This window comes from Salmo trutta, chromosome 17 (genome assembly GCF_901001165.1).
Source record: "Salmo trutta chromosome 17, fSalTru1.1, whole genome shotgun sequence".
NCBI lineage: Eukaryota > Metazoa > Chordata > Actinopteri > Salmoniformes > Salmonidae > Salmo > Salmo trutta.
In genome coordinates, this window is record NC_042973.1 from 45,394,573 (window position 1) to 45,516,468 (window position 121,896).

A 121,896-nucleotide genomic window follows, 5' to 3' on the forward strand; every position below is an offset into this window, starting at 1 on the left:
GCACAGCCAGAAGAGGACTGGCCACCCCTCATAGCCTGGTTCCTCTCTAGGTTTCTTCCTAGGTTTTTGGCCTTTCTCAGGAGTTTTTCCTAGGGAGTTTTTCCCAGCCACAGTGCTTCTTTCACATGCATTGCTTGCTGTTTGGGGTTTTAGGCTGGGTTTCTGTACAGCACTTTGAGATTTCAGCTGATGTACGAAGGGCTATATAAATAAATTTGATTTGATTTGATTTGATACTCAAGGACATTCAGAGAACCGAAGTCCCGAAGCCACTCCTACGTTGTCTTGGCTGTGTGCTTTGGGTCGTTGTCCTGTTGGAAGGTAAACCTTCGCCCCAGTCTGAGGTCCTGAGTGCTTTGGTGTCATGGTTCCACCTGTCACATCCTGACCATAGAAAGCTGTTATTTTCTATGGTAGAGTAGGTCAGGGCGTGACAGGTGGGTTTTCTAGTTTAGTTTTTCTATGTTGTTATGTTCTAGTTTTGTATTTCTATGTTGGGTTTTGTTTGGGATGATCTCCAATTAGAGGCAGCTGGTCATCGTCTCTAATTGGAGATCATAATTAAGTAGGTGTTTTTCCCACCTGGGTTTGTGGGAGATTGTTTTTGAGTTAGTGTATGTTTCACCTCTGCGTCACGGTTTGTTGTTTTTTGTTCTTTAGTTTATGTGTATGTATTGCATAGTTTCACAGTGAAAATAAAATGTGGAACGACACACACGCTGCACTTTGGTCCGCTCCTTCCTACGACAACCGTGACACCACCTGTCACTAGAGGGCAGCAGAGACCGTCCTAGAGACATGAATGACACTCAGGTGTGTCCTCATTATGAATTCCCTGTTAAAATAGGTGTGTTTTCTGGTTTCCTTTGCAGAAGCTTGAATTTACACTGTGCGTTTGTTTCTTGAGTGAGTTTTCGAGACTTGGTGTTTGTTGTTTTTTCCAGTGTACTGTGATCCTGCGGCTACTGTTTATCAGTGAAGTATTTATGTTTATCCTTAACCACTGATTCCTCATCTGGTCTCTTCTCTGCACCTGGGTCCAACCTCACCACGTCACATTTGGAGCAGGTTTTCATCAAGGATCTCTCTGTACTTTGCTCCATTCATCTTTCCCTCGATCCTGACTAGTCTCCCAGTCCCTGCTGCTGAAAAACATCCCCACAGCATAATGCTGCCACTACCATGGTTCACCATAGGGATGGTGCCAGGTTTCCTCCAGACGTGACGCTTGGCATTCAGGCCAAAAAGTTCATTCTTGGTTTCATCAGACCAGTGAATCTTTTGGCAAACTCCAAGTGGGCTGTCATGTGCCTTTTACTGAAGAGTGGCTTCCATCTGGCCACTCCACATAAAGGCCTGATTGGTGAAGTGCTGCAGAGATGGTTGTCCTTTTGGAAGGGTCTCCCATCTCCACAGAGGAACTCTGTGGAGATATTAGTGCTGCTTTTGATCTTAGTGCTGCTTTTGATCTTAGTGCTGTTTTTGATACCATCGATCACCACATTCTTTTGGAGATATTGGAAACCCAAATTGGTCTACATGGACAAGTTCTGGCCTGGTTTAGATCTTATCTGTCGGAAAGATATCAGTTTGTCTCTGTGAATGGTTTGTCCTCTGACAAATCAATTGTACATTTCGGTGTTCCTCAAGGTTCCGTTTTAGGACCACTATTGTTTTCACTATATATTTTACCTCTTGGGGATGTCATTCGAAAACATAATGTTAAATTTCACTGCTATGCGGACGACACACAGCTGTACATTTCAATGAAACATGGTGAAGCCCCAAAATTGCCCTCGCTGGAAGCCTGTGTTTCAGACATAAAGAAGTGGATGGCTGCAAACTTTCTACTTTTAAACTCGGACAAAACAGAAATGCTTGTTCTAGGTCCCAAGAAACAAAGAGATCTTCTGTTGAATCTGACAATTAATCTGGATGGTTGTATAGTCGTCTCAAATAAAACTGTGAAGGACCTCGGCGTTACTCTGGACCCTGATCTCTCTTTTGAAGAACATATCAAGACTGTTTCAAGGACAGCTTTTTTCCATCTACGTAACATTGCAAAAATCAGAAACTTTCTGTCCAAAAATGACGCAGAAAAATGTATCCATGCTTTTGTTACTTCTAGGCTGGACTACTGCAATGCTCTACTTTCCGGCTACCCGGATAAAGCACTAAACAAACTTCAGTTAGTGCTAAATACGGCTGCTAGAATCCTGACTAGAACCAAAAGATTTGATCATATTACTCCAGTGCTAGCCTCCCTAAACTGGCTTCCTGTTAAGGCAAGGGCTGATTTCAAGGTTTTACTGCTAACCTACAAAGCATTACATGGGCTTGCTCCTACCTATCTTTCCGATTTGGTCCTGCCGTACATACCTACTCGTACGCTACGGTCACAAGACGCAGGCCTCCTAATTGTCCCTAGAATTTCTAAGCAACCGGCTGGAGGTAGGGCTTTCTCCTATAGAGCTCCATTTTTATGGAATGGTCTGCCTACCCATGTGAGAGACGCAGACTCAGTCTCAACCTTTAAGTCTTTACTGAAGACTTATCTCTTCAGTAGGTCCTATGATTAAGTATAGTCTGGCCCAGGAGTGTGAAGGTGAATGGAAAGGCTGGAGCAACGAACCGCCCTTGCTGTCTCTGCCTTGCCGGTTCCCCTCTCTCCACTGGGATTCTCTGCCTCTAACCCTAGAGGTTAGAGGCAGAAGGGTGCGTCCTTAGAGGGAGGGGTGCGTCACTTGAGTGGGTTGAGTCACTGACGTGGTCTTCCTGTCTGGGTTGGCGCCCCCCCCCCCCCCCCCCCCTTGGGTTGTGCCGTGGCGGAGATCTTTGTGGGCTATACTCGGCCTTGTCTTAGGACGGTAAGTTGGTGGTTGGAGACATCCCTCTAGTGGTGTGGGGGCTGTGTTTTGGCAAAGTGGGTTGGGTTATATCCTGCCTGTTTGGCCCTGTCCGGGGGTATCATCGGATGGGGCCACAGTGTCTTCTGATCCCTCCTGTCTCAGCCTCCAGTATTTATGCTGCAGTAGTTTATGTGTCGGGGGGCTAGGGTCAGTCTGTTACATCTGGAGTATTTCTCTTGTCTTATCCGGTGTCCTGTGTGAATTTATATATGCTCTCTCTAATTCTCTCTTTCTCTCTTTCTTTCTTTCTCTCGGAGGACCTGAGCCCTAGGACCATGCCTCAGGACTACCTGGCATGATGACTCCTTGCTGTCCCCAGTCCACCTGGCCGTGCTGCTGCTCCAGTTTCAACTGTTCTGCCTGCGGCTATGGAACCCTGACCTGTTCACCGGACGTGCTTGTTGCACCCTCAACAACTACTATGATTATTATTATTTGACCATGCTGGTCATTTATGAACATTTTAACATCTTGATCATGTTCTGTTATAATATCCACCCGGCACAGCCAGAAGAGGACTGGCCACCCCTCATAGCCTAGTTCCTCTAGGTTTCTTCCTAGGTTTTTGGCCTTTCTAGGGAGTTTTTCCTAGGGAGTTTTTCCTAGCCACCGTGCTTCTTTCACATGCATTGCTTGCTGTTTGGGGTTTTAGGCTGGGTTTCTGTACAGCACTTTGAGATATCAGCTGGTGTACGAAGGGCTATATAAATACATTTGATTTGATTTGATTTGTCAGAGTGACCATTGGGTTCTTTGTCACCTCCCTGACCAAGGCCCTTCCCCCCCAATTACTCCATTTGGCCAGGTAGCCAGCTCTTGGAAGAGTCTTGGTGGTTCCAATCTTCTTCTATTTAACAATGATAAAGGCCACTGTGTTCTTGGGGACCTTCAGTGCAGCAGACATTTTTTGGTACGCTTCCCCAGATCTGTGCCCCGACATAATCCTGTCTCGGAGTTCTGCGGACAATTGCTTCGACCTCATGGCTTGGTTTTTGCTCTGATATCTACTATCAACTGTGGGACCTTACATAGACAGGTGTGTGCCTTTCCAAATTATGTCCAATCAATTGAATTTATCACAGGTGGACTCCAATGAAGTTGTAGAAACCTCTCAAGGATGATCCATGGAAACAGGATGCACCTGAACTCAATTTCGAGTCTCATAGCAAAGGGTCTGAATAATTATGTAAATAAGGTATTTCTGTTTCTAAAAACCTGTTTTCACTTTGTCATTATGGGGTATTGTGTGTCGATTGATGAGGAACATTTGTAATTTAATACGTTTTAGAATAAGGCTGTAACGTAACAAATGGTGGAAAAAGTCAAGGGGTCTGAATACTTTCCAAATGCACTGTATATATCAAATGTATTTTTTCTCAGAAAACTTGGGGGACCAAATAAAATTGCCTGTAGGCTGCTAGTTGGGGAACCCTGCTGTACAGTAATACAATAGCACACACACAGAACCAGTTTTTGCACTCAGTCAGAGTTGGGCATTGATTCTCCTCTCCTCTTCTTCTCTGCTTGCTCTGAAATTGGAATGTTATGCATCAGTGCCCACCACACTAGTCTCCCACTGCTCTTTGGTGTTTTATGGAGTCATAGGGACAAGTGTGTAACCTGTTAAACAGAGGGTGTGACTTCACTGTTTGAGTGAGAAGTTAAGGCTAAGAGATTGTGGAGTGCCTCTCGCTGCCATAAGAGAGCTTTGTTTTGCCTGAAAGAACAAAGAGATAGCTGACTGCATCTACTGTGGTTTCTTCTCATTGTGCTGTGGGTGAGATGGTGACCTACGAGCAGCCGCTTTACCTTTCAAGAACAAGATTTACTTACAGTACAGTGCAATAGTTTTCAAACTACTAGCATACAGAGCACATTGAGTCATTTGTTATACTATAGTGCTTCAGGGAGTGGGAAAAAGTTCTGCAATTTCACTCTCTCGCCTCTCTCTCTCTTTTGCGCTCTCCCTCTGTTAGAGTGGGGATTGTGTAAGCGGGTCTGTCTTGTCCTCTGAATACTGTGTGTCGGTCTGAGGGCAGCCTTTCACTGAGCATTCTCTGATTCTTACCTCCCACAACAATGGGCCTGCAATGAGTTATTGACTTGTGTGTGTATCACCCTCTTCATGAAACAACACAACGCCGACTGTCTCCAACTTCAATAGCTGGATGAATAATTGATTTCACTGCGATGACCGAGATGAGAGAAGTAGCAAATAGAGGAGTGCCAGAGAGAACAACAGAGGAAGAGAAAGGGCCCTTGTGAACGTGACAAACCTCAGTCACTTCTTCTTTCTGTCCATGGGTTTAAGGGTTGTTTTACTACTGAATTGCTGTTGTTATTAAATGTAATTACTACGGTATTGTGGCAGTTTAGTTATATCTTCATCCTTCTCTTCTTGGTTTTCTTTACATTACAGCTGAACTGGGCTCTGACACAGCACAAGGAGAAAGTTACCAAGAAGGAGATTCTCAGTCTTACGGTGAAACAGCTGCACGGTACCCCAAAAAAAGGTGGGTTTAGCAAACACCACACCGAGTTTTGTTGACTCATCTACCCCCATTGTGTGAGAGCATTAGGTCCTGAAATATTCTGTTTTGTCTGTGTTCTGTTGTGTTGTGGGTGAAGTGAAGCAGGGGATGGGCCATTGAGAGGAGAGGCCCTGTTGGTCCTAGACGGCCTGGGACCTCAAAGCAGCCCTGGTCATTAGCAGTGGACTTCTATATGCCTCACTGACTCCATACACACAGTAATAACAACACTCCACCACAGCCCTGCGGAAGGGGATGGGCAGACCTGTAGCTTCTCATTACATAATAAAGCCACATCAAGGATAGTTCACCCACATTACAAATGTATTGAATGTACTGTATCATTGTTTGGATACCTAGGGATTGGACACAGAGTTCAATATAAACTAAAATATACAAATTAAATTAAATGTTGTCACATGCGCCGAATACAACAGGTATAGACGTTACCGGGAAATGCTTACTTATTAGCCCTTTCCCTACAATGCGGAGTTAAAAAGTTAGCAACATTTGCTAAAAAAATAAAAAAGGAAATAGTAACACAATAAAATGACATTTACAAGACTATATACAAGGAGTACCAGTACAGAGTCAATGTGCAGGGGTACAAGGTACTTGAGGTAATTGAGGTAATATATACATGTATGTTGTGGTAAAAGTAACAAGGCTCAGGTACATAATAAACAGAGTAGCAGCAACATATCTGAAGAGTGTGGAAGTATGTCTACGTATGAGTAGGTGTGCCGTCAATATGCGTGTGTGTGTTTTGCATGTGTGAGCAAATGTTGTGTGTGGGCCATACCAAGAGGTGATGCAGCCAGTCAAGGTACAGCTGTAGAACGTTTATTCAATACAGAAATATGTATATGAATGGAATAACTGACCAGGAAAAAACATTATTTCAATACAACATGATTGAAATGTTAAAGTATAGCTACTTGGCTGGAATCATTCATATGAGAGTAGAATGTGTTAGTGCTCAACCCTGCTACAGCAGCTCCTGCTCCTTGTGGGAATTTATGTGACCCTGTCACCAAATTTGAAGGTCTGCTGAGCGCAAACTTGAACTTGGTGAAAACTTCCAGCACGCTTTTACTCTGAACACTGAGGCTGTACCTGCTTTAAGTTAGTTTTAATAGTGGCCAAGTAGGCTACCAGAGTGGCCTACCATTTAAAAAAAATATATAGAAAATGCATCCCATAACATTTTAACATGGAAATAGCTGTTCTATCATTCAGCCTACAGTAGCAGCCAATGTGTGGTGTTCAATGTAGTGTAGGCCTACATTCCATGAGACTTTTGAAAAAAAACATGCAGGGCTTGACATTAACCTGTTTATCCACTTGTCCTTCAGACAAGGAGGTGACTGAAAATGTTGTGGTGTTTGATGTAAGAAACCACTTTACAAAATAAAATGCATTATTATTCCCATACCATTATTAATCAGACAAATTTTGCTACCCTCTGCCTATTGGCTACTTAGCTTAGTCAAGCGTGTCTCAAAATACAACACCGTCCCTTTAAGACAAAAAAAGCTCTTTACCTGACTTGCTTTTCAAAGACGTCTACATTTACATTTAGCAGACACTCTTATCCAGAGAGACTTACAGTGGTGAATGCATACATTTCATAAATTTCATACATTATTTTCTCCGTACTGGTCCCCCGTGGGAATCGAACCCACAACCCTAGCGTTGCAAACACCATGCCCTACCAACTGAGCCACACGCTTTGCTACATGCAGCTCCTGCTTTGATCTCAAAACAAGCGCATCTACTCATGACCACAGCTGTAAACACAGTCTAGTTCAAAGTAAATGGCACAGATCTATATATGGCAATGGTTTATTTGCATATAGGCCTACTGCAGCGCTGATTGGTTTTGTAGGCCTACTGCAGCTCTAATTTGTTATGCCACACCGGTCTCTGTAGAGTACGGGCTGAGTCATGCACAATATAATCCTATGTTGCATTGAAAGTTCTAATATTGTGTTGATTCGATCACAATTGCCACAGTAAAGGGAAACGTTGATAGTGTTAACTAACAGGGAAAACTCTAGAAAGCAGTGGTGGAAAGAGTACACAATTTTCATACAAGTTCCATTAATAGAAAATGACTCAAGTAAAATTGAAAGTTACCCAGTAAAATACTACTTGAGTAAAAGTCAAAAGTATTTGGTTTTAAATATACTTAAGTATAAAAAGTAAATTAAATTGCTAAAATATACTTAAGTATAAATTATCTAAAATTCCAAATATTAAGAAAACCAGATAGCCAGGGGCACACAACACAAATTTACAAATGAAGCATATGTATTTAGTGAGTCCGCCAGATCAGATGCAGTAGAGATGACCAGGAATTTTCTCTCGAGTGTGTGAATTGGACCAGTTTCCTGTCCTGCTAAGCATTCAAAACATTACGAGTAATTTTGGGTGGAAAATGTATGGAGTAAAAAGTACATTATTTTCTTTAGGAATGTAGTGGAGTAAAAGTAAAAGTTGCCCAAAATCAATATCAATAGCAAGTAAAGTAAAGATACCCCAAAACCATTATTTCTCCTCCACCAAACTTTACAGTTGGCATTATGCATTCTGGGACGGTAGCGTTCTCCTGGCATACGCCAAACCCAGATTTGTCCGTTGGACTGCCAGATGGTGAAGCGGGATTCATTACTTCAGACAACGCATTTCCACTGCTCCAGATTCTAATGGCGGCGAGCTTTACACCACCCCAGCCAAAGCTTGGCATTGCGCATGGTGATCTTAGGCTTGTGTGCGTCTGCTTGGCCATGGAAACCCATTTCATGAAGCTCTTGACGAGCAGTTCTTGTGTTGACATTGCTTCCAGAGGCACCTTGGAACTCGGTAGTGTGTTGCAACTGAGGCGATTTTTAAGCACAATGCACTTCAGCACATGGCGGTTCCGTTCTGTGAGCTTGTGTGCCTAGTACTTTGCGGCTGAGCCGTTGTTGCTCCTAGACTTTTCCACTTCACAATATCAGCATTTACAGTTGACCAGGGCAGCTCTAGCAGGGCCGAAATTTGACTAACTGACTTGTTGGAAAGGTGGCATCCTATGACGGTGCCACGTTGAAAGTCACTGAGCTCTTCAGTAAGGCCATTCTACTGCCAATGTTTGTCTATGGAGATTGCATGGCGGTGTGCTCGATTTTATGCACCTGCCAGCAACGGGTGTGGCTGAAATAGCCAAATCCACTCTTTTGAAGGGGTGTCCACATACTTTTGTATACATATAGTGTATGATGCTTATGTGAATACATTACAGTCTGCGTTTCACATCGCTGTATGGATTTTGACTGACAGCTGTTCTGAACTTGAGCACCCCTGAACAGAATGAGCCTATGTTTGTCTATTGTGAAGAAAACTTTTCCAAGGCACACGCACCTGAATGCCCTCAGGAGTCATGACTCCTTTCTATGCGCACCAAAATTATGATCTGTTTCCCCAAATTGCATTGTGAAAGCCTAACACTGTAATGTCGTGTTTTATAACTTAGCTAGTCATGTTAGCAATAGAACAGGCTTTCAATCGATGCCCACCTGAACCAGATTGAGATTTATAATGGACTGTGTTTGGATTACGTGAACAACAGTAATTGTATGATGGCGGGGATGCAGGGTTGTGTTCAAAACAACTACAAGTGTGCTTGCTTTAGTTCCTCAACGGCACAGCTAGAAGAGCTAAATAAAATTACCTTATAGTTGAAGACTTCTCTGAGTCATAAAAGTGCATTCGGTTACTTAGGAACTGTGCACACATTGGAGAGGTGTGTGGCCACTTGTAAGTCCTCTTACTCTAACCCTTGTAGCGTTGCACCTACCCCACATTTCCCAGGAATATTATTCGAATGTTACTGAATGTATCCAGAGTGTTTTCAGATTTTGTTATCAATAAATGCGGTGAAAAGTACAGTAGATTTCAAATGCACATACAATCAACAGTGTAGTGTTTGGAGTTAGTCTCAAATCAAATGTTGTCACATACACGTGTTTAGCAGATGTTATTGCGGGTGTAGCGAAATATTTGTGTTTCCAGCTCCGACAGTGCAGTGATAGTACTCACTCCCACAGTCGGACACAATCGGTCTCTTCCCTTAGGGACCTCCAAAGGGACTGTCCAGGTATCTGGATCTTAGGGAGGAGATAGAGAAGTATCTGTCTGGGTGGGTCTGGTCCGTCTACATATTACTTTTTCTATGCATAATGTATTTTCCTCCATAGAGTTGTGCTATTATCTGTCTGCTTTGTATCTGTGTCTGGATCTGTGTAAAGCGGGGATAGGAGTGTAGGGTTGTGAGTCAGAGAGTTGCCAGTTGGCTTCAAAGAGGCATTGTTGGTTATCAATGATTACCATCTTTGAGCCTTTGTCTGCTGGTTTTATGGTTATGTATTTGTGTTTGTGGAATTTGGCTATGGCTTGTCTTCTTGTGTGATGTTCTGTGGTGAGGTTATGGTAGAGGTATGAAAGTCTAATCATTTGTGTGTTGGTCTTCCAATGGGTGCTGATATAGTCTACAGTTTTGGTTCCCATCTAGATGGGACAATGAATGGTGGGGTCAGGTAGTCAGATGTATAGTCAAAAGAGTCTAGCAGTTTGAGAGTTCTATGGTATCTGTGGATGTTTCTTCGGCGGTCCCCATAGTGCAGCAGCGTGGGGATGAAAGTGAGCCCACTTTCCAGCAGCTCAGTCTTAGGGTGTGATAGGTGAAAAGTGGATGAGAGACTCAGGATGTTTGTGTCTTGGTGGAGAGGCTATGGTGTAATCATACCCTCCCCCACTAGTTTAACTGTTCTACCCAATGTTTCAGGTTCTTTGCAGCCGTGGGCTGGTGTCCAGTGTATGTTGTCTTTTTCTGTGTGGAATTCTGAGCGATGGATTTGTAGTAGGGGGTTGTGGTGTGTGGCGATGTGTGAATGAATGTGTTTGAGCATGGCTTGTTGTTTCTCTGACAGGTAGGGTGAGTAGTTAATGATGGGGAAGTAGATGGTTGCATCGGGGTACATGGCTGTAGCTTTACTGTGGAGTGATTGCAGTTGTCCTATGGTTGTTTGTCTCTGTGTTTGGTCTTTGTTGTTGAGACCCAGAGACAGCACCATAACCCTGAGGCGGGTTCAACAAGGCTTCTGTTTGCGGCGAACATGTTGCCAGAGTAACAATTTTCAGTTGAAAGATTTGAATGAACATCAAATAGCTCCTTTTTGTAAGGATTACGGTGGTTTTTTAGCGGCAATATTCAAACTGAAAATGACTTAGCTATTTCTACTAAATATAGTAGAAATTCTACATGGCCACTTGATTATTTTTAATTGCAGTTTAGAACCGAAACAGACACTTACGTTCACTGCACACTACCTTCTCAGACTGTTTTCTAACGCTAAAGAATAGTCGCGGCTAATACAAAACAAATGGAATATGTTAGCCAACGTTAGCCGACGTTCGCAAACTATCTCCCTTGTTAAATTCACCTCTGGTGTTGTGGTTTGGGGTAGATTTGGCCAAGACCCCAGTATGTAGTGGAACTGTGCTCTAGGATAACTGTCAATTTGGATGTGTTTGTATGGGTGGGGAGGTATTCGGCTCAAGTTTGAGGCACCAAATGATGGCAATTGGTTTGTGAGACCTTATTTGCCAATCATTACTTTTTTATGTGTCATGTCGTGTCTGATGGGCCGGTACAAGACTAGAGGGAAGACTGGGGATGTTGTGGTGGAGTGTCTGGGTGAAGGTAAGGGGTAGAGCCTCACAGTGGGCTCTGGGAGAACCCTGTTTTTTGGTGTGTGTAGAGGTTAGTATTGGAGAGGGTTCAGAAAGGAAACTGTCGGGATTGGTTTTCACTTTGTTTTGTCACATCGTCACAACTTTCTTCACCTTAACCCCTTTATCCATAGTCACCACCTCAAAGTGGTATTGGGGTGTATTGGGTTGGATCTCTGTGTTGGTAGTGGTGTAAAGTACTTAAGTAAAAATACTTTAAAGTACTACTTAAGTCGTTTTTGGGGGTATCTGTACTTTATTGTATTATTTATATTTTTGACTACTTTTATTTTACTACATTCCTAAAGAAAATTATGTACTTTTTACTCCATACATTCTCCCTGACACCAAAAATTTGATTTTTGAAAATGGTCCAATTCACACACTTATCAAGAGAACATCCTTGGACATCCCTGCTGCCTCTGATCTGGCAGACTCACTAAACACACATGCTTGTTTGTAAATTATCTGGAAAAGAGGAATACCTATTGTTAGGTTCTTATTTTTCAGAGTAAATAAGGTAGGAGATTTAATTCTTAGTTTAATTCTTCCCAAAGGTGCTGTACAGCTGTAATTCAGACGGCAAATAATTTCTCACCATCACAGTTATATACATCCCACTTAAGACACTCCTCCTTCTCTCCAATCCTTACATTTTATGGTTCAACAGGAAAAGGGTAACAGGATACCAAACCTTTATTATTCCCTTAAGGGAATCTGTTCTCACCTCCTGACCTCAACCCCTCCTTCACCTAATCCACAGGTGTCCATCTGTCTTCCCTATATCAACACGTTGCTCTCCTCTCGTCCACCCAACACATTCCAAAGCTTTCTGTCTTTCTTCAGAGAACCCTTAACTTCTGACATAAAACCCTGTCTCTTTTACTCGTTTGATTCTATGCTTCTTTCCTATCAATTATTTAATATCTCAATGTTCAAAGTTTAGCCGATTCCAACACTATGTAAGAATGCTGTTCATTGATTACAGCTCAACATTTAACACCATAGTACCCTCCAAACTCGTCATTAAGCTCGAGACCCTGAGTCTCTACCCTGCCCTCTGCAACTGGGTCCTGGACTTTCTGACGGGCCGCCCCCAGGTGGTGAGTGTAGGAAACAACATTCCCCCCCCACTGATCCTCAACACTGGGGCCCCACAAGGGTGTGTTCTCAGCCCTCTCCTATACTCCCTGTTCACCCATGACTGCGTGGCCATGCACGCCTCCAACTCAATCATCAAGTTTGCAGACGACACTACAGTGGTAGGCTTGAATACCAACAACTACGAGACCGCCTACAAGGAGGAGGTGAGGGCCCTCGGAGTGTGGTGTCAGGAAATAACCTCACACTCAACATCAACAAAACAAAGGAGATGATCGTGGACTTCAGGAAACAGCAGAGGGAGCACCCCCCTATCCACATCGACGGGACAGTAGTGGAGAAGGTGGAACGTTTTAAGTTCCTCGGCGTACACATCACGGACAAACTGAAATGGTCCACCCACACAGACTGTGGTGAAGAAGGCGCAACAGCGCCTCTTCAACCTCAGGAGGCTGAAGAAATTTGGCTTGTCACCAAAAACACTCACAAACTTTTACAGATGCACAATTGAGAGCATCCTGTCGGGCTGTATCACCGCCTGGTAAGGCAACTGCTCCGCCCACAACCGTAAGGCTCTCCAGAGGGTAGTGAGATCTGCTCAATGCATCACCGGGGGTAAACTACCTACCCTCCAGGACACCTAAACCACCCGATGTCACAGGAAGGCCAAAAAGATAATCAAGGACAACAACCACCCGAGCCACTGCCTGTTCAAACCGCTATCATCCAGAAGGCGAGGTCAGTATAGGTGCATCAAAGCTGGGACCGAGAGACTGAAAAACAACTTCTATCTCATGGCCATCAGACTGTAAAACAGCCATCACTAACATTGAGTGGCTGCTGCCAACATACTGACTAAAATCTCTAGCCACTTTAATAATAAACAATTGGATGTAATAAATGTATCACTAGTCACTTTAAACAATGCCACTTTATATAATGTTTACATACCCTACATTACTCATCTCATATTTATATACTGTACTCTATACCATCTACTGCATCTTGTCTATGCCGTTCAGCCATCGCTCATCCGACTAAAACATGGCTTAAGCCTGATGAATTTACTGTGTTAAATGAGTCCTCACCTCCTGGTTACACTAGTGACCATATCCCCCGCGCATCCCGCAAAGGCTGAGGTGTTGCTAACATTTACGATAGCAAATTTCAATTTACAAAAAAAAACGATGTTTTTGTCTTTTGAGCTTCTAGTCATGAAATCTATGCAGCCTACTCAATCACTTTTTATAGCTACTGTTTACAGGCCTCCTGGGCCATATACAGCATTCCTCACTGAGTTCCCTGAATTCCTATCGGACCTTGAAGTCATAGCAGATAATATTCACATTTTTGGTGACTTTAATATTCACATGGAAAAGTCCACAGACCCACTCCAAAAGGCTTTCGGAGCCATCATCGACTCAATGGGTTTTGTCCAACCTGTCTCCGGACCTACTCACTGCCACAGTCATACTCTGGACCTAGTTTTTTCCCATGGAATAAATGTTGTGGATCTTAATGTTTTTCCTCATAATCCTGGACTATCGGACCACCATTTTATTAAGTTTGCAATCGCAACAAATAATCTGCTCAGACCCCAACCAAGGATCATCAAAAGTTGTGCTATAAATTCTCAGACAACCCAAAGATTCCTTGATGCCCTTCCAGACTCCCTCTGCCTACCCAAGGACGTCAGAGGACAAAAATCAGTTAACCACCTAACTGAGGAACTCAATTTAACCTTGCGCAATACCCTAGATGCAGTCGCACCCCAAAAAACTAAAAACATTTGTCATAAGAAACTAGCTCCCTGGTATACAGAAAATACCCGAGCTCTGAAGCAAGCTTCCAGAAAATTGGAACGGAAATGGTGCCACACCAAACTGGAAGTCTTCCGATTAGCTTGGAAAGACAGTACTGTGCAGTAATCGAAGAGCCCTCACTGCTGCTCGATCATCCTATTTTTCCAACTTAATTGAGGAAAAAAAGAACAATCCCAAATTTATTTTTGATACTGTCGCAAAGCTAACTAAAAAGCAGCATTCCCCAAGAGAGGATGGCTTTCACTTCAGCAGTAATACATTCATGAACTTCTTTGAGGAAAAGTTCATGATCATTAGAAAGCAAATTACGGACTCCTCTTTAAATCTGAGTATTCCTCCAAAGCTCAGTTGTCCTGAGTCTGTACAACTCTGCCAGGACCTAGGATCAAGGGAGACACTCAAGTGTTTTAGTACTATATCTCTTGACACAATGATGAAAATAGTAATGGCCTCTAAACCTTCAAGCTGCATACTGGACCCTATTCCAACTAAACTACTGTAAGAGCTCCTTCCTGTGCTTGGCCCTCCTATGTTGAACATAATAAACGGCTTTCTATCCACTGGATGTGTACCAAACTCACTAAAAGTGGCAGTAATAAAGCCTCTCTTGAAAAAACCAAACCTTGACCCAGAAAATATAAAAAACTATCGGCCTATATCGAATCTCCCATTCCTCTCAAACATTTTAGAAAAAGCTGTTGCGCAGCAACTCACTGTCTTCCTGAAGACAAACAATGTATACGAAATGCTTCAGTCTGGTTTTAGACCCCATCATAGCACTGAGACTGCACTTGTGAAGGTTTTAAATGACCTTTTAATGGCGTCAGACCGAGGCTCTGCATCTGTCCTCGTGCTCCTAGACCTTAGTGCTGCTTTTGACACCATCGATCACCACATTCTTTTGGAGAGATTGGAAACCCAAATTGGTCTACACGGACAAGTTCTGGCCTGGTTTAGATCTTATCTGTCAGAAAGATATCAGTTTGTCTCTGTGGATGGTTTGTCCTCTGATAAATCAACTGTAAATTTCGGTGTTCCTCAAGGTCCGGTTTTAGGACCACTATTGTTTTCACTATATATTTTACCTCTTGGGGATGTCGTTCGGAAACATAATGTTAACTTTCACTGCTATGCGGATGACACACAGCTGTACATTTTGATTAAACATGGTGAAGACCCAAAATTGCCCTCACTGGAAGCCTGTGTTTCAGACATAAGGAAGTGGATGGCTGCAAACGTTCTACTTTTGAACTCAGACAAAACAGAGATGCTTGTTCTAGGTCCCAATAAACAAAGAGATCTTCTGTTGAATCTGACAATTAATCATATCAAGACTGTTTCAAGGACAGCTTTTTTCCATCTACGTAACATAGCATATATCTGACATTTTCTGTCCAAAAATGATGCAGAAAAATGTATGCTTTTGTCGCTTCTAGGTTAGACTACTGCAATGCTCTACTTTCCGGCTACCCGGATAAAGCACTAAATAAACTTCAGTTAGTGCTAAATACAGCTGCTAGAATCCTGACTAGAACCCCCCAAAAATATCATATTACTCCAGTGCTAGCCTCCCTAAACTGGCTTCCTGTTAAGGCAAGGGCTGATTTCAAGGTTTTACTGCTAACCTACAAAGCATTACATGGGCTTGCTCCTACCTATCTGTCTGATTTGGTCCTGCCGTACATACCTACACGTACGCTACGGTCACAAGACAGAGGCCTCCTTAGTGTCCCTAGAATTTCTAAGCAAACAGCTGGAGGCAGGGCTTTCTCCTATAGAGCTCAATTTTTATGGAATGGTCTGCCTACCCATGTGAGAGACGCAGACTCGGTCTCAACCTTTAACTCTTTATTGAAGACTCATCTCTTCAGTAGGTCCTATGATTGAGTGTAGTCTGGCCCAGGAGTGTGAAGGTGAACAGAAAGGCACTGGAGCAACGAACCACCCTTGCTGTCTCTGCCTGGCTGGTTCCCCTCTCTCCACTGGGATTCTCTGCCTCTAACCCTATTACAGGGGCTGAGTCAATGGCCTACTGGTGCTCTTCCATGCCGTCCCTAGGAGGGGTGCGTCACTTGAGTGGGTTGAGTCACTGACGTGGTCCTCCTGTCTGGGTTGGCGCCCCCCCCTTGGGTTGTGCCGTGGCGGAGATCTTTGTGGGCTATACTCGGTCTTGTCTCAGGATGGTAAGTTGGTGGTTGAAGATATCCCTCTAGTGGTGTGGGGGCTGTGCTTTGGCAAAGTGGGTGGGGTTATATCCTGTCTGTTTGGCCCTGTCCGGGGGTATCATCGGATGGGGCCACAGTGTCTCCTGACCCCTCCTGTCTCAGCCTCCAGTATTTATGCTGCAGTAGTTTGTGTCGGGGGGCTAGGGTCAGTCTGTTATATCTGGAGTATTTCTCCTTTCTTATCCGGTGTCCTGTGTGAAGTAAGTATGCTCTCTCTAATTCTCTCTTTCTTTCTTTCTTTCTCTCTTTCTTTCTTTCTCTCTCTCGGTGGACCTGAGCCCTAGGACCATGCCTCAGGACTACCTGGCATGATGACTCCTTGCTGTCCCCAGTCCACCTGGCCGTGCTGACCTGTTGCACCCTCGACAACCACTGTGATAACTATTATTTGACCATGCTGGTCATTTATGAACATTTGAACATCTTGGCCATGTTCTGTTATAATCTCCACCCGGGACAGCCAGAAGAGGACTGGCCACCCCTCATAGCCTGGTTCCTCTCTAGGTTTCTTCCTAGGTTTTGGCCTTTCTAGGGAGTTTTTCCTAGCCACCGTGCTTCGACACCTGCATTGCTTGCTGTTTGGGGTTTTAGGCTGGGTTTCTGTACAGCACTTTGAGATATCAGCTGATGTAAGAAGGGCTACTTAAATACATTTGATATGATTTGATGAGCATTTTCCTTTTTGCTTATGGCGGTATACAGCTCATTGAGTGCGGTTTTAGTGCCAGCATCGGTCTGTGGTGGTATGTACGGAAAATACAGATGAAAACGCTCTAGGTAGATAGTGTGGTCTACAGCTTGTCATGAGATACTCTACCAGAGGCTGCTGTTCTATCTGACCCTGCTGTTCTATAGAGTGTATAACTCGCCAGCTGTATGTTCTTAATGTTGTCGTTCAGCCACGACTCTGTGAAACATAAGATTTTACAGTTTTTAATGTCCCGTTGGTAGAATAAACTTGCTTTCAGTTCGTCCCATTTCTTTTCCAGCGATTGAACATTAGCTAGCAGGACGGAAGGTAAAGGCAAATTAGCCACTTGTCGCCTGATCCTCACAAGGCACCATAATCTTTTTCTGCGAAATCTCAGTTTCCTTCTCCAGCGAATGCAGGGGATCTGGGCCTGGTCGGCTGTCTGTTGGAGTCCCTCCCGTCTGACTCATTGAAGATAAACTCTTTGTCTAATCTGAGGTGAGTAATCACAGTTCTGATGTCCAGAAGCTCTTTTCGGTCATAAGAGACGGTAGCAGCAACAGTATGTACAAAACAAGTTACGAACAACACTAAAAAACAAACAAAATAGCATGGTTGGTTAAGAGCTGATAAGACAGCAGCCATCCTCTCCGGTGCCATCTTCATCCCAGCTCAACCCTAGGTTTAGGGTTGAGCTGGGATGTGGACATTAAGCTGGGTTAGGGTTAAAATTGAGCTGTGTGTGGATATGAAAGTAGGGTTAGGGTTAAGGTTGAGCCAGGAGTGGATATGAACCTAGGGTTAGAGTTCGGGCCTCAACCCTACAAAAAAAACTAACCTTAATCCAATTAACAATTAATGAATGTGCCCCTCCTCCCCACTACATGGCAGGAAGGTATTGTAGTCCTTAATTGAAGCCTGACCTGGAGTTAATGTGCTTTTGAGTGACATCGGCAGAACGGTTGAGACTACAAACAAAATTCACATATGAGATTGTTCAAAAGACGCTCCTGATGAACGCAAGCCTACACCTGAGCATGTGAAATTAACGCTTCACAGTGAAAACTTGGTCCCACAGAGAACAAGGCCTTTCTTCCATATAAAATCATTACCTACAGGCCTCACATAACCATGGACTGCAACTGAGCTAGCTAACCGTCCTTCCACACAACCCATTGTAACCTTATAGGGATGCTCTCCTGTGTTGAGGTTCAGCTTACTGTGGCAACAGGAAATGGCTTAATTCATCCTCAACATGGTGCTTCATTCTCTATTCCACATCCTGTCTGTGGAGGAGGGAGAGAGAGAGAGATGACAAGAGGGGAAGGGAGAGATAATGGAGGGGGAGGAGGGAGGGAGAGAGGGGATAGTGAGGGAGGGGAGAGGGTGAAGGAGAGAGGAGGGAGCGGTAGAGAGAGAGGAGCAAGAGGGTGGGAGAGAGCAAAGGAGGGAGAGAGAGGGGGAGGGGGCGAAAGAAGGGGGATGGCTAAGAGAAGAGGGGGATAAAGAGGAGGAAGAGAGAGATAGGAAGGCAAAGGGAGGGAGAGAGAGAGGGAGAGGAGGGATTAGAGAATAGAGAGAGAGAGAGAGAGAGAGACATGTCTGTCTATCTGTCAGTCTAAGTCCTTCACCAGAATACCCGTTGCAGCTTTATCATCAACCCTTCCCATTGACTGCAATGTATTTCACATAAGCATCAAACGCATACACCTACACACACACCACACACACATGCAAGCTCATTCGCATGAACACACACACATACACTACCTTTGTAACTATGAAAGCCTCTCACAGTCTGTTGTGTGCTGTGGGACGACTAATAGGTATGAGAGGTGTGCTTCTCCTCATCCTCTGTATCCTCTGGTAGGTGCTGAGCCAGGCTAAGGAGCTGAGAGTCACGATGAAGAAGTACCAGGCCCAGCTCTCCCTGCCTGCTTTCTGGCCTCACACAAAGGACACCCGGCCAGCCCTATATGGCCACTGTCCCATGGCCCTCCTCTACCCCAGGGCCTGCAACTAAAGGTGAGAGGACCCCCCACCAACACACATTCACACAATTACCACCATGCCTTTACCTCGTCGATAGCTGAAAACAGATCCGTCACCACCTTTGTGTTTCTATCAATAGTTATCAAAGAACACCTCTCCATTTTTCTCTGGTTTACAAAGGAAGACCAATCTCGAACCTTTTACTTTTTAATCAAACACTCACGTTGCCTACTACACTGCACCAGCAGTGACTCAAAGTGAAGTAGTATTTCACTGTTGTGTTGTGAGATGAAGCTGGACTATAAATCAAGGGGAACATATTGGACAACAGCACTGCACTCACGCTGCGCACTGCCATTTTCCTGGGGCCGCGTTCTCCCACTGCTCCCCCCACACTGTCTTCAAACACTTTGCTGTGTCAGCCCCTGTGGGTAGGGCATGGGGGCCTGTGTCGACTCGGCAGTGGTGCCCACCTCAAAGCCGGGCTCAGCTGCACCGGGGAGCATCATGGGACGTAATACTACCGCTGGCAGCAACCAGTAGCCCAGCAGAGAGAGACACACTCCAACAGCGTCAATGGCCTCAGAGGAAGAACAGTATTGGGGTTCACAGTTTTTATTTAGGTATCAGCCCTGCAATGAATGTAGTTCTCTTGTTGATGTTGCTGTTGTTTACTATTGAGGATGTCTGTTTTGTCAATGGGAAAGTGGCTTCAAGCACAGTGCTAGTGAATCTGACTCATGCATTATCACTGACAATATGACTGGGTGAAAATAGCCCCGGCCACTTCACTGCCAACTGTGTTGTGTATCATTGTGTCACCTCCCAGCTCCCGGGGGCCTCTCAAACACCCATAATCCTCCCCGACTCCTCAGAGAACCAAGGTCACGTCTAGTCAGTTACATTGTGAGCCCGGGTGACAAAGAAATAGTAGTGTTAATCTGGGGGATGGATTTACCCAGTGTCTCCTACCATCCATGCACCTTAGCCTTGCCACCCTGGCCCTGACAGGGAGCCCCTCCCCAGTCCTCTCTCACCCCACCGGGCTACTCTGGGCCCTCAGAGCAGCCAGCTGGGTCGGCAGTGGGGAGCACATAAAAGCAAGGATCATCAACTAGATTCAGCCGCAGGCCAATTTGTTTCTGGAGCGGATGGTCACTGGACCGGAACATAATTCCAAATCATTTGTAGACTGCAAATTGACCGCAAGAAGCCCCAACAGATATAATTTTTTACTAAAACACAATAATGTAAAACCTTGCTTACATTCGTATACGATCACATATATCTCTTTATTATGCGTGGGAAGATTTCCTAAATGAAAATCACTTGGAGCTCATTTGCTTGTGTTTTAACAGTGTTTTATGTCCAAAAACAAAAATAATTCAGCTGCCATTTGGGGAAACCTGACATATAGCTTAGTCCATGCCAAGCGCCTCTCTCTGTCACTGGACACGGGAAGATGCAAAACGTGGGCGGTGAACCCTGCCTCTGGCTCCCTAGGGAAACTGTCCCTCCGTGTACAGCTTCATTTGGTTCCAACCTTGCAATTAGTGGCACTTTGAGGGAGAACTCACTGTCTTGATGTGTCTAACTTAGCCCTGTCGCATCTGCCACCAGGCCTAATGTGTGACACTCTCTCTCCCTCAGACCTAATGGACAGGTGCTTGGGCAATTATTGTAGTTGAGCAAGGCTGAATCGATTAGCAGAGATGTAGTGGAGTGTTTGTGGGTGTCTGCGTGTGTGCATGTGTGTGTGTGTGTGCGTGTGTACAGTACGTGTGTATGTGCGTACCGGGTGAATAAGATCCCCGTCACCTAAGATCTGTTTTTTTAATTTGCTGTAATGGCTGTCTTTAGCAGGTGGGCAGGATTTGAGGTTATGGTAATGCAAATGAATTGTTTATGAATTTACTTTTTTATTTGTTGTTTGCTGAGAATGGGAAGGACACGGACGGCCCACTGGTGCTCATCAACAGAACCGAGCTGGAGAAAGGCTGTGAAGACGACGACACAGTCATGATGGACTGGGTGAGTACCTCCCTGCTACATCCACTAAACAGATAGGAAAGGTTCCATGCACGTTTCCCTTTCTCACCTATTTTATATGTCAAATATTTCATCTAGACATAGATACTTTACATTCTGTCAAAAGATGGGTTGTTACTCAAAAATGCGTATGAAGTTGGGTGATAGAGCTTTGATTGAGTGATTGTGTTGAGTGAGAGATCAGTTTGACAGTGTAGTAGTTAGTATTCAGTATAGAAACAGGTCAGAGCCCTAATGTCAATCCTCTGTCGCCCCCTACTGGTGTAAAACCTACACTCTCATCTGCCCTCTAAAGCACAACACACCTCCTTGTCATTTCGCACTGCCGCGACACTCACTGTTTCGTTTCTCTATTCCAAGTGTCACCATCCTCACAGCTCTAAACAGCTACAGGTTTGAGACAGGTTATTTCTGAAAGTATTACTCTTTGTAATAAATCATGTGGTCTTCCCAGCTTCTGCAGATAATCCATCAAAGGCTGGGGTCTGGGGTGGGCTACCGCCCCTCTGGTCCCTGCCTCGTCCCCACCGGCTTGTTTGATGAGCAGGGTGGGGTGGTAGCCAGCCTCCGTCACCTCCACACTGACCAGAGGGTTTGGCCTGTCGTATGGCGAACGCTACCGGTAAGCCCTGGTTCAGGTTCTGTTCCCAGCGTGAATCTCCTCTATCGTTCCCCTTTCCCCACTCCCAGCCTCTTAGTCGGGGCTCTTTGCTTCTGAATCATCATATGGACCAGTGACAGTCGTCTCCCCATCACACCTGCTGCACTAAGAGCACAGACACTGTTTCTATCTGATAACAACCCTGATTGCGTAGTATGTCTTATGAGGAGGAGTGTTGTGGTGGGCACTCTGGTTGAGTGGGACATGACATCTTTCGGTCTTCTTTTCTCTCCCGCTAACGTGCGGCGTGAGTGTGCGTGGTGCCTGATGGGCACATGTCAGCGTGGTGCGCGGCGGGAGCGCGGGGCTTTTCATGTCTCAGTAGTCACTGTAATGATTGCAGATGGGAGCGCTGTGGGGGGGCCTGGAGCCCAGAGCTCTGTCATTGTTGCAGGCTGGCAGGGCTGCCCTGACCCGTTACACTGGCTCTATCCTCAGCCTCATCTCATCTGCCTCCCTCCCTCCCTCCCACATGGGAGAGTAATTGAAAAGTGTATTTGGCAAATTACACATGTCTGGGTCTGGGAAAAAACTCTTTCAGTATGCAGCTATAGTCTACCTTCTTGTGCAGAGAAATTGACATTTCAAAAACACTTTAGGAAAAGTTGCGTCGCTGTTTCAGTGTGGTGGATCAGATTTATGTATGTATGCGCCTGCACGGGTTTGATTGCGTCTAATTTGGTAGCGAGGGGAAATCATTTATCCGTGGTGATAGCCCTCCCTGGGGAAGACTCCAATTGGACAGGGATTAATGATGACATGGCCACTGACTGGAAGTAATACCTCTCGGAGATTTACAACATGGAGTTTTGATAAACAGTAGACGGTTGCAGGTCCGTATCGCATCAAACTGCATTCACGATAACATGGAGATTAGAAATAGGATTAACTTCTAACAGCTATAATAGCATTATCAACTGTCACTCCTTTTGAAATGAAAGGATTCGTCTAGAATGGGAGAGAAGCCAGATCAAAACAAATAATATTATAATAAAATAAAGAATACCACATCATAAAATGTTACGTTGACGTTCGTTCAAGAAAATGTAGTCGATACCCCCTTGAAATATTTTAACCATCTATAATATATTTAGAATATCTATTGAAGTACTGGTCAGTGCTATGGCCGGTTGGTGTGTATCTGCCTCGTTCTCCGGTTGTCATTTGAGATATCTCTCTGAGACTGTCACAGACTGAAAACAGGCCATCATATCAAGTAGAATCCTGCGCTGGACTTGATAAATATCAGCTGTGCTAAGGTGCTGAGTGCAACAGAGCTGTTAGGTACTCCAGCTAGTCTATGAAACATTGTTTCAGCAGGGTATTTCACTGGAAATGAACGATGATAGTAGATCTATGATATTAGCCATGCCCTGAGTCACCTATTCCTGTATAGTGACAACAAAATAAGATTCATTTGTGTCATCATCATTGAGTGTCATAACACTACAAAAAAGCTATAAAACCAAGTGTAAGTAAACATTCATTATATTGCATATTTTCTATGTTATTGTGGAAGCGCTTTGACTTACTCATTTGAGCTGAGTAGTGTAGAGAGGGTGTCTGCTGCCGGTCCCCTGTCTGCAGGACGTGCCCCCTGTCCCTGAAGGGTTGCTCCTAACCCCTGGGGCTCCTGCATGCGAGGAGGCCTTATTAGCCCCAGGTAAGCAGCTGCAAGGAGGCCTCCCCCAGCCTCAGCCTCTCTTAGCCCTAGCCTATAACCCCCAGTGGGGCTGACCAGCCATCCAGAAAGCATTAGATTAGCAAGTGTTTGTCCCGACATGCTACTTACCACATGGGCTTTGTATGCCTCTTTGACAGTCTCTTCTCACGAGGAACACTACAATAGGTAGACGTATGTTTCCTGGTTGTCAACAGTGTGGCACATAATATATCTGACATGTGTCTGTTTACAGAATTCTGAATCTGTAACTAATGGAGTAAAATGTGGGGTTTTGTTTCCTCGTTAGTCCTCATTTTCTAAGCCTGTAGTAGAGTAAGATGAGTAGGGGGAGGTTGGGACTGCTGTCCCCTGTCCCGTCATTGGTCTGAGCCGGAGGCCCGGCGCATTCCGTCACCCAATGACCTGTGATCTATGAGGTGTGTTCCCCTGACCTTTGGTAGATAGCCGTGGCTTACTGTCACCCAGCAGTCAGGCTGGATCAGTCTAACAGGCTGGAGCTGGTGCAGAGCAGAGCCGGGTCTGTGCTACTAGAACCCGCTCCTAATCTCTCTAAGCGTCATTGTGCCGCCAGCGGCTTTGCTAGTCCTCCGACCGCAACAGGTTCACAAGGTTCAACTCATTTCTTGAGTTGAACGATGATCCGAATCTGGAAAACACAACGGAGCCCATGGCCCCGCTTTCACGGTGAAAATAAAGTCATATACTGTATGTGTAAGGATCTGGGGCCTAGGTTTCTGGGGTTAAACCACGCTCTTGTACACTCACTGTAGCCTGGGTGCCCTGTCCACCCCTTGCCCCCAAAATAAGACATCTCACATCTCAGCCAGTGATACCCTTCAACAACTTTGTCAAGTACGATATTGTGTTGTGGAGTAAATCTTACAAATGAGGATGTAAGAAATTAGGAAAACTTGACACGACTGGTCAGTGTCATAATTCCCAGCCACGCGAAACCCTCAAAGGGATGGCAACAGCCAAACTTGTTAATAGTCTTAATGTGTAAATCTAATGCAATTACACCCACGACTTGGTGAGAATCCTGTCACCAGGGTAAAGGAGTTGTCTTGACGTGTGCTCAAGTACTGCAGCTGAGGAACTTGTCATTAGAGGCTCTGAAATTTTGTAGTGACAGTGAACAGTGTCAGGAAGGAGGAGATTGTTAGCGCTGCTAATCTACTCCAATCTGATATTATCCTGCCAAGCTCCTCTGATAGGCTTTGAGAGTTTACGTGGCAAGAAGTTCAAGCTTGAGAGCACTGGGAGCACTGCTAACTGCTAATCTAGGACAGAGTTTCCACGTCTCTCCATCCAATTCATTTCATCCAATACGGTGTCCGGTTTTGAGAAGAGAAAGGCGTGTTTATTTTTTTTTTTTTTTGGTGTTTAGTTCATGTCTAAGCGTTTGACTAATTAGTCTCCTACACTAAGAAATAGTGTTTTAACTGAGTTCATGACAGTTTCATTGGACCTTTTGGTAAATGTGATAAACACGGGGACAGACGAGCCGTATGCAAAGAGAACAGTCACGAGTGGTTCTGTGTTGCTTCAGGACATTTTCGGTTTAGACCTATTTTTTTTGCTTTTCTTTTGAATCGGATTTGAATCTCTACGATATAAGATTGACAAATTAGACTCAATAAATTTCGCAACCTGTTTAGAAAACATCCCCTGCACCAGTGTTACAGTATTGTAAATGTCATGTGAGTGACTACCATGTTGATGTTGAAGCCTGATCCTGTCTATTCTCCAGCAGTGTGCCTCCTACAACTGCCCCTGTGTCAGTCAGTCCCTCTTGTCTAATGCAGTGTGTTTGTGTCCTGTATCCTGCAGGGCTCTTCACGGTGCTGCACTGTCCCTGGGTGGTGGAGAAGGCTCTGGTGGCAGCGGCAGGGGATAGGGGTTACCACCATGCTGTGTACAGAGCGCCGCTGGATCCAGACACAGCACTACCTACAGGCTTCAAAAAGTAACGGACACACCCCTCCAACTACATGATGTCAGCCCTCTCTCACTGACTGTTTCCACAGGCCTTATGTTTAAGGGTTAGTTCAGGATGTTGGTGTCCCTTCAATCAACTTCCCCGGAGTCAGATGAACTCGTGGATACCTTTTTATATGTCTCTGCGTCCAGTATGAAGGACGTTAGAGGTCGTTTCGTGAGCCAATGCTAACTAGCTTAGCACAAAGACTGGGGAGTCTTCGGTTACAGCTAGCATTCTCTGGGGAAGTAGATAAAGGGCCTCATTGCCAAAATCCCGAAGGATTAGTGATAACAAGAGGTGCTACTGGTAGAGATGTGGAGCTGCTAGCAACAGTATGTAACCCAGCTATGAACCATCCTGGCGTGTGTAGGTTTGAGGCAGGCAGTAAGACACCGTAAGGGAAAGAGCAATTATTAGCAGACAGTCAGGGTGTGAACTGTGAAATAATGGGCTCATAGACATGACTGACTGACTAGAGACCCTAATACGTGTCTGAATGAGAGACTAGACTACTATACAATATGTTAACTCCTGTTTGTACACAGCACACACACACACACACACACACACACACACACACACACACACACACACACACACACACACACACACGCTCTCTCTCAAAGTCTGAGCTATCGCAGTGCCTTGTCCTCCACACAGAGGAAATCCATAACACCATGCTGTGATAGTGAAGGGGTAGCTCCTCAGTCATCAGATACTGTACTGTCTGTACTGCTGAAGAACATAGACTTGTTACAATGTAGACAGTGGTAAAATAGTGTTGATGAAACTGCTTGAATTGAACCAGTCATTGTATTCCTTTCTATGGGGGTTGTGTTCTTGTGTAGACGGGAGGCTGTGGAAGGATTCCCGTTTGACAGAAGCCCATCAACTGAGACCACACGGGCCTTAAAGCCACGGTGGACTCTGACGCCCACTTCACACAGCTCAAGGTAAACAGATCGCTCTTCCTTATGAGATGAGGATTCAGAGAGATAAAACTGTGATGATCAAGACAAGTTATCGGGGAAAGTTCATCAAAAGTGCTCAACTTGTACGTCTCTCTACAATCTGTAAAGGGTTGTAAAGCTTGTAGGTCTCTCTACAATCTGTAAAGGGTTGTAAAGCTTGTAGGTCTCTCTACAATCTGTAAAGGGTTGTAAAGCTTGTACGTCTCTCTACAATCTGTAAAGAGTTGTAAAGCTTGTAGGTCTCTCTACAATCTGTAAAGGGTTGTAAAGCTTGTACGTCTCTCTACAATCTGTAAAGGGTTGTAAAGCTTGTAGGTCTCTCTACAATCTGTAAAGGGTTGTAAAGCTTGTAGGTCTCTCTACAATCTGTAAAGGGTTGTGAAGCTTGTAGGTCTCTCTACAATCTGTAAAGGGTTGTGAAGCTTGTAGGTCTCTCTACAATCTGTAAAGGGTTGTGAAAGCTTGTAGGAGAAGACGGGTGCTTGAACTGTCTCCCCCGTTGGAACTCCTCAGGAAAGAGAGAGATCCCAATAGAAACAGGTCTAGCTTTCATCACCTTCTTTTGACGAGCCATTTGTAAATTACAGTTCATGTAGACAGGATGCGTGCATAAACCCACCACCCCCGCCCTCGTTGCGCTTAAACTTTCCTAAGGTGACGCCTCATAGCAAGGATTGAACGTATATCATTCATGTAAAACGTGTACGGTTAAAGGGGATGTGGCCGTTTTTATCTTTAGACTACGCTGTAATTATTATCAGAACTAAAATGTTCTTTGCGAATGATGCTGTATACCGTAGGCTTTCATGTGCTCTCTTACTGTAAGCTGTGTTTTCTAAGTAATTCGGGAGAGACCAGAAGTGGTGCTGCTTCCTTCTGCTACGGTTGTGAAGCGGACCAAGTCAGCATCAGTACAGGATCAGCAGCACATATATGGATCATAACCAAGGTACAGTATCTTAACTTAGGGGTTTGTTCAACTGAGCCACTTATAACCCCCTCAATAACCTGCAGAAAGTTGCACAATACACATTTCTACAGAAAATCAACAGATTTTAACCAACAGAATTGGCCCAGCTGCATTATCTCTCGGCTCTAGTGACTTATGGCAACAGCTAAGTTTGGTGGTTGTAGGAGTTAGGGAAAGGTTGACCGGGGTTCGCTAACCCTCCGCTCCGTGTGGAACCCAGTGGAGATCATCTGGTGAGGATGCCTCGGCTGTTCGCTGTTGATGTCGTCGGGGTTGTTGTTATTGTCTACTGGACGGTCCAGGTGAGTTCCAGTTCACCAGGCCTGGATCCACTCAGTGGGCCGGATGCAGTGCTTATTGTCCTGCACACCAGGCCGTGCTCTTATCCATGCGTAACACACGCAGAGGCGCAGGCAGGCAGCAGCATTCTCATCTGGGTTTTCACACTTTCCCACCCTAATTTATCTACATTTCACTGTTCAGTGAGCCCCCAAATGAACGCTTCCTCCCCTCCTGCATGGGAGGTGAAATTGTATTAGGTTAGAGGAACCCTAATTGGTTGATACTATACGGTATGTATTGACTTGGTCACAGCAAAGGCAAAACAGAAAATACCGTATCAGTCACATCAGTATCACTCTGACTGCACCTGTCAGTTTTTCCATTAACCTCCTTTCTCTTTATGAGGCCATTTGACTGTAGCATGCTAATCATGCATGTTACATATCACAGAGCGCTACTCTGCCATGCTTTACAGCGGGTTGTCCCGAAGAACCGTCGTATCTTAATAGAAGCCGAACGGCAAAACAAGGGCCATCTATGGTGAGAGGAGCAGTTTGCGCGCGAAGTGGAACAGACACCACAGACAGGATATCCCTCAGTTCACTGATTAGCCTTGTCTTGTTCCTGCGTGCAGAAGACTGCATGAAAACGTCCCTAATCCTTCCCTCTCACTGCCTTGCCTGGAGGGCTTGAGAAGAGATCTGTCCGTGTGATCCACTGCTGTGTCTTCTTTATCGGCGTGGGCGACGCCATTCTACATAACGTGATGCAAGTTGAGTCCCTTAATATGTTCAAATTAGCCGTGATGTCGTGGACTTGACACACTGTAGACGGGAGGGATGGTAGAGTGGGAGGGATTCAGATGTAGCACTTAATAGCAGGCCTATTCCTTCTGGTAGGATATCCACACCCTAGGCCATGCTAAGCTAATACATATGCACTGTTCTAATGCAGTCGGGCAAAGTAATGGTAGACTTCACAGAGCCGTCGTGTAAAACGTGGCTATTGGTTCATTACACAATGCCCTTTAATGGCGTTCTCCTCTTGCCTCCGACTGAAACGAGACCCTTTTGGGGGGGTATGAGGTGTTTCTCAGTGGTCGTGAGGTTACGGTCGCACCGCTGTAAACGTAAAAGGGAATAATAATAAGTCCAAATGGAACTTATCGGTGAACTGTGAAATCCCATTCTCCCTGGCTCAGGAGCTCAGTGACTCGGACAGCCTCCTGACGTGAGTGATCCATGGAGGGGAAGTGTCCCATTTGTGACATCTTGTTTCATCTTCTGCCTCTTTTAACTCGCGTACCGAGGTCTTTCTCTCTCTCTCTCTCTCTCTCTCTCTCTCCCTCCCTCCCCCTCTAGCCCTCTCTACCCCCTCCCATCCTCTTGCTGTGCTGTGCTAGACAGGGGAGATCCTGAGTAAAGCCCTGCCCCAGCTCTGCTTGGGTGTATCCTCCATGACAGTCTCTCCGGAGGACCAGGACTGCTCCTCATACACGGAGGCCCACATGCTCAACATACGGAGAAGGTGCCCACTATACTTTCATCTGGTACATTTCATCTACATAAACATAGACCTAAATTAATACAAATAATAGACTTACTAATCACTCTGTCTGCCTTCATACTCTGCAAATGCACAGGATCAAAAGGCGGTCCATTTCAACGGTGCAGCTTTGGAAAAGATGGCAGAATTTCTCCAAAGGTTTGTTTTTTATAACCCAAGTGCAAATACAAAGGAGGAAAGGATTCTAAGGATACCAAGCAGAAATTCCTGTACTCCACATTCTCTCATTCTTGCAGAATTTATTTTGAAAACAGATCCTGGTATTTTGTAATGTATTATGTGGTGGGGTCACTACCATGTCTCTCTGTCTGGCCATGTCATTGTTGTGGTTGCGTGGACATGTCCTGATGACACTACGTTGCCCTGTGACCTTTGTGGGGGGGTGGGGGTGGCCGGATAGGGGGAAGCAGGCAGACACCAGTGGAATGCCAGAGGTGGACCACAGACAGACAGACAGACAGACAGACAGACAGACAGACAGACAGACAGACAGACAGACAGACAGACAGACAGACAGACAGACAGACAGACAGACAGACAGACAGACAGACAGACAGACAGACAGACAGACAGACAGACAGACAGACAGACAGACAGGACCATGGGCAGGTCACAGTACTGAGTATCAGTAAAGCACATTCAAAATGGGGTTGTGACCAAGTTATTGCATTCACGTGTCCGTGTTCTAGTGCTGCTTATGGGTTTGTAACTATATGTATGTTTTCTTAAGCTCTATGAAGCTGTTATTTTGTTTCATGAGGTCAACGTTCTCCTGTGAGAAATAGGAGAATTTGTTTTTGCAGAGAGACAGGTTATGAGAGAAAACCAGCTGCATTTTTTTAGGTAGTCTGATTTGACAAGATCACAGCACAACAGGAGCAATTTGATATTGTTTTGCAACATTTTTATTTTCTAGTCATCATGTAGAGAAGACATGTATAAGTACAGAATGAGAGAATATTCCCACAATGAAAGCTGCAATATGTAACTTTTTTGGGGCGACCTGACAAAATCCACAAAGAAATGTGAGTTATAGATCTGTTATTCTCATCGAAACCAAGTCTAAGAAGCGATAGATATGTTCTGTGTGCTCTATTTCTATGCTTCCCGTTTTCAAGTTTTGTTTTTGCATCTTGTACTTTCGGTTTTGTACACCAGCTTCAAACATTTGAAAATACGATATTCTTTATTAAGGAAAGTATATTTCACAGCGGTTTACATGGTACAATGATTCTATGCACTATACTTGCTTATTTTGTCACATAAACTGAAATTAGGCAAACTATTAGAATTTTAGCAATCAGGAAATGGCAGAGCGATTTCTGCATAGTGCATCTTTAGTTTTATATGAAGAGAAATACCTCCTATGACTCTGAGTTATTCAGAGATTCCTTGTGGACATGCAGTATATCCCCAGCGAGCTCTCACTGAATGAAGTGTTTGTCTCTCTCCAGGTCTGTGGATGTGATGTCAGTGACACCAATCAGGAAGCAGTCACAGCAGAACCCCCAGCCTCCCTTCAGGACAAGGGCCAGGCAGGCGCCAAGCAGACAGGGTCCTCCAAGGCAGGGGCCAAGCAGGCAGGAGCCTACCAGGCAGGGGCCTGGGCCAGCAGGGAGAGAGCCCAGCTGGCAGTGGCCCTGCTGAGGAAACACAAAGACAAAACACCCTCAGACTATGTCTCAAAGGTAGGCCACTGCCCGGGTGCCTGCTGCTGACATGGCTCACTGTTATTGTTCAATGACATTCAATGTTTTCCATCAGTTTTGTGTAAGATAGATTCCTCAGATATTTTTTGAAATATCTAAAAAAAGGCCTAGAGCTTGTTGACTGGCACGAATTTATAGACACAGGGCAAAGAAAGAGTAGATATCAGGGGAACTGGAATTGAATTTTATTTTGCCGCAAACAACTAAGACCTGATGAAATGTTTAACGCCCTTGTATTGTAATATGATATACTGTTGCTGTCAGGGTCAGTCAACTAATGTTAATCCCCAATAAGGTGAATCAAAATAATAATGTATTGAAAGAGAAAACTTAATGCTTTCTACTCTTTCTACTTCGTGAGGCTTGATTGAGACTTTTCGATAATATAGAGGCGTTGGCTGAGATAGTTCCTATCCCTATCAAGATACGGTACATTATATTATGAATTCACCCAACCACAGCCTTATCTGTGTGCGCTGTGTGAGCATTAGCATCACAGAGCTCTAACATCCAAAGTATGGTTAGGCTAAATGATCATAATCAGAGAGAACTCTGTCTCTGTCTGAGTGGAGAGAGAGACACCGTGGTCCGTAGTGCATAAAGAGGCCTCACCGACACACGCGCTCTAACACACACACACACACACAACGCCTTGCTCAGTTTCAACACTGTGCTTCCCCCACACATCCCAGCCTCTTTAATGCAATTGAACAATATCCGATTAGTCGCTTCACGATTCATTTACGAGCCCGTGTTAAATCGTCGTCGCTCAGACGCTCAACAAGTAACGCAGCGCCAGCACTGCTGTGCCACTAGATTACCTCACACGGCCCCCAGATGTGGCCCCCAGATGTGGCCCCCAGATGAAGACGGATGTTTTTATCGTGTTAAATGGGTGTGTACCTGTATACCTCAGCCCACTGCTCACTGAGCGCGGAGTAGGGGGTTGGAGCAGGCTAGACGATGTCTCGTTTGCAACTGAAGCCAATTGCATTGTGTTTGATCCGCTCACCCAGGTCCCTCCATGTCCTCATGCTCCATTTGTCATTGTTGTCATTGTTGTGTGAAGGGAAACATCTCCGTTATAAAACACACCACACAACAGCTTTAATTGAGCCTCTCCTGAGAGGAATAATTAGATTCTTCTGATAAAGAAAAATCAATAAATATGATCAATCCCAATCCATTTTTAGATAAAAGACCAGGAAAATACAGTTATGCTATCTGCTCTAATTGACCTCATTAATATATGCAAAAATCATTATTCTCATAGTGGATATTAAATGTAACATGAAATATCTAATGTTTATCAAACAAACAATTTCAGCGACATTTCTATGAATGCAATTTGCTATCCGAATGACCCTGTATGATTTTATTTAAACAATTACTGTAAATTCATTCTGCCAGGTTTATTTAAAAATCCATAACATGAGCAGCTGCCTTTTTAATTGATGGTGTCGATATATTGTGAGAAGCACATTTTTAAGAAGCAGTTATTTTTTGTAAAATTGGCAACTTGTATTTAATTCGATTGAAACTTTATTTAACGAGGCAAGTCAGTTAAGAACAAAAAACTTTTTACAATGACGGCCTACCCCGGCCAAATCCGGACGTCGCTGGGCCAATTGTGCTCCGCCCTATGGGACTCCCAATCACGGCCGGATGTGATTCAGCCTGGATTCGAACCAGGGTCGTCTCTTGCATTGAGATACAGTGCCTTAAACCGCTGCGCCACTGTGAGAGTTCAGCGTAACCTTTTATATTTCTGGTTCCGTCCTTTAAACGTGTGTTACTTGGGCTATATCACGATGAAGCAGAAGACTTTATTAAGTTAATATCGTAAGTTGAATCTCATAAATGCCTCTAAATGAATACAACCTCTCCCGTATAATGATATTCCAAATAATATATGCAAACCATTATTCATGTACAAATGTTAATTACACTTCCGTAATAAAAAAAGTGACTGAGGTATAGTGTTGAGAATAGATGTTGTTGCTACAAGCTGATTAAATGCCGTGACACACTATTTCCCAAAAGGAAAAGGTGGGCCCTAATGAGAGATGGGTCTTTGGCCAGCGAGTCGCGCTGCCCCCCGCCTGTCACCCGCTGACCTGTGACAGAGACACAGAGAGCCACAGAGAGGGGTGAGTGGCTGTCACGATAAGTGCTTGTGACAGGCCCACTACAGGCACATCTGTGGAGGGCCCGGACATTGTTTTCCCACCGGTGACTCTCTGTGGCTGGAGCAGGGAGGCAGGCAGCGCTGAGGGGCTAACTGGCTGTACTGCCCCAAGACATGCCCCCACGCTCTGGGGAAGCAGCTGTCACTCGCCCAGCTGCCATTTGTTCTAATAATCCTGGTGTTTTCATTGTTTGACTTTCCTATCTGCTGTATAGGCCGGCCCCCTGTCTTCCCTCCTCATCTCCCGTCAACCATTTTTCATACAGAACAAAGATACATACTATACAACAGCACTGTGCTTTAGAGGCCAGTTAGACTTAGACATCATTAGTAGTGAAGCCAGCTCATTTGGCTATCATGGACTGAGGCAGGCAGGGCAGCATGGGAAAGTGGCTGTTATGGGAGCGTTGACCCAGAGGGGTCAGCTAATCTCCATCAATGGCTTTGTCAGGGGCCGTATCAGGGGCCATGTCCAGGGTCTTGTCAGACTCATAGGCTCATTATTAAACCCTGACACAGGCTCACTACTCCCTGGCTCTCTGGGCTTAAACTAGTTTTGTCTCTCTCTGGGCTTAAACTAGTTTGGCCTCTCTCTGGGCTTAAACTAGTTTGGCCTCTCTCTCTGGGCTTAAACTAGTTTGGCCTCTCTCTCTGGGCTTAAATTAGTATGGCCTCTCTCTGGGCTCCTGAAAGTTTTTAACCACTGGCCTTACAGTAAGTATACTTGACCATTTTCTGTTTTGGTATTGCCCATCGCGAAATATAGACTGGCTCTCTATTGCTTCCTGTATATTTTAAATATGGACTTACAGTACATCGCCAGGTCTATTTATTTGTGGCAGAACCCCATTCACTTCTGTCATGAAACTCCACGCACACACAGACACACACACTGCTCTGCTCAGCAGTCTCTTGAAAGCCCACTCAGTCCCATGCACTATTTATTAGCCTGGCAGGCTGACTCTTCCCATCCTGACCCTTTCTCCTCTATTCTACATAATAATAATGCAGCCTCCATTATCACACAGCCTCATCACTTATTGAAGACGTCTGTGAGTGAAGACGCCCTGTCTTTGATTCCCTTGAAGGAACTTTGCATGGCCTCAGACTCCTCACGGATCCAATTCCGTCCCTTTGTAGCTCCTCTTACTTCCACGGGAGTGGCCACTGGCTTGCTTTGCATCATTGAATGGCAGTCCATGCTGAAGGAATTCACCTTTTGATGGATTATCTAGATGCCAGATATGTTGGACTTCTGAAGGTTGCAGAGTGGTAGAGGCAAGGGTGAGTTTTAGTCATGTGGTTCCGAACGGACGGATGCCTGCTTGAAGTCTGAAGAACCTTTCATGCGCTCATAGAATCATCAACCTTACTGTAATTGATCAGGATATGAGCAAACAGGGGTGAATATCATGTGGGTACAGACAGACAGGTAGACAGATGGCAAGACAGGCATTTTCTGACCGACATCTACATCTGGATATTACAGTAATTCTGAATGATGATGGGAATATCATTGTAGGAAGTGCTATTGTAGTACCTACAGACAAGTAGACCGCATGGGCAGACCAACAGATGCTGCAATCATTATAGACAGACAGACTGACAGACTGGTGTTTTCTCCCAGAGCGGTGGGTGACTGTAGGCTATGTGCTTCATTACCCTGTGGAGCTGGAATCACCCAGAACACACCAGCATTTGTGGAGCCATGCCAGGTCACCCAGCTGACTGTACAGGACCCTGCACTGCATATGGCATGAGAGCCCCTCAGCAAACAGATACACATGCATGCACCACTCTGTGTGTGTGAGTGTGTGCGTGCGTGCGTGCGATCCTACTTTAAGCTGCAGTGTTTTGTATTCCATTGGCTGTAATACATCTGGATTTGAGCTCTCGTATGCAACAACAAAGCCCGTTCCAAGACTCACTGTTATTGTCAGTCCATTTAGCATGCCACTGTGTGCCAATATCCAGTCACAGACACACAAGTAATTGATGGGTTTCTCTCTGGCCCTAAACAAACAGTTTAGCCTTTTACCAGCTTAGCCTTTACCCCTGGCTCCACGGTGACTGTGGGCCATCCATTAAAGACTAGAAATGAACTGTTGTTTGATTGTCTGCAGACAGACACTCTGGGCCACGGCCCAGGGATGTGTCCTCACTACAGATGTAGCATTCAGTTACACACAATTGACCATGCATCCTAATTTAAACAGCCCGTCTCTTTATTAAAACTAAATTCTTCACTTTATCCAGCTATTTATTATGGATATAGTATTATTATTATGCAAATCATACTGGTAAATCGAACAGGAATTCCCAGAGACATCACTAATAAATGAATAAATCCACATTTTATTCGTCGCATACAGTTTACAGCAGGTATAAATGGTGCAATGCTTGAAAAATGCTTACTTGCAAGCTCCCTCAACAGTGCAGTACAATATCAATATCAATGGTATCAAAAGTCAAATCAAAAATACAAAAATAACAAGTAGAAGAAAGTGCTAAGCAAAGTAATACAACTGAAATGTACACAATAGAAGGGTTGGTCGTTTAGCAACAAAACCAACGTGTGCGTAACTATGGGGAAAAACAGACGAGGTTGGCTTAGACTGTTGACAACATGTAAACTATATTTCTTCTCCAATGTTTATTGAAAACGTAAGTACATTTTCACAATGAGCACTTGTTGTCTCTCAAATATACTGAACACATTTTTTAACTAACGTGCAACAATTTCAAAGATTTTACTGAGTTACAGTTCATAAAAGGAATTCAGTTAATTGAAATAATTTCATTAGACCCTAATTTATGGATTTCACAGGACTGGGCAGGGGTGCAGCCATGGGTGGGCCTGGGAAGGCAGCTGTGCTGACATAATTGCAAAAGGGTTTTCTAATGATCAATTAGCCTTTATGATAAACTTGCAGAAATGTCTAAAAACCTGTTTTCCCTTTTTCATTATGGGGTATTGTGTGTAGATTGATGAGGATATTAAAAAAATAAAATAAAATAAAAAATACATTTTGGAATAAGGCTGTAACGTAACAACATTTTGAAAAACTAATTGGGTCTGAATATTTTCAGAATGCACTGTATGTTCTTTATCACACTCAAAACACACACGTAACCTCTCCATAAATGTTCCACTTGAGAGATGAAAATGTCAAGGCATACATCCGGAAAGTGAGAGGTTATTGAGCCAGGGTTGTGTGTGTGTGTGTGTGTGTGTGTGTGTGTTTGTTTTAAAGGTTGAATGTGTGGAGAGTCAGTGCAAATAGTCTCTTGGTGCAGGCCTGTGCAGGGAGACAGCTAGGGTTAGCTGTTCAACAGTCTGATGGCCTGGTGGTAGAAGCTGTCTCGGAACCCGATGCTCCGATACCGTTTCTAGATGGTAACAGAGTGAACAGACCATGGCTCAGGTGACTGGAGTCCTTGACGATATCCCGGGCTTTCCTCAGACACCGCCTGTTGTAAATGTCCTGGAGGGCAAGGAGCTCACCCCCAGGGGTGTATTGGGATGTCCTCACCAGCCTCTGTAAAACCTTGCCGTTGAGAGTGGTGCAGCTTCCATACCAGGCGGTGATGAAGCCAGACAAGATGCTCTCAATGGTGCATCTATAGAAGTTCTTGAGGATCTGAAGGGCCATGCCAAATTTATTCAGTCGTCTGAAGTTGAAGAGGCGCCTTCTTCACCACGGTGTCGGTGTGGTGGGACCATGTCAGGGCCTCTGTAATGTGCATGCCGAGGAACTTGAAGCTTTTGACCCTCTCCACTGCAGCCCTGTCGATGCAGATGGGGGCATGCTCCCCCCGTGTTTCCTGTAGTCCACGATCATATCCTTGATGACCATCTTAGAGGGGACTATGGTGTTGAAAGCTGAGCTGTAGTTAATAAACAGCATTTTCACATAGGTATTCCTCTTGTCCTGGTAGGATAGGGCAGTGTGCAGAGCAATGCTACCTTGTCCCAGACCTGCTGTTTTCGACTGTCTCTCTCTCTATACCGCAGCTGCCCGCTCGACCTCTGAATGCTTGGTTATGAACAGCCAACTGGCATTTACTCCTGAGGTACTGACCTGTTGCGCACTCTACAACCACTGTGATTATTACTTGACCCTGCTGGACATCTATGAACGTTTGAACATCTTGGAGAACAATCTGGCTTTAAAGGCCATGTACTCTTATAATCTCCACCCGGCACAGCCAGAAGAGGACTGGCCACCCCTCAGAGCCTGGTTCCTCTCTAGGTATCTTCCTAGGTTCCAGCCTTGGGAATTTTTCCTAGCCACCGTTCTTATACGTCTGCATTGCTTGCTTTTTGGGGTTTTAGGCTGGGTTTCTGTATAGCACTTTGTGACATCTGCTGATGTAAGAAGGGCTTTATAAATACATTTGATTTGATTTGAATGACGATTGAGTTGTCCGTGGATCTGCAATTCTACTTTGTCCACTGTGCTGCATAATAACCATCTCAATAAAACAGATCATTGTAGCTCACTTTGAAGTTAATGTGGAAGTTCAACAGTATAACACTACAGTGGCAGGGGAAGAGCTGACAGGTTTTCTGCTGGCCGGGTGGACCATTTGTATTGTGGGAGTTGGCCGTTGGCCGTGTCCTCTCCTCTGCTTTAGCTGTGGGCATAGCAGGCAGCATAGTCTGACCACTGACCAGCATAGTGTATTGTTCATCCACTGTACGGCTTATTACGGCATATGTCGACTGGCCCGGTTGCTCTAACCACAGTATCTGTCTGTGGGACAGTTATGCATGCCACACTGTGTGTGCTGGGCGGAAAAGTCAAGTGCTCCGCAAACTGTTCTGTTCTAGAAACCTTGTCCACACTCCTTTGAGTCATGATCAAAATGTCAAGTATGGATGCAACTGATGACAAACACTCATCTTTCTTTTGTCCTGTATCACATACACAACAAACATGTAACCTCTCCTAAAACCACAGAACTGATCAGTGGGGCCATTTTCCACTTGAGAGAGGCAAGTGTCAAGGCATACATCCGGAAAGCGAGAGGTTATTGAGCCAGGGTAGAAAGTGTGTGTGTGTGTGTGTGTGTGTGTGTGTGTGTGGTGTGGTGTGTGGGTGTGTGTGTGTTGTAAAGGTAGGAGCGAGTCTTGCCGTCGTCACCCTTTGGAACAGTATTCCCGACGGTGCATGGCTCCATACGGTGCGCGAGCAGCCAAGCCTAGTGAAGCAAGCTGCCCATGCTCAGTGGCATTTCCTAAATGTGGCCCAGCTGGGGGCCTCTGCCTGGCTGCCTGAGTGGCACACACTGTCTCAGGGAGGAAGGGGGGCGAGGGGCTCTCAGGGCCAGGGATGGAGGATTCAGTGCCCCCCTCACACCCCCCACCACCGCAACCAGCACTGCCCCAGCCATTAGCCTGCGAGACGCTGGAGTTGATGCGCATTGCCGTCACAGTGGTATAGCTCCACTTTCAATGCAGAGCGAGAGGCGCTTCATTTCCATCAACCAACTGTGTGATGCCCTTTCTTTTAAGTAATGTCAGCGTCTCACTTTAATGGTATTTCTGTCACTCGTCTCTAAAGGGAATACATGAAGCTGATGGGGTGTGTGTGGGCAGACAGGGAGGAGGGAGATTAATTGACTTGGTAGAAAGCATCCTAAATTATCATCTGACTTCAATCATGCAGATAGACACATCTCAGACACACGCTCTCTCTTTCGTTCTCTCAGGTTATGCAAATAGTGGGCCCGGCCACTGTAACTGATGAGCAGCAGATCAACCATACAGTACATTGTATCTGCCACGTGCTTATCTTTGATTGTTCATGTGGATCAAATAGTCATCTGTAGAAAATAATGACGGGCATGTAACATTTAGTATTTTGCACTCGGATTAGGCCGGGAAGAAAAGGAAAATATTGGTGTTCTATCCAATAGCGAGTCAGGCTCAACAAAGCTCTTTACCCCTGACTATATTAATTTATACCGCATGGCCATTCTGTTTCTATTGAGAAGTGTTCTCTAGTTTTGCTTGAATGGAGTCCGGCTTTTTTTCTAGCATTGTTTTGTATATACAGTACAGTACCCGGTGTCCATCTTTGATGGGGTCATTGGTGTGTCTCATTACAGAGTTGAGAGGTAAACGGCTCATCTCCATTGGTCAGGCTAAAACCGGGAAACAGTTCTGTCACTAATGTTACCTTCACTCAGTTAGGCATACATCCCATATAGAAGCAGCCTCGTTTAAACACGCTCCTCGTACACCGCATAGAAATAATAGAGCTGTCTAGGTAATTATTAGTCTCATTAAACTGTCTCTCAAAGCCGTGCATGTTAGTGTACGCAGGAGTAATCTCAGCCAGAAGAATGAGAATCCAAAAAAGGTTCTGTTTCTGAAAGTCCAGTAAATATCGTAGCATTTTTAATCGTTTATTCAATTGCACTGGATAAATTAGAGATCTTTGCATGAATTAATGTCATTTTCAAAAAACATGATTTCATATTTGTTTAAACAATTTCAGTAGTATCAATCTACCAAAATAATCATGGTAGAATATGTGTAGGTTTACATAATAGAAACATACAGTAGTATTTTGTTCCTCACTGGTAATATTTTTCCTGACAAAAAATGTCTACGTATAAGTCAAATTAAGGCCACACTGTAAAACATATTTTTTTTAACTAAGTAATGATTTTTAGCGGCTTTTTGAGTATCTCCAACATGAAGTATTCTTATGTATAATAGACTTAACATTTGGTGTTTGTAACGGTCGTTGTATGTAATGGACCAAGGTGCAGCGGGAAAATGTATACTCATCTTCTTATTTATTATAAAAGAAGGAAAAAACAAAAAGAAAAGTCCTGTCAGGTGCTACATACACTAAACAGGAAATAACTACCCACAATTCCCATTACCAAAACACCCCTATACATAGGACCTTCAATCAGAGGCAACGAGGAACAGCTGCCTCCAATTGAAGGCCAAATCAATAAACTAAACATAGAACTAGAAAGACTAGACTAGAACATAAAAATATACTAACATAGAACATTAACCAAAACCCCGGAACACTCTAAACAAACACCCCTCTACATAAACACATAGCCCAACAAACCCCGAACCACATAAAACAAACACCCCCTGCCACGTCCTGACCAAACTACAATAACCCCTTTACTGGTCAGGACGTGACAGTACCCCCCCCCCCCCCCCAAAGGTGCAGACCCCGGATGCACCTCACACAAAAATACCCCCACCCCCCCCAAAAAAAATCCCAACTAATGGGAGGGTGGCCACCGTCACCGACGGTTCTTGTGCTACACCCCCCCCCCCCCAACCCACCTACTATGGAGGTGGCTCAGGCTCCGGCCTTACTCCCCAACCTAACCTGTCCACCCCCGCTAAATATTTATTAATTGTTACCTTTCCTGAAGTCTCTGGGCTATGGAGCATCGCTGAAAACTTTGGGCTGATGTGTGTTGCTGTAGACCTCAGGCTGATGCGCGTCACTGGAGACATCGGGCTGAAGGGCAACTCTGGCTGCGCCGACTCCGGACTGTAGGGCAACTCTGGCTGCGCCGACTCCGGACTGTAGGGCGGCTCTCTCGGCTCCGCACTGTGGGCCATCTCCCTCGGTTCCTGACTGTGGGCCGTCTCCCTCGGTTCCTGACTGTGGGCCGTCTCTCTCGGTTCCTGACTGTGGGCCGTCTCTCTCGGTTCCTGACTGTGGGCCGTCTCTCTCGGTTCCTGACTGTGGGCCGTCTCTCTCGGTTCCTGACTGTGGGCCGTCTCTCTCGGTTCCTGACTGTGGGCCGTCTCGCTCGGCTCCGGACTGTGGGCCGTCTCGCTCGGCTCCGGACTGTGGGCCGTCTCGCTCGGCTCCGGACTGTGGGCCGTCTCGCTCGGCTCCGGACTGTGGGCCGTCTCGCTCGGCTTCGGACTGTGGGCCGTCTCGCTCGGCTCCGGACTGTGGGCCGTCTCTCTACGGGGCACTGTCGTCGGAAGCTCTGGACGAGGCACTGTTGCCGGAAGCTCTGGACGAGGCACTGTTGCCGGAAGCTCTGGACGAGGCATTGTCGTCGGAAGCTCTGGACGGGGACTGCGCACTGAAGGCCTGATGCGTGGGGCTGGCTTAGGATGCGCCAGACTAGGGACACGCACCATAGGGCTAGTGCGAGGAGCAGGAGCAGAATGAGCTGGACTGGGCTGACGCACTGGAGGCCTGGTGCGTGGGGCTGGTACTGGAGGTATCAGACTGGAGACACGCACCTCAAGGGTAGTGCGAGGAGCAGGAACAGGACATACTGGACTGGGCTGACGCACTGGAAGCCTAGTGCGTGGTGCTGGCTTTGGAGACGCCAGACTGGTGACACGCACCTCAGGGCTAGTGCGAGGAGCGGGAACTGGATACACCAGGCCATGGGTAAGCACTGGAGGTCTGGAGCGCACCTCCTGCACAACCCGTCCTGGCTGGATGGTAATAGTAGCCCTGTACGAGCGGAGTGCTGGCACAGGGCGAACTGGGCTGTGCAGAGGCCTGATGGTTGCCGTGCGTAGAGCAGGCGTAGGGTAGCCTGGGCCTAGGAGGCGCACTGGTGGCCAGATGCGCTGCTCAGGCATCCTCCTTCCAGGCTGGATGCCCACTCTAGCACGGCACTTGCGAGGGGCTGGGATCACTCGCACCGGACTGTGCGTGCGCATGGGCGAGATCGTGCGCACTTCCGCATACACCGGCGCTCTCTTCTCCACACGCTCCCCATAATAAGCACGAGGAGTTGGCTTAGGGCTCACCCTTGGCCCAGCCAAACTACCCATGTGCCCCCCCAAAAAAATGTCTTGGGGGTGCCTCTCGTGCTTCCCAATCGGCGCGTATAACGCCTCATACCGGCGCCGCTCTGCCTCTATCTCCTCCGGTGGGCAACAGTATTCACCAGCCTGGTGCCATGGTCCAGCCCCGTCCAGAATCTCCTCCCATGTCCACGATTCCCTGTAGTCCACATAATTCCTCTCCAGCTCCTTACCCCGCTGCTTGGTCCGTTTGTGGTGGGTAGTTCTGTATCGGTCGTCGTATGTAATGGACCAAGGTGCAGCGGGAAAATGTATACTCATCTTCTTATTTATTATAAAAGAAGGAAAAAACTAAAAGAAACACGTATACAAAAACGAACGAACGAACAAACGACACTAAACAGTCCCGTCAGGTGTTACATACACTAAACAGGAAATAACTACCCACAATTCCCATTACCAAAACACCCCTATACATAGGACCTTCAATCAGAGGCAACGAGGAACAGCTGCCTCCAATTGAAGGCCAAATCAATAAACTAAACATAGAACTAGAAAGACTAGACTAGAATATAGAAATATACTAACATAGAACATTAACCAAAACCCCGGAACACTCTAAACAAAGACCCCTCTACATAAACACATAGCCCAACAAACCCCGAACCACATAAAACAAACACCCCCTGCCACGTCCTGACCAAACTACAATAACAAATAACCCCTTTACTGGTCAAGACGTGATAGTGTTTCACAAACACTAATATATTAAGTCCAGCATCTAAAAAATGGCTTGGATCCAACTTAATTTGATCAGTTCCAAAACTTATTCGCTAGATCAACTTAATATTTTTGATCAGTTACTTTCCGTGATCATGTGTTAAGGTAAAAAAATAAATATTCTGTCTCCGATTATTTGCCATTTTAACTTACTTTAGCAGGCATTGCTGAAAACAGTGCTCATTCCACTAGCGCTAAATGGAAGTACAACTGTAAGCATGTGCCTCTAGCATTAAGGGTTGTACACAGTTGTGCACATGCCCTTGTTGTTGTTCTTCTTGTTCTTGTTCTTGTTCTTCTTCTCCTCTAAATTTGTATTGTCAGATCGCAAACCAACTCAAAGGTGGATATACCGCCACCTACTGTACTGGCTGGAGTGTGAGGCCGGCCTCCATATTCATCTATTTCGCTTACATGTATCACGCCCTGTGATTATGCCTACTGCTCTGGAGTGTGAATTCATTTCAATTTGTGACACAAAAAGGGAAGGGAAAAAGGACGGGGAAAAGGGAAGAAAAATTTCCCAATCATTCAAATCTCCCCACTATTCCACTACATGGCTCTATCGGATCCTACACCAGTCGATCAGCCTGGGAGGATGGGATACGCTGCAGTAAAATCTCATACATACAAGTGCCTTGTTGATGGTGGGAATTTCATCTTTGAACGTCAATTTGCCTGTCAGTCGGACAGGCAGACAGCAAGACTTAAATGCTAGGTTGGAAGCAAGGGGATATAATGTGCGAGTGAGATAAATACAAGAGATGATTCGGACAGCAACATGAACATGATATTGTTATGGTGGCACAGTGATCATTTTCAGATGGAACCGTTAAATGTATAGGTGTGTCTGTGATGGCCAGTACAGCACGGCTTTGAACGCTGCTTGTCCAATCAGCATCCAGGATCCAGACAACCAGTTTTATAAAAGTATCATAAAGTTTTAAAAAATGGAATTACCCACAATCCTCAGAAAACTGAGCCACATGGCAAGTTGTTGCAAAAAATGTAAATTCTTAAGTTGAGAGTAAGTATTATGAAAATGTTGTATATTAAACTTAAAATTTTCGAATGTCATGCTTTTTGAACATAAAAATTAAGTAAGCTATTCAAATATTCAAGTAAAAGTGCATTCTGAAAACCATTTTTTGGTAAAAATCTGAATTTTTGGTGTAATATTTACTAAGCCCCAGAATATGTTTTTTTACAGTACAGCCACCACAGGCAATTTAGAGATTTATCCATTTGTATTTGACAATTTAGAGATTTTTTGGTATTTTGGTCCATTAATATTAGTATTTAAACTAATTTAAATGTCAAAAAGTTGACTCAAATGTTTAATTCTGTTTATTTTACCACCATCATCAAAATGTCATGAATTGTAACCACATTTAAATGGACATCCATAAAAAGCTCACTACATTGAATCACACAATTTAAAAGCACATTTGATAGAGAATGTTACAAACTGGACTATATGTAGTAACTTACTTTTTAGAGGTTGGCTCTAAATAGGTGTTTGGTGTTTGATAGTCTAAATTCAGTGTCCTTGTCTTTAACTAATTTCCCGAAAGTTAGACACTTCCCACACACAAACACATTTTTCTCACCCTCACAAGCATCTGCATTCACCAAATTGTGTGTGATTATCCTTAGACATATTCTCCAGACTTACACAGGGAATTGTTGATATGTTGAAAAAATATATATATTCTAGAGGACATTGTCTTCTGAAAAATGCGCCAAAAATGTATTTTACTTAACGTTCTTTAGTATTTTACAGATAGAAAGATGAACAAAGTATGTGTAAGTCCAATTGTGGAGTGTCTTAATGAAATGAAACCTAAATATTTAGGCTGACATCATCCGGTGTCCAGATTTTTTTGTGTGTGTGTGATATGCAAATGTGCACACATTTAATGAGATATCACCTAATTTGCATATTTTAATAAAAGATTTCAGAAAATGTTTCATGCACAAAAGTATTATATTTGTGACCACGACGGCATTCAATTGGTAAAAATGTATTGTGATATGATTAAGGTAAAAAATACTGTATTTTTGTGGTGCCTGGCCTATTTTTTACTTAACACTTGTTTTTTTTATTAAATCTTAACTTCTTAAGCATTGTTGGTTAAGGGCTTGTAAGTAAGCATTTCACTACAAGGTCTACACCTGTTGTATGCGGCGCATGTGACAAATACGATTTGATTTGATTGAAGTCCAATATTATAAGCAACATTACTATGCGTCTCTAGCCAAACTTCCCAGCATGTCTTTTCCTCCTTCCAGTCATTTACATTTGATTTCTCTATTGAGTGTGCCCTGTAATTAAGTTGCCAGCAGCAGTACCACATTAGCGTTGGATTAAGCCCTCCGCCGTTGGGTTTTAGCATTAGGTAAACAACAGGAGTCTGTGTTTGCTGTGACCTCTCTGTCACTTTAGCAACACAGTGGCGTCCATTAAGCTACCTCCATCCACATGGTAAACACCCCAGACAGGGCTTTTACATCTACACCTTGTCTAGGTCACAACACTTAGTTACACTCAGCAACCGGCCCACGTTAATGAATGGAACTCTCCAAGTACGGAGAGCTGCTTAACATTTGCTTGTGGTCATTCATCCTCATGCCAAACAGTCTATGGTGAAAACTACTATCACAGCATGCAGTAGACACAAGCCATAAGATAATAACAACAAGAGTTTTTTTAACAATGAGATTTTATGGCTCTACTTAAATGTCATATTTTTCTTTGATTGCTGTTTTGGTCTGAACATCTGAGGGGACAGATGTTCTCCCCCAGGACAGACCCAATGCTGACTCGTTCTTTCTTTCTTTCTTTCTTTCTTTCTTTCTTTCTTTCTTTCTTTCTTTCTTTCTTTCTTTCTTTCTTTCTTTCTTTCTTTCTCAAAAAATGCAATAAGTTGAGATCTGTTGCAATTTTCGGTAGTTTTACTGAAGCGTCTGTCTCCAACACGAGTGGTTGTTCAGATAGAGCTGTCCCTCTGAGACGGCTGTTTTCACCCCAGGCCCCTAAGCATCCACGGGCTCTACTGTCAGTGACATCTCCATCCCTCTGTCCTCCAGACTTCCCCCCCCGCCACGACTGATAGTGTTTAGTCACCCTGCAACGCGCCAACCCACAGAGGGACTTGTCATCCAGGATGTTTGCTTGACATTGTACACACACACACACACACACACACACACAAAACTGCCTTTGATTACCCTGTTGGGACACAGACATATATCTAGTGTCAGGAACAATCTGTTGGGAGTTTGTCTGCTGCGTGGCGTTTGTGACCAGTCGTGGCGTGTGTGTCCAGTCGTGAGCGGCGGAGCAGAAGGTCTCCAGCCGTACATCTGACCCCAGGTGATGGGCTCCAGCACCCTGTCACATAGCATTTGGGCTGGGACCGCTAGGCCAGCGTGGGGCTGTTGGGGTAGGTTGGGGGGCTACAGGGCTGGAGTGAGGAGAGTGAGCCCCCCTGAAGGCCCAATGGCCATAATGATCAATAGCACCCCAATGGCCATAATGATCAATAGCACAGAGATGGTGGCAGGTTTCATACTGGAGAGAGGAGCGAGGAGGCTAGGTGACTGAATGCACCCTGCCGTCATGGCCGAGGGAGTCAGGGTTAGGGGGGACAGGTTGTGAGTTCAACAGAATGTGTGTGTGTCTTGCTTAACATGCTTCTGATCACAAGCCTTCTCTAAGAGCAGCAGGTGCACTATTTCACTGTTACAAATACGCATCTCGAATGGGTTACAGTTAGTAGACTGTAGGGTAGTCAGAGGAGCCCAGTGTCACATGGTACTAAGGTCACACAGTGTCACTCAGCCATTGTGATGATGTCACTGGGGCCTACAGGAAAGACAGCTCAGCCTGACCTTGTGGAGGTCACGCAGGGCCAGTGGTGCCAGCTGCGCTCCTCAGGTTGGGGGTCTGTCCCGGGGCCCATTCTCTGTCCCGGTGTGTCTTTGCAGAGACGGGGGGAGCGCGGGTGGCAAAGTCATCTGTTCACTGACGAGGTGACCAGGACACCCGAGGGCCACAAGAGGAGAGGAGGGGGGGCAACCTGCCCACTACATTCTACTGCCATCGCTCTCTCTCTCTCTCTCTCTCTCTCTCTCTCTCTGTCTCTGTCTCTCTCTGTCTCTCTGACTGTAGACATACTCTCTTATATATTTTCGATTGAAATTCTATTTATATTCTGTTGTAGTAGACTACATGTAGTAGTATATGATATTGTAAATTATTTTGTATTTTTGATATGCTCTTGGAGAAAAGTTCGCTGGCAGACCCTCATGTGGGTTGCCATCTCTTTCTGTAATGCTGTGTTTGTGTGTGTCTGCATGTAGGGAGGGAGGGAAGGTTCTTTATGGTGTATTTTCAGTTTGCGTTTGATGATGCAGGTGAGATAGGAGCTGAGATCAGAACCCTCCTTTGCATAAAAGTTAATCACGGTGCTGGGAATGTAAATGGCCACCATTCTCTCTGTGTGTGTGCGTGTGTGTGTGTGTCCTTCGCCCCCCTCTCCGTGTCTGATTGAGGGAAACCAGGGGCCGGCGTTCAGCGGTAATCATCCCAGCAGGGGTCCCCATCGGATGCAGTCCTGTCATTACATTTGTGTTGAACACCGGCCCATTTAAATGTCAGCCTTGATGGGCTGCTAGGCCTGCAGAACGCCGACGAGGACGTAAACACCCGGCAGAGGGAGCGGAACAGCTCCCCGCCACCGAAAAAAAGTGATCTGATGAGCAGAAATTAACTTTTAATTACCCAATTCTTTAGACTTTCATAATTGTTTTGGTCACACACACAACAAATGCGAGGCCTGTAATTTGAAAGCTATTTTCGAGATGAGAAAATCCTCTGCGAGGAGGTGCACGTAGATTGGAGGGTGGAGGGAAACAATCATGCCAGTGGATTTCCTTATAGAAAATCCAAATTGCTTATTAGAGTGTTGTGGAGTGTTTACAATATGTGGTTTAAGTGCACAACTGTCTAACAGAGGGGAAACAGTATCTGTGTGTCCTGGTATCAAACACTGGGATGGACATTAAAACGCATCTCTTCAAATGTATCAGAACATGCATATTTGGATGGTCCCATTAGATAAGACAGTATCCATGTGGCGATCAGCATTATTCCACAGTGCTGCCGAGATTGTCCATAATGTGTCTGTGTCCACCGAAGCAGCCATATTCTCCCTAAATGTGACAGTCAGGAAACCAGTGACAGACAGACAGGAAACACTACTCTCTTAGCAAGCAGGAGACATTTAGAGAAAGGATGTCCCTGTTAAATAATTCACAGCTGGGAGTCATGGGGTGCAGAACCCCTATCCTTCTATTCACTCACTCTCTCACACACCCACACACACATTCACAGACAAACAGAGACATGAGGGCCTGAGGAGTACAATGACATTTTTGTGATAACACCCTACTACTCACCAAAGAAAAAAAAGATACATTCTCCCTCAAAAGACAACATCATATTCTGTCTCAAATCAAAAACACATCTTACAGTCATATAGTCAAATCATCATAGCTTTCCCATAGCTTTCCCCATAACAATTAGCACTGTCAGATGTTAGCCATTTCCTCATGGGTGAATCCATTTGAATTCAATCACTTTTTGATAACATCCTGTTCAATTAAAAAATAAATATCCATACATGTTTGCCCATGGAAGAAGTGGTCATAAAGTTACTTTTTGGACATGAATGCCAAAACATTCTGGAGATGAAGGTGTTCATTTTACACCCCACCCTACCACGAGACATCCAGGTCTTCATCACAGTAAAATATAAACGGTTGAGTTTGATAGCATTTCAAATCTTACAAATAGTGTTGTCAAACTGTTTTGTTATTTCTTTAATAAAATGTAAATGATTGCAAAATGTATAAACCTGAATACAGGGTGGGTGTCATTTCAATCATAGAAATAGAATTCATAGAATGGACCTATCCCTTCAAACCACTGCAATTTAGCTGGTACACCAATGATATTTAAATGTAATTGCAATTTTTATTTGTAATTACTACAACAAAGATGACCGCCGGTCCACCCACCGTCGAATGTTAACTTAAATGGACATGTATTTTCTATCATCTATAGTTCTAGGATTTCAATCGGTTTTCTATAGAAGATTGACAGTATAATTTAAAACAACAGATATTCCCATTCAAGTCAATATTCTCTGGTATGTGTGGACCTCCAACCATCTTTGTGGTACCATTTGAAAGTCAATTTTAGTACATTTATCAGCCAAGACATGACGCCCACTATGCATTCAAGAGCATGTTGTGTCTCAACCAATGCTGGGAACAACACAAAAACATTAGACTATGTAAAATAGGGACTAAGCTTCAACATAAGTGAATTTTAAGGAGTTTATGCGTTTTAAATAATTGACGTTAAAGGTTAAAAAAAAAAGAACGCATTTTTATTTACAGAGTTCAAATGTACTCGCATTGAAACCATGAAAAGGAATACAGAAATTAAAAAAAGAGTTTAACAACCATGTTTGTAAGCTTTTCAATTATATCAGTCTCAACCGTTTATCTTTTCCAGTGATGAAGACATGGATGTCTCATAGTATGGTAGGGCAAAATGGGTCAACTTTGAGCATCTTCATCTCGTGAATGTTTTGGCAAAAACTTTCTGAGCGCTTCGACAATGGGCAAATGTGTATGGAAGGTTTCATTCAAATCAAAAGGAGTGCTGTCAAAAAGTGATTGAATTCAAAATTGGCTTTACCCTGATGTAATTCGGTTCAGTGTTTTGTTCTACAGGATAGCAGAGACGTTTTGGGTGCATAGTGTCCCTCCCTGTTCAGTATAGATAGGCCGTCTGAATTGACAATGGTTAGAAGTATGATATAGTAGATGCCACAATGTGTCAAGCCAGTTCAACATTGCAGGGCAGTGGCCTTCGGAATACAATAGTACTTCTACGATGAACTTTTCCCCTGAGGCAAAGTTTACAGATAAACAAAAAGGCAGAGCGCAAAAGAGGACACATGGAAAGATACACAGAGGAGGAGGAACAGATAGACATATATATTTGAGACAGATAAAAATAACTTTTGTTGGGGGAATGTAAGTGCCACATATTCCACAGAGTGTGGTCTCCACCTAGTGGACAATGAGAGAAATAGTATTGTTTTGTTACAGCAAATGCACATCACGTTGTCTCAGGGCTCCGTAGTATTGTGCAACAGTATATAATCAGACACCAGAGCTTACGAATGCAGGTCTCATTCAAAGGAAGTGGGGGAAGCTGTCAAATCTGGACATGACCCTCCACCGCAGCCCTGTGTGTCAATGCCCGGGGTGGGGGTGGGGTGGGGGGGGGGTGGTCTGCCTGTCAATGTCAGTGAAATGAGCAGCCAGTGATGGCTCTGAGGTTAGAGGTCCCTTCCCTAAGGCTGCTATGGGCTATGGAATGCTGCTGGCCACCCAGTCCCATCTATCCTGTCTCCCAGCACCCCAGCCCCATGTACCCTGCACCCCAGCCCCAGGGTCCAGCTCGACCTCCCACCACCCCACCCACAGGGTCTAGCCCAAACCCCATCTGTTCACTGGTCTCGTGACCAGTGGCCTCAATGTGTGGCTCTTTGCCACTCTAAAAATCAATTTCTTACATAAGGTTCTGTGAATATCCCTATGTGTGTTCCTCTCTGTCAGATGAGCCATCAAACAGGAGGGGCTGAGAAGAGCGGGCCAATGGAAGCCGTCCAAGGTAGAGAACCCAGAGTGGAACAAGCTGACCTACATGTGGCCCTCTCTGCCCAGTGGAGAGCTCAACCAGGTGAGCCCTCTTCTTGTATGGGCCAGTACGAGATCCATGGTACACCTGGAACTGGTCCAGGGTACATACATTCAGTCCAGTGAGTGCTAGTCTCTAAAGGGTCCAGAATAAAATGAAGGCCTATATCAAAGCAACCCAGACAGCCATGGTCAATGGTCCACACACACAGTGCACTCTGGATAATATGTGTGTGTATTGGCTGAGAAATCTCTCTCAAAGTACCCAGTCTGTTAGAGCGAGGAGCAACATGCTGACTGACTGTCAGAGTGGATCTGTGTTGTTATGCCATGGCATATCTCCTCTGTCTGTCTGTCTGAAGGATCAGATGAGGCAAGTCGGACAGGAGCATGACAGGCCTGTTAGGAATGAATCGGTCTACTGAGCACAACCACTGACTGACAGGTTCACATTTTACACTCATTGAATAGAGACTAACAAATGTTTAACAGGTTGTTTTATCATGAAATCGTATATAATGGAATAATCATAAGGTATGTGTGTGCGTTTGCATGTGGGTGTCGTAGGCCCATTGTAGGGTAAGATATAAAATATATCCTGTGCTTTTCAGCTTTTGTGCAACCTTAACTTGCCTTGGAAGTGTAGTTTGCTCATTCATTTGCACTGACAGTGTTGAGACACACACCAGAGGGAAGAATAACCAGACTACTTTACACTTTTGAATGCCTCTGCAGGACCTGAGCTGGCCACTGGAGAGTGCCCTAGTCCCCTGTGCGCCAGCACTGACTGACTCCAACAGGAAATGGCACTGTTTCAGACCTGCACCAGTGAGATTGAGGGTACTGAGAAACAGACAGGGGGTAGAAAAGGCCAAGGCCATAACTGTTACAGTACCCAACCTTATACTGAACACTTGGTGAGGACAATATCCTCTCAGTTCTTCTACACCCTCCTCTCTGACACTGACATCTTAAGTATGTGGGTACATCTCATTCCACATCCACTATAGGCAACACAATATTGTCAATTACAGTTCCGTTTTAAATATTGCATAGTACACCAGTGGTATAGTAGCATCAGTCAAAAGCCTGAAGCATCTGTAAAGTAAGTCCCTCTGGATAAGAGCATCTGCTAAATTACTAAAATGTACATGTAAATCATAGCGATAGCTGCACATTTAGTAGGGGGCACACTTATGGTTCTGGTTTAGGCCTGATGTTCTCACCGCAGGATTTTACACATCCTGAAAAAGATCCCTTAGTCTCAAATGAGATGATTTATGTAGCTGTATTAATTTTGCTTCAGATCATATATGTATTAGCACATTAGGCCTGATTCAGAAGTAAGAGGACTCTCTACTGTTCACCAATCATTTGGAAAAGAATGCATAGCCTTCAACCCCCACACAACCCACCAATGAGTGTTCATTCACTCAAGGTAAAGTCAAGCCTGAAATTGGAGTTTCTGATCCAGGAATATAATTTGTACCTCCTAATTAACTCAATCAGTTCTCCGTCTTTGGAGCAAAGTAAATAAAGCTGCCCTGGGTTCCCGTTTACAGATGAGCACATGCAGCCTGCCTGACCTTTGACCTTTCAGTCTGTGTCAGCCTCTCCTTCATTACGGGCTCAGGCCTGGAATCTGGGGCATCATTTGCATAAGTTAATTCCTCGTTACGATCCCCCTCGCAGCCGTGTGAGGCCAGGGAATAGAACTGATTATGATTCTGTTTCCCTCCATTCATCTGTGCAGTAGGAAGCCTCTCGCCAGCACAGCACAGAGACTCAAAGCAGAAAGAGGCGCCAGCAGGGAGAGGGAAAACATTAACACGGCAGAAATCCACAGCCTTGAGTTTCAGCAGTTCCTTGAGAGGTAAAACCTCAAGTTGAATTGAAATATATTCATGACAAAAAATATATTTATTTTCATTTCCCCTCGTGGTTGGGAAGGGTAGAACAGTACAGTCAATCTAGACTGTAATTCTTTCTTCTCAGGTGCACAGAAGCTCTTCATCTGCCCCACGCTGCTCTCAGGCTCTTCCTCACAGACGGCAGGGAGAGAACTCTACTCCAAGATCTGATTCCAGACCAGCTGGTATTGAAATCATACTTTTGAATCAACTTTTTAAACTTTTTTCTTATGAGTTAAAAGTTAACTCATAAGTCAACTTTTTGGACAAAAATATGTGTCCTGTGGGCAGCCGTGGGTTAACCCTCATCTCAGCCATGGTAGAGTGTCCAAACAGCGCCACCTTCTCCACCTGGAGCAGGACGTGTCCCAGATCCGCCACTACTGCACCCTCTGCCACCAGCATGGTTGGTACATCCCAGAAGACCAATCAGCACTCATAAAACGTGCATACGTCCATCAATGGCAATGCATTCTGAACTGTGGCATGTCATTAGGCCTACATATTGAAGAAATATTATGAAAACAATTTTACCCTCTTTCTCTGCGTTTATGTGATGTGTGCAGTAGAGTCTTATGTTTCCTTGCTGTCTCCCCAGATATGATACTGGAGGTAAGAGGTGAGATACAGGAGGGCTCTCTGCTCACTGTGGCCCCCTGTGGTGTTTTCTATGAAGAGCAGAGCCAAAGAGTCAACGCCCCAGGAGGAGAGTGCTGATCATGATCGTGACCACCACAACAGTCTCATGTGAGTCTGTCAGTAACAACTAACAAGGCCATTCAGGTCCACTCTCTGATCCTGCATACTAAAACTGCATAATATGTCATTATGTCCGTCCGTTATTGTCTTGTAAATGTGTTTAGCTTCATGAAAAGAAGTCCCTCTTTCAATGTTATTTGCGTCTTGACATCATGTGTGCTTTTCTGTTTCGGAAGGGACTCGCACTCAAGAGCTCACCAGAAAATAAATATGTACCCTACTTTCAAATACCCATAGCAAGGGAACCACGAGGAAGATGTAATACGAAATGTTGTGGAAAATGGCTGCAGTAATACTGACCAACCTGATAAGAACAGGTTAAGCTGATTTAAACAAACATACAGCCTTTGTTTCTGTGGGGTTGACAGGATATTCTGTTTCACTAGCACCAGTGCTCCATTGTTCTAGATTTTCATGGCATTATGTGTCAATTATTTCTGCTTTCTCTCTCTGTGTTGTTTCTCTATAGGTTGCAGCAGCGCGGTAGGAGCATCACACAGGCCCACAGACAGCCGTTCGAGTTCAGTAAGGGCAAGATAGTAAGCTGCAGAAACCCCTGTCTGGCTGTTTGGGTCGCTGGCCATGGGGCAGTGGGGGAAGGTGGGGTAAAAGCAGGGTCACCCCTCCAGTTGGTACACAGTAACCCGTCTTACTCAAACCAACGTTGGACACTGAATGAGGGAGAGAGGTAGGAGAATGGACCCCATGTGAATTGATACTAATGTCAGAGCGTGACCCTGTCTGTCTATCCTCCCACATCACACTGATTTATTAGTTGACCCCCTTTGACCCTGTCTAGGGCACTGTACTGTGCCTATGAGATCCAAAATGACAGGGTCAAAGGTCTTTTCGTGTTTTGGGAAGCCATTGGGAAACGTTTATGAAAGTAGTTGTTATAAAGATACTCTTTGTTTTGATTATTGTTTGTCTCTTCACACAGGACTCTTCATCTGTTGGCCAACCCTGAGCTGGTATTGTCTGTTTCCATGACTACAATCCCCCCAGGAGACTCCTGCTCTGAACCCCCTCTCCTCACAAGCTGCTCTGTAGTCCTACAGGTAAGACTCACAACAACAACAACGAACAAGTACAACAACAAGTACATACTGAAAGTATCATGGTTTGATCTCTTTTATATATTGCCTTTTCAGAAATACAAGCCCTATAGTGACGGAGCAGCCAACCAGAAGTGGGGCTGGTTTCCAGATCTTACGGTTCTGAATGCATTCTACACCTCATCTCTGGACCAGGAAGTGACTGCAGCCAATCAGGCCTCAGTGGGTACCGCCTGTGTGTCCCCAGAACCACTACACCAGCAGGTATACCAGAACCAGTCCAGAACAACTGCTGTAGCACACTGTACTTGACACAGTGCTAGGTATCCACACCCATTCTGTTCTGCTGTACACTTTTAGAGTATTCTGTGGTTTTATGCTCTGGTTATGAGGATTATAGGAAGATTAGAAAGGAGTGGTACATTTTGGATACCAGCTGTACATCCTCCTTTGCTTAGGTCGTTCTTTGGGAATAATGCTGTGCCTATACAGTATTGCATACTCTCGGAATAATTCTGTATGCACTATACCAGAGGAGGCTAGTTATAGGAGGGGATCATTGTAATGGCTGGAATATAATTATGGAACAGAGTCAGATACGTTGTTTCCATGTGTTTGATGTGTTTGGTACCATTCCATTAATTCCATTCCAGCCATTACAATGAGTCTGTCCTCCTATATCTCCTACCACCAGCCTCCTCTGTACTCTACAGTATCTCATACTGTGCTATGTGGGGGCAGGGTTTCTCCTTCGCCAGGTCAGGTGTGAGTGGGAGCAGAGTGAAGGTGTGTCCTAGCTGTTCCACTGGGCTGAGAGGGAGAGGAGTTCTCCAGAAGCTTCCTCCAGGATCCTCCTCCCTCTGCTGTATGGCCAGTCACAACCACCAGCTCAGCCCAACTGGACACTTCAGGATCCTAAAGGTCCACCAGGTAGTGCAACCTGGACTTGGGGGTAGACGTAACATAGTAAACGTAAATCTGTCTCCCTCCATTTAGTATGACATGGTACGTTTCGTATGATATGTGTTCATTTGCGGATGTCCATCATCCGTTTCGTATGATATGTTACGAATTACAATTCATATGATATGTTACGAATTTCAATTAGTGGCGGCTAACTTTAGCTAGGGTTAGGGGAAGGGTTATCTAACACGCTAAGTCATTGCAAAGTTGCTAATTAGCTAAAATGGGTTGCTAGACGTTCGCGTTACACACCCACCCATCCTCCACAACCAAGTTGTTGGCTTATGTAACCTTCTCTCTTATGTAACCATACCCAACGTAACATATCATACTGATTTTATTGTCACACATTTACTGTGTTACTACCCAGGCTGGGTAGTGGAACATCCAATATCCCCCTACAGCATTCCCTGAAATCAAGTGGGTGTAAAGTTTATTATCCAAGGCGGTGCAGATGGCTGCACTGAAGTAAACATGTTCTCCTTATGAACCCCCAGGAGAGTGTGTGTATGTGTGTGTGTGTGTGTGTCTGTGTCCGTATGTCTGCATATCTGTCTGTGAGGGACTAAGACTCCAGCTGTGTCCTCCTGCAGACGGAGCTCAGTGAGTCTGCGGCAGACGTCACTCTGCAGCGTCTAGACGAGTGTCTGGGAGTCACTGAGGACAGAGGCTGCGGTGCTGCAGAAGCAGACGCCGTCCCCAGAGGTGTGCAGCGCAGCCCGGACCAAGCCGAGCGTGAAGCTCTTGGCCCACTGGAATGGGCAGGGGGGCCTGGAGGAGGGCCAGCTGATCACGGCGGCAACAATGCCTCTGGTGAGACACCACAGGGGCCACTGAAACAGGCAAATAGACAGTGTATGACTTTGTTGTTTTCTAGGTGGACGGTATGAATTGAATGTATGCGTTTCTGTGTATCTGTAGTTGTTGTCAGAGTGCACCCGCCTGCTCCAGCTACCCAGAGCTCAGGTACTCACCCTGCATCAGCTCAAAGCCTGGGCCCTCAATGACTGTCTGCAGGATGACACAGACACACAGAGGTTAGATGACCTTTCTGATAACCAGTATCTGTTGACTTTTGACACTGACCTCTCCTCTAACCTCAGGTTCAGAGACAGTGTTCCAGGTAAGTGCTGAGGACATGAGCTCTGTAGATGACGGTCTGCTGGCGCTAATACTGAGGTCCCCCATCCATATCTGGGTGTCCTGTGGAGAGCCCTACCTCCCTTCAGATGGTGAGATACACACACACAATGGTGCTTGCATTTGCTAAGGGAATTTGATATTATGAAATTGGATGTAAATAAATGTAGAGTCATTTCCTTGTTCCTTTCTCTTACTACTACAGCATATTAGTCCATCCTGTTTATTCTTGTTCAGTTATTTTCTTGCCTGTGGGTGAATCATGGCAGCATTGCCCTGGGGGGGAGGCCCAACCCAGACGAGACGCTTCTTCAGTTAATAACACATTTCATGCATGGCCTGTAATGGCGAGATGCTAATGAGACGTGTGTTTTTCTGCCTGGATGATGATTTTGCAGATAATGTTCTCTTTGCTTAAGCCTTGTACGAACTCGGGCAGCAATTAGGGGGTTTGTAAAGCACAACACTTTTCTATACACATAATCCCGGCGTGTGCGTCATGTTGCCTCAGTTGTCAGGGGAAGAGGGAAGCTGCAGAGGGCTCTGTGGCTCCAGAAGGAGAGAGCGTACTGACTGATCTAGAGATCAAGAGACACAAGGTGAGGCACCTGAAAGGTTTGCTCTGCTTTCTATCCATCGTGGCTGCTGTGGCTTCATGAAATACAGGGCGATAATGCATCCCGGTGAACAGATTTCAATTCTGTGACATTTGAAAATCTAGTGTCGTGTGGCTAGCCTGATCTACCATCCCTGACCTAACCGTTGCGAATCCATGTGGCGAAACCGAATGTAAGCTGGCGAGAGCTGGATGGTGGAACCCGGCCATCCCGTGTCCTCGTCGTGTACTATGGGGGAGTAAACTAGATTTGCTCATTCAATGACATTGCAGCTCCGTTAGTATAGGCAGTGTTCCTCCTTGTACGCACGGGTACAATCTTGGGTGTAGAATGGCCCCTAACAGTGTCCCCTCTCTACCCCTGCTTTCACCCAGCCTGCCGTCTCTCCAGACCAGGCCCAGCCTCCCTGGTGCCCAGCCTCCCTGGTACCCACCCAGGGTCCTGCCAGGCCTGTGGTGGTTGAGCAAAGCTGGCTACAGCCCAGCCATGAGGAACTGACTCTGGACCAGGAGCTGCACAACACTGAGGTATGGATGTACTTGTTGCACAACAAAATAATAATACTTTCGCTTGTCTTTTCCTGCTAGCTCTGACTTTACTGATAACGAAAATGCACTTACTGCGACTGTGATATGGGGTTGTCTCACCCAGCTACCTTAAGATGAACATACTTCACTATAAGTCGCTCTGGATAAGAGCATCTGCTAAATGACTAACATGTCCAATGTCAAATGTGAAACTGCATCACTGGTAGACACTCTGAGAGCACTCTTCTGATATAAGCACAGTACTGAGGAGCATGGTAGTGGCAGGGTTTTGGTCCTTCAGAGGTTAGATAGTGACCTTATAAGGGTTTTGATCCTTCAGAGGTTAGATAGTGACCTTATAAGGGTTTTGATCTTTCAGAGGTTAGATAGTGACCTTATAAGGGTTTTGATCCTTCAGAGGTTAGATAGTGACCATATAAGGGTTTTGACCCTTCAGAGGTTAGATAGTGACCTTATAAGGGTTTTGATCCTTCAGAGGTTAGATAGTGACCTTATAAGGGTTTTGATCCTTCAGAGGTTAGATAGTGACCTTATAAGGGTTTTGATCCTTCAGAGGTTAGATAGTGACCTTATAAGGGTTTTGATCCTTCAGAGGTTAGATAGTGACCTTATAAGGGTTTTGATCCTTCAGAGGTTAAATAGTGACCTTATAAGGGTTTTGATCCTTCAGAGGTTAAATAGTGACCTTATAAGGGTTTTGATCCTTCAGAGGTTAGATAGTGACCTTATAATCATGTGGCGTTGATAATCCCTTTTTTTTCTTTTCAGACTCGACTTGGTGAGATGGAGGCCACTTCCACAGAAGAACTCCCAGGAACTGTACCATCAGCCTGATGTCAAGAGTTAAGGTGTACCACAGTGGAGACAGGCATGTATCTGTCCACGTCTGGGGCAAAGCATCGAAGAGGTACTTCCTCCAAATAGAGAGTCTGATATCATACTCCAGTCTAGGTTGTCTATGGGGCGCCGTTTGTAGCATGCTATATTTTGTGATAAAGAGAGAGGAGGCGCCAGGTAGCCTAGCAGTTAAGAACATTGGGCCAATAACTGGTTTGAATCCCCGAGCTGACTATGGGAAAAATCTGTCAATGTACCCTTGAGCAAAAGCACTTAACCCTAATTGCTCCTGTAAGTCGCTCTGGATAAGAGCGTCTGCTAAATGACTCAAATGAATTTCATGCCGCAGAATTAATATTTTTCACAAAATATAGCTAGCACGTTACAAACAGCGCCCCCTATATCTCCTCGGTGACTGTGTTGCTATATGTTTCAGCTGCTGAGCTGCAGTACTGTGAGGCTGGCCCTGTCATGGTCCGCCTCCAGGCTATGCGCTGCAGACGGCAGGCTTCTGAGCTCCTGGGAGGACATCCGCAGGGTGTGTCAACAGGACAGCCCTTCATCAGCCCTAAAGGTCAGCAGGCCCTGGTTCACCTCTAAACTCTGACCCCTCCTACTGACTGTCACACAGAGAGTAGGGGTTATTCTGATGTTTTGATTAATAGAAAGAAAGTGAAATACATTCCTGTGGATTGCTCATTTATACAGATCTATTTATATGAGCATTTGGGCTGTCTTTCCTCTTTGTCAATATTGTGGGGAAAAGATTGAGATGAGAGCTATCTTCGCTCGAATGATGAGATCTCTAGACTCTGGTAATACCACAACAGACAGGGGACCAAAGGAGCACTTGACCACCACAGTAAGAGGAGAAGGGATAACTGTACCTGGGCATTATGCTACTAATGGTTATATAGATGATTAAAATTTGTGTACTGTCTTTTTTAGATTCCATGTGGCTGCCATTCTCTCCATTGGACTGCAGAAGCATAGAACTGCTACAAAACAACTGTACCATGCCTGATCAAGATTGGTGTTATCTACTGTTTTTGGACTGTCGCTATGTTCAAGCAATTCTCAATGGGACAGTAACTACCAGGAAGTGTGTGATGTTATATATTCACCACTAGTGGGAAGCAGTGGTATAAGCGAGTCATAAACTCAGCAAAAAAAGAAATGTCCCTTTGTCAGGACCCTGTCTTTCAAAGATAATTCGTAAAAATCCAAATAACTTCACAGATCTTCATTGTAATGGGTTTAAATACTATTTCCCATGCTTGTTCAATGAACCATAAGCAATTAATGAACATGCACCTGTGGAACGGTCGTTAAGACACTAACAGCTTACAGACGGTAGGCAATTAAGGTCACAGTTATGAAAACTTGTAAGGCAGGTCCTCACCAGACATCACCGGCAACAACGTAGCCTATGGGCACAAACCCACCGTCGCTGGACCTGACAGGACTGGCAAAAAGTGCTCTTCACTGACGAGTCGCGGTTTTGTCTCACCAGGGGTGATGGTCGGATTCGCGTTTATCGTCGAAGGAATGAGCGTTACACCGAGGCCTGTACTCTGGAGTACAGTCACAGCATCATCGGACTGAGCTTGTTGTCATTGCAGGCAATCTCAACGCTGTTCGTTACAGGGAAGACATCCTCCTCCCTCATGTGGTACCCTTCCTGCAGGCTCATCCTGACATGACCCTCCAGCATGACAATGCCACCAGCCATACTGCTCTTTCTGTGTGTGATTTCCTGCAAGACAGGAATGTCAGTGTTCTGCCATGGCCAGCGAAGAGCCCGGATCTCAATCCCATTGAGCACGTCTGGGACCTGTTGGATTGGAGGGTGAGGGCTAGGGCTAGGGATATTCCCCCCAGAAATGTCCGGGAACTTGCAGGTGCCTTGGTGGAAGAGTGGGATAACATCGCACAGCAAGCACTGGCAAATCTGGTGCAGTCCACGAGGAGGAGATGGCCACACCAGATACTGACTTTTTTTTACTTTTGATTTTAACCCCCCCTGTTCAGGGACGCATTATTCCATTTCTGTTAGTCACATGTCTGTGGAACTTGTTCAGTTTATGTCTCAGTTGTTGAATCTTGTTATGTTCATACAAATATTTACACGTTAAGTTTGCTGAAAATAAACGCAGTTGACAGTGAGAGGACGTTGCTTGTTTTGCTGAGTTTATATGATGTGTACCAAGTCTGTGCTGTGTACCAAGTGTGTGAATCATTGACGTTGGTTTGTTGTCATCTATATGTATGATGATGATGATGATACTATTGAATTCGAACCATAATAAACACTATTCAGAACCAAAGAGGAATAATATATGCTTGTCTTCTTTTCAGATTTGTCTGAAGGAATTTACTGTAAATGCTCCATACCCTTCTGTAAGCTCGAGTTGATTTCAAGTTTCAAAGTTGATTTGTCACATGCACAGGGTACAGCAGTTGTAAAACAGCACAGTGAAATGCTTTCTTGCGAGCTCTTTCCCAACGATACAGTAATAAAAGCAATAACATAGATACGGAAAACACAAGGAATACAAGAGAATACCGGGTGACGTGACTGTTGATTGCTGTATAATTGGATACTACTGTCTTAACTTGGCTCTAGGGGCGCTGTTATCTAATGAAGGAAGACAATTCGATACACCTCCATACTATGCAAAAAAATGGGTTTGGCTTTTGATTGTAAAGTATCCCTGTCCTGAAGTGTGTTCCAAAACATTTGTCAGCCAACGCTTCAAACGAACAGCAGATGGCACTAATGCACCAGATTTCCATTAGTGTACCACCAAAGCAAAGCACACAGTAGGCTGGCTACCTTACTACCCCAGTACTCTTTATTGCTGCCCGTCTCTGTAAACTTCTTATTTCACGCAGAACGACAGCTGAGCTGTAACTGCTGCAGGCAGCGTTGTGGGTAATGGTGTGGAGATTTAGTGCTGGTAATTGGAGGATTACAGTGTTGAGCGAGAACAGAAGTGGACTGTTTACCCCAGCTTTACTCTGGGCTTATATGAATCGTCTGCCGTGTCTATTATTTATCAAACAGTCTCCCAGATAATTGGGAGCGTTCTCCAAAGTAATTCCTGATTTTATGATTCTCTCTCTATATAATTACTTCTAAATCTCAAAGATTAAATGTTCTTTTCATGGCTTGCATTTATTAGATAGTGGTTCAATGAGAGTTACGTTTGAGATCTTAATCTGATGATATTGCAGACACATGGCTTTTTATTTCCGGCTCTACAGTATGATGTAATAGAAGGCGTTTCAGTCGGACGTTATCATGACCACTCAGTCCAGTTGTGTACCCTGTCCATCGCTAGCTCACCTACCACCAGCACGGCCTTGACCCCACAGTTGATACTCCTGACTTGATCTGAGCATCTCACTTGCATTCTCACTGGGCACCCAACGGTCGAATCAACGTTGTTTTCACGTCGTTTCAATGAAATGATGTTGAACCGACGTGGAATAGACGTTGAATTGCCGTCTGTGCCCAGTGGGTTTGTGCCGTAATCACTTGGAGACAGTCGGTTAAAGCAGGTTTAGTCAGAACACCCAGGTAAAAAAACAAATAGCAGGCGGAGGCCCGGTGACCTTGGTTTAGATTAATGCCAGCTCTGCTAGTCACATTCCAGACAACGGTTGCATACTCTGGAAGAACCTCTAATCCTAGCAGACTACTGAAATAAGACAAGCTACACTCGTAGAATAAGGTGCTATCTAGAACCTAAAAGGGTTCTTAACAATGACCATAGGATTTACCAAGAAACCACAAACAGATCTGGAACCAGGCTAGGTGACAACACAGAGATGACTTTCCTCCATGTCCTGGTTCTGCACTGGGGAAATGCTCTACGTCTAAAATACACCTGTGTGATGTCAAGGAAGGCAACCGCTGGACTACACCTACATAGTCCCACTCTTAATGAGACCAATTCTAATGAAGCTGAATGTTAATGGATAGGTCCAACCAGGAGAGGCCTGAGGAGAGCAGCTGGCTGCTCCACAGAGAGACAGCCAGGCCATGCTGCACGACTGTCTGCCTTGCACCTTAGTAAGTACGGTAGTTATAGTAAACTAACAAATGATGCAGTATACTGTAGAATACTATACTACACACTGTAGTATCCCTTGATCATTTGTAGTACTTAGTATAGAATCGTGTTGTATACTGTAGAATACTATAGCAAATAATACAGTATTATTCACACAAAAAATGGTTGTAAATACTACAGTATTATTATTTATTTTTTTAAATGAGTACTTCAGTGTCTGTGAAAACACTACAGTATTTCATTGGCCTATACTCTGACAATTCCCCTCCCCCATGTACCAATTTGTGTCACCCATAAGTGAGAAACCTATATGCCAAGTATAGACCATATATTGTGTTCCCTACAGGTTATAGAAAATATCCATTCAGACTCCAGTCCTACCTACAGGACACAGGATGTTGGTGGCACCTTAATTGGGGGGGGATGGGCTCATGGCAGTGGCTGGAGCGGAATAAGTGGAATGGTATCAAATGGTTTCCATGTGTTTGATAACATCCCATTCGCTCTGTTCCGGCCATTATTATGAGCCATTCTCCCCTCAGCAGCCTCCACTGTTACAGATTATGGACAATTTGCTCTTTTAGTATTTCTCCAGTAGGTTTCCTCCAGGAGAAAGCCTCCACTTCTATGTCTAAAATAATTAAACAAAAACACCATAGTAAATACTACAGTAATGTAAATAAAAACACTACAGTAAATACTACAGATACTGTAATATTATTATTATTATTACATGTGAATAATACTGTAGAATTTACAAAAAAGTAGTATACTACAGTCCTCAAAACACTACAGTAATTACTATAGCATATACTATAGTGAAATGTAAATGCTACAGTATACTACAGTGAATACTACAGTAAGGTCTGCAAAAACACTACAGTGAATACTATAGTATTTATATCATAGTATACTATAGTATTTTTTCATGTTGGTAGGACATTAAAACTTTACCACTCTGGTGGCTTGACTTCCATTACTTTTAATGATTTTAATGAGCTGGACTCATTGGCTTGTTTTTGTTTTTTTTTTACAACTTTTCTTTCTATTGCCTCTGGGTCCTCTGTTGTGTGCTATTGGCTTTGAGGTCCTGGCCATGAAAATCAGCTGGATTTCCACCTGTCCGTGTGACAATTTATCACATTGTTGAGACAGAAATTGCACGAGCAATAGAAATGTTGGTTGTTTGGAGATCAATAAAATGTAGGATGTCTCTAGAATGTAGCTTCTCTCGTCTGAATTGCTTAGTTAGGGAGAAATGACCATGATGTTGATGCCAAATGGCAAAAGACGTGCTTCACCTGCACTCTGTACTTTCTTACAATAGCCTTGTGGGTAAAAAAAAAATATATATGATCTCAATTAAGAAGTATTGTTTCACCTTTTTGGGAGTTGTGTGTCAATCATCATTCTTACTAGTTATTGTAATTACTCAATTTCTTTTGGCCCTCCAGTATTCCTGTACAACAAACAACACTTCCCACTTCACTCCTGAGCATTTGGAGTCAGTTTGGATCTCTCAGCACGTTACTGCCTCCCCATCCATATTCATAGGCCCACTTTGAATGGCAGCAATTGAAGGGAAAGGACCGTGAAACTCATCCTGTTATCCTAGTTTTTACAATGCCTGAGAGGAGTGTGTGTTACTGATCTAAAATTGAATATCATAATTCCTCCACAAGGCCCTGGTTCAGCCGTCACAGAGCACAGGAGAGGCCAGGGCTCATTCCACGCTCTACCAATGCAATATTGTAATAGCTTTAACAGTTGTCAGCCCTGCGTGATAATTTACAGTCTCATGCCTCCATCTGTGGTACAGAAGATGCACATCGCTTCAGTAAAGCACCCCACCTATACGAGATGCATCTCGGGAAATATATATTAGAAAACGTGGCATTAAAATTCATGAGTGAGATTTGGGTTTAATTCATGCAGTGTGCGCCGGAGCTGTATATTTACATGCTTCAGCGTTTATAAAGCGTCCGGGTGTGAGTTGGGACAGAGAGAGATGACATATAATGAGGATTTAACTAGGAGGCTCAGAGAAATTGATTTCATAAAGTGCAGGGGATATTTGATTGGATGTCTTCTACAATTTATGTACCCGCTGTGCTACTTTCACTGGATCCACCAGACTATAGCCTCTGAAGCACTCCGTTTCCAATGCGAGCTACACTGTTTGCTCTCTAGAGAGCTTTTGTAAATGTGTAAATACTTTTCAGCTAAATCCATCTTTTAGAAAATCGCTTTCTCAGTTCTCAGTTCCCATTTTCTGACCATTTAATTGTACAGGCTACATATTCCATGGATTTAACTATTTCCTTCAAAAATGCTTTTGACTTTAGCTTGCTTTGGATTTATCACAGGAAATGCAGTATTCAGTGCAGTGATGTGTAGTACACTGATTTGAATAGAATTAAATCAGGAATATGACTAATGTTTAGGCAGTTTCAGTTCTTTGATACCGGTATGTTTTAATGTTAGCTAATCATGCTGGGACCAAAGAAAGGGTTTATTATTTCCTAAGTAAATATTGTATTAATGATTTCTCCAGAAAGGAGCATGTGCATTTACAGTATGCCAGTGAGTGGGCTATCTGGAAATACTGAGCATTCACTCACAATGACGCATACAGCATCCACACACCTTTGTTCAACCATCGACCATCCTCTGTGACCTTCACCGCAATCGGTACATGTAGGCTCACGCTGTACAACAAACTGCCAACTCCACTGTGTATGACAGAACCTTGCACTTCCACTTAGACTGACAGCCATATACATCACAAAGACAAGTCATTATCAAATCTCTCCCGGCAGACCTGTTTCTCCTTTCCTTCTATGGGTAAATTGAGGCCATGTGTCGCATTTATAACCTCATACCTTTGATAAACCTGCCCTGACAACGCTGATGATTAATGGAAGGGGAAAGAATTGAATCAGGATTGAGAGAGACATGGGGCAAATAAATGATAGGCGGCCAAATTAGGTTGTGTTCTAAATGACTTCTCCTCAAAACAATATTACCCGGCCTCCTTTTCAACACCACCGAGTAATCGTTTATTCAAGACCTCCCCCCACACCGAATCCCCTTACAATCAGAAAGGGTGAGCGGACAGGTGTGTAATGCACAACATGGTGACAAGGTGATGGCAAGGCCAGGGAGCCACTGTGTTTGGATCGATACTTCATTTAGCCACCCAGGTTAAGTCTCTCGTTCCTGTATCACACTCAACATCAGCCGTATCAAACAAAAGAAACAGCTTTCTGGAAACACCTACCAAAACAATGGCTGTCATTTTCCCAGGAGGACACACTGGGGGGATTAAAGATACCAAGGTGTCCGTGCAAACTCACACGCACACACTGCAACGGTGGTCAGAACGAAGGTCGTTCGTAACAATTACAAGTAACAGTAAAAGATAATGGGGACAATGAATACCGTTTTATGGACACTGATTTGGTGGATGGAAAAAAGTGTTAGCATCCCTTCATGTCTATTTGGAATAATAAGCCTATTCACTGAGGCTTTATTTTACTGGATGGAAACAAAGCTGATATGGGAAACCTGGCTCGCATCAGTACATCTCAAGTGGCATCCGCTTAGAAAGGCTATGGCTTTGAACACATATAAAACGACACAAGGAGTGTACCACAAGGTGAATACTAATTCCACCTGCGTTTCACAATGCTAAATTGTGAACAACATCATCACAGCATGAGAGGGAGCACACAGAATACTTAGTAGGATTACAGTACATTGACGAGGTTCCTTGATCCGGTAAGAAAAGGTACAGTTTGGGTTTGAAATGACATGAACTCTGCTCAGGCAAAGTTTCGAGAGACCCGTGACATTGGAGTCATTGTTGTTTGATTTTGTGTATTGTTTCGTCTTCTCACAACAATGCAATTTCTCTGAGTGACTCTGGCTAGTCTTTTCCTGCATCCTCTCCTGAATGTGGGGTTGTATATGATGCCACTGTATTGGACTGTTCTCTAATTATTGAACAAGTCAAAATTGACAAACACGTTTTCTACTCAGGGGTCAAAGGCCAAGGAAATAGCGGGGCTGCCTCACTCTGAATATGTGGCATCATTCCCAAAGTAAAAGTAATTGCCGCAAAGAAACTACACTGTCGGACCATTTGTCAATAACAAACTAATATCCACGTGCTGTTTTTAGGAAATTGACGCATAGCTAGAAACACCAGTACATAAACGGCCTTTCATCAGATCCTTATGATTTTCACAACTGAGGTGGAGGAGAACATATGGGGCTGGCAGAGAATTGGGGAGTTGATTGGTTTTGTGTGTGTGTATATGTGTGTTTGAATGTGTGTGTGTGTGTGTCAGAGGAGGCTGGTGGGAGGAGCTATAGGAGTTTGGGCCCATTACAAAGACTGGAATGGAATAAATGTAACAGTATCAAACATATGGAAACCACATATTTGACTCCGTTCCATTTATTCCATTCCAGCCATCACAATGAGCCCGTCCTCCTATATCTCAAACCACCAGCTTCCTCTGGTGTGTGTGTGTGTGTGTGTGTGTGTGTGTGTGTGTGTGTGTGTGTGTGTGTGTGTGTGTGTGTGTGTGTGTGTGTGTGTGTGTGTGTGTGTTGGGGGGGGGGTCATATTTGTATCTCCTTCCACTGATTACCTCAGCTGCTGAATCAGTCAATACTGTTCCAAAGGGTGGGCTCAATCCAGGCTGCTGTATTTCGGCATCCACTCGGACCCAACGGGGTTTTCCTAAACCCACAGACCACTGCTGCTAAAAAGAGCCGCTGCATTCTGTGAGCAGCAAGCCTATTGATTTATTTACCTAGCATTATGGATTTGTTCACTTCATCATTATTGTTTTTTGAGGTCGACTGAGGGGCATATATTCCCATACAGGGGACTGTACTGTCACTACCGTAGATAGCTCAAAAGAAATAGAATGTGGAGCTGAATTGTAAGCAACATGGTCTCACGGGTATAAGTGGCTTTTCTTCTAACCTGTTTTATTGTCAGGTTGTGTTTATTATTTTCTGGATAACTTCCCATTTCTGCCATCAACTGAACCATGTAACCCTGCATAGATGGTGGCATACCAGCATTTGACATGACAGACGGCATGAAATACTCACCAGTCTGGTTGCCATGGCACTGAAGCCCTTCAGCCTGTCATCACACTCTAAGATAACAGTTAAAGAGGGAGCAAAGGAGGAGAGGCATGGATATGAGAGCTGAGAAATATCCATCCTTACGCACACTGCATGATTCTCACACAAACACACAGTCTCACACACACACACACCCCCCTACAGACCAGATATTGTGATCTATGAAGAAGTGAGGTGTAAATCAACACTACGGAAAAACTGAAATAAGTGTACAAACTTGTAGGTAAGGGAAGGTAACTTTTTTCTCTACAATAAGTTAAGACTAAATGAGAGTAGGATAACCATGAGGTAATTGCAAGGGGTCAGGTCAACAGCCCATTAGTAGAAAAGTAGAATAATTTCTTTGCTGAAGGTGCATTACAGTAAAGGACAGGGTGAGGTAACGGCACTTAGACCTAGTCACTTCCTCTGAGAGATCAGACCACCTCAACTGATACTGCACAGGATCTCAAGACTCAAAATACAGCACTTGCACAGCACTTGCCCTATTGTTCATGTATACATTCTTCTAGCTTGCTAGCCCCGGCCTGCTAGCTGCCTGAATCGCCGTGCCTCCGGCCCGCCAAGCCACTCACTGGACCCCTATGATCACTCGGCTACGCATGCCTCTCCCTAATGTCAATATGCCTTGTCCATTGCTAAATTTGGTTAGTAATTATTATTTCACTGTAGAGCCTCTAGCCCTGCTCAATACGCCTTAGTTAACCCTTTAGTTCCACCTCCCACACATGCGGTGACCTCACCTGGTTTCAATGATGTTTCTAGAGACAATATCTCTCTCACCGTCACTCAATGCATAGGCTTACCTCCACTGTATTCACATCCTACCATACCTTTGTCTGTACATTATGCCTTGAATCTATTCTACTGTGCCCAGAAACCTGCTCCTTTTACTCTCTGTTCCGAACGTACTAGACGACCAGTTCTTATAGCCTTTTTTCCGTACCCTTATCCTACTCCTCCTCTGTTCCTCTGGTGATGTAGAGGTTAACCCAGGCCCTGCAGCCCCCAGCATCACTCCCATTCCCCAGGCGCTCTCATTTGTTGACTTCTGTAACCGTAAGAGCCTTGGTTTCATGCATGTTAACATTAGTAGCCCTCTCCCTAACTTTGTTTTATTCACTGGCTTAGCACACTCTGCCAACCCGGATGTCCTAGCCGTGTCTGAATCCTGGCTTAGGAAGACCACCAAAACCCTGAAATTTCCATCCCTAACTATAACATTTTCCGACAAGATAGAACTGCCAAAGGGGGCGGAGTTGCAATCTACTGCAGAGATAGCCTGCAGAGTTCTGTCAGGTCTGTGCTCAAACAATTTGAGCTTCTACTTTTAAAAATCCACCTTTCCAGAAACAAGTCTCTCACCATTGCCGCTTGCTATAGACCACCTTCTGCCCCCAGCTGTGCCCTGGACACCATATGTGAATTGACTGCCCCCCATCTATCTTCAGAGCTCATGCTGTTAGGTGACCTAAACTGGGAGATGCTTAACACCCCGGCCATCCTACAATCTAAGCTTGATGCCCTCAATCCCACCACAAATTATCAATGAACCTACCAGGTACAACCCCAAATCCGTAAACACGGGCACCCTCATAGATATCATCCTAACCAACCTGCCCTCCAAATACACCTCTGCTGTCTTCAACCAGGATCTCAGTGATCACTGTGTCATTGCCTGCGCCCGTAATGGGTTTGCGGTCAAACGACCACTCCTCATCACTGTCAAACGCTCCCTAAAACACTTCAGCGAGCAGGCCTTTTTATCGACCTGGCTGGGTATCCTGGAAGGATATTGACCTCATTCCGTCAGTAGAGGATGCCTGGTTATTCTTTAAAAGTGCTTTCCTCACCATCTTAAATAGCATGCCCCATTCAAAAAATGTAGCACCAGGAATAGATATAGCCCTTGGTTCACTCCAGACCTGACTGCCCTTGACCAGCACAAAAACATCCTGTGGTGTACTGCATTAGCATCAAATAGCCCCCGCAATACGCAACTTTTCAGGTAAGTTAGGAACCAATATATACAGGAAGTTAGGAAAGCAAAGGCTAGCTTTTTCAAACAGAAATGTGCATCCTGTAGCACAAACTCCAAAAAGTTCTGACACGCTGTAAAGTCCATGGAGAATAAGAGCACCTCCTCCCAGCTGCCCACTGCACTGAGGATGGGAAACACTGTCACCACCGATAAATCCGCGATATTTGAGAATTTCAATAAGCATTTTCCTCCGGCTGGCCATGCTTTCCACCTGGCTACCCCTTCCCCGGTCAACAGCCCTGCACCCCCCACAGCAACTTGCCCAAGCCTCCCCCATTTCTCCTTCACACAAATCCAGATAGCTGATGTTCTGAAAGAGCTGCAAAATCTGGACCCCTACAAATCAGCCGGGCAAGACAATCTGGACCCTCTCTTTCTAAAATTATCCGCCAAAATTATTGCAATCCCTATTACTAGCCTGTTCAACCCCTCTTTCGTATCGTCTGAGATCTCCAAAGATTGGAAAGCTGCTGCGGTCATCCCCCTCTTCAAAGGGGGAGACACTCTAGACCCAAACTGCTACAGACCAATACAGTGGGGGAAAAAAGTATTTGATCCCCCGCTGATTTTGTACATTTGCCCACTGACAAAGAAAGAATCAGTCTATAATTTTAATGGTAGGTTTATTTGAACAGTGAGAGACAGAATAACAACAAAAATATCCAGAAAAACGCATGTCAAAAATGTTAGAAATTGATTTGCATTTTAATGAGGGAAATAAGTATGTGACCCCCTCTCAATCAGAAAGATTTCTGGCTCCCAGGTGTCTTTTATACAGGTAACGAGCTGAGATTAGGAGCACACTCTTAAAGGGAGTGCTCCTAACCGCAGCTTGTTACCTGTAAAAAGACACCTGTCCACAGAAGCAATCAATCAATCAGATTCCAAACTCCCCACCATGGCCAAGACCAAAGAGCTCTCCAAGGATGTCAGGGACAAGATTGTAGACCTACACAAGGCTGGAATGGGCTACAACACCATCGCCAAGCAGCTTGGTGAGAAGGTGACAACATTTGGTGCGATTATTCGCAAATGGAAGAAACACAAAAGAACTGTCAATATCCCTCGGCCTGGGGCTCCATGCAAGATTTCCCCTCGTGGAGTTGCAATGATCATTAGAATGGTGAGGAATCAGCCCAGAACTACACGGGAGGATCTTGTTAATGATCTCAAGGCAGCTGGGACCATAGCCACCAAGAAAACAATTGGTAACACATTCCGCCGTGAAGGACTGAAATCCTGCAGCGCCCGCAAGGTCCCCCTGCTCAAGAATACATATACATGCCCGTCTGAAGTTTGCCAATGAACATCTGAATGACTCAGAGGACAACTGGTGAAAGTGTTGTGGTCAGATGAGACCAAAATGGAGCTCTTTGACATCAACTCAACTCGCCGTGTTTGGAGGAGGAGGAATGCTGCCTATGACACCAAGAACACCATCTCCACCGTCAAACATGGAGGTGGAAACATTATGCTTTGGGGGTGTTTTTCTGCAAGGGACGATGGACGGGGCCATGTACCGTCAAATCTTGGGTGTGAACCTCCTTCCCTCAGCCAGGGCATTGAAAATGGGTTGTGGATGGGTATTCCAGCATGACAATGACCCAAAACACACGGCCAAGGCAACAAAGGAGTGGCTCAAGAAGAAGCACATTAAGGTCCTGGAGTGGCCTAGCCAGTCTCCAGACCTTAATCCCATAGAAAATCTGTGGAGGGAGCTGAAGGTTCAAGTTGCCAAACGTCAGCCTCGAAACCTTATTGACTTGGAGAAGATCTGCAAAGAGGAGTGGGACAAAATCCCTCCTGAGATGTGTGCAAACCTGGTAGCCAACTACAAGAAACGTCTGACCTCTGTGATTGCCAACAAGGGTTTTGCCACCAAGTACTAAGTCATGTTTTGCAGAGGGGTCAAATAATTATTTCCCTCATTAAAATGCAAATCATTTTATAACATTGTTGACATGCGTTTTTCTGGATTTATTTGTTGTTATTCTGTCTCTCACTGTTCAAATAAACCTACTATTAAAATTATAGACTGATAATTTCTTTGTAAGTGGGCAAACGTACAAAATCAGCAGGGGATCAAATACTTTTTTCCCCCACTGTATCTATCCTACCCTCCCTTTCTCAGGTCTTCGAAAGCCAAGTTAACAAACAGATCACTGACCATTTCGAATCCCACCGTACCTTCTCCGCTATGCAATCTGGTTTCTGAGCTGGTCATGGGTGCACCTCAGCCACGCTCAAGGTCCTAAACGATATCATAACCGCCATCGATAAGAGACAATACTGTGCAGCTGTATTCATCAGCCTGTCCAAGGCTTTCGACTCTGTCAATCACCACATTCTTATCAGCAGACTCAACAGCCTTGGTTTCTCAAATGACTGCCTCGCCTGGTTCACCAACTACTTCTCAGACAGAGTTCAGTGTGTTAAATCGGAGGGCCTGTTGTCCGGACCTCTGGCAGTCTCAATGGGGGTGCCACAGGGTTCAATCCTCGGGCCGACTCTTTTCTCTATATACATCAATGATGTCGCTCTTGCTGCTGGTGATTCTCTGATCCACCTCTACGTAGACGACACCATTCTGTATACTTCTGGCCCTTCTTTGGACACTGTGTTAACTAACCTCCAAACGAGCTTCAATGCCATACAACTCTCCTTCCGTGGCCTCCAACTGCTCTTAAATACAAGTAAAACTAAATGCGTGCTCTTCAACCGATCGCTGCCTGCACCTGCCCACTCGTCCAGCATCACTACTCTGGACGGTTCTGACTTAGAATATGTGGACAACTACAAATACCTAGGTGTCAGGTTAGACTGTAAACTCTCCTTCCAGACTCACATTAAGCATCTCCAATCCAAAATAAAATCTAGAATCGGCTTCCTATTTCGCAACAAAGCATCCTTCACTCATGCTGCCAAACATACCCTTGTAAATCTGACCATCCTACCGATCCTTGACTTCGGCGATGTAATTTACAAAATAGCCTCCAACACTCTACTCAGCAAATTGGATGCAATTTATCACAGTGCCATCCGTTTTGTCACCAAAGTCCCATATACTACCCACCACTGCTATTGTATTATTGACTGTATGTTTGTTTATTCCATGTGTAACTCTGTGTTGTTGTTTGTGTTGCACTGCTTTGCTTTATCTTGGCCAGGTCGCAGTTGTAAAGGAGAACTTGTTCTCAACTAGCCTACCTGGTTAAATAAAGGTGAAAAAAAATAAAAAAATTATAGAATACATGAAGAGTAGTTACTTTTTCCTTCACACCTTTGCTGGTACTGATTGCACGCACTAGGAAAGCAAAATGCAGTAGCGGGACATAATAGTATGCCAATTTCTCTAATAATTTCCAAGTGTACAAATCAAATGTTCTTTGTCACATGCGCCGAATACAACCGGTGTAGACCTTTACCGTGAAGTGCTTACTTACAAGCCCTTAAACAATGCAGTAAAAAAAATAAACCAAAGTAAAAAAAAAAAAGTTACAATAAAATAGCGAGGCTATATATACAGGGGGTACCGGTGCCGAGTCAATGTGCGGGGAACAGGTTAGACAAGGTAATATGTATATGTACAGTGCATTCGGAAAGTAGTCAGAACCCTTCACTCTTTCCACATTTTGTTACGTTTAAGCCTTATTATAAAATTGATCAAATAGTATTTTTTTCCTCATCAATCTACACACAATACCCCATAAAGCCAAAGCTAAATTTATTAAAAATGAAAAACTGAAATATCACATAAGTATTCAGACCCTTTACTCAGTACTTTGTTGAAGCATCTTTGGCAGCGATTACAGCCTGAAGTCTTCTTGGATATGACGCTACAAGCTTGGCACACCTGTATTTGGGGAGTTTCTCCCATTCTTCTCTGCAGATCCTCTCAAGCTCTGTCAGGTTGGATGGGGAGTGTCGCTACACAGTATTTTCAGGTCTCTCCAGAGATGTTCGATCAGGTTCAAGTCCGGGCTCTGGCTGGGCCACTCAAGGACATTCAGAGACTTGCCCTGAAGCCACTCCCGCGTTGTCTTGGCTGTGTGCTTGGTTGGAAGGTGAACCTTTGCCCCAGTCTGAGGTCCTGAGCACTCTGGAGCAGGTTTTCATCAAGGATCTCTTTATAATTTGCTCTGTTCATCTTTCCCCCAATCTTGACTAGTCTCCCAGTCACTGCTGCTGAAAACATCCTCACAGAATGATGCTGCCACCACCATGCTTCACCGTAGGGCTGGTGCAAGGTTTCCTCCAGACGTGACGCTTGGCATGCAGGCGACTGAGTTAAATCTTGGTTTCATCAGACCAGAGAATCTTGTTTCTCATGATCTGAGAGTCCTTTAGGTGCCTTTTGGCAAACTCCAAGCGGGCTGTCATGTGCCTTTTACTGAGGAGTGGCTTCCGTCTGGCCACTCTACCTTAAAGGCCTGATTGGTGGAGTGCTGCAGAGATTGTTGTCCTTCTAGAAGGTTCACCCATCTCAACAGAGGAACTCTGGAACTCTGTCAGAGTGACCATCGGGTTCTTGGTCACCTCCCTGACCATTCTCCCCCATATGTTCAGTTTGGCCCGGCGGCCAGCTCTAGGTTAGAGTTTTGGTGGATCCAAACTTCTTCCGTTTAGGATCGATGGTGGCCACTGTATTCTTGGGGACCTTCAATGCAGCAGACCTTTTTTGGTACCCTTTCCCAGATCTGTGCCTCGACATAATCCTGTCTCAGAGCTTTACAGACAATGCCTTCGACCTCATGGCTTGATTTTTGATCTGACATGCACTACCAACTGTGGGACCTTATATAGACAGGTGTGTGCCTTTCCAAATCATATGCAATCAATTTAATTATCCACAGGTGGACTCCAATCAAGTTGTAGAAACATCTCAAGGATGATCAATGGAAACAGGATGCACCTGAGCTGAATTTCGAGTCTCATAGCAAAGGATCTGAATGCTTATGTAAATAAGGTATTTCAGTATTTATGTCTAGAAAGCTTTGTCATTATGAGGAATTGTGTGTAGATTGATGATTTTTTATTTTATTTAATACATTTTACAATAAGGCTGTAAAGTAATAAAATGTGGAAAAAGCGAAGGGTCTGAATACTTTCTGAATAATCGGTGGGTAGGGGTAAAGTGACTATGCATAGATAATAAACATCGACTAGCAGTAGCATAAAAAAGGGAGGGGGGGCTCAATGCAAATAGTCCGGGTAGTATGTCATTGTTTTAATTTACACTGCTAGGACCTTACGTTTAACATTACAAATGTGTATTTCATTTGGTATATTTGTATTTATTCATATATTATGTATAATACGTTTTAATAGGCAACAAAGGTAACCTACGGCTATATGAGCCCAATCGTAGGCTATCCAAAAATATATATAGCAAAAAAAATAGCTTGCTTTAAATCCTATTTACAATTCTACAAACAGTAGTCCCAGTGCAGTCCCCTCCGCGTCTCCCTGTGCTTCTGTACTGCTCTCTGACCCCGGTGGCAGTCCTCTCGCACTGCACTGCACTCTCGGGCTCCCCCCTCCTTCTCGTTTCACATCGAGGCTCCTTACTCGCTCTTTGCCTGTCTGTCGCATTTCCTCAATAGCCAGCCGAGGGTCTCTCAGGGTCGAAGGTTCTGCCCTGCTAGCCACGACCTCCACCTCTCAAGAGTTGAATTCTCTGCTTTATCTATGGGACCGCGTTTTTGAAAACGTATCGGGTTAACCCGGAGCTGTTATCGGCCGAAGGAAAGGAACTCGCTACCCGTTTGGCAAGAAAATCGTTGGGAAAAAAATAACGAGGCAGGCACAAAGCGGTGGGTTAGAGGTGGCTTGTCATTTACGAGCCATATGGATACAGAGGTTTCTGCAGAGGCTATAGATGTTGCTATTCGTACTATTTTTAGATGCAATAACTTGGTTTATGTTTGTATTTTATTCCCTGTAATGCAGGATACAATAAATTAGGAACAACACAATCTTGTAATCTCGGGTGTCAGAGGTCCAATTTGGTCTCTTTTCCATATTTCTCTTTTTAGGCTGATTGGTAGAAATGGTGCATAGGATTTTTAAAATTCCCTCTTCATAATGTTGCAGTGTGAAACAAAAGAGGGAACAGATTTTACGTAAAATATCCTCTTCCAATTTAGTTTGTAAGACAATCAGCTTGATAAAGTTGAGTGGTGGAAAATGTAGTCTGTCTGCATCTCTGTTAATTTGCTCATGTTAAATTCGTCCTGGTAGTTTATGTTTTTGTTTTCACTTTATATTGTCTTGACCGTTATAAGTGGTTTGGTCAAAGTTCATTTACGTCATCTAGCCAATAGGCCTACTGCAACTATAATTCACTTGGTTACGTTGTATCAATTTACTGAGTCACTATTACATTTGTAAAAAAATATTTTCTACTACATCATTGTTAGGATAAGACCAGACATTAAAACCTATCTACTGTAGGTAAAATCTATCAGCAGAAAATGAACAAGACATATGTATGGCTTCTTTTCTGATGTTAGTGGTTGAATTATTATTGTAACTCTATGTATTCTGAATGTTTTTTTGTGTGTTTTTGTACAATACTCAGTTAATGCTGTCATTTAGTTTATTTGAATTAAGGCTCAGTTAATGCTGTCATTTATTGCAGCATATTTTTTTAAATGATGATACGGCACAATTTATTATATATTAACATTGGCTCCTCTCTTTCTGTTTACGGTGGTACAGATTTGTCCAGGGGGCCGGTGGGTCTGAGTTGGTGAGCTGAGCGGGGCCATTCTGAATGATGCCTGCTTCCTAGAATGGTCCTGGATCCTGGTAAACTAACTGCCCATGTCCCTAGCAGTGGAGCCATGGCTCACAGAAACCCCCCCTCTCAGGGCAAGGTGACCATCACTGTGGACGAGTACAGCTCCAACCCCACACAGGCCTTTACCCACTACAACATCAACCAGAGCCGCTTCCAACCACCCCATGTCCACATGTGAGTATCTATCTATCCACAGACTGCATTATATCTATCTCCCTTTCATCTGAAGGGCCTTTTACAGCGCACAGAGTATTGATTGATGGGTTCAAACACACAAAAAAAGTGTGTATATATAGACATCTGTCCTCACTACCTTTACCACCAACCTCCAGCTGGTGGTGCCTTCTGTATTCTCTCACCACATATTAGCTTGTGATTCATACAGAAGAATAGATGGGGGATGATTTTTATTTCATTTGATTGGTTTGTGAGTTATCCGCCCTGCCAAATAATCTACAGTGTGTGAGGCGGAGGCCACCTTTCATGTTATCAACTTAACGGAGGTCAGAGGTGAGGTGGGTTTATAAGCTATTTAACAATGTTCCTTTGACCTCTGGGTCACAGTTCAATTGTAAGTAACTTACCTATTGACTTCTGAATCATTAGGATGTAATGAGTGTTGCCGTGGATGAGGTGGGTTGGCCCAGGGTGGTCAGAGGGGGAGGCAGGTGCTTCTGGCTGTCTCGCTGGGACTCACTGACTGACAGTGACACCCACACAAAACACTTTACCAGCAGAGAGGAAACAAAGGCCTACGGCAGATGTCCTCTTTTATCGAAGTCTGGACTTCCGTTAAGCAGTGTTTTTCACTTAGTCCACTAATAACTTAATTTTTTTAATAGGAACCATTAAATCACAACGGCTCTCTCTGTCTGTTTGTCTTAGACCCTGAACAGATGTCTCAGTAGAACAACAAGGTGGACTTTGTTGGATCAGTTGGATTGTTTATTGAAGCTATCTGCCACTGCTATAGTAATTCAATCGGATGGAGCGTTTTAGAACAGGACTGTGAGAAGCTAAAAGCCGAAATCACACGGAGAGACGTCCGTCAATGGCGTGAAATTTGCATGCAAGAGTTGCGAGTGTCAATTCACACGCTACGTAGCATATGCCAAATTAATTGTCATGAAAATCCATAATACATACTTGTATTTGTTTATATTTACTATGTAGCCCCTGGGAATTATTGTTGTGAGTTCCATTTGACTCATCTTAAATGTCCTACGGGAGCCACCATACCTGCCTGGACTAAACGTTTTGTTATGCTAGCATGAGGAGAGTTGTAGATTTATTTATTTACATTTAATTTCACCTTTATTTAACCAGGTAGGCAAGTTGAGAACAAGTTCTCATTTACAATTGCGACCTGGCCAAGATAAAGCAAAGCAGTTCGACACATACAACAACACAGAGTTACACATGGAATAAACAAACATACAGTCAATAATACAGTAGAGAAATAAGTCTATATACAATGTGAGCAAATGAGGTGAGATAAGGGAGGTAAAGGCAAAAAAGGCCATGGTGGCAAAGTAAATACAATATAGCAAGTTAAACACTGGAATTGTAGATTTGCAGTGGAAGAAAGTGCAAAATAGAAATAATGGGGTGCAAAGAAGCAAAATAAATAAATAAATACAGAAGGGGAAGAGGTAGTTCTATGGGCTAAATTATAGATGGGCTATGTACAGGTGCAGTGATCTGTGAGCTGCTCTGACAGCTGGTGCTTAAAGCTAGTGAGGGAGATAAGTGTTTCCAGTTTCAGAGATTTTTGTAGTTCGTTCCAGTCATTGGCAGCAGAGAACTGGAAGGAGAGATGGCCAAAGGAGGAATTGGCTTTGGGGGTGACCAGTGAGATATACCTGCTGGAGCGCGTACTACAGGTGGGTGCTGCTATGGTGACCAGTGAGCGGAGATAAGGGGGGACTTTACCTAGCAGGGTCTTGTAGATGACCTGGAGCCAGTGGGTTTGGCGACGAGTATGAAGCGAGGGCCAGCCAATGAGTGCGTACAGGTCGCAGTGGTGGGTAGTATATGGGGCTTTGGTGACAAAACGGATGGCACTGTGATATACTGCATCCAGTTTATTGAGTAGGGTATTGGAGGCTATTTTGTAAATGACATCGCCGAAGTCGAGGATCGGTAGTATGGTCAGTTTTACAAGGGTATGTTTGGTAGCATGAGTGAAGGATGCTTTGTTGCGAAATAGGAAGCCAATTCTAGATTTAATTTTGGATTGGAGATGCTTAATGTGAGTCTGGAAGGAGAGTTTACAGTCTAACCAGACACCTAGGTATTTGTAGTTGTCCACATATTCTAAGTCAGAACCGTCCAGAGTAGTGATGCTGGAAGGGCGAGCAGGTGCAGGCAGCAATCGGTTAAAGAACATGCATTTAGTTTTACTTGTATTTAAGAGCAGTTGGAGGCCACGGAAGGAGAGTTATATGGCAATGAAGCTCGTCTGGAGGGTTGTTAACAGTGTCCAAAGAAGGGCCAGAAGTACACAGAATGGTGTCGTCTGCGTAGAGGTGGATCAGAGACTCACCAGCAGCAAGAGCGACATCATTGGTGTATACAGAGAAAAGACTTGGCCCAAGAATTGAACCCTGTGGCACCCCCATAGAGACTACCAGAGGCCCGAACAACAGGTCCTCCGATTTGACACATTGAACGCTGTCAGAGAAGTAGTTTATCAGAGAAGTAGTTGGTGAACCAGGCGAGGCAATCATTTGAGAAACCAAGGCTATTGAGTCTGCCGATGAGGATGTGGTGATTGACAGAGTCGAAAGCCTTGGCCAGGTCAATGAATACGGCAGCACAGTATTGTTTCTTATCGATGGCGGTTACGATATCGTTTAGGACCTTGAGCGTGGCTGAGGTGCACCCATGACCAGCTCTGAAACCAGATTGCATAGCGGAGAAGGTGCGGTGGGATTCGAAATGGTCGGTAATCAGTTTGTTGACTTGGCTTTCGAAGACCTTAGAAAGGCAGGGTAGGATAGATATAGGTCTGTAGCAGTTTGGGTCAAGAGTGTACCCTCCTTTGAAGAGGGGGATGACAGCAGCTGCTTTCCAATCTTTTAGAATCTCAGACGACACGAAAGAGAGGTTGAACAGGCTAGTAATAGGGGTTGCAACAATTTCGGCTGATAATTTTAGAAAGAAAGTGTCCAGATTGTCTAGCCCGGCTGATTTGTAGGGATCCAGATTTTGCAGCTCTTTCAGAACATCAGCTGACAGGATTTGGGAGAAGGAGAAATCGGGGAGGCTTGGGTGAGTAGCTGTGGGGGGTGCAGTGCTGTTGACCTGGGTAGAGGTAGCCAGGTGGAAAGCATGGCCAGCCGTTGAAAAATGCTTATTGAAATTCTCAATTATAGTGGATGTATCGGAGGTGACAGAGTTTCCTATCCTCAGTGCAGTGGGCAGCTGGGAGGAGGTGTTCTTATTCTCCATGGACTTTACAATGTCCCAGAACTTTTTTGAGTTTGTGTTGCAGGAAGCAAATTTCTGCTTGAAAAAGCTAGCCTTGGCTTTTCTAACTGCCTGGGTACATTGGTTTCTAACTTCCCTGAAAAGTTGCATATCACAGGGGCTGTTCGATGCTAATGCAGAACGCCACAGGATGTTTTTGTGTTGGTTAAGGCCAGTCAGGTCTGGAGAGAACCAAGGGCTATATCTGTTCCTGGTTCTAAATTTCTTGAATGGGGCATGCTTATTTAAGATGGTGAGGAAGGCATTTAAAAAAAATAACCAGGCATCCTCTACTGACGGGATGAGGTCAATATCCTTCCAGGATACCCGGGCCAGGTCGATTAGAAAGGCTTGCTTGCTGAAATATTTCAGGGAGCGTTTGACAGTGATGAGTGGAGGTCGTTTGGCCGATGACCCATTACGGATGCAGGCAATGAGGCAGTGATCGCTGAGATCTTGGTTGAAAACAGCAGAGGTGTATTTAGGATGATATCAATGAGGGTTCCCGTGTTTACGGCTTTGGGGTGGTACCTGGTAGGTTCATTGATCATTTGTGGTGGGATTGAGGGCATCAAGCTTAGATTGTAGGATGGCCGGGGTGTTAAGCATGTCCCAGTTTAGGTCACCTAACAGCACAAGCTCTGAAGATAGATGGGGGGCAATCAGTTCACATATGGTGTCCAGAGCACAGCTGGGGGCAGAGGGTGGTCTATAGCAGGCGGCAACAGTGAGAGACTTGTTTTTAGAGAGATGGATTTTTAAAAGTAGAAGTTCAAATTGTTTGGGTACAGACCTGGATAGTAGGACAGAACTCTGCAGGCTATCTCTGCAGTAGATTGCAACACCGCCCCCTTTGGTCGTTCTATCTTGTCTGAAAATGTTGTAGTTAGGGATGACGATTTCAGAGTTTTTGGTGGACTTCCTAAGCCAGGATTCAGACACGGCTAGGACATCCGGGTTGGCAGAGTGTGCTAAAGCAGTGAATAAAACAAACTTAGGGAGGAGGCTTCTAATGTTAACATGCATGAAACCAAGGCTATTATGGTTATAGAAGTCATCAAATGAGAGCGCTTGGGGAATAGGAGTGGAGCTAGGCACTGCAGGGCCTGGATTCACCTCTACATCACCAGAGGAACAGTGGAGGAGTAGGATAAGGGTACGGCTAAAAGCTATGAGAATTGGTCGTTTATGACGTCCGGAATAGAGAGTAAAAGGAGCATATTTCTGGGGGCGATAAAATAGCTTCAAGGTATAATGTACAGACAAAGGTATGGTAGGATGTGAATACAGTGGAGGTAAACCTAGGCATTGAGTGATGATGAGAGAGATATTGTCTCTAGAAACATCATTGAAACCAGAAGATGTCATAGCATGTGTGGGTGGTGGAACTGAAAGGTTGGATAAGGTATAATGAGCAGGGCTAGAGGCTCTACAGTGAAATAAGCCAATAACCACTAACCAGAAGAGCAATGGACAAGGCATATTGACATTAAGGAGAGGCATGCTTAGCTGAGTGATCATAAATGTCCAAGTGAGATTCAGACAGCTAGCCTGGCCATAGGTAGCAAGTTGGCAGAAGATGGAGGGAGGTCTGTTTTTAGCCACCTCGTGCGTTTCCGTCTGTAGATTAGTGGGGTTCCGTGTGGTAGGGGGGACCAGTCCAATTGGCAAAATAGTTATAGTGGCCCAAGAAAATTGTCCGATAGACCTATTAAGATAGCAGCCGATAAGACAGCTAACGATTAGCGAGCCGCAGATGGGTGTTCAGGTTACGTCGCGACGGAGGGGCCAGTTGGATAACTCCCTCGGGCAGATAACATCGGTAGTCCAGTCGTGAAGGACCGATGGGACTCCACATCGGCAGTAAAACGGGTCCGGATAGGTGATTGTAGCCCAGGAGTGGCTGATGGAACTCTTCAGCTGGCTAGCTCTGGAATAATTGATGTTAGCTCCGGGACCGACGTTAGCCAATAGTCACTCGGATAGCAGCTAGCTAGCTGCAAGATCCAGGTGTAAATGTCCAGAGCCTGCGGTAGAAATCCGGAGATATGGAGAGAAAAATAGGTCCGGTATGCTCTGGTCTGAGTCGCGCTGTACAAAACTAGCGATAGCTTTTTGAGCTAAGGGATAGCTGATGACCGCTAACCGTGGCTAGCTGAACTCCAACGTTAGCCAGTGAACTGGCCAGCCTCTGGCTAACCTCTGGCTAGCTTTTGTTGTGGATTTCAGATTTGAGGTAAATAATACTTTCTTTCTTTTTTTAATTGGTGAGGCGGGTTGCAGGAGTGTTTTTTGAGGTTGAGTTTTTAGAAAACAATATATAAAAAGATATGCGAAGAAAGTATGTAAATGTATATTTGGTTTTGGTTTCATGCACGTTAACATTAGAAGCCTCCTCCTATATATATACACACACACACACACGGGACACGACAAGAGGAGGACAACGGACGTCTGACTGCTATGCCATCTTGGAATGGAAAAAGCCGAGCAGTTTCTAACAATGTTGGCTAGTCTCGTTCTTTTTGTATAACATGGCTTCTCTCTTGAAATCGGAGTTCCTCGAGTTTTCCAGTTGTAGCCTACCAAGGCTAATATGCTTGCTCGAAATCAACACAAGTAGGCTATTGTTTTCAAATAGGTAGCAGGTAAATCCTAGCCTACAGCCCAATAAAACATTTTTACTCCAACTTTAGCCTACTTATAAAGTAGGGAAGATCATAAAAATTCTCTAATTCCTGACCTTCTCTACAAATGACCCACTCAATCTCCGGACCAGTTTGATTAATTTGAACCAATTGCACTCGCTTTAACCATGTACATTGTTTGAACTTTATCAATCAAATTGGCAGTAAGCTACAACGGTGATAGCCAACTGTCAAGAAATGACATTGACAACGTAATATATAATTCACAGTGCAGTTGATGAATGCGTAGAATCTCGTTGCATTCATGCATAAGCACTAGCCTAAACATACTACTGGCACTGTCAGTTAAACTTATCAACAATAAATACACTTTTTACCTACACATTTCACAATTCCAGACGTAACAATGCACAAACAGACCATATTCTGACAATTTATCAGCTCATTTTACCATCATTGCTCCACGTAGACGCAAGGAAAAGTAGACTTGCTTTCTAATTTGACTCGCAATGAGGAGGGCTGTTGTGGTGACCTTATTACCGCCACACCGGCAGTCATGACCGCTGTAAAATTCTACCTGACCTTGAGTCACGGTAATCTCCTTTTATGCACTCTGGACAGTCATTCGAAGTACCCAACTTACTAACGGTTACTAATGGTCTGGTACTCAGGTCTCTGTTGTCCCTCTAACCACTGTTAATGCAATTGAAAATCACATCACACTTATCAGAAGAGTATCATGCTTTTAAAGCTCACTTAACTGTGATTGATCAATTTGAAGAAAGAAGTTCAACAACAGGTTAAAACTGATTGGAAAACATGGTCATTGTGGATGTTGTTTCAAAGCCTAACCCAACGAAATGGAGAGCGCTCTCTAAGGTAAGGATTCATTAAAATAAAAAAACATGCACATTAGAGCTTATGCAAAAGCCTTGGCCTATATACGAGCCCAAGCCCCCACCCCAAAAACCTGAATTAAAATAATGATTGTGGCGTTATACAATACATAGCCCACCGCATATTACACATGGCCGAAAAACATTTAAAATATGTATATAGTGATTTAAGATGTCTTTGGTACATAATTGGTCTAGACTAAATTAAACGCATTCAGATTTAGCCTACAATTAGTGTATTTGTATCTTGAATAGCCTAGTAATAGGGTCTTTTTTTTATATTTTCATAATTAATAGGCCGACAAGTTACATTTTTGCTACAGAATATCTCACCACTGTGAGTTTCCATCTCCTCCCCTCTCTCCTTCATTCCTTTCCCCAACAAGCAGAAAGAGGGGCTGTCAACAGTTTAATGAAATATGTTGTGAAAACATATTACTACCGATGTTCCCAAACAGATTTCACTTGGTTTCCCAAATGAAGCACTGGGTAGCTGCAGGAACAGGGTTGGAGAGCCTATGGCATACAGAGTTTGGGCTGAATAGCAGCTGAGAAGCCTACCCAACATGAGTGAAACATGTACTGGCAGGAAATTACCCTCCATTTGCTATTCCAGTATTTCTGTGGAATAGAGTTGCATGTAGGTATGGCTCTATGTAGTATTGTGCGCCTCCCATAGTCTGTTCTGGACTTGGAGATTGTGAAGAGACCTCTGGTGGCATGTCTTGTGGGGTATGAGTTTAAACAGACAGCTCGGTACATTCAGCAGGTCAACACTTCTTACAAAAAAAGTAGTGATAAAGTCTCTCTTCCATCTCTCTTCCACTTTGAGCCATGAGAGATTGACATGCATATAATTCATGTTAGCTCTCCATGTACATTTTAAGGGCCAGCCGTACTGCCCTGTTTCTGAGCCAATTGTAATTTTCCTAAGTCCCTCTTTGTGGCACCTGACCACATGACTGAACAGTAGTCTAGGTGCGACAAAACCAGGGCCTGTAGGACCTGCCCCATTGATAGTGTTGTTAAGAAGGCTGAGCAGCGCTTTATTATGGACAGACTTCTCCCCATCTTAGCTACTCTTGTATCAATATGTTTTGACCTTGACAGTTTACAATCCAGGTTTACTCCATGCAGTTTAGTCACCTTAACTTGCTCAATTTCCACATTATTCATTACGAGATTTAGTTGAGGTTTAGGATTTAGTGAATGATTTGTCCCAAATACAATGCTTTTAGTTTTGGAAATATTTAGGACTAACTTATTCCTTGCCTCCCATTCTTTGTCAAGTGTTGCAGTCATTTCAGTTGCTGTAGTAGCTGAAGTGTACAGTGTTGAGTCATCTGCATACATAGACACTCTGGCTTTACTTAAAGCCAGTGGCATGTTGTTAGTAAAGAATCAAAAAAGTAAGGGGCCTAAACAGCTGACCTGGGGAATTCCTGATTCTTCCTGGATTATGTTGGAGAGGCTTCCATTGAAGAACATCCTCTGTGTTCTGTTAGACAAGTAACTCTTTATCCACAATATAGCAAGGGGTGTAAAGCCATAACACATACGTTTTTCCAGCAGCAGACTATGATCGATAATGTCAAAAGCCACACTGAAGTCTAACAAAACAGCCCACACAATCTTTTTATCATCAAATTCTCTAAGCCCATCATCAGTCATTTGTGTAAGTGGTAAAATAGCATTGTATCTGGTCAAACACCATTTTTTTCAGAAGTTTACTAAGGGTTGGTAAATGGCTGATTGGTTGGCTATTTGGGGAATGACTTTTGCTTCTCTCCAGGCCTGAGGGCACACACTTTCTAGTAGGCTTAAATTGAAGATATGGAAAATAGGAGTGGCATTATCGTCCGCTATTATCCGCAGTAATTTTCCATCCAGGTTGTCAGACCCAAGTGGTTGTCATTGTTGATAGACAACAATAATTTGTTCACCTCTTCCACACTCACTTTACAGAATTCAAATGTATAATGCTTGTCTTTCATAATTTGGTCAGATATACTTGGATGTGTAGTGTCAGCATTTGTTGCTGGCATGCCATGCCTAAGTTTGCTAATCTTGCCAATGAAAAGGTAATTAAAGTAGTTTGCAATATCAGTGAGTTTTGTGATGAATGAGCCATCTGATTCAATGAATGATGGAGCCGAGTTGACCTTTTTTCCCATAATGTTATTTAAGGTGGTCCAAAGCTTTTTACTATCATTCTTTATATAATTTGTCTTTGATTTATAGTAAAGTTTATTTTTCATTTTATGCCCCTCTTCCCACAGGTGTTATTACTACCTCTGAGGGTTTAGAGCTTGAGGTAGTCACCTCATACAAGTACTTTGGAGTATGGCTAGACAGTACACTGTCCTTCTCTCAGCACATATCAAAGCTGCAGGCTAAGGTTAAATCTAGACTTGGTTTCCTTTATCGTAATTGCTCCTCTTTCACCCCAGCTGCCAAACTAACACTGATTGAGATGACCATCCTACCCATGCTAGATTACGGAGACATAATTTATAGATCGGCAGGTAAGTGTGCTCTCAAGCGGCTAGATGTTCTTTACCATTCGGCCATCAGATTTGCCACCAATGCTCCTTATGGGACACACCCCTGCACTCTATACTCCTCTGTAAACTGGTCATCTCTGATGCTCATTTATACCCTCTCTGATGCTCATTTAAACCCTCACTCCCCCCTATCTGAGATACCTACTCCAGCCCTCATCCTCCACATACAACACCCGTTCTGCCAGTCACATTCTGTTAAAGGTCCCCAAAGCGCACACACTGGGTCGGTCCTCTTTTGCAACAAACACTCAAACTGGACAGTTTTATCTCCATCTCTTCATTCAAAGACTCAATCGTGGACACTCTTACTGACAGTTGTGGCTGCTTTGTGTGATGTATTGTTGTCTCTACCTTCTTGGCCTTTGTGCTGTTGACTGTGCCCAATAATGTTTGTACCATGTGTTGTGCTGCTACCATGTTGTGTTGCTACCATGTTGTTGTGTTGCTACCATGCTGTGTTGTCATGTGTTGCTGCCCTGCTATGTAGTGTTGTCTCTCTTGTTGTGATGTGTGTTTTGTCTATATTTAGTCTTTTTTTTTTTAATCCCAGGCCCTGTCCCCGCCGGAGGCCTTTTGCCTTTTGGTAGGCCGTCATTGTAAATAAGGATTTGTTCTTAACTGGCTTGCCTAGTTAAATTAAATAATTTAATTTGCAGTAAATTTGACAATCGGTTGTGCAGCCAGACGTATTTGCCATACCCTTTGCCTCATCCCTCTCAACCCTACAACTTTAAAATTCCTCATCAATCCAAGAGGATTTAACTGTTTTTAATTGGTGCACGATTATTAGTAACTGTAATAAGCAATTTCATAAATGTGTCAAGTGCAGCATCTGGTTGCTCCTCATTACACACCACAGACCAGCAAATGTTCTTTACATCATCAACGTTAGAATCACTACAAAATGTATTGTATGACCTCTTATACACTGTTAGGCCCAGCCTTTGGCACCTTGGTTTTCCTAGATATGGCTACTATATTGTCATCACTACATCCTATAGATTTGGATGCTGCTTTAAAGTACCTAGATACTGACTGTTAGCCCTTGGTGGTCTTTAGCAGCTTCCCACAAGAATGGGCTTTAGTTGAGGCAGATGAACCTGTGCGCAGGGATGACATGCCTTTTGTCTCACCCCTGTTCTTGCCCATTTGGTAATGGGCCATTCTAAATCGAAACTCATTTGACATATTAGTGAAGATAAGATCAAACTTAAGAATAGTCTGATGGGTGAAAATAGGATCACCTGATGAGGGAGCAGCTGTGTGCAGCCTGAGGCAAGGAACAGAGCGCAAGCTTTTCTTTTTGCGACTTTCTCTAATTTCTTCAGTAGCCTATAGTCGCATCAGGCAACCCATATATCTTTTGCTTTCTAAGGCGTTGTATCATTCACAACTAAAATTGCCAAATAACTCTATCTTGTGTATTGGACCTGTTTCAAATGATCACTTTTACGTTCAACATAGCCACTTCTTCATATTCGAGCGCTTTCGCTCCAGAATGGGAAAAATATCTTATTTTATTCAGCTAAGTTCAATTATATTCTTCTTACTATAAAATAATGGCATGGGATTTAAGCATATCTGGCGCAGCAGTCTAAGGCACTGCTTCTCAGTGCTTGAGGCGTCGTTACAGACACCCTGGTTCGAATCCAGGCTGTATCACAACCGGCCGTGATTGGGAGTCTCATAGGGCGGCGCACAATTGGCCCAGCGTCATCCGGGTTAGGGTTTGGCCGGGTAGGCCGTCATTGGAAATAAGAATTTGTTCTTAACTGACTTGCCTAGTTAAATAAAGGTAAAATTAAATATATTGTGTGCTAAATGAACAAGCCTATGGCATGGCGCATAGCCAGACAACATACAGTAGGCCAACTCATATTCTGTTCTTTTGAAATACATTATGAATATGAAGAAAATGTTTCTTTACACCTACCTAAAATAAATAATGGATTTATTGTGATGGTGTATATTCAATTGATTTATTATAGTTTTTTTAAATGTAGATGTTCCAAAGACACAAGCCACTGATGTGAAGAGGACTGGCCACCCCTCATAGCCTGGTTCCTCTCTAGGTTTCTTCCTAGGTTTTTGGCCTTTCTAGGGAGTTTTTCCTAGGGAGTTTTTCCTAGCCACCGTGCTTCTTTCACATGCATTGCTTGCTGTTTGGGGTTTTAGGCTGGGTTTCTGTACAGCACTTTGAGATTTCAGCTGATATACGAAGGGCTATATAAATAAATTTGATTTGATGTGCATGTGCATGTGTGGAGGCCTGGAGGTGCTAAACGTGTTTATGTTAATTCATGGTAAGTTACCGTGAGACCGGCAGACTTTTGCACGACAATAACCGGCTGAGAAAATGCCATGACAGCCACAACCCCAGCTATGAGTCATGTTGGAAAATGTTTTTCTGGGGCGTGATGTAATATGGAGGGCCAGCCTATTCCCTATAATGTAGACACTAACCAAAAATAACTTCAAATGTAGAACTTCAAATTAAACCAAATAGTTTGCACCCATGACTACTGGTTTCAATCGAATGTTCAGCCAACTTACTAGCAAATACATTATGAATTTATTGTTACAAATTAGCTTGCAAGGTTACTAGCCACCTAGCCTGCTAATGTTAGGCTGGTAGGGAGCCTACTTCATGAGTCAGCCAGTTGCTATCAATACCTAGCTTACAGCTACATTAAAGTAAACCAACGTTGTTGAAAAACACAATCACAATCAAACCAGTTATCAAAGTGTGTTATATGCAGTTATCTTAGCCAGCAAACTAGTCAGCCAGTTAACTTTAGCCTAGCCAGCAAACTCTACAACAGTGAAGAACAGCAAGTACAGGTAGTAACCCACAACTAAAACAGAACCCTCCAGCAGATTTTTTTTTTAAAGTAAAGAGAGCGGAGACTTACATATTGACAGCTGGGGCCCATCATTGTCAGGACTGTAGGCTGAGTTAGCTACCAAACAAAACGAGAGCCAGTGACAGAGGCACTTCCGATGTGAGATGCCTAGCTCTTTTAGCCAGCTAACTAGCCTTGCCAGCTAGCATATCACTGCAGAGGAAACTTCCTCCAGATATGAAATGTCAGACAAAAGCAGCGACTCCGAACATAGCAGGAACTCTGTTTCCCCTGGGCCAGACTTTTTTTGGAGAATCTGATGAAGACGATGTGGTGGCAGAGCAGGCCACTTTCCCGTTTTGATTTGAGCACAAATCAAGGCACAAAGAACGTGCTGGTGCTAAACTTGTAGTGCAGGATGCGGCTCCACTTGTGGGGAAGGTTGATTGGTAATATGGCAAGCTAGTTTGCTACTGAGAATACACCCTATAATGTCACTTCCTTTTGTAACAATGGCTTAACCACATAAAAATAACTTGTAGGTGCTCATGCAACAGGTGTATTCCCATGGAGTCTGATGTCAGAAATACTGGCAGACAATGTCCATGGTGACAGTGGGTTGTATAACGCAACATTCTGCCTTTCCCACAGTCTGCCTGGATGTCAATGTGCTGCTGACAGCCTACAATACCTACCGGCAGGACTACGCCCATGATGCAGACAGTCCATACTCAACACGAGTTAGTTAATCTATAAATAGAACCCTCACTAATCGAATGCAATAATGAAATCAAAATGATGTTATACCGCTCCCCTTGCCAATAGTAGCACATTTCTTTCCCTGTCTTCTTAGAAAGTTCAGACACGTTTCCTGCAGGCAGTTCATCAGCTGGAATTGGGGCTATCTGGGGCGGTACAACCATGTGCCAATTCCAGCGTTTTTGAAGTCAATAGGATAAGAAATAGGTTCCCAAATGAGGAGGGCATGCCCTACACAGGCTTCAAGTTAACATAAAAACAATTCAAACCCATTTTTACCTTTTTATTAACAGTTGTAAAAATATGGGTCTTTAAAACAATCTGTCAGTCCAATTTGTGGTCACAGTCCCCATAATAATGAGCGTTAATATACAATAAAAAAAAATTAGAAATGCAATTTATCATTTTATATATTTTTCTACATTGCTTTATGGATGATTGAGTTCCACTCTGAAATCTTGGCGACAGCAGCAGAGATGTGCAGCACTTGGTGTGAGGAGTGTCAAAGGGGCCCAATGTCAAATGAACGTAGACTTGTTACAGGCTCAAAGTTCCGCTTAAAGCTATCCAATTATCTCCGCTCAGTAATATGAAGTTAACAAGGGCAGCGTGTACTTAGGAACAACTGTGTAACAAAACCCAATTGAAAAATTACAGTTCTACCTTAGCAGACAGGAAGCGGCTCAGTGCTGGATACAGGTGTGTTGGACTGAGGTGCTATTCAGCTTTCTAGAGAAAGAGAGGGGCAGGGAGAAAGACAATTTATATTTCTGTTACTCAAGTATTGACAATCGTTTAGGCTTTGAATTATATTATGATATAGCATATTACCAATATGATAAAACAATCCTGTCTGTTGATGGTGGCGATGCATCCCAGTCAGTTCATTCAGACAGAACATCTCAGTCAGTTTAATATATATACATGGTCCGTTGAAAAAATACTCTGTTCTTTCAGCTAGCAGAAGGGAATTTTGCTGTATGAACGCAAAATAGACATACAGTTAGACAACACAGCCAAAAGAAATGTGACACGTAGGCTTATTCAGACAAAAGTAGTATCACTTAACACAAGACTACTCACTGTGTTGAGAGAGAGGAGGGGGCGGGACTCACATATGTTGCCAAGACCAGATCTCCACCCATTTCCTGGAGAGTTTCGACGGTGCCACTCTGCTCGACATCCCAGGTCTTGAGGACTGCTGGCTCAAGGTGGTTTTGCTGGTGACAGAAGACTGTGCTGCGGTGAATGGTGGCCACTCCCATCATGCCGAGCATTCAGAGGACTTTGGTCGGCATACAACCTGACACCAAAATGGCAGCAGAAAAGAGCAGATTGCCTGCTGGCACCCTCCCGATCATAGGCTGGCTGGACTATTCACTCACATGGTTGCGCGACCTGCAGATCTGCGTGATGTTGAGAGCTGTTACTCTGCCTGTTGATGTGGTGCGGAGAGTCCAGAGACTACAAATCCAATTTTATTGGTCACATACACATATTTAGCAGATGTTATTGCGGGTGTAGAAAAATGCTTGTGTTACTAGCTCCAACAGTGCAGTAGTATCTAACAAATCACAAGAATACACACATCTAAAAGTAAAGAATGGAATTGAGAAATATATAAATATTAGGAAGAGCAATAATCAGAGTGGCGTTGACTAAAATACAGTAGAATAGAATACATTATATACATATGAAATGAGTAAAGCAGTATGTAAACAATATTAAAATGACCAGTGAGTCTATGTACATAGGACAGCATGGTGCAGGGTTGAGTAACGGGGTGGTAGCTGGCTAGTGACGGATATTTAACGGTCTGATAACCTTGAGATAAAAGCTGTTTTTCAGTCTCTCGGTCCCAGCTTTGGTGCACCTGTACTGACCTCGCCTTCTGGATGATAGCGGGGTGAACAGGCCGTGGCTTGGGTGGTTGATGTCCTTAATGATCCTTTTGGCTTTCCTGTGACATCAGGTGCGGTAGGTGTCCTGGAGGGCAGGCAGTGTGCCCCCGGTAATGCGTTGGCAGACCGCATCCCCCTCTGGAGAGACCTGCAGTTGCGGTCGGTGCAGTTGCCGTACCAGGCGGTGATACAGCCCAGCAGGATGCTCTCAATTGTACGTTTGTGAGGGTCTTAGGAACCAAGCCAAATTTCTTCAGCCTCCTGAGGTTGAATAAAGCGCTATTGTGCCACCTTCACCACACTGTGTTGGTGGACCATTTCAGATTGTCAGTGATGTGTACGCCGAGGAACTTGAAGCTTTTCACCTTCTCCACTTCGGTCCCGTCCACGATCAGCTCCTTCGTTTTGTTGATATTGAGGGAGAGGTTATTTTCCTGGCACCACTCCGCAAGGGCCCTCACCTCCTCCCTGTAGGCTGTCTCGTCACTCCCTGTAGGCTGTCTCGTCATTGTTGGTAATGAGGCCTACTACTGTTGTGTAGTCTGCAAACTTGATGTTTGAGTTGGAGGCATGCATGGCCACGCAGTCATGGGTGAACAGGGTACAGGAGGGGGCTGAGTACGCACCCTTGTGGGGCCCCTGTGTTGCGGATCTGCGAAGTAGAGGTGTTGTTTCCTACCTTCACCACCTGGGGGCGGCCCGTCAGGAAGTCCAGAACCCAGTTGCACAGGGCGGGGTTCAGACCCAGGGCCCCGAGCTTAGTGATGAGCTTGGAGGGTACTATGACTATAGCTCAGCATTCAACACCAATGAACATCATTCTGATGTAGGTATTCCTCTTTTCCAGATGGGATAGGGCCGTGTGCAGTGCGATGGTGATTGCGTCATCTGTAGCTCTATTGGGGCGGTATGCAAATTGAAGTGTGTCTAGGGTGTCAGGTAAGGTAGAGGTGGTCTGATCCTTAACTAGCCTCTTAAAGCACTTCATGATGACAAGTGAGTGCTACGGGATGATAGTCATTTAGATCAGGTACCTTTGCTTTCTTGGGTACAGGAACAATGCTGGAACCCAACACAGACTTGGAAAAGCTTCATCAGTTGACAGGAACACAAACATATTTTCCTTGTACGGACTGGCTGAAGCCTGACTCCTTGAGCGTGAATAAAATGTCAGACATAACGTCAGACATTTTTACGGACGCTGTAGGGCAAACAAAGTTGTTCACAATTCAAAATATGCACACCACTAGTCACCCAATGACCACGTCACCTTCCTCATCCTCCATGTCCTCTCTATTGCCATAGATGTTCTCCTCCTCCAAACCCAGGTCCATCTCTTCATCTTCTCCAATGAATTAGGACTGTGCCATAGTGTTGAATTGTTTTACATCCTAGACATATTTCAGTATGTGCACACAAATTAAATCTTCTCAGGTTTTATGATTTATACATTATTGGTATTGACAGCTTTTTCACAATAACTTCCTGGAGGTGAGGTGAGCAGTATAAATGTGACATATGAGAAGACAAAGCAACAAAATATCCAATCCAAAGTAACTAGGGCAGAGATATAAGATGATGACTCACCAATGCTTCTTGTATGTGGCATTAGAAATGACACTAGTGTGCCTTTATGACACGGTCCAGTTGGTCCCAATGCAGATGATGCGATCGGCACTTCAGACTGGGGAGGTACAGAGATTACACACGAAGGTGTAGAGAAGGATCATCCATCATGACAAAATGAAAACATGTTTTAGCAATCTTTGCAAATTTATTGAAAAGACTAGGCAGAAATATCTCATTTACATAAGTATTCACACCATTGAGTCAATACATGTTAGAATCACCATTGGCAGCGATTTCAAAGCTGTGAGTCTTTCTGGGTAAGTCTAAGACCTTTGCACACCTGGATTGTACAATATTTGTACATGATTCTTTCAAAAATTCTTCAAGCTCTGTCAGGTTGGTTGTTGATCAAAGCTAGACAGACATTTTCAAGTCTTGCCATAGATTTTCAAGCTGATTTAAGTCAACTGCAGCTAGGCCACTCAGGAACATTTCAATGTATTCTTGTAACCATCTCCAGTGTATATATGGCCTTGTTTTAAGTTCTTGTCCTGCTGAAAGGTGAATTTATCTCACAGTGTCTGTTGGAAAGCAGACTGAACCAGGTTTTCCTGTAGGATGATTTTTCCTGTGCTTAGCTCTATTTTGTTTATTTTTACCCTGGTCCTTGCTGATAACAAGCATACCCATAACATGATGTAGCCTCTACCATGCTTAAAAATATTAAGAGTGGTTCTCCGTGATGATGTTGGAGTTGCCCCAACCATAACGCTTTGTATTCGGACCACATTTCTTGCAGTTTTACTTTAGTGCCTTATTGCAAACTGTATGAAGTTTTTGGAAATGTGTTTTTCTGTACAGGCTTTCATCTTTTCACTCTGTCATTTGGGTTAGTATTGTGGAGTAACTACAATGTTGTTGAGCCATCCTCAGTTCTCACAGCCATTGAACTCTTAACTGTTTTAAAGTCACCATGACGAAGTCCATAAGCAGTTTCCTTCCTCTACGGCAACTGAGTTAGGAAGGACTCCTGTTTCTTTGTAGTAACTGGGTGTATTCTTCTTTGTGAGGCATTGGAAAATCTCCCTGGTCTTTTGTGGTTGAATCTGTTTAAAATTCACTGCTCGACTGAGGGACCTTACAGATAACTATGTGTGGGGTACAGAGATCAGGTACTCATTAAAAAATCATGTTAAACACTATTATTGCACACAGTCCATGCAACTTATGTGACTTGTGACTCCTGAGTTTATTTAGGCTTGCCATAACAAAGGGGTTGAATACTTGACTCAAGACATTTCAGCTTTTCATTTGAAATTAATTTGTAAAAATGTCAAACATAATTCCACTTTGATAATATGAGGTATTGTGTGTAGGCCAGTGACACAAAATCTATATTTAAATTCAGGCTGTAAAAAGAAGAAACGCACACTGCTCTTGCTAGTATCACTGCGCTTTATTAGGCTTTTCGCATCTTTTTTTCTCATCTTATTCAAATCTTATTCAATTGTTACGATGCTTCTGCAACAAAGATGGCTCAGATGTGTGAGTGCTTTTTGAATTTTAAATTCAGGCTGTAACACAACAAAATGTGGAAAATGTCAAGGGTTGTGAGTTCTTTCTCAAGGCACTGTATCAGCCTAACGCGTAATGTACACTGAACAAAAATATAAATGCAGCATACAACAATTTCAAAGATTTTACTGAGTTACAGTTCATATAAGGAAATCAGTAAATTGAAATAAATTCAGCTCTGGTGGGCATTCAGCATGCAAATTGCACGCTCCCTCAACTTGAGACATCTGTGGCATTGTGTTGTGTGACAACTGCAAAGTTTGGCCTTTTTATTATCCCCAGCACAAGGTGCAACTGTGTAATGATCATGCTGTTTAATCAGCTTCTTGATATGCCACACCTGTCAGGTGGATGGATTATCTTGGCAAAGGATAAATGCTCACTAACAAGGATGTAAACAAATTTGTGCACAAAATTTGAGAAGCTTTTTTGTACGTATGGAAATATTGTATTTCAGCTCACGAAACATGGGACCAACACTTTACATGTTGCATTTTATATTTTTGTTCAGTATTTATAAAGCCAAGCTATCATTTATCACAGCATACAGGCAGTATTAAATAATATAGCTAGTATCTGTAATAATGTTATATTATTTAGATGCTTATGTAACGACCAAACTCGCTAAAAGTGAAATAACTAAGTTGCTTGCTACTTGACCTAGCTAGCCAGCCAACTTTTCTCGACAATTTTGGTATGCAAATGACATTAATCAATACTTAAAAAATATATAAATGCAAGAATTTCAGAGTTTACTGAGCTTCAGTTCATACAAGGAAATTGAAATAAATTAATTAGGCTGTAATCAATGGATTTCATGTGACTGGGCAGGGGTGCAGCCATGGGCCCACCCACTTGGGAGCCAGGCCCAGCCAATCAGAATTAGTTATTTCCCCACAAAAGGGCTTTGACAGACAGAAATACTCCTCAGTTTCATCAGCTGTCCGTGTGGCTGGTCTCAGACTATACCTCAGGTGAAGAAGCCAGATGTGGAGGTCCTGAGTTGGCGTGGTTACATGTGGTCTGCGGTTGTGAAGCCTGTTGGACGCACTGCCAAATTCTCTAAAACAACGTTGGATGCGGTTTATAGTAGAGAAATGAACATTCAATTGTCTGGCAACAGCTCTGATGGACATTCCTGAAGTCAGCATGCCAATTGCACGCTCCCTCAATTTGAGGCATTTTGTTGTGTGACAAAACTGCACACTTTAAAGTGGCCTTTTATTGTACCCAGCACAAGGTGCACCTGTAATGATCATGCTGTTTAATCAGCTTCTTGATATGCCACACCTAGGAGGTGGATGGATTATCTTGGCAAAGGAGAAATGCTCACTAACAAGGATGTAAACAGAAATAAGCTTTGTGCATATGGAACTTTTCTGGGAAAGTTTGAGAGGTGGCTGGCTGGCTCCTATGTTTCAATCCCAGCAATGTGTCAACATTCACCATTTGATAAGCTTGCTAGCTAGCAGAGAAAGAGGCTAAGTTAGCTCGTCAAAAACATTGCAGGCGGGGTAGCCTTACTTGTAACATTACTAGTGTATATAGGTAGCAACCTTATAATGAACGTTAGCTAGCTAGATATAACAATCTAGAAATCTTCGCTAGATTATGTATAGATATAATTTATTACCACATTGAACTTACCCAGTTTATCTCCATCACTGCTGACACTTGCGATGTACCGGGAGGTCGGTAGGAAACAGAGGTTGCAGGCTTCATATTCACGCTCGGCACAGAACCTGGTTTCAGTCGGAGTCTCATTCAGAATCCTGCCTTCCCCTGGTTATAGCCATCGAAGTCCTCCGGTGTGAAATGAGCATCCCATACAGTAGACTGCCCGCGGTTCCCTTACGCCAACTGTACCGGTCCCACTTCAAAGCTAGCTTCATGTTTTTGGGCCACAAGTGAGTCCATCCTTGTGGGTATTATCTCACCCAGCAACAGCACACCTCCTTGGGATATTTAGCTTTTAAAAAAGCTGTTTGGTCTGAAATGAAAACCAACACTAGCTACGGACGACAGAGAACTACTACAATGATCACCAGCTCGCTCAGCTACCAAACGATGTAGTAACCAAAAGTGTTAAACAAATCAAAATATATTTGAGATTCTTCAAAGTCCCCCTTTGCCTTGACAGCTTTGCACACTCTTGGCATTCTCTCAACCAGCTTCATGAGGTAGTCACCTGGAATGCATTTCAATTTACAGGTGTGCCTTGTTAAATGTTCCTTTGTGGAATTTCTTCTTAATACGTTTGAGCCAATCAGTTATGTTGTTTCTACGTAGGGGTGGTTTACAGAAGATAGCCCTATTTAGTAAAAGACCAAGTCCATATAATGGCAAGAACAGCTCAAATAAGCAAAGAAAAACAACAGTCCATCATTACTTTAAGACATGAAGGTCAGTCAATACAGAACATTTCAAAAACAGTGCAGTTGAAAAACCATCAAGCGCTATGATGAAACTGGCTCTCATGAGGACCGCCACAGGAAAGAAAGACCCGGAGTTACCCCTGCTGCAGAGGATAAGTTCATTAGAGTTACCAGCCTCAGAAATTGCAGACCAAATAAATGCTTCACAGAGTTCCAGTAACAGACACATCTCAACATCAACTGTTCAGAGGAATCAGGCCTTCATGGTTGAATTGCTGCAAAGAAACTACTACTAAAGGACACCAATAATAAGAAGAGACTTATTATGTTCCGGGATTCTTCCGATGGCATTGAGGAGTATACCCTTCCCTGGATCTGTGCTCCAACTCAATCCTGTCTCGGAGCTCTACGGACGATTCCTTCGACCTCATGGCTTGATTTTTGCTTTGACATGCACTGTCAACTGTGGGACCTTTTTATATATACAGGTGTGTGCCTTTCCAAATCATGTTCAATCAATTGAATTTCCCACAGGTGGACTCCAATCAATTTGTAAAAGCATCTCAAGGATGATCAAAGGAAATGAGATTCAGCTGAGCTCAATTTTGAGTCTCATAGCAAAAGGTCTAAATACTTATGTAAATAAGGTATGTCTGTTTTTCTGTATTTAATGCATTTGCAAAATAATTCTAAACCTGTTTTCACTTTGTCATTATGGGGTGTTGTGTGTAGATTGCTGAGGAAATTGTTTTATTTCATTCATTTTAGAATAAGGCTGTAACTAACAAAATGTGGAAAAAGTCTAGGGGTCTGAATACTTTCCGGAGGCACTGTAGGTACGCTCATTTATTCATATCTGACAGGGCAGGAGTATGGAGTTCTGAATAATATCCTGGATGTTGTGGAGGTTTGCATTAAAACACCTCGGGCGACTCATTGAAGCTAGCAGCCTAATCTCTAATTTGCCAGCTTCATTCCATGCATCACAGTTTGGCACCTGTCTAGCCCTGCCAGCCCCAAATCCCACATGACCTCGCAGTCACAGCCTGGCAGCCTCAGTCTGGCAAGAGGGACCTGCACTAACTTCACTTCAAAGTCTAAGCCGTTGGGTGGGGGGTGGTGGTGTGTTTCTACTAAGCTAACAAATGGAATTAGTTATTTGATTTTGAATTTTAGGACCCTTTAAGATATATTACTTTTTGGGGGGGATAAAATGTTAACTTTGGCTACAATATAGCCCATAGAAACGCAATGTATAACACATTCAGAAATGGCAAAAAAGACAATAAAAAAGAAATCATAAGGAAGGACAGACACTTCAAAACTGTATATGTCTAGGAGATATAAGTGAACTCAGGACACTTTTCACATTACTTTTGTAGGTCAAACCATTCGGACTCTACGTTTTTGTGAGAGAACTGATTTTTCGAGATGTCTCATGGTCTGACAAACACCAAATGTAGCCTGGCCACCTTCCACCGTAGATGCGGAAGGCCGACCATAGGCGGATGCGCTGGATTGAGACGCAATCCACCAATTTTTATTTTTCTAATCTTTATCTTAAACTGATGGATTTCATGGGGATTTTTTTATTTGATTGACACAGGGCTGCTTTAATAATTTGACAGAAGCTAAGAAACTGATTCTGCTGTCCCTCTTCGATGACAGGGTGGAGCCCATTCCCTATGACACCCCTAAACCCTCCAGTCATACACGTTTTGTCTGCGTGTCGGACACACACTCCAGGACCGATGGGATCCAGATGCCATATGGGGACGTCCTGCTCCATACTGGAGACTTCACTGAACTGGGCCTACCCTCTGAGGTCAAGAAATTCAACGATTGGCTAGGTAAAGTGTCTCTTTTTAATGCACACACAATGCTGTTTCGTAACACTCATCATACTGTACAGTAACCTCTATCTAGGCTAATCACTGTTTTGTGCAATCTGATCAAATGTAAATATCTGTAAGTTACTACAACAGTGTTTAGTCTAATGTGGTCTTCTCAGGTCTGCTTTGACATTATTTAATATTTACTACCGCAATAAAACATTTTAAGATTAAGAACCTACGAAAAGGAAGAAGTCATTTTCCTTGAAAGCCACACATTATTAAAACACTGCCATCCTCCTTAGTTTCAAATTCATTTTAGCCTACAGCCGAGAGAAAATGGAGTTGAGCTTTCAATTTGAGCTCTATACAGAACTGTCTTAGCGTGGTAATAGATGAAGTAACTGGGATAAAGGACCTTTATCTCCAAGAAAGTTAAAAGGTCAAATGAAAATGTTTAAAATGTCACTTTGTTGACTTTAATAGATGTGTGTTGACTGGGTAACTAAGGTCTTCATCTGCAGTTATTGCTCGTTGGTAAGAGAGGGGAAATGTTTACTGTGATCTGAGGAGGTCAAGAAGCCTTCACCTTTTCATTTGTGGCATTTTACTTTCATGGACCGTTCCCTTAACCTCTCGAAGACAACTTTCTGTTTCAGCAAATATATATACACTTTATACTAGATGTTAGAACATAGCTGTGGGGACTTACTAATTCTCGTGGCTGAATGGAAGTGAAGTCGGGCACTGAAGTTGGGCGATTAGGCCTGGCTCGCAGTCGGCATTCCAATTCATCCCAAAGGTGTTCGATGAGGTTGAGGTCAGGGCTCTGTGCAGGCTAGTCAAGTTCACCCACACCGATCTCGACAAACCGTTTCTGTATGGACCTCGCTTTGTGCATGGGGGCATTGTCATGCTGAAACAGGAAAGGGCCTTCTCCAAACTGTTGCCACAAAGTTGAAAGCACAGAATTGTCTAGAATGTCAATTTATGCTGTAGCTTTAAGATTTCCCTTCACTGGAACTAAGGGGTCTAGCCCGAACCATGAAAAGTAGCCCCAGACCATTATTCCTCCTTCACCAAACTTTACAGTTGGCAGTATGTATTCGGGCAGGTAGCGTTCTCTTGGCTTCCGCCAAACCCAGATTTGTCCTTTGGACTGCCAGATGGTGAATGGTGATTCCTCACTCCAGAAAACACGTTTTCACTGCTCCGGAGTCCAATGGCGGTGAGCTTTCCACCACTCCAGCTGACTCTTGGCATTGCGCATGGTGATCTTAGGCTTGTGTACAGCTGCTCGGCCATGGAAACCCATTTCATGAAGCTCCCAATGAACAGTTCTTGTGCTGAAGTTGCGTCCAGAGGTAGTTGGAACTCGGTAGTGAGTGTTGCAACTGAGGACAGACGATTTTTACGCGCTTCAGCACTCAGCAGTCCCGTTCTGAGTTTGTGTGGCCTACCACTTCGTGTCTGAGCCGTTGTTGCTCCTAATGTTTCCACTTCACAATAGCAGCACTTACAATTCACTGGGGCAGCTCTAGCAGGGCAGAAATTTGACGAACTGAGTTGTTAGAAAGGTGGCATCCAAGCTCAGCGTTCAACACCATAGTGCCTACAAAGCTCATCACTAAGCTAAGGACCCTGGGACTAAACACCTCCCTCTGCAACTGGATCCTGGACTTCCTGTCGGGCCGCCTCCAGGTGGTAAGGGTAGTCAACAATACGTCTGCCACACTGATCCTCAACACGGGGACCCCTCAGGGGTGTGTGCTTACTCCCTGTTAACCAATGACTGCGTGGCCAAGCACGACTCCAACACCATCATTAAGTTTGCTGAGGACATAACAGTGGTAGGCCTGATCACCGACAATGATGAGACAGCCTATAGGGAGGTCGTCAGAGACCTGGCAGTGTGGTGCCAGGACAACAACCACAGCCCTATACCTGAGCAACGCAAAGGAGCTTATCGTGGACTACAGGAAAAGGAGGGCCGAACATGCCCCCATTCACATCGACGGGGCTGTAGTGGAGCGGGTTGAGTTTCAAGTTCCTTGGTGTCCACATCATCAACAAACTATCATGGTCCAAACACACCAAGACAGTCGTGAAGAGGGCACGACAACACCTTCTCCCCCTCAAGAGACTGAAAAGATTTGGCATGGATCCCCAGATCTTCATAAAGTTCTATAGCTGCACCATTGAGAGCATCCTGACCGGTTGCAATACCGCCTGGTATGGAAACTGCTCAGCATCTGACCGTAAAGTGCTACAGAGGAAGAGTGCGTACGGCCCAGAACATCACTGGGGCCAAGCTTCCTAACATCCAGGACCTATGTACTAGGCGGTGTCAGAGGAAAGACAAAAAAATTGTCAGTCACCCAAGTCATAAACTGTTCTCTCTGCTACCGCACGGCAAGCTGTACCGGAGTGCCAAGTCAAGGTCCAAAAGGCTCCTTAACAGCTTCTACCCCAAAGCCATAAGACTACTGAACAATTAATCAAATGGCCACCTGGACTATTTACATTGAACTGTTATTGGTTAAGGGCTTGTAAGTAAGAATGTCATGGTTAGGTCTACACCTGTTGTGTTCTGCGTATTTCAAATTTTGATTTGATATTCAACAATTCTTTCTGTTTCCGTCTTTCCTGCAGGGAGTCTACCGTATGAATTCAAGGTGGTGATCGCAGGGAACCATGAACTGACGTTTGACAAGGACTTCATGGCTGAGCTGGTGAAGCAGGATTACTATCGCTTTCCCTCCGTCTCCAAGCTGAGACCTGAGGATTTTGACGATGTTCAGGCCCTCCTCTCAAACTGTACTTACCTGCAGGACTCTGAGGTTACAGTCAAGGGTTTTCGAATATTCGGGGCACCGTGGTAAGTATATCTCTTGTCTTGGGTTAAATATCATGAGTGCTATGCAGTGTTATGCTACAGTGACTATAGGTCCGATTTGTAGATTTGGGTTTTTAAAAAAACTGGAATTCAGCTAAAAATGTGTTTTTAATTTAGGAAGTCTGTTCAAGTATTCCCACAAAATATGAGGCGTGATCATGTCTCAATGTAATTAAGGTGTGAAACTATTATTTAAAAATAACAATCTCTTTTTTGGGTTTAGTTGTGGTCAATTTACAGTGTCTAAATTATTATATTTATTTTCTGACCCCCTTGACCATTCACTCCGACAACAATCAGCTCGTGGCTGAATCTAGTTGCCCCTACCCCTGCTCTAGAGGCTTTTCGCCGAGTGACAGACTATTGCATAATATGGCCTCAGTGACACTGATCACTGTACCTGAGTTTGCCCGTGTTGCTCAAATACTTTATGCTTTACATACAGTGGAGGTGATGACAGAATGTGTGTGGTGACTCGCTTTGCTTGCTTATCAAGTGTGTGAATGAGTCTAGTTTTATTTTTCCTTTACTAGTGTGTGTCTCAAACACTCTACAGAGTATTCACTGCTTCTATTTTCTTAATCCGTTATTGCTTTTTACCATTTCTGTACCTCATTGAGGTCATTGCCTTGTTGTCCTGAATCCTGACAGGGACTCCGTGTTTTTGGTTAGACACAGAGTGCCTGAGACACACGGCTGATTAGTTGGGTGTGGGTCAGTCCCAGCCATGTCCTCTCCTCCTGTCCTAGACTTGTGGCATGTCCTGACATGCTACAGGCTGCCATGGAGACATGTACTTAATAGTGTACTCAGCTTCAGACTTATGTCATCACACACCCATATCCCCATTCAGCCACACCGCTGTGTCTGACTTGTGTATATCTCCCAGGCCCAGTTAACCCTTCAACCACTGCTTCTCTAGTTTCCCCTGTACTACAGTGTCAGGAGGGGATGACTGATCTCTGATTTAGATTAGGAAGTCCGACTCAGAGGTAGTTCATGAGGCAAGTGAAGAGTTTCGCTGTAGGCCTGTCATATGATTCTTCACATTCTTTTTTAATGCTGTGCCAGTGACACATTTTTTTATTTCTTCCTCTAAGACACTTTATTGACCTTTTTTTTAAGAGGCTAGAATTACAAAACATAACCGAATGTAAACTTCATCTCTGTGAACTCCATCCCCCTGGTATTCTCCCCAGTAGGATGGACAGAGACATGCAGCCTGGCTAGCTGTGCCGAGGTCCTGGGTGGCTGGAGAGGGCCAGAGCAGTGGAATCATGCCATTGTGTGTCAGTCTGCCTGACCCTCGTCTGGCCACCACAACTCCCTGCTGGCTGGCACACACCAACCTCCTTTCACAGGCTCTCTTCCCCCCCCTTCCCAGAGCTAATAATCTCTCTGTCAACCACATGCCTCCATCTGCCTGTGTTGTTCTTCATCAGCCCCTGGACATTTGGTCTTAGAGAGAGAGCGAGAGAGAGGTCATGGGGCTTTTGTCTCCTCAAGCCCCAGTTGAATAGGTATGACTCATCTGACAATGAAAGTCTGACCAGGTGTAATGTTATGCAGATGATTGTGAGAGAAGTAGTGTTTTAGGTCTTCATACCTTAACCTGGCTCAGTCAGTATGATATTATATTATATTTGCTTCCTGAGCCCAACTCTCATTCTCAGTGGCAAACCTTCCTGTGCTTGAGGGTAACTCTCCTAGCTTGATTTAATCCTATATCTTCCTCTTCAAAGGTTTTGGTTTTCCTGGTGATAGTGGAATGTTTCTCACAATGCAGGCCGTGAGGAAAGAGCAACAATGAGGGCAGAAACATGTTTCAGTCAGAGTAGTGCTGAATCAAATTATTATTTTGGCAAGAGGGGCGGGAACATGAAGGGGAGTGAACCAGCCGACAGGATGCATGATGGGAGGTCTATGGTGTAGCTCTGGGGTGATCTTTACCGGGGCGATTTCCCAGCCTCTCCAGCAGGAAGGGGCCTTTGTTCCGACACATCCTGGTTCTTTTGTTGGGGCGTACGGATCAAACCCTGGGCCTGACCCCGCGCCCCCTTAGGGACAGCACTCCCAGCAGGCCACGGTGGCCCCTGCTACCTCTGAGCCTAGTGATCACAGAGGTAATTTCCACCGCCCACAAAGAGCTCAGCCAGGCTTGACACACACTGCAGGCCTGCTCTAGGTCTCAGGGTCAATGCTGACTGAAATCATCTGAATGAATTGTTTTTGGGGGGTGATTGTCAAAGCCAGTAGTTCATGACCTTGACTCCTAGATACTTCTGATAGCCGTGCAACAGACTTTTGCCACATAGCATGTCTGTCTGCAAACTTAACTTGTAAAGTTAAAGGGAAACTTTGGGATTTTGGCAGAGGCCCCTTATCTACACTGAACAAAAATATAAACGCAACATGTAAAGTGTTGGTCCCACGCTTCATGAGCTGAAATTGAAGATCACAGAAATGTTCCATATGCTCAAAAAGCTTATTTCTCTCAAATTCTGTGTGTAGTTGTGTAAATCTCTGTTAGTGAGCATTTCTCCTTTGCCAAGATAATCCATCCACCTGACAGGTGTGGCATATCAAGAAGCGGATTAAACAGCATGATCATTACACAGGTGCACCTTGTGCTGTGGAGAATAGAAGGCCACTCTAAAATGTGCAGCTTTGTCACATAACACAATGCCACAGATGTCTCAAGTTTTGAGGAAGCATGCAGTTGAAATACTGACTGCAGGAATGTCCTGATGCCAGAGAATTTGTTTATTTCTCTACCATAAGCCGCCTCCAACGTTGTTTTCGAGAATTTGGCAGTATGTCAAACCGGCCTCACAACCACAGACCACGAGTAACCATGCCAGCCCAGGACTTCCACATCTGGTTTCTTCACCTGCGGGATCCTCTGAGACCAGCCACCCGGACACCTGATGAAACTGTGGGTTTGCACAACCGAAGAATTTCTGCACAAACTGTCAGAAACCATTTCGGGGAATCTCATCTGCGTTCTCGTCATCCTCACCAGGGTCTTGACCTGACTGCAGTTCGGCGTCGTAACCGACTTCAGTGGGCAAATGCTCACCTTTGATGGCCACTGGCACCCTGTAGAATTGTGTTCATCACGGATGGATCCCGGTTTCAACTGTACCGGGCAGATGGCTGACAGCGTGTATGGCGTTGTGTGGGCGAGGGGTTTGCTGATGTCAACGTTGTAAACACAGTGCCCCATGGTGGCGCTGGGGTTATGGTATGGGCAGGCATAAGCTACGAACAAGAGAAACAGTTGCATTTTATCGATGGCAATTTAAATGCACAGAGATGCCGTGACGAGATCCTGAGGCCCGTTGTCGTGCCATTCATCCACAGCCATCACCTCATATTTCAGCATGATAATGCACAGCCCCATGTCGCAAGGATCTGTACACAATTCCTGGAAGCTGAAAATGTTGGTCACATACACATGGTTAGCAGATGTTAATGCAAGTGTAGCGAAATGCTTGTGCTTCTAGTTCCGACAGTGCAGTAATATCTAATAAGTAATAAATAACAATTCCACAACTACCTAATACACACAAATCAAAGTAAAGGGATGGAATATGTAGATATAAATATATGGATGAACGATGACCGAGCGGCATAGGCAAGATGGTATAGAATACAGTATATACATATGAGATGAGTAATGCAAGATATATAAACATTATTAAAGTGACAATGATTTCAAGTCTGTATGTAGGCAGCAGCCTCTCTGTGTTAGTGATGGCTGTTTAACAGTCTGATGGCCTTGAGATAGAAGCTGTTTTTCAGTCTCTCGGTCCCAGCTTTGATGCACCTGTACTGACGTCGCCTTCTGGATAGTAGCGGGGTGAACAGGCAGTGGCTCGGGTGGTTTTGTCCTTGATGATCTTTTTGGCCTTCCTGTGACATCGGTTGTGGGCAGGCGGTGATGCAAAGTCGATGTCCCAACCGACTTGCCAAAACTATAGTTTGTTGACAAGACATTTGTGGAGTGGTTGAAAAACAAGTTTTAATGACTCCAACCTAAGTGTATGTAAACTTCCAACTTCAACTGTGCATCTGTATTCCCAGTCATGCGAAATCCATAGATTTATTTCAATTGACTGATTTCCTTAAAAGGGGAAAGGGGATACCTAGTCATTTGTACAACTGAATGCATTCAACTGAAATGTCTTCCTTATATGAACTGTAACTCAGTAAAATCTTTGACATTGTTGCATTTATATTTTTGTTCAGTGTACCCCAGAGTCAGATAGCATGCTAGTAGATACCCATGGACTTCCAGTCATTGCGCTAACGCTAGTTAGCATTGGCCGGCGAAACTACCTCTAACTTCCTTCGTACTGGACACAGAGACATACAAATTGTATCCACTAGTTCATCTGACTGGGGAAGTAGATAAAGGGCCTCATTGCCAAAATCCTGAAGTATCCCTTTAAGCCTACATTTAAAAAAAATGTTTACTTGAAATGTTCCGTATCTCCTAGTAGCATTGAACAGCTAATACCTCCTCCTTTCATGGCAGATATACCATTACCAGACCTAGTAGTGTTCCGTGTGTGTGTGTGTGTGTGTCTGTCAGTGTGACTGAGGGCGAAGGGAGCTGAGCTGCTATGCTATAGGCAGCAAGGTGACAGTGGCAGCCTGAGTATGGCATTAGAAATTCTAAGACTTCCTCTAATCCGCCTATGACTGCGGACACACTGGTCATGTGACCTCTGGGTTCACATCGGGTGAGAGCCCGCCAGGCAGAGCCACAAAGAAGGTGTGGTTCTCTGTTTCCATAGAAACCGTGGCACAGCCGTGTGTGGTGTGTGTGTGTGTGTGTCGCTTCAGTGTGTCATCCTCAGTGTGTTTGCCATTTAAATCAGTTCCACTGGGTGTGTGGGTCAGTGAGGACAGCGTAGCTGTGAGGTTAATGCAGGCTCAGTCTCTCACATGGACACCCATGCTGGGCTAGCAATGTACTTTATTGACTGGTAGACTGGCTATTGTCTTAATGTCATGTGTGGCTTTGATTTTTTTTTTTTCTGTCCATCTGTATAGCAGATGAATAGATGGGAATGGGAAAAGCTGCCTGACTAATCGGCAACAGTATGCGAGCATAGCCTCAAATGACCCTGGTGTTTTTATGCGAAGAAATAAAGGCCATATCTGAAGTGAGGTTCCAACTCCCTAGGTAAGGGCTCCAGTTTCAGCATCACTTGGTGGAAATCCCTATTACCCCTCAATGTGTGAAAATCCTGTCATCACCACAACTTGTCTGATAACAATTACCCCACACAGTATGACTTATTTATATTATTTGGAATATTATTATTTTTGTTGCTAGGTAGCGTTAGCTAGCGCTAGTCGTCTGCACCTGCGCCAAAACTCTCCTCTTTTTCATCCTACAGCTTTTTTGAATAGTGAGCCAACGTGTTTTCAGCACTTATTTTCGATGAGTGATCGAAACAAATTCTCTCATGCTCTCTTGTCGCTCTGCGGAAGACATGTTGTGAGCGATATGTTTGGAAATCCCTAGTTTTCTGACAAAATACTTCACCTCACTTTTCAATAAAGACTTTCCAGAACATAGCTGGATCTAATAATGTAATAACACAATATGTAATAAAGTGTCTTTGGGGTAGCAGCGGTTTTGGTCAGGTTTTGAATGTCCATCGGTGAGCGGACTGTTCCACAAGATCCATCACTTCAGAGGAAGAAGCAGTAACGTGAGAGCCTAGGGAGAACAGGCCACGGTCTGTTCTCCTTCCCCAAATCAAAACCACAAGGGAGTGTATGGTTATGCTCAGCCTCTGGGAGCGTTGGTTCACGCAGGGGAGGTGTTGAAATGCTGCTCTACTCTGCCCTACAGGCTCCTGCGAGGCCTTACCTGCTGACATCACGGATTGTGAAGTGACCTTTGACCCGGAAGTGCAAGCTGCACGTCAGTGTTAATTAGCTGCTCATGTCCGCTACCCTCCTCAGATCTTTCAGCAGTGCATTGTCCTGCTCTGGCTGACTGCAGCCCAGCGCTGGAGGCTCTCACACAGCGCCAGGCAGGCAGGGCAAACTTGTGCACAGGAAGAGGGGCCAGGTTGCCACGAAGGCGGCAGGCGGGGGTCATAGGGGTGGTGGTGGGGGGAGAGGTAAGGAAAAGAGGGAGGGAGGGGCGGGCAGAGAGAAGAGTGGGTCAGGCAGACAATAAGTATGGCCCAGATTAGGAGCGGGATGAACACCCACAGACGAGAGGAGGAGATGCCTGCCCTCTATACAGAGGATTACCGTTTTGGATGAACTCCAGCCTACCACAAGGCCACAGTGGATTCGGAAGGCTAGGGCCTTTTGACTTATGTGTCCAGGTTGAATGATGTTCAGGTGTTAGGCGCAAATCCCACCGCTGACTCCAATTTCTCTAGCGATGTGTTTCTGTGAGCCTGCCCCTCCTCTCAGTCCCTGTATGTGTCAGTCAGTGGTAAGAGGCCTTGCTATTACCCCCCCCCCCCCCCCCCCAGGAGCCAGCCAGAGCCTTGTTACCTCAACATCATCCAGATTTTTACAGTGACATCACAAGTGCTTTAACAGCCTCCGTCTAGCACCACAATGTAATGATCTGTGAAATAACCAACCAGTGCGGTGCCCTTTACCACAATGAATTATGCGGCTCGTTTGACTAACCAGGGTCGTCCAGCGCCATCTCGGTAGAGGAGACCTTGGATGAGACGACGTGTGTGTGTGTGTGTGTGTGTGTGTGTGTGTGTGTGTGTACGGCCCTCTGTGGTGTGTGTAGACTAGACTACTGATGATCACTCCCAGGCTTCAATGACTAGCAAATGAATGAATGCAGAAAAGCTGATCGTACCTCCAGGCGACATTCAGACTGAGGAGGATGCAGCTAGCCTACTCAGTGGGGTTGAGGGGTGGATTGGACCCCCAGTGCAGTGTCGCAACAAGCCTGGCTGAGTACACGACACAGTAAAGTGTAGTGTGAGTAGTGTTTGCTAGAAGCTAAGACCATCTGTCCAGCCCAGGGCAGGCGATAGAGAGAAACAGGAGATGGTAGGTTTTACACAGAAGAATGCAGCATTTTACCATTTAGCTTCCTCATGTCAGTATTGTGACTGACAGAGTATGTGTCCAGGTATGTAGCATCCTATGCCATTACAGACAAGACTGGACAGACAGGATATCCCCAGGCCCTTAATTTCCCTCTCAGTAACACTCTGCTGCAGCAGAGAGTTGTTCAACATTACAGCCATACACAGCCATATGCCCCTCAATTCTAGTCTAGTGCTACTACCCACAGATAGTCCTGACTGAGTGAATTAATATTTGAAGATTCCAGTAGCCCTTTTAGATTGGAGAGACTTGAGGGACTCGTGAGGCAGTGCATTAGTGGCTGACCTGACCGCTTTCATAAATAACCTGAAGCTAGGGGTGCGGTCGGGGCACTGTTTTAGAGCTAAAAATGTCTGGCCCATGTCTGCATTCTGTGTTCGGTTCAGCTGACAGGTCACCAAGCTCACGTGCTGATAAAGTTCAAACCAATGACACGCATGGCTTGTTGTGTCAAGACGATGTACACTGTACAGGTTGGCATATTTAACAAGAGGACGTTGTCAGATCTATGCTTGGAAAAGCAGAAATGTGTGTGTGTGTTTGCGTGTGTGTACGTGTGCGTGTGTGTAATGACAGAGAGTAAGGTGATGATCAGATAGCAGCAAGTCCAGACAGTGGCTGTTATTGCAGGGCTTTATCTGCTGAATGTCTGCCTGCCTGCCGGAGGGGGGTGGGTCTGCAGAAACGCTAGCCCTAGCAATGGTGAAGGATTGCACCCATGTGTATACCCCCCCGACACATTATGCTCTAAAGCAGGCACTGTGCTTTATTTACTCTGCCATCAATCACGATCAAGCTGCCACTGGCCTCTTAAAGCAGAGGGCCCAGGCATGCAGGACAGGAAGTAGCATTATTTCTTCTATCAGCCTGAGTCCGGGCAGACAGCGGAGGCCAGAGAATGTCCTGATGGATCGTTCCCCAACAGGAGACAACAGCAGTGGCCAGAGGTAGTCTATCAGTTAGCCTAGTGATGACAGCCACTGTTGGAGAAGGCAGAGTTAAATCACATCTGATCTTATCTCATGTCTACTTGGTCCATCTACCCTCAATATCCTACCCTCCCCATCTTTGCTGATATGTTTAGGCCTATGTGGGCACTTTAAATCATTTTTGTCCATGATTTAAATTGGGATAAGCTAAGGTTGTTGTTTTTTCTGTTGTCCGCCGTCCCCCCCCCCCTCCCCCCCATTTCTAGTCTTTGTCTTGTCGTGAATCCTCTGACGGTATGACAACATAAAGAGGTATGTGTACCTTCTTCCCAAGGCCCCCCCTCCCCAACGAGGTGATGCTCTTGCTCCCTCTGCTCCGGGTCCCCCACAGCATGTGAAGATAATGGAGTCCGGAGCCTGCCTCTCCTCCCCCCCTCTACTTCCTGTCTTTTACAGGCTCCTGTGTTGAGCAGCACAGCTCATTGTTCACCTCTCATCTCTGTCTGCTCTGCTGGGATCGAGAGAGACGCCGGGGGAAAACGCAGGATTAATCTGTGCACTGGTGTCAGCAGTAAGATCCAGTTCTAACACAGAACAGGCTCAGCTTTGAGTCACAAGGTTGGAGAAGGCAGTGTTACCCAGCCTGGAGGGAAATATATAGGTGCAGTCAATATGAATTGGCTGTTTCTGAGCAACGCAGTGCAGAGCTGTGTCAGCAGGCCTTTGCTATCGCACAGTGGGGGGTTTAACAGAAATGCTGATATGTAACAAGACCATACAAATCAAATTTACATTTGAATTGAACTTGGCAGTAGGAGCGCTGTGTGTAAGTTATGTTTTCATTTTGTTGAAAGCCACACTATACAAAATGTGCCTGATTCAAACTCTCACATTATTCGATGTGAAAGTTGGTCCAGAGGCTTACCTGGACTGGAACGCCCTCAGCGAATTGGAAACAACTAGAGGCGTCAGGGGAAAGAGTGCCTGCAGTTTAACAGAGGACACCGCATCGTAACTCCACATTTACTGGATTGGTTGAACAGTGCAGACGAGAACCTCACCCTGCCAGTTGTTTTTCTCTCCTCAGGACCGTTAAGAAAGGAACGGAGCTCAGGCTTTTCTTTTACGCCTGATACTTCAGGTTAGGACTGGAATGACTCGAACCGTCAAATGCATCTTTGGTCAGAAGGGAAGCATCAATCTGTAGTGTTTATGTATGTAGTTAATGTCCCCCGTAGGCAGCAGCAGCCCTGGGTTGAACCCTCCAGAGAGACCCGGGCCACGGTGTAGCCTAGATTGTCCAGGCAGGTTGATAAATGCCCCACGGGCCACATCGGTCATAAAGCCACAGCTATCAGCGTTCATTTAGTGGAGACCAAAGAGGCGACAGACTCGGCCCCCGTCTGTCTCCCTACCCTTTCCCAGGCAGCTCTGGCCAGATTTAGCCGTGGCCTGATGTGTGCCGTGCTGTCTGGCCGTTGAGGCCGGGCCATCTCTTTACCTCCCTGTGCCCTGGCTGTCTGAGCAGTCGGTATAAAGACGGCAGTCAGGGCAGGGCTGCCCGTACATACTGATGTGTGTGTGTGTGTTACGAGGCCTGTCCCAGGAGAGATATAAATCTCTTAACATGCTCCTTCTTATTGGTGCTGACAGCTTAATCAATTTGTCTCCTCTTTGGATGACCTCTGTTATGCTGTGGCACAGCCGTGTGGCCAGAATGAATGTCCTGGTCATCTAATAGCCCTCTATCTCCCGCTATGGCTCGCTGTCTTCAGCTCTCTCTCTCTCTCTTTCTCTCTTGGCATCTTCTAGCTATCTATTGATAGGATAGGCGCCTGTCAGTCATAAAGCGAGTGATAGCAGACTGCTTTTACCTGTCATCTGTCCCGCCTTCTGGTACAATTTGTGTGCGCCGTGGTTGGTTGCAGTCAAATTTCTTTACACGGAGGATGTAGAGAACATGATGCTCGTGAATTTGCACGTACCGTGTAAGTTGTAACAATGAGTCGAAATCCACTTAGCCTAATTATTGTTTCCTGGCACATTCATTTATTTTCTTTCACGTGTTTCACATAGCCAGCCACGCGGACTCATGGCACATTGGCTATTTACCATGGACGTCACTAGAGATTCATGGATAGTGAGGCTAAGCCTCTTTTAGGGGGGGGGGGGGGGGGTCTGGGCATACTCCCCCAGGATTTTTTTTAAAGCCCCCAAAACATCTTTTCATCATGTATTTTTAAATTAACAATTGGTGTAAAATCTATCAAAATAAGGTTACTTTTGTTTAAGGTTGGCTAAAAGTATACCTGTCTCATAGTTTGTGTGTAATGAACACGATGGGAGACAGAGAGCTGGTTTCAAGCACAGGGCGCAGCAAGTGTTTATTGGTAAATGACCACAGGAGGAGGCAGGTAGCTGGGTCCAGGGGCAGGCAGAAGGTCATACACAGGGGGTCAAAAAAGGCAACAGTACAGGCAGGGAAAAGGCTAGTAACGTCGTCCGGGAGATCAGGCAATAGGTTGATAACAGGAAATCCGGTAGGCTAAAGTACAGGCAGGGAATAGGCAAAAGGCGTCGTTAGTGAGGCAGACCAAAACCATCATACACGGGTGTATTAAATTACGGGAAAAACAGCTCTGAATAGACGTGTGTCACAAAAACAATACAGTGAGGGGGAAAAAGTATTTGATCCCCTGCTGATTTTGTACGTTTGCCCAATGACAATGAAATGATCGGTCTATCATTTTAATGGTAGGTTTATTTGAACAGTGAGAGACAGAATAACAACAACAAAATCCAGAAAACCGCATGTCAAAAATGTTATAAATTGATTTGCATTTTAATAAGGGAAATAAGTATTTGACCCCTCTGCAAAACATGACTTAGTACTTGTTGGCAAAACCCTTGTTGGCAATCACTCAGGTCAGACGTTTCTTGTAGTTGGCTACCAGGTTTGCACACATCTCAGGAGGGATTTTGTCCCACTCCTCTTTGCAGATCTTCTCCAAGTCAATAAGGTTTCGAGGCTGACGTTTGGCGACTCAAACCTTCAGCTCCCTCCACAGATTTTCTATGGGATTAAGGTCTGGAGACTGGCTAGGCCACTCCAGGACCTTAATGTGCTTCTTCTTGAGCCACTCCTTTGTTGCCTTGGCTGTGTGTTTTGGGTCATTGTCATGCTGGAATACCCATCCACGACCCATTTTCAATGCCCTGGCTGAGGGAAGGAGGTTCTCACCCAAGATTTGACGGTACATGGCCCCGTCCATCATCCCTTTGATGCGGTGAAGTTGTCCTGTCCCCTTAGCAGAAAAACACCCCCAAAGCATAATGTTTCCACCTCCATGTTTGACGGTGGGGATGGTGTTCTTGGTGTCATAGGCAGCATTCCTCCTCCTCCAAACACGGCGAGTTGAGTTGATGCCAAAGAGCTCCATTTTGGTCTCATCTGACCACAACACTTTCACCCAGTTGTCCTCTGAATCATTCAGATGTTCATTGGCAAACTTCAGATGGGCATGTATATGTGCTTTCTTGAGCAGGGGGACCTTGCGGGCGCTGCAGGATTTCAGTCCTTCACGGCGGAGTGTGTTACCAATTGTTTTCTTGGTGAGTATGGTCCCAGCTGCCTTGAGATCATTGACAAGATCCTCCCGTGTAGTTCTGGGCTAATTCCTCACCGTTCTCATGATCATTGCAACTCCACGAGGTGAGATCTTGCATGGAGACCCAGGCCGAGGGAGATTGACAGTTCTTATGTGTTTCTTCCATTTGCGAATAATCACACCAACTGTTGAAACCTTCTCATCAAGCTGCTTGGCGATGGTCTTGCAGCCCATTCCAGCCTTGTGTAGGTCTACAATCTTGTCCCTGACATCCTTGGAGAGCTCTTTGGTCTTGGCCATGGTGGAGAGTTTGGAATCTGATTGATTGCTTCTGTGGGAAGGTGTCTTTTATACAGGTAACAAGCTGAGATTAGGAGCACTCCCTTTAAGAGTGTGCTCCTAATCTCAGCTCGTTACCTGTATTAACCTCTTACATCTAGACGTTCCGCTAGCGGAACACCTGCTCCAATATTCAATGATGGGCGTGGCGAGAAATACAAACTCCTCGAAAATCCGAAAACTTCCATTTTTCAAACATATGACTATTTTACACAATTTTAAAGACAAGACTCTCCTTTATCTAACCACACTGTCCGATTTCAAAAAGGCTTTACAGCGAAAGCAAAACATTAGATTATGTCAGCAGAGTACCCAGCCAGAAATAATCAGACACCCATTTTTCAAGCTAGCATATAATGTCACAAAAAACAAAACCACAGCTAAATGCAGCACTAACCTTTGATGATCTTCATCAGATGACACTCCTAGGACATTATGTTATACAATACATGCATATTTTGTTCAATCAAGTTCATATTTATATCAAAAAACAGCTTTTTACATTAGCATGTGACGTTCAGAACTAGCATACCCCCCGCAAACTTCCGGTGAATTGACTAAATTACTCACGATAAACGTTCACAAAAAACATAACAATTATTTTAAGAATTATAGATACAGAACTCCTTTATGCAATCGCGGTGTCCGATTTTAAAATAGCTTTTCGGTGAAAGCACATTTTGCAATATTCTGAGTAGATAGCTCGCCATCACGGGCTAGCTATTTTGACACCCATGAAGTTTGGTACTCACCAAACTCAGATTTACTATAAGAAAAATTGGATTACCTTTGCTGTTCTTCGTCAGAATGCACTCCCAGGACTTCTACTTCAAAAACAAATGTTGGTTTGGTTCAAAATAATCCATAGTTATATCCAAATAGCGGTGTTTTGTTGTGTGTTCAAGACACTATCCGAAGGGTGACGCGCCCGGCGCGTTTCGTGACAAAAAAATTCTAAATATTCCATTACCGTACTTCGAAGCATGTCAAACGCTGTTTAAAATCAATTTTTATGCGATGTTTCTCGTAAAAAAGCGATAATATTCCGACCGGGAGTCGTTGTTTTCGTTCAAAGACAGAAAAAGTAAAATGGACTCTTCTCGTGCACGCGGTGCCAGTCACATTGTTCTCAGATCGACCACTATCCAAATGCGCTACTGTTTTTCAGCCATGGCCTGCAAAGTCATCATTCAACGTTCTGGCGCCTTCTGAGAGCCTATGGGAGCGTTTTGGATAGAGATGATCAAGAAGGCCAAGAAATGGTCAGAGAGGGCGCTTCCTGTTTGGAATCTTCTCAGGTTTTGGCCTGCCAAATGAGTTCTGTTATACTCACAGACACCATTCAAACAGTTTGAAACTTTGGAGTGTTTTCTATCCAAAGCTAATTATGTGCATATTCTAGTTTCTGGGCAGGAGTAATAATCAGATTAAATCGGGTACGTTTTTTATCCGGCCGTGAAAATACTGCCCCCTATCCATAACAAGTTAAAGACACCTGGGAGCCAGAAATCTTTCTGATTGCGAGGGGGTCAAATACTTATTTCCCTCATTAAAATGCAAATCAATTTGTAACATTTTTGACATGCGTTTTTCTGGATTTTTTTGTTCTGTCGCTCACTGTTCAAATAAACCTACCATTAAAATTATAGACTGATCATTTCTTTGTCAGTGGGCAAACGTACAAAAATCAGCAGGGGATCAAATACTTTTTTCCCTCACTGTACCTCACAATGATGCTGTGCAAAGAACTGAACTAAATAGTGTGTGATAATGACATACAGGTGTGTGATCAGAATTCAGGTGATTGGGATCTGGAGAGTGAGCTGTGTTCAGGGGATCTATGTGTTTGAGACTGTGAGTTGGAAGTGGACGTTACATTAGGTTAGACACTGATCTAATATGACTTACTTAAATTATATCCAAATAAAGAAATTAAAGTCCACTCTGTCCCCATCCATCCAACAACAAAAGGCACAAAAATGGCTGTACAGTGTAGCCAAAATACTTTGGGATTTTATTTTGAGAGAGCAAGAGATGCATGTCATGTTATACCATTAGAAGAAAACTGTATCATCCAGAAAGGGGCAAAACTAAATTCAACTAATGAGCTAAATAAAATGGAAAAATAATTTAGGTATAAAATCTGATTAAAAAAAGTACGATCCCAATCAAATATTACAACCTATATTAAGGAACTCCTCCTCCTGCTTCTTCTCTCTTTTTATGCTTATTTTGTGGGCGGATGCATCAAAGTGTACCTCCTATTTTTAAAGGTGGCAAAGCGGTCAATGAAGCTATTGTGGCTTAGTGGCCCAAACACTTCACCCTCAATGGACATGGCTGCAAGACTTGCAAGCCTTTTCTGACCCATTGTCTTACGCAACCAGGAGTGCATCCGGCGCAGTGCACTAAAGGACCTTTCACCGGAGCAGCTGCTGACAGGAATTGTGAGGGAAACCTGAATGATTTCCTTCAGAGAAGGAAACATATCATCACCCAGGAGGTTATGCACAGCAAGCATATCTTTAGGAGGACATCCAGTCTCTCTTTTCTGGGCAAGAAAGTTTCTGGCCACCAACATCTCTTCTGTTTTAACATCAATACCGTAGTGCTTGGCAAACTCAGTTAAGCTTGATGTATCGAGGAAGTTTTTGGATTTGAGGCTGCATGCCTGTATGCCTTTGAGCAGACCTGCATCTAAGTCGAGAATCCATCTTGTCCAAGCAGGGGAGCAGCAACTCTGTTTTCATTGTTTGGGAACATGACAATTCTGTACCTAAACCCAAGAAGGTCTCCACCAGAAAATCTCTCTTTGTTTGCACTTTCTTGCTGCATCTGCCTCTGGAATATTATGAATTTCACAGAGTGCTTTGGTTTTGTTACAAAGTTCTGTGGCAAATGCATCTGTGCGTTTGCCTATCAGTGTATCACATACATACAGATTGTTTGCCAAAACAAGCTTCTGCCAGGTCTACAGTCTCTTTCTGGAGGAACTTATGTAGTCCCTCAGTTATAGAAAGAAAGCACTGAAACATCAGTAGCAAATACATGGTGGAGAACTGAACACAATGCTCCACCGTGGCTAAAGCCCCCCTAAAATAGGCCTAGTGACATCCCTGCTATTTACTGTGCTTTGATTGACAACTGGACAAGCAAGTGTGGACTAGTTTATAAAAAGTGTCGAACTGAACGAATAAAGTACATCTCCTATAACCCTTTGCCATTCATAAATCATGCAACGTGGTTATGTCCATGGTATTGCATCGGGATAAGTCAACCAAAAGATTTCCTAGGTTTCCTTTCCTAGGATGTTGGGGATTGCCGGACAGGGATGCTAAAGTGTGTGTCTCGTCAGTCGGAGAGCCATTCATTTGTCTTCCTACTATGCATAGGCTACTGGTAGGCTTAGACTTGTTGGTGATTTTATATGTAGATAAATTATGAAAACATTTTATGAAGCTGGTGAATCGTCACTACACCAATGGGTAGTGGAGAGCCTCATTCTTGTCAAAATATGATAATTAGGGCCCTCACAGAATCCAGGCATTTAAAATGGTATTCAACAATATTCCCAAAATGTATTGACCTAAATTCATTTGTCCAAGTTTATCATAAGATATGAACAACTTTCTGAAGGGGCAACGAGAATGTCCGTGTGTGCAGTTCGCACGTCTACCACTTTGTGTAGCCGTTAGCATTGATGCTAATGAAAACAGTCCTCTGGTAGATGGAAAGGCTTTCCCAAAAACCTTCTCAATTACATGCTAACTACATAGTAGCCTATGCTTACTGTGATGTCAAATAATCAATGATATCATGATTATTTTCATCAATCCAGTGGGTATTTCTTTTGCGAACTCTACCATCACGTGTGCTGCAAAAACACCATTAAACAACTAAATAAGTAAATCTGTAATCTCGAAGACAGGTTAAAGGTTTAAGGTTCTCTTACTTAGAAAATAGTCCTGATCATATAGGCCTACACAAAGAGAATATCCCGGCAAATAACATCACACTGAATGTTATTTGTCTATAATACAAAAAAAAAATCCAATCTGGGATGAAACCCCCCCCCCCCCCCGAAAGTATTCAGACCCCTTGACTTTTTCCACATTTTGTTACGTTACAGCCTTATTCTAAAATTGATTACATATATTCTTTCCTCATCAATCTACACACAATACCCCATAATGACAAAGCAAATAAATGTTTTTCTTACATTTTTGGAAAATGTATCAAAAGGAACTGAAACATCACATTTACATAAGTATTCAGACCCTTTACTCAGTACTTTGATGCACCTTTGGCAGAGATTTACAAACTCAAGTTTTCTTGGTATGACGCTATAAGCTTGGCACACCTGTATTTGTGTTTTCTCCCATTGTTCTCTGCAGATCCTCTTAAGCTCTGTCAGGTTGGATGGGGAGCGTCACTGCACAGCTATTTTCAGGTCTCTCCAGAGATGTTCGATCGGGTTCAAGTCTGGGCTTTGGCTGGACCACTCAAGGACATTGCGACTTGTCCCGAAGCCACTCCTGCGTTGCCTTGGCTGTGTACTTAGGATCGTTGTCCTGTTGGAAGGTGAACCTTTGCCGCAGTCTGAGGTCCTGAGTGCTCTGGAGCAGGTTTTCATCAAGGACATCTCTGTACTTTGCTCTGTTCATCTTTGCCTCGATCCTGACTAGTTTCCCAGTCCCTACCGTAGGGATGGTGCCAGGTTTCCTCCATACGTGACGCTTGGCATTCAGGCCAAAGAGTTCAATCTTGGTTTCATCAGACCAGAGAATCTTGTTTCTCATGGTCTGAGAGTCCTTTAGTTTCCTTATAGCAAACTCCAAGCGGGCTGTCATGTGCCTTTTTACTGAGGAGTGTCTTCCGTCTGGCCATTTAACATAAAGGCCTGATTTGGTGGAGTGCTGCAGAGATGGTTGTCCTTCTGGAAGGTTCTCCCATCTCCACAGAGGAACTCTGAAGCTCTGTCAGAGTGACCATCTGGTTCTTGGTTACCTCTCTGACCAAGGCCCTTCTCCCCCGATTGCTCAGTTTGGCCGGGTGGCCAGCTCTTGGAAGAGTCTTGGTGGTTACAGACTTCTTCCATTTAAGAATGATGGAGGCCACTGTATTCTTGGGGACCTTCAATGCTGCACACATGTTTTGGTACCCTTCCCCAGATCTGTTCCTCAACACAATCCTGTCTCAGAGCTCTATGGACAACCTCACGGCTTGGTTTTTTTCTCTGACATGCGCTGTCAACTGTGGGAGTGTATATAGACAGGTGTGTTCCTTTCCAATCATGTCCAATCAATTTAATTTACCACAGGTGATCAATGGAAACAGGATGCACCTGGGCTCAATTTCAAGTCTCAAAGCAAAGGGTCTGAATACCTATGTAAATATGTTTTTTCTGTTTTATTTTGAAAACATTTGCAAAAAATAAAAATAATAAACTGTTTTTGCTTTATTTTCTCATTATGGGGTTTTGTGTGTAGATTAAGGGAAAAACATTTTTTAATCCATGTTGGAATAAGGTTGGAACAAAATGTGGAAAAAGGGAAGGGGCCTGAATACTTTCCGAATGCACTGTATGTCCTGGTCGAAAAAACAGTTTCTCTCTTTCTCGTAATTTAAAAAAAAATATTGTACTCAGTTCTGTGTTCATGATTGAATTGCATGTATGCACATATACTGTATTCAGTATTTTGTGCAGGTGTGTGTAATGTAGATTTCTTTGAACCGTTTCTACAGGACGCCGTGGTTTAATGGCTGGGGTTTTAACCTTCCCCGTGGTCAGTCACTACTGGACAAGTGGAATCTGGTTCCAGAGGGTATAGACGTTCTCATGACCCATGGACCTCCCCTCGGTGAGTTGAGTTCATATAACCGCAAAACACTCTATTCCACATCATAGTGTGTAGGATATTATCCCACAGACTGCTAAAACTGGTTGTACTTATTTACCAGTACGATTACTGTGTCACTCATTCATTGCACATACTGGAAGTAATTCCACCGAAAGCTGATATTCAATAAATAGGATGAAAACTGGAATCTCATGCTTATCTGAACACTTGGGGTAATTCTCATTATTGTCACAATGTTAGAAATCAACATTTGAAGCATATTTCTTGGACAATTGCTGTTCTGGATGGCACTTTATGAGAATTCAGTATTGAAAAAATTCCCCGCCGTAAAACAGTATATTAGCAGATATATCAGTATAGGTCCATTCCCCCCCCCCCCCCCCCCCCCCAAAAAAAAATCTGAATCGGTATCGGACCCAGAAGAACATATAGTTCTGGCTTTAACTGTTAGCAATGGAAGCAGAGTTAAGGTGACCTTTTCCTCACGGGAAAAAAACACACAACGAGCTACAAAAGCCTGTGCAAGGACGAGTTGGGTATTTTCACCTCACCTGTATTTGCGTCTGCGTAGGTGGAGCCAAAAATGGAAGTGTCAGAAGGAGGTTTGGGGGAGAGTATGCTAATTAACCTTTCCACATAAAGTATAATTACATGAATGTATTGAGAAGGCTACGAGATAAGAATAAAACGGGGACAATAATGGTAGATGATGAGTAGTCCAGAGTAGGCCATCATAGGCCCATGCTTTAAGTGAGGCTGGTCTTGTTGCCTATGTTTTTAATATTTAACTAAATAATATTATTGGCTGTATATTATATTGTTAATGTCTAGCCTACTTTTAAGCTCTTACCAGTAAAAAAAAAAAATCTCATGTATTGCCTATGTTCCATTCAAACATTCACAGCACATATGTTAGTAACACATTATTGTTTTATAATGTAATTCTGAACAGCGTTAAGACGGGGGAAAATGTCGCCCTTAGTTTCTGCCTGACCGGTTTCACTACATGTTATAAATGAATTTGTTGTTAAATGTATTTTCGTTACAAATGTATCTTTCTTATGCTTAATCCAGTGTGTGTTAATCAATCTATGGGTGTGGTTTGGGACAGGTTTCCGTGACTGGGTCCCCAAGGAGCTCCAGAGAGTGGGCTGTGTGGAGCTGCTCAACACGGTACAGCAAAGGGTCCAACCCAAGCTCCACGCCTTCGGTGGCATCCACGAGGGTGAGTATTCTGTACCCTGTCCTCCATAGTCCTGGTTCTACGCAATAACAGATTGGTAGAGTACTGATGTACAGCATCCGTATTGTATTTGTATTTATGGATCCCCATTACTTTTGCTGGACCCCAGGAAGAGTAGCTGCTGCCTTGGCACCTACTCTTCCTGGGGTCCAGCAAAATTAAGTCAGTTTACACAATTATAGGAAGGAGTCCAATTTCAGGCAAAACACTTCCTAACATGGATGCTGTAGTAGGGTGACACTTAATACTGCATCAGTGGGGGCTATCCTGTGCCATGCATCTCTAGCTTAACAGACCTGTTATTGTCTCTTTTTTGACACTGGTGTCTTATTTCTCTGTCCTCTGTCTGCAGGGTACGGCATTATGACGGATGGATGCACAACTTTTATCAACTCCTCCACCTGTACAGCCAGTTTCCAGCCTACCAATCCCCCCATCATATTCGACCTGCCCAACCCATAGAGCATCTGAAATAAACCAGCATTTTTTTAATGAAATGAGTTGTACTAAATGTTAATCTTCAAGATATTTGGCTTTTTGTAAAAATGCATGAAAATCTGATTCTGCTCATGAAGTTATGAACTTTGTAAAATATTTCATATTTTCCAATTGTTTGCATTTGCTGCAATAACTGTTTTTTTGTGCCATTTGTCATTCTTTGTTTTCTCACTCAAGACATACAGTTGAAGTTGGAAGTTTACATACACTTAGGTTGGAGTCTTTAAAACTTGTTTTTCAACCACTCCACAAATTTCTTGTTAACAAACTATAGTTTTGGCAAGTCGGTTAGGCATCTACTTTGTGCGTGACACAAGTCATTTTTCCAACAATTGTTTACAGACATAACTTCACTTATAATTCACTGTATCACAATTCCAGTGGGTCAGAAGTTTACATACACTAAGTTGACTGTGCCTTTAAACAGCTTGGAAAATTCCAGAAAATTATGTCATTGCTTTAGAAGCTTCTGATAGGCTAATTGACATCATTTGAGTCAATTGGAGGTGTACCTGTGGTTTGTATTTCAAGGCCTACCTTCAAACTCAGTGCCTCTTTGCTTGACATCATGGGAAAATCAAAAGAAATCAACCAAGACCTCAGAAAAAACATT

At 44.2% G+C, this 121,896-nt stretch overlaps 2 protein-coding genes and 1 non-coding gene across 16 annotated transcripts; all 3 read left to right on the plus strand.

Moving 5' to 3' along the window:
* The first annotated feature begins 21,617 nt into the window (after positions 1-21,617).
* On the plus strand, positions 21,618-59,491 carry LOC115152276 (doublecortin domain-containing protein 1). Of its 14 annotated transcripts, none has more exons than XM_029696992.1 (20): positions 21,618-21,718; positions 25,272-25,407; positions 26,271-29,172; positions 29,288-29,349; positions 30,666-30,899; positions 50,363-50,486; positions 51,179-51,283; positions 52,197-52,316; positions 52,439-52,538; positions 52,645-52,759; positions 52,952-53,100; positions 53,582-53,800; positions 54,053-54,170; positions 54,264-54,431; positions 54,909-55,097; positions 55,724-55,943; positions 56,052-57,414; positions 58,204-58,342; positions 58,709-58,846; positions 59,221-59,491. In XM_029696992.1, exons 11-17 carry the CDS (start codon positions 53,024-53,026, stop codon positions 56,135-56,137), a joined length of 1,077 nt encoding a protein of 358 aa, XP_029552852.1. In that variant the 5' UTR covers positions 21,618-21,718; positions 25,272-25,407; positions 26,271-29,172; positions 29,288-29,349; positions 30,666-30,899; positions 50,363-50,486; positions 51,179-51,283; positions 52,197-52,316; positions 52,439-52,538; positions 52,645-52,759; positions 52,952-53,023; the 3' UTR covers positions 56,138-57,414; positions 58,204-58,342; positions 58,709-58,846; positions 59,221-59,491. The 14 variants fall into 14 exon arrangements, with proteins under 14 accessions (XP_029552852.1, XP_029552857.1, XP_029552862.1 ...); XM_029696997.1 differs by lacking the exon at positions 51,179-51,283 and having other exon boundaries at positions 56,052-56,869; positions 56,992-57,414; XM_029697002.1 differs by lacking the exon at positions 51,179-51,283 and having other exon boundaries at positions 56,052-56,869; positions 57,262-57,414.
* Positions 59,492-62,917: 3,426 nt separating this feature from the next.
* On the plus strand, positions 62,918-62,972 carry LOC115152517 (U7 small nuclear RNA). Its single transcript, XR_003867518.1, has one exon. It is a non-coding gene; the product is annotated as a U7 small nuclear RNA (small nuclear RNA).
* Positions 62,973-75,114: 12,142 nt separating this feature from the next.
* LOC115152278 (metallophosphoesterase MPPED2-like) lies at positions 75,115-121,432 on the plus strand. Its single transcript, XM_029697005.1, has 7 exons — positions 75,115-75,371; positions 76,279-76,534; positions 98,630-98,811; positions 101,446-101,671; positions 119,427-119,542; positions 120,654-120,767; positions 121,138-121,432. Exons 2-7 carry the CDS (start codon positions 76,353-76,355, stop codon positions 121,245-121,247), a joined length of 930 nt encoding a protein of 309 aa, XP_029552865.1. The 5' UTR covers positions 75,115-75,371; positions 76,279-76,352; the 3' UTR covers positions 121,248-121,432.
* Positions 121,433-121,896: the final 464 nt, after the last annotated feature.

Coding starts and splice junctions, on each gene's coding strand:
- LOC115152276 (XM_029696992.1), top strand. CDS start 53,024: ATGAAGAGCAGAGCCAAAGAGTCAACGCCCCAGGAGGAGAGTGCTGAT. Junction 55,098..55,723: donor GGATCCTAAAGGTCCACCAG/GTAGTGCAACCT, acceptor GTCCTCCTGCAG/ACGGAGCTCAGTGAGTCTGC. Junction 55,944..56,051: donor CGGCGGCAACAATGCCTCTG/GTGAGACACCAC, acceptor GTGTATCTGTAG/TTGTTGTCAGAGTGCACCCG.
- LOC115152278 (XM_029697005.1), top strand. CDS start 76,353: ATGGTCCTGGATCCTGGTAAACTAACTGCCCATGTCCCTAGCAGTGGA. Junction 76,535..98,629: donor CAACCACCCCATGTCCACAT/GTGAGTATCTAT, acceptor CTTCGATGACAG/GGTGGAGCCCATTCCCTATG. Junction 98,812..101,445: donor GAAATTCAACGATTGGCTAG/GTAAAGTGTCTC, acceptor TCTTTCCTGCAG/GGAGTCTACCGTATGAATTC.